Below are 106,049 nucleotides of genomic sequence, written 5' to 3'. Positions count from 1 at the left end.
GACCTTGGGGAAGGGGGAAGGGAGGGGTTGGTTGTGTTTTTTGTTTTCTTTTTTTTAATATATATATATATATATATATATATATATTGCTTTCCTTTGCAGCAAGTGGGTACAGGTCACTTGCCAAGATTATCTGGGTATATCTCAATCATTTCCCTGTCATTGCAGGAGGCCTCAGGCAATGGTGCACTCCAGTCCCTCCTATTCTCTACCTCTGACACATAATAGTGTAGTCTCCCGTGGGCTGTAATACTCTGGTCTAATTTTAGTTGTTGGGTTTAGTGTGCAGGTGTTGGGTGGTGCGGGTGGCCTGTGATATACAGGTCAAAGTAAATGATTTGGGGGGGTCCTTGAAGCCTTAAACTTAAATAATGCCATTGATGGTGTTTTGATACAGTTGTGGGGACACAGCCCATATTACCAAGCCTGATTGGGCTGGGATTGTTGCTTAATGTCATAAGAATGGCCCTATTGGGTCAGACCAAAGGTCCATCTAGCCTAGTATCCTCTCTTCTGACAGTGGGCAGTGCCAGGTGACCTAGACGGAATGAACAGAACACGTAATTATCAAGTGATCCATCCCCTGTCACCCATTCCCAGTTTCTGGAAAACAGAGGCTAGGGGCACCATCCTGGCTAATAGCCATTGATGGACCTATACTCCATGAATTTATCCAGTTTTTTTTTTACCCTGTTATAGTCTTGGCCTTCACAACATCTTCTGCCAAGGAGTTCCACAGGTTGACTGTGTGTTGTGTGAATACTTCCTTTTGTTTGTTTTAAACCTGCTGCCTATTAATTTCATTTGGTGGCCCTAGTTCTTGTGTTATGAGAGAGTAAATAACACTTCCTTATTTACTTTCTCCACACCAGTCATGACTTTATAGACCTCGAGCAGACCCCCCCTTAGTCATCTCCTTTCCAAGCTGAAAAGTCCCAGTTTTATTAATCTCTCCTCATACGGTAGTCATTCCATTCCCCTAATCATTTTTGTTCTTTTCCAATTCCAATATATCTTTTTTGAGATGGGGCGACCACATCTGCACACAGTATTCAAGATATGAGCATACCATGGTTTTATATAGAGGAAATATGATATTTTCTGTCTTATTATCTATCCCTTTCTTAGTGATTCCCAACATTCTGTTTGTTTTTTTGACTGCCGCTGCACATTGAGTGGATGTTTTCAGAGAACTATCCACAACGACTCCAATATCTCTTTCTTGAGTGGTAACAGCTAATTTAGACCCCATCATTTTAGATGTATAGTTGGGATTATGTTTTTCAATGTGCATTACTTTGCATTTATCAACATTCTTCATGTCTCTGAAGAATTTGAGACCTCTCTTTGCCCAGAAAGGACCCTTTCTTGCTTGTTTTATGTAATCACCCACCCTTAGGCAAAGGGTCTGGAAAGGATAAAATGATGGCTAGATGGGAGGACTGCTGATCAGGTTTGTCATAATAGCATCTGCATTTTAATGGTGCCATTTAGGTTGTGCAATTTACACCTGCTCTGTGAGATGTGGTGAGTGTGTGTGCGCATGGTGGGGGGGGGGAAGGGGTAGGGATGAGCAGGTGACCTCTGAAGAGATGAATTGAATGGGGAGGAGTGAATTGTTTTAGCTATTGTTTAGCTGCAGGAGATGCCCTTATAAACTGAGAAACAAACTGAAGTTAGACCCAGAAACTGTGTGTACACAAGTATTTATTCCTATTCGCGCGCTACCACAGTGCTAGTGTGAGAGACACCATCTCTGGTAACAAGGGATTGAACCTGGGAGGGACCTCTAGGGCTGAAAGCATGAGTCTCACTAGTTATAAAGACATAAAGAGCAAGGCTCAGTAACTAGGGGCTGTAACAAATCCATATCCTATCTTGATCAGATATAAAGGAGGATAAGTAATCACACAATGCTTAATCCGCCAGTGTCTGGTCTATACTATTCTAGCACAAATAGAGCTGCAATGGTTGGAAACTTAAGGATGATGCTAACATAGACAAGGTCCGAGTGGTCCCCATATGGTATAATTAAACTCATAATGGGGCATCCAGTTACTGTATTTGCTGAACCCAGCCAACATGGCTGGGCTTTGCTAGTGTAGGCCTGTGGGAGGAAATTACATGGAGGGGGCTATGGTTGTCATGGGGATATTTATAGGGGAGTGGGAGTACCAAGGTGCTGGCATTTGGTGGTGGTCGGTGTGGTGCTGGGAGGAGGGGACACTATACGTGGGGGTTGTGACACTGGTGGGAGGCAGCCCCGGAAGAGGTTGGCATGGTGCTGGTGGGGGTATCATAGGAGTGGCTGTGGCTGGCATGGGTGTGGTGAGCAGGCGGGGGCACCGTGGTGGATGTGGGGGGTTGGTATGGCAGTGTGGGGAGCTGGTGGGAAAGTGTGGGGTGTGAGGGAGACTGATGGGGGTATCGTGGTGGCGGCGGTGTCCAGGCTCATGGGATGAGTTGTCCCCACACACTATGGCTGTGGCTGGTGAGGGGAGTGTTGTGATGGGGGGGGAGGCTGGAGCTGGTGAGGGGAGTGTTGTGATGGGGGGGAGGCTGGGGCTAGTGAGGGGTGGCTGGTGAGGGGAGTGTTGTGATGGGGGGGAGGCTGGGGCTAGTGAGGGGTGGCTGGTGAGGGGAGTGTTGTAATGGGGGGGAGGCTGGGGCTAGTGAGGGGTGGCTGGTGAGGGGAGTGTTGTGATGTGGGGGGAGGCTGGGGCTAGTGAGGGGTGGCTGGTGAGGGGAGTGTTGTGATGGGGGGAGGCTGGGGCTAGTGAGGGGTGGCTGGTGAGGGGAGTGTTGTGATGGGGGGGAGGCTGGTGAGGGGAGTGTTGTGATGGGGGGGAGGCTGGGGCTAGTGAGGGGTGGCTGGTGAGGGGAGTGTTGTGATGGGGGGGAGGCTGGGGCTAGTGAGGGGTGGCTGGTGAGGGGAGTGTTGTAATGGGGGGGAGGCTGGGGCTAGTGAGGGGTGGCTGGTGAGGGGAGTGTTGTGATGTGGGGGGAGGCTGGGGCTAGTGAGGGGTGGCTGGTGAGGGGAGTGTTGTGATGGGGGGAGGCTGGGGCTAGTGAGGGGTGGCTGGTGAGGGGAGTGTTGTGATGGGGGGGAGGCTGGGGCTAGTGAGGGGTGGCTGGTGAGGGGAGTGTTGTGATGGGGGGGAGGCTGGTGAGGGGAGTGTTGTGATGGGGGGGAGGCTGGGGCTAGTGAGGGGAGGCTGGTGAGGGGAGTGTTGTGATGGGGGGGAGGCTGGGGCTAGTGAGGGGTGGCTGGTGAGGGGAGTGTTGTGATGGGGGGGAGGCTGGGGCTAGTGAGGGGTGGCTGGTGAGGGGAGTGTTGTGATGGGGGGGAGGCTGGGGCTAGTGAGGGGTGGCTGGTGAGGGGAGTGTTGTGATGGGGGGGAGGCTGGGGCTAGTGAGGCGGGTACGTGGTGGGGGGGTGGAGCTGAGAGCGCGTATCTGGGGAGGGGGCTGTGGCTGCGGGGATCGTGCGGCAGCCTTTGGGCGAGCTCTCCCCACGCTACGCGGGGCGGGCCCGCACTCGAGCTGCGGGAGCAGCCTGTGGCGCGCGCAGCGCGGCCGCGGCCCGGTCCGACCCGGGAGGCGGTTTGTGCCTCACGTGACGGGCGGGGCCGGCCTCCGCGGCTGAACACCGCCGCGTTCCCTCTGTTGCGCGCACGCGCGCAGGGCACCACCACGCTCCGCCACACTCAAGATGGCGACGGGGGCCGGCGCGGGGCGCGTCCGCGCGGGGCCCCGCCCCCTGTGACGCGCGCGCCAGCCGGGCTTGCGGGGGGTGGTCGAGGTAGGGGCGGAGCGGCGCAGCCAGTAGCCGCTGGAGCCGGGCCGGGCTGGGCCAAGCCGAGCCGCCGCCGCCGCCATGCCCTCCGAGAAGAGCTTCAAGCAGCGCCGCACCTTCGGTGAGCACCGGGTCCGCGGGGGATGAGGGGCCGGCAGAGCCGCTCCGGGGAGCCCCGACCCGCTGTGCCCGGGCAGAGGCCGCTTCCCCAGCCCAGCCGGGGGGGGGGGTGACAGGGGCCCATCCCCCCTCCCCCCCCCGCTTCCTCAGCCCAGCCGGGGGTGGGGGTGACAGGGGCCCAGCCCCCCCCCGCTTCCCCAGCCCAGCCGGGGGTGGGGGGTGACAGGGGCCCAGCCCCCCCCCGCTTCCTCAGCCCAGCCGGGGGTGGGGGTGACAGGGGCTCATCCCCCCTCCCCCCCCCGCTTCCTCAGCCCAGCCGGGGGTGGGGGTGACAGGGGCCCACCCCCCCCCCCGCTTCCTCAGCCCAGCCGGGGGGGGTGACAGGGGCCCATCCCCCCCCCCGCTTCCCCAGCCCAGCCGGGGGGGGTGACAGGGGCCCATCCCCCGCCCCGGGGGGCGCTGCGGTGGGGGGGGGCACGGAGCGGGGGGTACTTGTACCGGGTTCACAGACCCCCACTGTAAGTGGGGAGAGATGGGGGGACCCCAGCGACCGTGCTGTGCCACCCGCCCCGGGCCAGCAGCGCTGGGGACCTGCCTGCTCGGAGCGGCCGTGTCGTGTTGTTGTGTTGAAGTGAAGCAACCGCGTCATCCTCCTTCCAGCCGCAGCCCAGACCTGGTGTCACTTCTCTCGACTAAGTCCTCGGGGGGGCGCAGGATTCAAGTGCTGGTGACTCACTGGACTACAGTTTAAAAAAAAAATCCCTGTTGATCCAATACTCCTCCAGTGGGACCTGGTCCTGACAGAGCAGGAAGAACTGCATGGGACGGCAGTACCCTAATTTTGAAAAGGAATTAGTGAGGGAGTCAGACAACCACATTGTTACAAGGAACTGCAACAAAAGGCTACCCAAACATGTATTGCTGGGCAGGGCTGGGCCACTTAACATACATAAAGGTTGGCACTGCAGCCGGCGTTGGAGGCTTGGCTTTAAAATGCCACTCCCCCCCCCCCCCATTTAAAAAAAAAAAAAAGGCAGGGACAAGATTAGAGGCTATCTGTTGGTGTTTCACTTCTGTCTCAACTGGTTTCCCTGCTTGCTCTAGTGGAACAAGAACCATAACTCTGTCTTGCTGCCACCCCGCAGAAAATGAAAGCAAAGGTTATTGTGTGGTTTGTTTTCATTTTGTATGGTGTGGTACTTGTTCCACATCAGCAGGCAGGGAAACCTGTGGGTTGGCAAGCATGGTAGCAACAGAACCACACTTTTAAATGGAACAGGACACTGAAAGCTATTGGTTAGAGGAGTTTTGTGGCATGGTGGTGTTGAGACTTGTACCACAAAAGGATGAAATGCACTGCAGAATTAGATTCTTGGGCTGGTAATATTACATGTCTGCATAATCCATTATTGACTGCAGAACTCCCAGATGCCAGAAAACATCTCTTCATTGTATGCCTGGAATTAGGCATGAAACCCCTTCTTGTCAGTGTTGAGCATTTAACTTCCGGTGTGCTGTTGACATGAGAATTAAAATTCCACTTTCAGTTTTGATTCTAACCTGTGGAAATAATTCTCTGCCTAGGAGTCTGGAAGCTGACTAAAATGCATTCCTTGCATCCCTGTTTAGTTCTTCAAAGGCAGTTGAGCATAAAATATTCTGTTTAATGTTGGCTGGGGAAACCAGATTAGTCCCTTTCAGTAAGCACAGTTTGCTAGAATGGTGCCAACACACTTCCTGGCTAAGATGGAGTCAAAAAGATTGAAGGGCTGCATTGTTTAGTCTGTTCATATAGATCAGGGAGGAAGACTGGAATGCCATCTCCTTTTTATTGTTCCTGGAGCCTCCATTTTCTTAAATGAACAAAAATTGGCAGCACAGCCTATTCCACTTGAAGTGCAAAATAAAATTGATGGAAATAATTGATCCAGACTCTTCCCCCCACCAGTCACTCCCTTGTACTTGAGCTAGTGCCTGTAAAATTTGCCAGCAACATAAGTGCCAATCTAATCTGTCCTTTCTTCTGGAGCCTCAAATACCAACAACAGCTTCCCTCTAAAAGCCAGTCTTCCCCCCTTATTCCTATCAACAGCTTCAGTCCCAGGTATTAGTTCAGCTAGGATGGCAGCCAATTAGTCACCACTACAACTAATGTGGTCAGAGTACAGCTTCTATCTGCAACTGACGGAGGCCTGATTTTGAACATGCCATACACTGTAATCTGAGAGATTTGTCTGGCTCCCATTTTGTGTTGTTTCTACTCCACACTAATAGTGCTAGAATCAAAAAAATGTCAAAACTCATCTGTCTCAATAGAAAAAGTTACTCAAACTAAGTTTAGTTGGTTGGTTGAGGATTACTGTTCCTGCTCTTCCCCTGTATAACTCTCCTGTTTCTGCTAAATTTAATATTAGCTATTGCTTAATGGCATACTTCTCTGTCCTCAGACATGGTGATGGTGGACCCTAAGGACTTTGGGTAGTGTTTATCTGGAACTCTTGAATTCCCAGTTAATTAGAACTGGTCTCTACTGAAAGTTAATTTTGGTATTTAGGGTCTTGAGCAACAGGAAGTTTTGTAATAAAAATCTTAAGTTTTGGGGAGTCATTAGTTCCCACATATCACTGCAGACCTGCTCTTTAGAAGCTTTTGTTTTGCTTGATTCTTGGCAGTCTAATTTGATTTGAAAATCATGAGTCACGTGCTGCACGTCCTTACTAATCACATAGTAAGCTTGCATGTAATTGGTGGATGCATGAGATCTTAGCAGTGACCAAAGGATAGCTGTGAAAAGCAGTTTATTGAATGACAGGCCAGGTAATCGGTCTTTACCTTAGAATAAAAGTAATGGGCTGGGTTGATGGGAGAGGAAGAGCTGTCAGCAACACCCCTGAGGATCTAGTCTCATTACAGGAGTCTAATGTGTCAAGGCTGTACTGTAGCATTCAGTCATTTTTCTGCAAGAGATATTTATAGAGGGACAATGCCCATAAAGCAGAGAGAAGTGGAGATAAAGTCTGAGTTCATGGGAAGTCCAAATTCAGACCTGGTGTAAGCAGGCATAACTGACGTTGTAAATTCGGAGGAGGACAGGGATATCCTGCAGGGAGACTTGAATGAGCTTGTGAATTGGAGTATCAGAAATAAGATGAAATTTAATAGTGAAAAGTGTAAGGTGATGCATTTGGGGATGACTAATAACAATTTTAGTTACAAGATGGGGACGCATTGGTTAGAAGTTACGGAAGAGGAGAAGGACCTAGGGGTTCTTGTAGACCGCAGGATGACTATGAGTCGACAATGTGACGTGGCGGTGAAAAAAGCCAATGCTGTCTTGGGATGCATTAGGCGAGGTATATCTAGTAGGGATAAGGAGGTCCTGCTTCCGTTGTACAAGGCGCTGGTGAGACCTCATTTGGAGTACTGTGTGCAGTTCTGGTCTCCCATGTTTAAAAAAGATGAACTCAAACTGGAACGGGTGCAGAGAAGGGCCACTAGGATGATCAGAGGAATGGAAAAGCTGTCGTACGAAAGGAGACTAGAGGAGCTTGGGTTGTTTAGTCTGACAAAGCGAAGGCTGAGAGGGGATATGATTGCTATCTTTAAATATATTAGAGGGATTAATACAAGGGAGGGAGAAGAATTATTCCAGCTTAGTACTAACGTGGATACCAGAACGAATGGATACAAACTGGCCGTGGGGAAGTTCAGACTTGAAATTAGACAAAGGTTTCTGACCGTCAGAGGGGTGAAATATTGGAACGGCCTACCGAGGGAAACGGTGGGGGCGACGGACCTGTCTGGTTTTAAGATAAAGTTAGATAAGTTTATGGAGGGAATGGTTTAATGGTAAAACATAGTAGTCAAGGAAAGCCAAGCAATGGTGGGTAAATAGTATAATGGCTAACGGGGTCGGGCTGGAGACTCTAGCCTATATGCTCGGGGTCTTACTGATCGCCACATTTGGGGTCGGGAAGGAATTTTCCTCCAGGGCAGATTGGCTGAGCCTCTGGAGGTTTTTCGCCTTCCTCCGCAGCATGGGGCAGGGATCTCTAGCAGGAGGGTCTCTGCCGATTGAAGTCACTAAAAACAGGATTGGGGACTTCAACAGCAGAGTCCAGGGAAGGGGTAGGGACGGTTTTATGGCCTGCAGCATGCAGGGGGTCAGACCAGATGATCATAATGGTCCCTTCTGACCTTAAAGTCTATGACTTTAAAGTAATTGCATCAATTTACACCAGGTCTGATTTCTGTTTTGCTCAGTGTGTTAAGTCTATGCTACTAATACCTCTCTTTAAAAGGAAACTAACCTTGTCTTGCAAACTGGCATGGGTAAATACTGAACAAACCAGAGTTTAGAAGAACAGAACCATCAGCATGGGTGACATGGTATTCAAATAGAAAATTGATAACTAATATTCAAATGTACAGTGTTAAGCTGACATTAATCTAAGAGCTAGGACTACCTGAAACATTCCAGTCTAGCCAGCAACTTCCTCTTCAAGAGCACAAGATTAAACCTAGGATAGTGTCATGTTAAGTTTCTTAAACAGGAATATAGGATAATGGATAACATGACTGGATGCGGCAAATTCACGTGATTAAATGTCCTTTGCTTTAGTGGGCATCCATTTGGCATCAACACAGAATAGGGTTCTCAGCCAAAATGAGTTTAGTAGTTATCTTGCTGGTTAAAGAGCAGAACAGTCGTCCCTGATGGGAGAGTTTGTAATTATCATTGCTTTATTTTAGACAATTGCCTTGACTGAACTGGTTCTTTCCTCTTTTAGTAACGTCTTTACCTCACTTTTTCCAATAGCAAAAAACCTATTAACAAGTAAGAGCCCAAGGAAGTAGCATACCTTGTATCCCTGAGGCTTAGAACAAAACCCATGTAGTGTGTATCTCAGCATTTAGTTGGGCAATATTTTTTCCTCCCACAGAGCAAAGAGTAGAAGATGTGCGACTGATTCGAGATCAACATCCAACAAAAATACCAGTAAGTGATTAATAACTTTACCTTTCTCACTACAGAAAGCAAGAAAGGCCAAAATGTATTAGGAATCTCTGGGTCTGTAGGAATAAATATTATCCTTTCGGGGTGGCCTGGTCTTGAGAAAAATAATCCTCAGCCTGGCAGCCAATGACTAGCAGCTGCCACCAGCTAGCACATTGATCAGGCAAAATATGGGCTACTTGTGTGTGTGTATATGTTATAATGTGAATTGTAACAGAACACCTCAGACTGAGTCCAGTGAGAGTCCTAGGTGCAGCTCTTTAGATGCAAAAACGGAAGACCTGTTTTTCTAATAGAGTACTCAGTAACTTCTGTCAGGAGTGTAACCCTAAAGAACAAGGGCTAAATTGTGCTTTGATTTGAATTACATCTAAGGAGCCATGCTTCCAAAATATGCCAATGCCTATCTTCTTAAAAAACAAACAAACAAACAAACAACACTTCTATCTAGAGCCTTCTGGTGCCTGCTGGGAGTGCTTCTTCTGAAAGCCTGACTCCTACTCCTGAGCCACCCACTTGCATTCTGTCTACACAGGAAAGGTGACCCATAGCTGGGAGCATCTGTTAGCCACAGGTCCTGCCAGCTCCATCTCACTTTGGCTGATGGGCCAAACTGCCTCTCTAAACTAGATGTAGTCTTTATTTTTTGATTCTTACTGCTATGGATGTAGCTCCATCAGTGGTGGGAGAGCTACCATGTTCTCTAGACTTGCTCAGTAGTAACTCAGGTGAGTCAGGACTCCTGTCCAGACTACCATACGGGTGGTAAATGCTGAGTTCCATTGTATGGGTAGCCTTGATCTTGCCTTTAAAAGACTGCCATCCTAGTTTAAAATCAAAAGGAAGCTATGCCAGCAAGGATAAAGTGGTGCTAATAATTTTTTTTTAAATTTACCATTCTTTGCTTGAAAATTGCCTTTCCTCCCTGTCGTGGTGTAAAATGATCTTTAGGGGGTGTTAGTAAAGTGTGGAAGGCACCTCATTTCTCTGAAAGAAACAGCAGTGATTTAATTAGGGGATAACTTAATTTGAGGTCTTTGCTCTCAGCTGTTTTCCCATGCTGAAAACTGATGACATAGCCAGTTGAAATTCTTCTACCAAATGGTTTAAAAAACAAAAAAAATCCCCACTTTCCACTGTTCTTGCACTTCACTAGAGAATAGCCCAGAAAGCTGTTATACAACAGAGCTGGTTTACCACTTAAAACAAAACGGAAACAGAAATAGCTTGTGTGGATAACTATTCCTGCACTGCATTGATTTCGCTATAACCAAACTAGTTCCGTTCTTTCTAATGGAGCAAAGGTCCTCTCTGCCACTAGACAAGAAAAATACGAATATAACAAGACCTATGTTTAAATGTGTGAATAGAGTAGAAGGGACTGAACAGGAACGTAATAATCTACAATTAGGCTATGGTGGAACTGCCCCACCTAAAGTAAAACAGCTACTTACCGACACAGTTCTTCAGTATGTTCTATTCTTGAATGTTTAGTTATAAAATAAGCAGAGACAAGCCCCTGCACTGCCTTATAACTGCTACTTCAGAACTTTTTTCCTTCCAGGTGATAATTGAAAGGTACAAGGGTGAGAAGCAGCTTCCAGTTCTGGATAAAACTAAGTTCCTGGTACCAGATCATGTCAACATGAGCGAACTAATCAAAATTATCAGGTATGTTAAGGGTTGAGTACATGGTGGATCAAAATCAAGTCATAGTTCAGTGTTAATCTGCTAGCTAGTGAATGCTTTGGATAACTGTGATAGGACAATGACCTCAAGCTTGCCCCCTTGTGGCACAGCGTGGCCCTACTGCCCTCTCTCTCCTGCTTTGGGTCTTTCAGTCACTTACTCAAACCCAGGGACTGAGGACAAGATGTCCCAGTTGTATTCTTGGGGGGGGGGGGGGGGGGGGGGGGGGGGGGAGAGGGGGAGGGGAGGAGGGAAGAGTTAAGATCCCACAACCCATCTCTCCACCACCCCACCCATTTGTACCCTGAAGTCCAACCCTTCAGCCCTGGTTAGTGCCAACAAGTATGTTCACTCAATTTCAGGAGTCCCTAGCATGTCTCCTGGAGCTGGATTAACATGCAGAATAAAGTCAAGTACATCTGATAAGGCATCCACAGCTCACCCCTTGGAGTAGGGTTACAATTCAAGCCAGCTGTAGCCCTCAGTCAGCTTCTCAGTTTCTTTTTACTTACTGCTTTCATTTGTCCACTTGGCAAGGTTAACAGGTCAAAATTGTCATCCTCCTCCTAGAGTTTTGGGTAGCTCTTCTTTCTAGCACTACTTCCCTCCAACTGAGTGCTGGTAGCCTTTTATCAGGCCTAGGCACTCATTATTTAACTGCCTAGGTGATGTTAATTAACTGCTTACAGGTGTGCTGAGGTGGCTGGTTCCAATAGTGTTGTCAAGGAGAAAGGAGGGTAAACAGAGTTTACCCCTTTCATACTTGAGGAAAAGGGAGTTTAGGTTAGTTTACCCACTTATTTCCCCCCTGCTACGTTACTGGCTTGTTCTCCTTGAAGTCTGTAATGAGCAGACTGGGCCCTGGCTCCACATTAAGGGGCCAGCAACCTGTGACACCCTTTAAACCAACTGTACAGTTTTTTTGTACCAGTATAACTATTAGTTAGGGGTGTAAATTTTTTATGCAAATTGCTATACCAGTACAACCGCTGGTGAAGATGCAGTTTTATCAGTATGGTTTCCCTTTTGGATTTGAGAATATAGCTATACTGCCATAAAGCATATCTCTACCGCTATCGCTGCATCCAGACTAGGGGGGCAAAGCATTTTAAGTATGTTGGGTCTAACTAAAGCAGCGCAACTTGTGTGTGGACAAGCCCTAAGTGAAAATGTTGAATTCCATAATACAGATTCATAAACTGTGGTGCTTTGATATCCATGCTTCTTATTGAGACTGTGGCTGAGTATTGTAATACTTTTGCTTTGCGTTGCTTCAGAGGAAAGTCAAAGGTGAAGTTAGAAGAAAAAAAATACCTTAATATGTTACATTGTATCATAATGGTATTACTATGCAGCAGAGGAGATCCATGTACAGTTCCCTATCTTAAAGCAGGGAATATTTGATTAGAGGTAATAAGTAGTCATCAGTGTTGGGTGTCATTCACCATTTGAGTTTAGTTTGTTGCTTCACTAATGTTCTAAAGCAGTAGTTCTCAAACCTTAGCAACCCGAGGACCCCCATTTTAAATTTTTTCGGGGCCCCCCAAGCTCCCTCGGTCAGCCCCCACCCCACCCCTTCCCACTCGCTCCACCCTCCCTCTGTCGCTTGCTCTCCCCCATCCTCGCTCATTTTCACCAGGCTGGGGCAGGGGGTTGGGTTGGGGTAAGGGAAGCGTGCAGGCTCTGGCCAGGCGGTGCTTACCTCGGGCAGCTCCCGAAAACGACCGACATCTCTCTGGCAGCGGCTTCTAGGTGGGGTGGGGGTCACTGCGCACTGCCCCCGCATCTCCCATTGGCCACAGTTTCCAGCCAATGGGAGCTGCAGAGTTGGCGCTTGGAGCAGGGGCAGTGCGCAGAGACCCCCGGTCTCTCTCCCTAACCTCCCTCTTCCCCCCTCTCCCCCGGATGTGCCGGCCACTTCTGGGAGCGCCACAGAGCCAAGGCAGGCAAGGAGCCTGCCTTAGCCCTGCTGTGCTGCCTGACTTTTAGCACCTAAAAACTTCCATTTGAGTTTGGCTTTAGTAGCCTCCAGGAGATAGAGGGAGGGGGAGGAATAGATCAGCAGGACCAGCGAACCACCTGGAGTACTGTTGGTGACCCCTGGGGTCCATGGAGCCCTGTTTGAGAAATGCTGTTCTAAGGAATAGAGTGGCTGTTTCTCTGGCTGAACTGTAGATGTGAACTACTTCTTTTAGAGTTGTCTTTAGGACAAATAGTAAAATAGAGACCCTCCCCCTATGTCACTATAAAAATCCCCCTTACGGGATTGTTAATGTCTTAGCCTAATCCAGATTCTTACATAAGAACTACTAAAAGTGGGAACTGACTTCAGAATTAGGGGCCCAAAGTATTTTGGAGCAGTTTAAAAGACTTTTTAATTAAGATCATACTTTAGCAGTAGGACTTCTCTACACAGAGACACACAGGACAACTTAATCCAAAATAACACTTAACTAATCTATTTTACATTCACACCTAAAGTGTATTAAATTCCTGTGTGGATTCAGAATTAAGATGGCTTTAATTTGATTTCTCTTTATTCACTTCCAAATGGAGGTAGACCAATATAGAAGTGGATTAAGAAAAACCAAAATAACTTCTGTATTGGTTTACTTTAATTCAGTTTGGAAGTGAATTAAGAGAAAACAAATTAAAGCCACCTTAATTCTAAATAAGAGCATCCAAACATGGATTTAAGGCTGTTTAACTAATCCATTTTAAATTCACACACAGTTAATTTAGATTAATTTTCTTGTGTCCTTGAATAGACAAGGCCTTAGCTGAAAGGTCTTCCTGCTACTCAGTCTTTTTGTCCATTTTTGTGCTGGACTTCAGTGCCCATCATTGACTTTGTACAATTGGTCTTGGTCTTACCCATGTGCTTTTGCATATACCAAACTGTAACCACTCTGCTGGAAGGTCGTCCTGTGCTGTCTGTTGGCTTCTCCATTCAGTAAACCTTTTGTAGCCTGAGTGGTTAGAATTTGAGCTCAAGCTGGCTCTTCGTTTAGCTCCAGCACTGTAGAGTAAAGGAATCTTCTGTTGAGAGCTCTGCAGCTGCTAGAGCCAAAGGCAGAGTTGGCAGGAAGCAGCTCTGGCCTCAACGACTTTGAGTGGCTGACCGAGTATTTATGTGCTGCTGCCTGCTGTGGAAGGCAGTCTGACTCCTCCGCGCCATACTCATGCAGGAACAGAATGACAACCCATTAATTCCTTTTCAAGCTCCCCATTTCTCCTCACTTTAGTCCTGCATGTATCTGCTCCAGTGCAGAAGGCTGTGTACTCCAAAGCCCAGAGTCTTAAGAATAAGCACATTTTTCTTGCTTCATGTTTATGGGCAAAGCTATGGGTTTTTTTCCACAGAAAATTGTAATGCACGTCATGGCAGAGGTGGTGGTGGGGGGAACGAGGATATGTCACAAAGGGTGGGGAGGGGCTGGAGAGTGAGCTAACTCTGCAGCAGTGGTTCCTGTCCCACAAGGCTGAGCCTGGCTCCACACTCCAGGCGTTGCAATGGAGGCAGAGGGCCAAATTTGATTGGCATTGGAGCGCTGGATGCACCAAACCTGAGCAGCGCTGCAACCATGTATGCCAGGTTGTAACACCTGGAGGCCACAGGAGCTGCAGGGGTCACAGACTTATTCAGATTCACAATGACCATGAACACTGATCTTTGTGCCAAAATTTTAGCCTTACTGATGGTTCCATAGAAGGCCGTTTGGGCCCCTCCTCTGTAACCTTGTAAAGGCCAACTTGTTTAAAAATGTCAGGGTGCTTTCCAGGGAATATGAAATGAAAAGCTCCTAAGGTTAGGCTGAGCCTGGATTCTCCAAGTGCTTGTAAAATTCCATAATTTCATAATTCCATCCTTCATTCTGTCGGTGTCTAACCTGGCTTTCCTATTCCACAGCTTTGAAGGCTCTAGGGCCTGACTTTTCCAAACTGTGCATGCAGATAAATCATGTATCTGCAAGCATGAGATTAGAACTGTTTAAGTAAATGAGCCATTTCTACACTTTTGGATTTTGACCAACTACAATAAGAACCCCTGGCAACTGCCTTGAGCACTCTTGACAATCTTTAAAAGTATACTAAACTGATCTTCAGTTTCTGCTATCAAATGGATAATCAAAGGACAACAAATTCAATAGAAGCTAACAGTACACAGTGCCAGGGGGTTTACCCCATCAGCTCTCTGAAAACACCTGTCTCCCCACAGGCAAGGGGCAAGGTGGGCCTTAGCGTGCACATTGAAGACATGATAAGGAAGTGAGTTCCAAAGGTCTAGGGCCCTAATGGAGAACACCTTGCCAGCTACCCATGGGGGTTCAGGTCAGGTCATTGCATGAATCTGGGCCTCAGTTTCATACCATTACAGTGAGAGGTTCCTTAAGAAAGCCTAAATAGAAAAGTCTTTTGGGCCTTGTCTACATAGAACATTGTGGTTCTTTCGGTATAATTATAGTTATTCTGTAACCTCTATGTAGACACTTTCGAGTGTCAGAGTGCTGCTTTTCAGTTTACTTTAAACCCCTTCCTAAGTGACAAGCTAAGCTGAAAATGGCACTTTTATACTGGAATAAGTGTCTATACAGGCAGGTTTGTAGCAGTATAACTATGCTGTTATAACCCCACTGGTGTACCTGGCAAACTTTCCCACGTAGGCTCTGTACAAGAGACTACGGGCAGGTCTACACTACGGCAGGGATCGACACTCTAAGATCGATTCACCAGCGGTCGATTTAGCGGGTCTAGTAAAGACCCGCCAAATCGACTGCAGATTGCTCTCCAGTCGACCCATGTACTCTACCCCCGACAAGAAGAGTAAGATAAGTCGACGGGAGATTTTTCTCCCGTTGACCCCCCACAGCATAGACTCCGTTGTAACTCGACATAAGTATGTCGACTGTAGCTGGAGTTGTGTAGTGTGGATTGATCTACCACGGTAGTGTAGACATAGCCTCAGCCTCTATTTCAGGGCTTGTCTACATGGTGTTAGTGCAAAACACCTTGGATGTAAGTTCTCTGGCACACTAACAGTGCTAGCACACACTGACTGTTTCTGGCATGCCTGATGTAGTGATGCTTACAAGATTACGTTATGCTCACTAGGAAACTTTTAGTGCATGCCAGTAGGTCTGCAAGGACAGTTAGTGTTACTCTTGGGGGAATTCTGCACTAAAAAATTCAGCACACAGTATTCGAAAGTACAATACGCAGAATTTGTCAAAGTAACACAATAATATAATGCCAATTATTTTGGTAATTTATTTCAAAATATCTGTTAGCAAGTATGTCTGTAACAATACAGACAAAAGTTCTGGTAATTTTTTATTGATAAATTCCTTACTAGGCATATTAATACAGAACTTTGTGTAATTCATTTAAATTGCAATACAGAACTGTATTTCCTGTCAGAAGCAGTGCAAAGGCTTTGGGGAGTCGAGTACCAGAACAGCTGAGTGAGAGGGAAGGAGCCTAGGCGTGAATCTGGAGGGTGTTGGATGGGGGTGGGAAGGTTTGCACTGGGCATAGCATTTTGAATTTTCCCACATAAAATACATTTTGTCTAAGTGCTGCAATTTTGCCTTTTGCCCACCAGAGGCCTCTGTAGCGCCTGAACAGTGGCATGAAGGCAGCTGGCTGTTCCGGCACCACAGTAGTCTCTGATGGGTAAAAGGCAGAACTGCAGCAAAATGTGTTTTATGCGGGAAAATACTAATTTCTTTATGCAAGACAGATGATTTCTGTGCGTCCATGGATGTGCAGAATTCCCACAGGCGTATAGTGTGCACCAGCATGTCGCTCACTAACACAGCATGTGGAAATGCCCGAAATGAGCCTTTGTTAGACAATACTGGGGTAACACACAGTTCCATTACCATGGCACTTTCCCTCTCTTTCTTTGTTTAACAGACGCCGCCTGCAGCTGAATTCCACTCAGGCTTTCTTCTTACTGGTGAATGGACACAGCATGGTGAGCGTGTCAACCCCCATATCAGAGGTGTATGAAAGCGAAAAGGATGAAGATGGATTCCTGTACATGGTATATGCCTCTCAGGAAACTTTTGGAGTCCAATCTTCTGTGTAAACCATTCAAGTGGCTTCTAGCCTAGGATTTTGGTTTTACCTTCTACCCCCTATCCCCACCCCAGGAAAAAGAAAGGAATGTCACCTCTCAGTACCTTAGCATAGTCTTGCTTTAGCAGGTGTCTTCCTCTTACCTTGCCTTGTTTGTGAATATTAAACAGCTGAGTGCCAGTACAGACCAGCATAGATCTAGCTTTGAAAACCTGCTGTCATATTTCACATAGGCACACTTGTTTTAAGTCTCTGGACTTCCTGAATGGAACCATACCTTGCACATTCAGATTGCCAGCACAAGAAACACTTGACTGACTTCAGTGACACAGGAACTGGCACCAGTTTCCAGTAGTGAACAGAAGTGTTTGTGTGACATCTTTCTGTTAATTCCTCTTACTGTTCCTAGAAAGTGCTCCTTTTCAGGGAGAGGCTTCCCTTTTCCATCATGGAGCAAACATGTAAGGCTCTGAAGTGCAAGTTTGTGCATATTAAATCTTTAGTCCAACTAGGGAATCATTTGCCTCAGTATTTGCAGAAAGTCAGGACAAGTGGTGGTGGGGGAATAGCTTCATAGTACTGCTACTGCATAAGATAAGATGCCAGATTCCTGGACATTATTCATACCAAACCCCACAGCTTTATTCTAACTGTAGCAAGTATATATTTTAAGATGATTCCAGGTTAGCTCCTGGACAGTTAACATTAAGAGAAACTTCAATCTATTACGAATCTTCACTGCTTTCTGGTTTCACTGACACAAATGGCTGCTCCATGTGAGCTTTCACTGGATAGTCCCTTCTGCCCTGAGGGGCTGCTTTTCCAGAGCATAATGGGGTTTTTTTGGTTAAAAGAAATTATTTCCATAAACGTGACTGGGTGATAGATGCAGCCACTAAAAATGCACCATTCTGCCTAATTTGTTCTTTATTGCTGCTCCCTATATTCAGCAAAGCAGTTGTATATGAACTCTTCAGGGCTGAAAGTCAAACTGCTTTGTTTATACACAGTTCTACTGAAAACGCTGGATTCAAACATGAATCGAAATTGTCTGTCAGTTGTTTGTTCATGTCATAACTGATGGAAGTGCTTTATAAAATCATTTCACATTCAGGAGTTGATGTTTTAAAGTTCTGAGGAACAACTTCTATCACTGAAGCCCACTGCGTGGAGTTTAAAAATGTGGTGTTACTATGATTATGAACGGGGATGAATCCCATGCAGAGGGTTCCAAGTAGGATCAGTGTCCTGCCTTTAGAGTTGTTGTTGTAAAGTTAAGTATCGCAGGCTGAGATTTACCCTTGTATATCATGTGTATGAATTAATTACATCTGTTAGTGGGAGTTAACTTACTATCATGAAGAAGGGGTGGAGAGAAGCAATACTACTGCATCTTGGCACTCGGTACAACATCAGCGTGTACAATTTGTACCTACAGCTTTCTGCATGCATCTTGTTCACAAGACTTATTTAATTTTTAAATGTTCATTGTTTTTTACTTAATGTAAACTTTAAAAGCAGCTTGTCCTATGTTTAGTTTTTTGTGTAAAACCATCCTGTTAACTCATGACAGCCATTCTTGTAATTACTGTGTGATCAATGACTGATTCCTGTACAAATGTTGCTTTTTTTTTAATTAATACAGTGCTGATATGACTCAATCACAGCTGGAGTGGTAATTTAGAGACTGCTTTCTTCTCATTTTAATGCAACAGCCATTCCTAGAGAAGGGCAAACAGATGTGTCAAGGGCCACTGTATGATTCCAGTACCCAGAGTTGAATGATAGGTTTGTCTGTCAGTAGATCCCAGTGTGGCTTAACAATCTATGATGATGCTTAGGACCGTGAACAACCGTATTGAAATAACTGTAGAATGGAGAAGCCCTGTCACAAAAGAAAGGGAGAAGTTAGAAATAGAGGCTTGCAGGGGGCCAGCAGAAGGCAGTCCCATTGCAATTTAGTTGTTAGTGGGGAAGGATGCATTATGTTTCCCATCGCAAAGACACAATGAACTTACCCACACAAAACCATACTAATAATAGCTTGAATATTTTCTGCATGGAAAACAGCTGTTCCCATCTCATCCAAGATTTTAATTAAAACTTCCCTCAATCTAGCTTTTTATCCCAAGGCTAACTTGTTATAGTCTGCAACATGCGTTAGTGTTTCTGAGTTTACAGTAACATAAGTTTAAAGAAATCTCATGTTTTTAATTTGGGGTTAGATTCTACACCCCTTACTCCATCAGTAGTCCCCACTGACTTTACTGGGACTATGACTAGTAAGGTACTACAACGGGCATAAGGGTGGCAGAATCTAGCCCTTCAGTAATTTAATAAACAATTCAGATGCAAGTGTATGAACAGGTAGTGAGACTTAACTAGGGTTTCAAAGGCATGGATCTAGCAAGAAAGCAACAAGCAGACAGCAGTTTCTGGGTAGCTTACAGTACAAAATGCCATTCTTCCAAAACAGTGTTTTAATGGTTAAGGCTGTGTTCAGCAGTTCCACTTGTTTTTCACCAGTAATTAAGTCATAGCATGGTCCTAGTTTATAAACATTACAGAACCCCCTGCTCACTAGCCCAGTCAGTCTGCTGCAGTGAGTGAAGTGTCAAGTTGTGGACAGCAGTACCTTGCAGAGTTGTCCTTTAAGGCAAAGTTTGTCCCTCAAATTTTAATTATTAGAGAATAGCAGTTGCATAGAGACAAACAATGTAAGATCTATCTGATTCATTGGCAGATGAGTGTAGTTAGACTGAGGGTGTCTTTAATTGTAAAGTTGTTTTGAATGAATTTCTAAAATAGTTCTCAACTTAGGTTGGGAGAAAACAAAGGGAGAAAGCCTTTTAAAAGCACGTAAGGACTTGAACTTTTTTTTATTTTCCATACATTAAATTTACTTAGATAAAAACATTCTAAAAATGTACAATTTTACCTTTAACAAAGTATAATAAAACATAAAAATTCCAATACCAGAATACTTGACATTTACAATTCAAAATCAAATTAGCTGAATATTAAATATTTACAAAACTATTTTAAAAATATTTATAAAGTTACATGCACAATTTTTAATACTAGAATTGACTGAAATAAGGGAAATGGCTCAAATTGGAGTAGGAGTTTCCTTCATTCCTAGTGGAAAAATTATATCCAAGAGAAGCTGTTAAACTACACTTCAAAACATAGGATTTGCTTTGTTTCTGTACCAAAGCATCTTTTACTTGTGTAAGAACTTAAAGTCCCAAGAGTTTGTATTATTTCCTTAGTATTGTAGTAACTTACCTTTGGCCTCAACCAGCAATATGGTTTTCCAGAATCTTGCAAGTGGTAAGTACATTTACTTCCAACAAAATAGGACCCACTGGATTTACAAAGGAATTCTAGACCACTCCCAGAATCCATGGCTTTAAGTGTAAGTGACCTCTGATACATGTTCTGTAGGACTGATGCCATTGTGAAACTGCAAGAACTAATCTATTTTCATTTGGGGGAGTGGGATTAGTGTGGCTTCTCTGCCAAATACCATAAACTAAATTTTAGTGTCAATACTAACAAGCAGTAAATGGCATGAAACTCAAGCTGAGGTAACAGTGGTTGGTTTATACTATTTCAGGAAGTCCTTCACTTATTTTATGGCTGAATTTTTACTGGTCAGGTTTAATACACAGTTTAGGAAGTTTCACATAACATGAAACCTGATATCACTACGGAATCCTATTAATACCTGCTTCCTGATATGAATCTTCCTTGTTGAACCTCCTGACAAATGTTAATGACACACAAACTAACCTCTAATGCTTATTTCAAATTGGACTGCTACTGTCAGAGGAGTTTGTTGGTAATTCTGGTTTCATTCTCTTCCTAACACTTCCATCACCAATACTTTAAAATCAGAAAGACTATTGTGAAATTGCATTATAGATTCCCTCTGGTAAGGAAGCTTAAAGTTATGACCCTCTTCCACATTCCCATAGTGCTGAGATTAAAAGCAGAGAATGACAAGGAGTTTGTCCCTCTTTTGCATTTTAAAAACTGTCAGTTATCCTAGAGTGCAAGCTAGTTTGTGAACTAGATATTCTTACACTGCCAGGGCAAAGATATGAATAAAAAAGCTTATTCTGTGTCTATTTTCCATATTTTGACATACAGAAATGGTATTATGAGCTGGTTCTTTCAGTCACTCTAGACAGATTAATTTGAGAGGAAAGAGATGGACTTGTGCCTTTTAAAATGGATTATATAATGAAAGTGCTCTGTTTAGGCTCACCAACTTTGGTTGTTCTTGGTACAAACATAACAGATTACACTAGCAAATCAGAAGCCACGACTCAGGTTGATGATTTAGGGAAAGCTCTATAAACAGTACCGGCTCTTCAAACATCTATATTAAGCTCCACTTCCTTCCATTTACTCAGGCTTTTCTGAGTTTGAATTTGAAATCAGACTTAAAAGGTAATTTTTAAAGATAGTTAAGTGCATATTATCTGTCTAGGAAATATCAGCCTTAACTTTACAAACAGGAAACATTCTTGAAGACAAGAATTCTGAATGCAGGAATGAAACCATTTTTGAAGAAGCTAACTGGATAAAAGTTCAGTTTAATAATCCTTGTTACACCCTTTTGATTTGTAGTGAATATTAAACAGACAAGACTATACTTCCCAGCCTTGCCCATGAAACAAAATGCAATTGGTATAGAAAACAAGAATTTTTTTTGCTATTGGTTTTTGCTAGTTTGAGAGACGGCTTTTAGTACTTGCATGTGTGTTGAAATAGTTTAAATACAGTTCAATTTTAAAATATTCTTTTGTTTTAAAAAAGTGAAAAAATGTGAAAGTTTGGCTTTCAGCACATGTTCTAGGCTACTGGAGAGACCATCAAAATCCTGTAGTAAACATTTTAAGCGAAAACTGCAAGTTCCCTTTAACACAATATCATATGACAGCTTTTTTTGTACTATTGTTTCAAGCTCATTAAGGCAAAGTAAATTGCATTGTCAGTTCTCATCACGTTAGTGTTGCAGATTTGAAAGTTGCTCATGAGACCATTATATGTAACCACCTCAAAATACAGACATAGCAAACAATTGTTTCAACACTGTCTATAAATACTGTGTAGTGTGAACGGAGCTGAGGATACAGAAGTATGGCGTTTCTTCATTGCATAGAAATAAACAACAGAAATCTTGTTATTTTTGAGAAACCAAATGTTACACAACTTCAGGCTTTGGTTTCCATGACGCCAAAAAACTGTATGACCTCCAAAGAAAAACTGGGACAAGTTTGGTGTCTTGCCATCTCATGTTACAATGCCTCTTTATCAATATTAATTTATCATATTGCCCTGGCCTGTTGTTGCTTTCGGGTGAGGCTGACAGTTTTGAGAAAACGGAACTAAAAGATGGCCCAGATATTTAACGTCTAATATTTGCCATTCAAATCTTGACTGACAATTTATTGCATTAGCTACTTAAACCAACACTGCAGTAGCTAACGCCAGATCTACCCTGAGGAGCTTTGCACCCACATAAAAAGTGTCTTGCACTGGTATGGCTTTCCTTGCTTTCAAACCAGAGCAAGATGCACGAATACAAGTGCTATTTATTCTGGTGTAGAACATCTACCTTCAGGTTTGCACAGGTATAGCTATACTGGTGTAAAAAAATCCCACAAGATAAACAAGGCCTCAGATATTGAAGTTGCATACTCTAATCTGGAAAACAAGAATCACTTTAAATTTCAGGCCATTTAAAAAAAAAAAGGCCACACCCATTGCAGCGAGTGGAATTCCTTGGGCAAGACAGGACAAGACCTTTTCAATTCAGCAACATGAGCTTTGTTTGGCTTCCTCCTAACTCTTAATTAAACTTGCCAATTCAAAATTATGTACGCTAGGTATTTAACACCAAAATTAGTAATCTGCAGTCTACTGCCACAAAGGAGGCCGACAGTAAATCCTTCAGAGTCTTTAAAATAATGACATTTACTACCCTTTACATGTTTGAATTCTACCCCTCTGACTCCTGTAGCAAAAGCCCTGGGGTACGAGTCAGAGTTTCATTACATAAAGTAAAGCAACAGCTTGCTAACTCTGCTGCCAGAGTTTATTTTTAGGATGGTTTAAAATTCATTTACAAAAGCAGAGTAGTAAGGTTTCTGTGAAAGAGACCTATATACAGTAACAGGACTTAAAAGGTGTTTCATGTATTACATAAAAAAAAACCTCTTTGTGAAGCCTTTATGGCCCTGGAGTCTCTGGGACTTGGACCCTTGGAAAACTAAGTTCATTTCACTGCTAGTAACCCACCTCTATCTAGTAGTAATGGCGACAGTGAGAGTAAGGTTGTTTCCAGAAGGAATTGAAACTGCCATGTGTGTTCTTTTGGAAGGGAAAGGAGAGAATTATTTAAGATTTTTATTGTGTAGTAAATCGCATAGCCTGCTGGTGCCAAAGTTTAAAGGTTGGAACTTCTTTGCCTCTTGCACTGGTCTCAGAGTGACACTATCTGCTAAAAGTGCAGAAGCCTGAATAGTTTTACATTCTTCTGTAGTGCAATCCTTAAAAATCCCAGAGATTAGTGCCTGATTACTTTTGAAAAAAAGTAGCCATTTTACTTAGCCCAGGGTTTCAGAGGCTGGCTGGCACACGGCCGCTCATACCTTCAACCTCCAGCTCTCACTTCAGATCACAATGTAGTAGCTGCCCTGGAGTTATCCTTTTCATTGTAGAAGGTCCAAAGATGGCAACATTCTTCAGCAGAAGTGTGTAGGGTGGTTGGTTGTTTTGCATTTGCAACAGAAAATGTAGTTGGCCAGCTTCACCTGCCATCCACTGCGCATCAATCGCATGATACGTATTAGGCAAGTTCCATCTCCCAAGATCTAAACTTGAATTTTGGCGATCAAAAATGGGTTTGATGCACCCCTAAGCTAGATTTTCTACCTAGTCGAGTAAAGTAAAGCACCTTTGGATTAAAAAACTCATTAAAACTTAACAGCAATGGACTTCTCAGTTTTGTATTTAAAATTCCTTATCTCCATGGCTTACAGTGTTCTCTTGGCAGAGAAAATATCAGTCTGTGGAGTCAAGACTTTCAGCTGGAGGGGCATATTTCAGCCTAAAAGTACCTGTAGAAGAGGGAAAGGGGGAAAGGAAGTCAACAATGCACACCTTTTTTAGCAGTTATCTCTCACAGCATTTTAAATATCTGCTTCTTACAGATTATGCAACAGCATTATAAAATGCTATAATTTAAAAAAATATGATTTTTTAAAAATAAACCCATTTAAAATTTATTAAAAAATAACTCACGTTAAGGTCTAAATTTAGTATAATCTATAAAATCATTTAAAATTAAATACTAAATAATGCACTGCATGTTTGCTACCTTTGGGCCGGTCTACACTACAAGTGTTACATCGGCACGGCTGCACCATTGTAGCGCGTCTGGTGAAGACGCTCTACGCTGACGGGAGAGCGCTCCTGTTGACATAATTACTCAACCTCCACGAAAGGCAGAAGCTATGTTGGCGGGAAAGCATCTCCCACCAACATAGCGCCAGTGTGGACAGTGCTTAGGTCGCTGTAACTTGTGTTGCTCAGGGGGGTCTTTTTCACACCCCTGAAAGATGTAAATTAGATTAACTTAAGTGGTAGTGTAGAGCTGCCCTAAGTTTTACAGAAAGTCAAGCCACTGAACAGATGGAAGTCACTGACTAAGCAACAATCTGGTTCTAGGTGAAGTGCTAAGCCAGCTTTTGACAGCAGTAGCTTCAGGCACAGAGAGAATATTTTCATTCATTTCAGTTTATTCAACTAGTTAAGTTCAGTAACTTGTTCATTCAAAGTTAAGAGATGGACTGAGAACTGAAAAAGCAGGAAAACTTGTTTTCTTCTTCCAATATATGAGTAAAAACTAAGTATGAGAGGATGACATCTACTAGTTCTAAAATCTTGAAGACCTCATGACCAGCAGCAATCAGATACTACTACTTGTTAAAAAAAGTGTTAAATGCGCTTTTTTATAAACTTACTTTTCCCTTTATATAATAAAGAATAAATCATTCACAATTACATAAAAATGTAAATAACTAAGCATGTGAATAAATGTATGTTAAACTACATATGCTTAAATAAATGTATATAGATGTAATGTAGCCTCCTGGTTAACAAAAAAGTGCCAAAATATACCAATCAATGAGAATCAGCTTATCTTTAGGAAAATAACTGAAGTACAAATGCAAAACAAGATTGATGATATTAATCAAAGTTTCCTGCTTGCTGATGTAAATCATGATTAAAATCAGTGATTAAATCATTTTGATTTAAATAAATCCATCCCCTTACACAATAAAAGCAGCAGCCAACCTCACTCTTATGAAGTTGACAGGGAGACGTCTACTGCAGGCAGGAGGAATGGGGAATAAAAACACAGCACAACACAGAATGCTTCTGTGGCTAAGATGCAACTTTGGGGCAGCAGAAGTTTTAAGATATTCAAAACTGCAGTAATTCAGGGCAGCTTTAAAGGAGTTGATAAAATGCAGCTTTAACATGCATTGAGCAGCACCATTCTAGTTTTTTAGACTAAGCCTGTGTCTATACTACGGACCAGCTTTACTGCTGCAGCTGCGCTGCTGTACGGTCTCCTGTGTAGCCGTTCTATGCCGATGGGAGAGAGCTCTCCCGCCGTCATAATTAAACCACGCCCAACGAGTGGCGGTAGCTGTTGGCGGGAGAGTGTCTCCTGCCAACAGCGCTGTCCACACTGGTGCTTTGGTTGGTGAAACTTAGGACGGTCAGGGGTGTGTTTTTTCCACACCCCTGACCAACAAACTTTTGGTCAGCCAAAGTGCTAATGTAGACAAAGCCTCAGAAGTCTGCTGTTGGCCTAGGATTGACTGAGGCGGTGCCACAATTTTCTGATCTGCCACTATCAAAATACTAAGTTCTAGAAACAACACTAATTATTCATATTTTTAGCACGGCTGGAAAACTCTGCCTATTCTCTCTAAAAAAAAATGTTAAGTTCTGATGATATTCTCTGCACCATCTAAACACAAAGAAAGACAGTCCCTGCCCCTAAGCACAACCTAAAATATTGTTTGCAGTGCCGTAGCCGTGTCAGTCCCAGGATATTAGAGAGACAAGGTGGGTGAGGTAAAAGCTTTTATTGGACCAACTTCTGTTGGTGAAAGACAAGTTTTTGAGCGTATCTTTAGGTCACCTGAAAACGAGCTCTATATAAGCTCAAGAGCTTGTCCCTTTCACCCAGAAAAGTTGGTTCAATAAAAGATATTACATTTTAGATTAACAAGATGGGCAAGGTATCACTTTAGTATCGCTAGTTCTAGCCAAAAGTCTGCGTGTCATTCTGGAAAGTTATACTACGCACACTATTATTTTAAACACAGAACTTCAGGAAAAGAGAAGTATGACCTGAACATGCTTTTGGTAAAGTAACAGTTCACTCCCAAATGTGCCCTGTCCTGATCCAAGGATTTAAAGTCTCTTTTGGAGGTGCCCTTGCTACAATACTGGAAGATATATGCACGCCATGGAACCCACATTTTCAGTAACCACAAGCCAAGTCCTTCAAGAAGATGCAGACACTTCATTACAGAAGTTGCACTCTACTTATGTACTTTTTAAAAAAAATGTATGAACTTTGAAGATAACCTTCAAAATAAGAAACACAACAGCTCAGGGGCCAAATTCACAGACAGTATAAGCAGCCGCACGCAACACTATTTCAATCAGTCAGTGGAAGTTCAGCCCTTCCATCCCTCGAAGGGAAATTCTCTCCTATGCAGAGGGCCAACACAAGACTTATAACAGCACTTATGCCCTAAAGCAGGGAACATGGGATACACACAGGAGTCAACTTAATCTTGAATTTAGCCCATAGCTTCTCTCTCTTTTCAAAGACACTGGCTTACAACATATTTTTCTGTAATTAAGTGAAAACTTGATATAAAGACAAGGTACCATCATTAGATTTCGGTCACATCCCCACCCATATAAGTAACTCCCATTCAGATCAACATGCAGTCCCGCACACAGACTAAGGAGCCCCACATCAGCACCACCACCAGCTTCTTACCTTGCCGATTGAAATCCATTGGTGGCTGTTTGCAATCCTGAGCTCGGTGACCACTGGCCCCACAGTTGTAACAGGAAAGGTTCCCAATTTTTTTGTGGCTTGAACCATTGCTGTTTCCCATCATTCCTTGTGCCTGATACACCCCTGCTGTTCCTGCCATAAAGTTCTGCATTGGGGGCACTGCAAACGTGGACTGCCCACTCATTACAGAGTCTGGTGTTAAACCACTGTTGTAGGGAGAATGAACCATTGGAAAAGTCGTGCTGCCGTTGTACTGCTGCGTGTTGATGTAGCCATTACTACATAAAGGATTGAAGGGTAGAAATGGAAAGGTAAACATTGAGGAACCTGAAAATGGGTGCTGGAAATAGTTAGCATAACTGACAGTCATACCGCCTGAACCACAGTTCCCACTACACCCACAGGAACTACACACCATACACCCAGGCGGTTGCTGCTGCTGCTGTTGGTGGTGGTGGTGGTGATGATTCTGATTTGGTACTGGGATACTCCCTGCAGATCCACTACTAGTGCTGCTGCTATAGAAATTGTTCTCAGCAACAGATGAAAGTGTGGGGCTAGAACTGGGGGCAGGACAACTGGGCAAATTTGCCATGTTTGCAAATGATGTGGATGGGTGGCTGCTAGAAGAGGCAGTGTTACTGTTTGCACAGAAGCTGCCTGGCATCGGAGCCACTGGCATACTGCTCATTGCAGAAAAGGCAACTTTGGTGTTGGCTGTATATAGAGCAGTCCGGGGATTGATTATTGCAGGAGAGACACTTATTTGCATATTGCTGGAGCAGGAAGTTTGCCCAGCAGTGGCAGAATCCGTAGGAACAGAAGAAGATACCAGGAGCTTGATGGGTGGACGTGCCATATGGAAGACTGTGCTGGATGTTACAGTGGCAGCAGTACTTGCTTCCGCTATTAATGATGTCTGTTGAGTTGTTTTTATCACTCTGTCCAGAGTTGAAGCATGTACAACTTTGGTTCGAGGACCATAGTTAACCGAAGATGAAGAACTGTTTTCAGGAACTCCTGAAAGTACTTGCAGGGGCTGATGGGGAGACGATGTGGGCATCACATCAACCACTGTATTTCCAAAGCTCTTGTCCATTTTAATGCTGCTTCTAGGTCCAGGTGAAGCTTTATTTCTTTCTTCTAGAGACAAAAGTGAATGCACAGAAGAGGAAAGTAGCTTCACGTCTGTATTTCGCTCTGACTTGTGCATCGCATTTAGCATTCGAATAGGGCTGATGTGGGTGGAGGCTGCTGTCATCATTTGCATTGGCAAGATATGGTGCCCAGAAGGATTGGAGCCTGCATCATTCTGCACTGGTAGAACCTGGGCTGTGGGTCTGGCGGAGCTCGAAGTGAAATGATTTAGTAACATCACTGGCTTCTCCTTTTCTGAACTGTCCAAGTGAATCTCTAAACCTAGAGACAGAAAGATCTATAAATACAGCTACTTCACTGGACAGGACAGATCAACACAAAAATAAGCTTTGCTTGGTTTTCCTTACGTCTCTCATTCTCCTCAGCACTATCTGAGCTCTCTTCCCTGGTCTGGATCCCCATGGGGCTGGAAGAGGAACTTGAGTACTCAGAAGAACTACCTTCTCGGGGAAGCGGGTGGGCTGGCTGATCCACATCTACACGCAGCTCTAGGGATAAAGTATGCGTGATAAATCAGTTAGAAAATATGAAAACTATTTGCAAAATTTTATCTAGATGACAAAAGCCTGGTACAATACTGCAGTTTATGAATGTGTCTCCCGGTATGCTCTAACCCTTAATACACAAAGATGCTTCAGGCTAGTGGGGATTCACATGGGCCTGAGGAGCAGGAGTCCAGAAAAGTAATGGTTACTCAACAGCTCAAACAGCTCTTCATATGCAAATCATGGAATGATAATTGTATGTTTGTTTCACTCAAATATCACCAGGAACAAGATTCCTCATGCAAACAACTAAGTTTTGGAAGAACATGATCACAAAGGACTGACACAAAGCAATTCAGTTTTAATTTGAGGTTGGGGCAGTAAAGCTATGAGCTTGCTGTTGTGCGAGAACATATCCATCCTATACCTTATAGCTTAAGATGGTGCACTGCTCTTTATATTGCTTATTTACCTGCAGCATGGTTGCCACGAATACTCTGGATAGGCCCTACATGAGTGGTAGGAGGGACCCTTGCCACTCCACTGCTGGTAACTGAAGAAGGTGTTGCTGGATTTAGGCACCGTTTCTCTGATTTTTCTCTACAGTGAATGGGGTGGAGGGGAAAAAACAATTGGTTAAAACAATCTGGTATTTAAACAGATTTTTGAATGAAATTGAGGCAGATGGGGTCTATGTTGTCTAACTCAGTAATCGTAGTACAAAGATTATGCTAATTTAAGATGCACAAATATGAATATTTGGAAATTAAACCAATCTTAACCACCGCTTCTTGCCAGCATTTACATTGGTCTTTCTTGTTATATGGTATTATACTGAGCTGTTTATTTGTACAAGGTATTGAGGATAAAACGTCACAAAAGAAGAGACTGAATTCTATCTGATTAACTAAATACAGCGAAACAGAGAGCTAGCCCTTCATTCCAAAGATGAACAGGAAGCTAAATGCAGAGAATTTAAGAGATAAGTTAAATGTGATTCAAACTTTACAAAACCTAAGGCCTGGTCTACACTACAAAGTTAGGTTGATGTAAGTCCCTGTGCATCAGCCTCATTGTGCATGAGTTTATACTCAAATTTGTCTCTCACCAAGATAAGTGCCCTGTTATGACAATGAGTAACACCACCTCCCTGAACAGCGTGGAGCCATGGTCGACCTACTAAGGTTGATGCAGTGTGAGTGCAGACACTGCACAACCTGTGTCAACCCAAACTGTCCTCCATCAGCTGTCCCACAGTGCCCCATTCCCTGCAACATTGACTGCTTTGGTCACAATTGTAAATGGCAAAAGCCTCCCCATTTTAAAACCCTCTGCATATTTTTGAAATGCCTTTTCCTGATTGCCCACCTTAGCTCTCTCCCTTGATGTGTTCAACTGCCCAATAGACCATGCTGGCTCCACACACTAGAAGCACTTCTGCCTGGATTAGATAGCACAGCTACGGACGAGCTGTAGAAACATGATCATCTACAAATAAATGGCACAGGGGATGCAAGCAAAGGGGTAAGACAGGGATCAGCAGCAATGCCGCATGAAAGCAAAAGGACTGTGGCTGGTATACCACAACATCAGGGAGGCCAACAAATGATCTGGTGCTGAGCCACAGACCTGCTGCTTTTATGAGTTACCTACCATACTGTGGCGGAGACCCCACCAACACCAACACAAACCCAGTATAGATACCTCACAGGAGCCCAAAACAGAGACCTCCACTGTGAACAGTGAGGAGGAGAAGGGGGGAGATGTGGCAGGGGGAGGCAGCAATGCCACAAGCCAGAACCTGTTTGAGACTCCACTACAGTCTAACCAGTTCTGCCAGCCAAGCCTGGAGGAGCCCAATGAAGGGGAAGGGACCTCTGGTTCTTGTGTTATGTGAAGGGGGAAATAACCCTTCTTTATTCACTTTCTCCATACCGGTCAGGATTTATATATCCTCCCTTAGTCATCACTTGTCCAAGATGAACAATCCCTGTCTTTTTACTCTCTTCTCACCCCAATCATTTTTGTTGCCCTTCTTTGTATCTTTTCCATTTCTAATATATCTTTTTTGAGGTGGGGCAACCAGAGCTGCATGCAGTATTCAAGGAATGGGCATAGCATGGATTTATATACAGCAGACCCTTGCTAGAATTCGTGTCTTTATAGTGCGAATTCTGTTATAGCACGGGACTGCGCATGGATCCCAAATTTAATTACCTTAATTGGAATCCATGGTAACATGGTCCCCGCGTTAACACGGGACCGCACAAGGATCCAAAACCCCACGTTCTAGCGGGGGTCCGGTGTAGTGGTCTTATGATATTTTCTATCATATCATCTCTCTGTTTTCTAATGGTTCCTAGCATTCTGTTAGCTTTTTTGACTACCACTACACATTGAGTGGACGTTTTCAAAAAACACTAGAACAGTTTTAAAACAAACATTTCCTTGCAGCAGAGACATCAAATATATGGTCAGCTAGATGCATTTATGTGGCCAACTTGGCATATTTGGATTCTACAGAGCTACCCTTTCAAATGTAAAGCTAATGTTTTTCAATGTGCATTACTTTGCATTTATCAACACTGAATTTCATCTGCCTTTTTGTTGCCCAGTCATTCAGTTTGGAGCACTGGGGTGAGCTCAGCACGCAGATCCAAGAACATGGTCTTTTGCATCCAAAAATTCTGCAACCACTTCTCGTCATCTTAAACCTGCATTACACTGTGATCCAACCATTCAGTGCTTGTTTCTTGGACCCAAAAGCTGTGCTCCACCATCTGAAGCTGCTCCATGAATGCCAACAACAACCTTGGATTGTTTTTCTCTATGTCTTAGCAAACTGTCCTCCATTGTTGCGGTACTTCCTGCGAGTGTGCAGATAGAGGAGGATCATGCATCCTGTACTTGCAGAGTCCCCTGTACTTGCGGAGTCCCTGAGAATACCACAGAGCTCTGTGGGCTCCATGCTTCTGTCAGAGATGGTGGACTCTGAGAAGCACTGAGCAGGTTTGTGGGATTTTTTTTAAAAAGTCATGAAAATGATGGGATATGGATGGCATTATGGGGTGGAGAGAGCTGTATGCTGGGAACTTGACCCCTCGCTCCCAGAGATTCCTGCATGACTCATTACTACCCCACAACATATTGCGAAAAGTTCCCAACAGGCTTTGAGCTGGAGAGTAGTGCATGGCACACTGGGATATCTACCCACAGTGCACTGCACTTTGCATCGACACAAGCACTCCTGGCGCGTATGTGCAGTGCCAACGCAAACAACCAAGTATGCATTTGCCCAAGTGACATACAAGCTTCAGTGGTTGCATGCCAATGTAACTTGTGTCGACCAAAGTTTGTAGTGTAGACATGGCCTTCAACTAATAAAAATGCGGGAGGGGAGTGTGGTGTGTGTACCTAAACATGGAACAGTTTTAAAATAAATATTTCCCTGCAGCAGAGACATCAAATACACTGCTACCTTGATATAACGCGACCCGATATAACACGAATTCAGATATAACGCAGTAAAGCAGTGCTCCAGGGGGGCAGGGCTGCGCACTCTGGTGGATCAAAGCAAGTTCAATATAACTAGGGTTAGCATATTTCAACAATCAAAAAAGAGGACGGGAGGAGCCCCGCCCTAGCCCCGCCCCCGTCCTGCCCTAGCCCCACCCCTGCCCCTTCCACTCCCTCCCACCCCCTCAGAACTCCCAACCCTCCCCCCCACTCCTTGTCCCCTGACTGCCCCCTCCTGGGACCCCTGCCCCTAACTGCCCCACAGGACTCCACCCCCTACCTAAGCCTCCCTGCTCCTTGTCCCCTGACTGCCCCCTCCTGAGACCTTCCTCACATCCTAACTGGCCTCCTAGGACCCTACCCCCTACCTGTCCCCTGACTGCCCCAACCCTTATCCACCCCCCACCCCCAGACAGCCCCCTCCCAGAACTCCTGACCCATCTAAACCCCTCTGCTCCCTGTCCCCTGACTGCTCCAATCCCTCTCCCCACCCCTGCCCCCTGACAGCCCCCCCCAGAACTCCCAAACACCCCCCCCTTGTCCCCTGACTGCCCCCTCCTGGGACCCCTGCTCCTAACTGCCCTCCAGAACCCCACCCCCTACCTAAGCCTCCCTGTGCCTTGTCCCCTAACTGCCCCCTCCTGAGACCCCCCCACTTGTACTCTGACTGCCCAAAACCTTACACCCCCTACCCCCAGACAGCCCCCCCGGAACTCCTGACTCATCCAACCCTCCCCTCTGCTTCCTATCTCTTGACTACCCCCTTCAGAACCTCCCTGCCGGTTCTCTGGCCCACATACTGAGCGGGGGAGGGGAGCAGGGTCAGAGCTCCAGACTGCCGGAGGCCCGAGGCGAACGGCCGGCCCGCGATCTGTGAATGCAGAGGGAGGGAGAGAGAGGAGGGGAGTGGTCTCAAGTTGCAGGGGAGAGGAGGGGGAAGTGGAGGAGGGGCTCTGGCTGCCGGAGCCCCGTGCGAGTGGCACGATCCGGCCGGCTACCCTGTAAGCCGCGCACGCTCTGCATGGGGGGGAAATCCGGACATTGACAAATTCCCCCCGGACGCTATTTTTAACTCAAAAAAACCGGACATGTCCGGGGGAATCCGGACGAATGGTAACCCTAATATAACACGGTTTCACCTATAACGCGATAAGATTTTTTGGCTCCTGAGGACAGCATTATATCGAGGTAGAGGTGTACATGGTCAGCTAGGTGCATTTATGTGACCCACTTGGCATATCTGGATTCCACAGAGTTAACCTTTCAAATGTAAAGCAACTGTAACCAATGCAGTGTTGTTTGCCTGAATCTGCAGAGTGCGCAGATGAATGACGCACAAATGTGAACCCCCTCACTTCTGCATTAATCTGGTTTGGGGGGTAACCCCAAAGCTCCATGTCAACAACTATTTATTTACAGGTCATTTAATCAGATAGGATGGAAACCAAGTGAAAGCGAAGCACAGGGATGAAGGGATTTCAAAGTTGCTGCAGGGAAGAAAATGCAGAGAAAAGAAAGGAGGAAAGAAAAAAAGAGAAGGAGGATAGGGAAAGGAGAGAAACACAGGACAGAAAGAGCATTGTTGCTAATGGTGAGAATGTTTTGCCACTGAGTGATGCTGAATTCAACCTTAATAATATTGAAGACAGGAAGGAGTTTAGTTACTATATACAGGGCATATGCCACCTTTGATCTTGATGCAAATATCCCACTGATATGAGTTGCTGTTCCATGGTGAACTGAGGGGAGTAGGTAATCCTAAATTTATGCTCCAGGTTACAATTTAAAATGGAACATGGCCCTCGTGAAGTTTACACATCTATCCTACAATGTCTGGGATTCAAATACTGCAGTTCTGAAAACTTAAAATTGAAAGTGACTTTCCTTGTCCAACCTGAGATAAATTAGAAAACAAACACAGGAAGAGCACAAATAGTGAAAAGTAATGTGGATTTTTAAAATTCTTCCAGTGTTAATAATTTAAGGAGTAATTAGTAGCATAGTTCAAGGAATTTGTTTACTTTATGGTTAAAGTTGACAGTGTGCCTTTGAAGTTGAGTTCACCAATTCTTTTATGTGCTTATCTTATCGGCCTTGAATAATCAATAATAAAACAATAAGTACTAAATATAAAAAAAACACATTTTCGAAGTGCTTTTCAAACTAATTAAGCCTCCATACCCCTATTAAAAAGAAGTGGGATCCAGATTTACACATAGGGAAAGCCTGGAAGGTTTAACAAATTTGCTCTGTCCTCAGAGCAAAACCAAGAGAAAAACTGGGATTAAATTCAGGAGCTTGTACAATTCTAGTGCCATCTAACCATATTTTACCAACTGAAAAAGCCAGACAGACTACACACCCCTCCCCACAACACACATACTTACTTTTCCAATTCCAGCTGGGTCTTGAGTTTTTTCTTTGCTCCCATGGTGAGGGATTCAAACTTATTCAGATCTTCTTCAGTAAGGCTCAGAAACTTTTATAGGAGGAAATATGGAGCTGATTTTACAGTGTGCAATATATGGATACATACATTTCAAATGACCCTACTGTATTCTCAGTGATTTCCAATTCTGAGAAGCACCTTGAAGACTCTTGTTTTACACATGTATGTGAATTTTAATAAGTTTTATTCCAATTTTAAACTAAAGATTTAGGGCAGTATAAAAATGGAGGACTTGGATATTCCAAAGAGGTTTTTTAAATTAATTACTAATATACTGTTAAAATATTTGCCTATATTGATCATTCACAATAAAGACAACATAGTCCGTGTGCACACTGAAAGGCAATTTTGTATCATAAATGAGCCAAATAAAGTTTTAAGTTCTGGTTCCCTAAAAAAAAAATCCTGCCATTTTGAGACTTCTCCCCAAGGTATCTAATAATTATCTGGCGACTATAGGAATGACATAGCATACAGGAAACAGATAATTTTGGGACTAGTCAATTTGGTGCAAGAAATATTTGACAAATTTTGGGAAGGACAAGTTGTAAGGGGCAAATTAAGGTTGAAAATTTCTACCACTCCTCCCTCCAGTGAATACATAATGACCATAGCACTACCACTAGCTCAATGAGGGTAAGACTGTAGCAGAATGCAGGGCCATTAACTACTTCCTAGCACACAAGGAGGGCTTGCTGTAATGTCAGAAGAGGAATGATGCCTGTGGCAAGGTGGTGAGAGATGAGTGAACTGTAGGTTGGGGATTCTTTTGGTTCTTTTTGTTTATAATAAATTGTTTTTGATTGACACTGATAAAGACCTGCTACTGAAAAAGTCATGCTGATTATTGCTGCTTTATTCGGCTGACTCAACCCAGAGTATACCAGTTGGTTATCAAAAGTTAAAATGTAATGTATTTTCCCTGAATGTGTCATTTAACACAGAAATCATTTAGCTATCACATCTAGAGCAGAGTTCAGTTTTGTTGCATGGGTCAATCTAGTTGCAAAGGTACTGTGAATATTTTTCAACAGAATATACATACCAATATAAGCACAGCAGTTGTTTGAAAAAAAAAAAAGTCAAACATTAAAATATGCACAATTTTGTCAGGATAAGGAAAAATGACTATATATATTTTTCCTGAATGAGGAAAATCAAATTAGAAAACTGTGGCCTTAGGCCATAGTCATTGAAATAATATCTTTCAAGCCATGCTGCAGTGCTGAAAAATCATTGCAATTCAGAGCCATGACTTAAAAGAATCAGAGTATTTAATCCACCAGAGGGCACTCAAAGTTCAAATATAGTAAGAGGAGGAGGTTAATTTTACAACATGTATATTACAGACAGAACTGGGTATTAAACAAGTACTTACATTCATCTGATTAAAAGCCAATGTACTTCAAAATGGCATTCATGACACTTTTGATGCAAACATTCATGCAATGCAAGTGATTTTTGTTCACGTTTGTGGAAAATGAAAGCATCTAACACTCATGCATGTTTACCCACACAGAAGCTCACTTCAGAAGTGAATCCTGACATGCATTTGGATAACCAAGGCTTTTACAAATAGGAGGGAAAAATCAATCAAGAACAAGAATAAAATGTGACTTAGATGCACATCAAAGGATGAATAGTGAACAGGAAGCGCAAAGGGGGTTTGTAATAAACCAGACGTTGAGAATACTGAACAAACTAGGAAATATTTAAAGTAAGTCTCTAGATAGTTCATCCACAAAAACAGGAGGCCATTTCATCAAATAAAGTGTTCCTACAAATAATTTGCCCAGCTCTAGCTACAAATATCAGCCAGTCTAAATGTAAACATTAGCCTATTTTGCTATTTCGCTTTTCTATACGTGCTAGAGAATATATGGCTTATTTAAAAAACAGATTCCTTTCTCCTATCTAGCCCACCACTTTACCTTCTCCATTGTGAGTTGTTTGAAGACAGGATAATACTTGTGCAACCGCAGTTTCCTGAGCCAGTCTAAAATCCCATTTTGCTCCTGGGTCTGGGGCGTCTGTGAACTGGAAGACAACATGGGTGAAGAGGTGTCCATTTGGGAGCGGTAGGCTAAAGATGAGCCTGTACTCCCTGAATGAGAGCAATGGGACAGTGCAACTGAAGAAACAGCTGAGTGCTGTACATGGTTCTGTGAAGACTGAATACCAGCTACTCCACATATAGGTCTGCAAAATAGAAAAATAATTTGATTTAGCATACCGAATTACTGCCATTCAGAGTTCAGTCAGTATGATCATACACACACACACACCCATTCACCAATAAAATAAAGGACCATGTTTCAGGGATCCAACACACTGCTTATTTTATAAATTACTCATTTATACTTTTAAAATCCTACACTACTAATACAATGAAAACGTTATGTCTAACGTTAAAGTTGAGATTCCAACATTGGCATAGCTTTCCCCATCAATGCAATATATAAAAAAATATCCATTGTGAAATGGTTTTTACACATGTGGAGTGAGTGAATCTATTCAGTTAACATTATTTCCCCCCTTGGTCTTTCCACTTCCAGGTGAAGAAACAAGAATCACCTCTCAGCTGTAAAGTATTCATTACTCAATTTCTGGATTTGTCAGATCCTAAGCAAAAAGGCAGGAATATGTCTTTCCTTCTCTTCCCATGGCTGCCTTGAGCCTCTGTTGGAAGAGGTCAGTGTCCTCCCTCAGGAAAGCCAGATTCACAGTTTAAAAAACACTGCCCTTAAAGGGAGACGCTCAACTACAGTATGGAAGAAACACTATGATGGGCCTCTAACAAAACCTAGGTGATATTAGAGAAGACCACGGCTGGGTAATTATGGCTCCATGAGGATTATTATTATTTACTACTTGTATTCTGGTACTGCCAAGGAGACTCCAATCAGGGATCAGGGCCCCATTGTGCTAGATATGGTACACACACATATAAAGAAAAAAATGCTCCCTGCCCCAAAGAGCTCACCATGAAAGCAGAGGGCGAGCAACAACCAGGGCCGGCAACAGCGTTTTTGCCACCCCAAGTGGCGAGGAGGGGGAAAAAAAAAGCCGCGATCAGCGGCACTTCGGCGGGAGCTCTACCGCCGCCGCTTCATCCTTCAGCGGCAAATCGGCGGCAGGTCCTTCCCTCCAAGAGGGACTGAGGGACCCGCCGCCGAATTGCCGCTGAAGAGCCAGATGTGCTGCCCCTTTCCATTGGCCGCCCCAAGCACCTGCTTGCTGCGCTGGTGCCTGGAGCCAGCCCTGGCAACAACAGATGGATACAAGCCACAGCTGGGGCAGTGCGAGGTAACAGTGAGACAAGTATGACTAATATAATAAGCAATAATCACAGGGAATTCTCCCACCATTGTGGGTCAGCTGGTTCTAACAACAGTAGGAGTACTGATGTAAACTGATTGTCACAGTGTTACCATTCTCAGCAATTTTGCTCAGGGCAGGTAAAAACACCACGCAAAAAATGCCAGCTGCTTGTCTACGCTAGAGCTCCCACCTCTGCTAGCATGAGTAGAGCTGTGCACCTAGTGCTAACATTTCCTAAAATCTTCAGTGTAGTCAGTGAAACCACAGCTTTCAGAGTTCATTGCGCTGAGAGTTCCACAGATTAACACAGGTGAGCATGCACCCCCAAGTGCATATAACAACACTGCATATAAAAAAAACCCTCTCTCGAACAAGGGCATGCAGATAACTACCTAAGTGAAAGAATTTTACAACTCTCCATTGGACACAGAAGTCAGGTATCTCACCTTCCAGATGCACCCAGCGTAGTGACTACTTTATAGAGAGAGGGGTTGCCAGGACCTAAACAACAGGAAGATTTAAAAAGTTTTGACTGGCATCAGTTTACTAGATTTATGTCAATAATATGTGCATTTTAAACTGTTTATTTAAACTCACTTGAACTCTGAAGTTGCTGAGAAGAAGAAGAAGTGCTGAAGAATTTCTTGACATGGTCATTTTTCAGCACATGGGAAGGTAAGGATGCCAAATACCTAAAAGTTAATTTACAAAATTATGTTTGTTTTGCAATTGACCATGAAATCAACACTGAAATCAAGAGTGAAATTTGCATTTACCTTTATTTTTTTATGCCTATTGAATTCATGCTATTCCTTTATACTATCTCTAGTTTGGTTGACAGTTTACAGTCAAAGCTGATTACAGACTTATGAATACAAGAGGTTGGAACAGAGAAAAATTACAAGACAGAGTGTACAGGGATAAACTTAAAAATTGCCTCTAAAAATTGTGAAACTAAAGCCCATAAACTATTGTTCACGCTAAGCTTTCAAATGAACAGCAGGCATTTGAGTATATAGCACCTGGCAATATAGTAAAATAGGCTGTAAAACTGGTGTCACATGTTCTCTGCTAAGCTCATTCCTCTTTTTGGAAACTAAAGATGGCAATCTTCTAGAACTTTATAATGTATAAAACATACATTATATTAATGTGTATTACCAGAGTTTTTCTTAGGAAGCAAAACAAAAAAAAAAACGTGTTTGGTTTTCACCTGCCAAATCATCTACATATTTTGAAAGCACTAAAAAAATTGTTGAAAAGTAAGGAAAAAACAGGGGGAAATGTTTTGACTGCATCTTCATATTTGTAATGTCTAAAAAGACATTGGGTCAAAAGTTACTTCTATATACGGTTTCCATCCTGAAAGTTCACAGTTTGTTTTCATAGTTTACAACCAAAGAGACATGAGTAAGTCACTAATATGAAAAATGAAAACATTGCAATCTGGGGGTCTTTATTTGGTAATGTATTTAGCTTTTTAAAAATAAACATCTATCTTTCTCTGTTGTGAAGATACAAAAGAGACTCTACTGCTCTGTTAACCTAGACTTGTAGAAAACTTGCCAACTAAACAATAACAGTGACAAAGATATGAAGCCTAAAAGGGATTATTTAAATATTAACATTATTTATCGTTACAATCTAAGCATACATCTGTTGCCTTTACTCTGGCAAAATGGTGTCCACCAGTGCCGTTCCACCAACAACAGTAATGGGGAAAAAATGCTCTGTCCTGACTAGGAAAACATGGTGTTTGGCAAGCATACTAACATGTTAATTAGCATGTTTTCCAATAACACTTCATATCCAGAGCAGACAGGTATCTAAAAAAGTCAGCTGGTCCTTGTCGACCCTTAACTTAAAATCTGCTTGTAGAACTCTTTTAGCACTTTGAAATAAACCAAGCAAACCATTTGCTTGCTGACATCATTTTGCTTGATGGTGTTCCAAATTAGATAGGTTTCAGAGAAGCAGCCGTGTTAGTCTGTATCCGCAAAAAGAACAGGAGTACTTGTGGCACCTTAGAGACTAACAAATTTATTAGAGCATAAGCTTTCGTGGACTACAGCCCACTTCTTCGGATGCATACAGAGTGGAATAAATATTGAGGAGATATATATACACACATACAGAGAGCATAAACAAAATATTGAGGAGATATATATACACACATACAGAGAGCATAAACAACTCTGTTCATGCTCTCTGTATGTGTGTATATATATCTCCTCAATATTTATTCCACTCTGTATGCATCCGAAGAAGTGGGCTGTAGTCCACGAAAGCTTATGCTCTAATAAATTTGTTAGTCTCTAAGGTGCCACAAGTACTCCTGTTCTTTTTCCAAACTAGATAGTTTTAAACTACTATGGTTGGTCCACAATGGCCAACTGAGTCATTTGGGAAAATCCTTTTTAAAACCAAATATTAATATGGTTTTGTTAATAGGATTTATGTGCCACTGGAGAGGGGTGTGAGGAAAAATCATAAAGAGACTTAGAAAATAGTTTAGCTCTACAGACACACAAGTCAATCATTTGACATGAGCATAGATGCTTATTCTACTTTAAAGTAATAGTAACATCACAACAACTTGATTCCCATTAACTGTGAGGAACAGCATAATGCGCTATGAAAGTGTTTAGAAAGACATCCTCACATAAAAGAGGACTATTACCCAGAAAACAATTTTCTTGTATTTTTCTACTAGTTCTGGCTATGTTTCTCCATTAAGGGCCCAGACCAATTTTACAGATCTTACTCAGGCAAAACTCCCATTTGCAAGATAAGATCTTGAGTGAATATCACAAAAGGCTGTATAACTAAAACACAATCTTCAAAAATGCTGACAATTTCATCTTTTTTTCCTGCTACTTCTTACAAGTGATTAACCCAAGTGTGGCCTCTCTCTAAATTCCATATTGAACAAGCTTAAAACTTCACTCTTAACTTGCTTTGTACTGGAAATTATCTAAACGTGATCACTTTTTCAAGGAACTTTTTCCACCTTAAGGCTGTAATCCGTTATTTGCTTCTACTAAGGAGCCCCATGATTTTTACTTCTTCGGAAAGTGTAACTTAGTGCAATGTGACCATGTCGATTTCTACACATAGGGTCCAAGTTTGTCAAAACTCTCCTACATTGAAATTAATGGAATTACAAGCAACTATGTTTGTAGGATTAGGCTCAAAGTTCTTGAAAGTAGTTTAAAATGTAGACAAGATGTTTCTATGTCCTGATTCTCTCTCTTGCTCTCCCCCCCACCACCTTTGGACAAGGAAGCCAAGCGGCAAGTAAAAATTAGCTTTCAGAAGCATACCTAACATCTGATTCCAGGTCCATGTGGTTCCTTTCTAGGTAAAACGAATCTGGACCAGCTAGGCAAGGAATGAATTTCTCCAAGTTTTCTTCTGGGTATAGCTGAGATAGCTAAAGGAAGAGGATATTATAAATTGGAAAAAACAGGTGAAAAGAAGGCTTGTTACTTGTCATTTGAGGACCCTGAAATAGTTAATGAGTTACACATTTATGGAGTTCAATCTATCCATGTTATCTTAGGGAGCTTCTAAAATACAACTGAATAAAATCACATATAAAGACAAAGTAAAGTATTTTAGAGTCCTTTACCTTTGAAATAAATTCAGTCACTTCAGTAGAAGATTTGGTTACCAACGTCACTGAAGAATCAGACCACAAGACCTTAAGAAATGAAAAGTGTTTGGTTTAGTAACTCAGCACACAACTCTATGGTTAGCTCTAACAGCCTGGACTCAATAAACAGCAATGTTTATTTCACCCATTATGTGGATAAAGGCTTGGACCATCTGTATGTTTGGCATAAACACGCTAAAAAATTTCGTTCAAACCCAGTTACAGTCCCTCGGCTCACTATTTTTATTTTGAAGATGGCTGCCTACCCTTCTTGCAGTATTTGACTCCTGCTAACTGCCATTATAGCTAAGACTATTCAGAGTTCTTAAATGTACTTTACATTTTATAGAGCCTTGCCAACTATAACAAATGTGAACACCAAATGGGAGAAACACTGATTGGAGAAACATTTTCCTCCCATTGTTAACTGAAACAGCTGGTTTGCAGAATCTGAACAACACACTGCAGCATGTTACAATGCTCATTTGCAATCAATCAATTCCATATGTAATGCAAAGTTGAGGCTCTGAGGAAAACGTCCCATACAAAATAGCAGAGGCTTAACACTGACACCTGCAGTTATTGTTCTATCTACACACTTTAGACAGCTCCTTGTGTATGTTCTAGAAAAGCGAAGAGATTAGCTTCTCTTCCTATCTGCTTTTCTATAACAAGTCCCTACAACTTTTTTTTTTTTTAACCAATATTACATTCATTGGTTCGTGGCTGACTGGTTTAACTGAGCCAAAAGTAAGAATAGCTTCGCAGAAAGAATATCAGAAAAGTTTGGCTAGTATTGCTGATCCCAAAGATCCTTAGACTGAAAATACCTGAGGTCAAGTGTTTGGAATGGATCTGAATCTTCAACAGTAATGTATGGAAAAGCCTGTCTTTATGTTTTTAAAAAAGCAGGAAGCGATTTTTCCACAACACTAGTTTCAATGACAACTGAAAACATACAAGGTTTCTCCAGCCATCAGGATTCTTCCAAAACACTAGTGAGTGGAGAGTAAAATACATTACATAATTGAGGAATTTCCTCTTCCTACAGTTGCTACATCAAATCCAAGAAAGAAAACTCAAGGAATTTCTACTTCTACAAAATGTCTCTCCCCCCTCCCCTCCCCCCCAACCATCTCATGCTACATTACCAATTTTCTTTCAGGGTTCATGAGCAGTTTCACAAAATATGAAAGGAGATATATCCTCCTCCCCCCAGTTTTGGAATAACAATCATTGACATCTGGCAGACTGTTTTATGTTTTGATAACGTTATAGTTCTCAGCATTTCCAAATCAATGACAAGTAATTCTCATCACACCAAATTGCTTAGTCAGCTTTGCTTCTTTTCCTCATTGCATCCAAGCAGCATATTTGAGGAGTTTTTAACCCCGAGAACCGCAATTTATTGGTTTAGCTCAACTGTACCCTGTCCTTTCAGACAGTTATAGAGCATCAACTTGAAATGATAGTTTCATTTGGAAATTTTGTACCTACTATTATTACAAGTACGATCTGAATTACTATCACTGAAATTGCAGGGGGAAAACGGTTTATGTTTTATTGTTTGTTTATGTTGTGTATTTGACAACACTGTGTGTGTAGTCAGTATCACAATTTTGTTGATAGTCTAGCATGGCATCAGACACACACACTTTCCCCCAGACTCTCCAAGAAAGTGTTTGCAGTTTTAGATTTGCAGCAGTTGTTACTGGTAGTAGCTAGGGTTACCATATTTAAAAAATAAAAAAAGAGGACACGCCACGGGCCCCTGGCCCCACCCCTTTCCCACCCCCGGCCCCGCACCAACTCTGCCCCTTCCCCAAAGTCCCCGCCCTAACTCCGCCCCCTCCCCTGAGCGCCCCGCATTCCCCCTCCTCCCTCCCAGCCACGTGAAAAGGGCTGCCCAAGCGCTACCGGCTTCACGGTTTGCCGGGCAGCCCCCAGACCCTGCGCCCCCGGCCGGCGCTTGCCCAGCGCAGCTGGAGCCCAGGAGGGGAAGCACCCAGCCGGGGGCACAGGGTCTGGGGGCTGCCCGGCAAACCGTGAAGCCGGTAGTGCTCGGGCTTCGGGCAGCCCCCATGCCTCCGGACCCTGCGCCCCCAGCTGGGCACTTCCCCTCCCGGGCTCCGGCGGCTGCTGTGCTCCCTGAACTCCTGTGCTCTGTATGTGTCGAGCCGCTCGAGCGCTACCAACTTTGGGCAGCCCCCATGCCTCTGGACCCTGCGCCCCCGGAGCCCGGAAGGGGAAGTGCCCGGCCGGGGGTGCAGCGTCCAGAGGCATGGGGGCTGCCCGAAGCCAGTAGCGCTCGGGCAGCTCGGCTCTTACAGAGTCCAGGAGTCAGGGAGCACAGCAGCCCCCGGCGCCTGCTCTAAGGTAAGCCAGGGAGTATTTTTCCCGGGCATGTTTGGCTTTTTGGAAATTCCCCCCGGACGGGGGTTTGATTACCAAAAAGCCGGACATGTCCAGGAAAAAATGGACGTATGGTAACCCTAGTAGTAGCAGCAGACACAGAGGAATGGGATGGTGAGGAGTGGTGGGCCCAAGCATGTGTGTTGGCGTTTTGGGGCCTATCCTAAATACATTTCCCTCCCTCTCCTCCCTCCCCCGCCCCTCTCTCTCTCACACACACACACACACACACACACACACACACACACACACAATTAAGGAATTTTAAAAATTCAGGATATTGTTTAAAGGATACTCTATCAAAAAGATCAAGTTGGTAGTGTCACTTTGAAAAGCCAAATTTTATTTTAAAACCTCATGTAATATCAATTAGCATTGTCCAAAATATCTCTGAGTTTATGGCCTTATTCTGAGTGGATAAGTGCCACAAACCAAGCCCAGTTTCCAGTGCTTGAGACGAGGCGTGCCAAAATGCTTCTCTCTCATCTAGTATGACTGATGTGTGTTCTTGAATTCTTAATACAACACTCAGGATATTTCTCTGATTATAAAATGAGGTCACAAATCTAAAAAGGCAGTAAGGAAAAAAAATAAACAGAGGAAGAAAAATACTCAAGAAAACAGGCTGCTGAATTTCAATTAAATAAGAGTATGGCAAAAAAAAACCTGACATGGATGTTAAATCTATCACATAAAGAAAGCAGCATGATCAGCTTGTGTCAGACACTGACACTGGCAGTATTACCTTCTGAACCACCAAGCAATGGAAGATGTCTCTATATTGCTCAATACCATAAGGTCTGCATTTACATCAGAATTTACTTTTTTTTAAAGCCCTTGTCAAGTACACAATTGTCCGAACTTGGCTTACATGCCAACATGTAGATGTGCAATTCTGGAAGGCTTCATTTGCTGAATCCTATGGAGCAAATATAACCTTCCTGTTCCACAGAAACTCCCAGAAGGGCAAGAGAAAGATTGGACACTACTACCGACACTTCCTGAGTTCATCTTGGTTTCAAACCGCACATTCCACAATGGAGTTTTATCACCTACGTTCTTTCTAGGAGGGTTATCTGAGGTGGGGTGTAACACTGAGCTTTTTCTTAAAATGTCTCACTAGTGCACTACCATCACTGCAGCTCCCCCAGTGCAAGATTTAAGGCAGATAAATGATGTGGTCTATCCCTGTTCAGAGAGGGCAGGTCTAGATGGCATAGCGATAACAATTCCAGAAACCATTAACACCTTATCTATATTGAAGTTCCCACTGTTGCTAGGACCAGTGTAGTGCAGTGGTGAAATATTTTATTTTTCAGTGTAGATAAGGCCTTATTGTCATTAAAACACAGCACAAATAACCATAAAGTAAAAGTTTAACTTTAATGCAGACTCAAGCATCCGTATAGTTGTTTGCAAAGGAAAACAGATTGCATTTTGGTGACTAAACCATACAGAAAACTGAAGTTAAGTATTTACCACAGATTTAAGGAACAACATTCTTGTAATTAGCATACAGGACTGGGAATCAAGAGAGATGGATTTTATTCCTGGCTCGGTCACAGATGCCCTATGTGACTCTGGGCAAGTCACTTACCTGTGTCTTAGTTCCCTCACCTGTAAAATAGGGATAATACCTGTCTCTCAAGGGTATTCGGAGGCTAAATTAAGTAACGTCAGATTCTTCAATCTGCTAAAGGCACTTTTTGTACAACATCAACAATGTAAAGTGGCCTTAAACTAGCCAGAGAATTCCCCATGTTCAAGGAAACTTTTCATGAGTGGAGAGAGAGCTGCATATGCCGCTTCACTGCCTCCTGCAAACAGGGCCGGCTCCAGCATTTCTGCCGCCCCCCCCCCAAAAAAACCCCAAACCCACGATCGGCGGCAGCAGTTCAGCGGCAGGTCCTTCGCTCCTAGAGGGAGTGAGGGACCTGCCGCCCCCGAATTGCCGCAGGTGCCGCCCCTCTCCCTTGGCTGCCCAAAGCACCTGCTTGTTAAGCTGGTGCCTGGAGCCGGCCCTGCCTGCAAAAGCCTTCCCACAATCTGCAATGTAAGCCACTGGGTCACAGCAGAATGAAGCTCTGCCACACCCACTCTGCCATTGGCTGTGCAGCTTTGAACGCGGCAGCTGCAAACGACTCCGTGTGACTTTGGTTGATAAAGAGAGATGAGGAGAGCGATTTTGAACAGGGAATGTTACCTAAACTTATGGCACTGTTTTTCCCAGTAAGGAGCTAGATCATGAACATCGACAAAACAATAGAACCACCTACCCCTAAATCAAATTCTGCTTTTGGGGTGTCATACCCGAGGTTTCTCACGCATACCAGAATTAAGACAAAAATAAATTAAATCTAGACGTTCACAGATTCATAGACTTTAAGGCCAGAAGGAACCATAAGATCATCTTGTCTGACCTCCTGTCGGTGCTCAAGTCATGCTGGAATGCTCTGGAATGGCATTCCAGTATTTCTGACTCAGTTTCCCACTCTGGAATGAGAGATGGCAGCTCAGTAACCTGCCCAGGTTACTGAGCTGCCATCTCTCTTTCCGGAACAGGCCTGAAGCAGAAGGGGTGGAGGTGGCAGTGTGAGGAGATGGCGGCTTTTCCTCCTCCACTTCTGCTTCTGGACCATTCTGGAATGTTCCAGCACTTCTTTTATATTTTTAAGGACTTGAGCACTCTTCCTGTATCTCACAGGACATCATATTTTACTCAGTTACTCCCCTATATTGAGCCCAAAAACTTGTGTTAGACTAAAGCATTACTTGTATTTGGCTAAAGTATATCTTTCGGAAAGGCTTCCTGTCTTTGTTTGAAGACATCAAGAGATGGAGAATCCACCACATCCCTTGGTGGTTTTGTTCCAGTGGGTAATTATCCTCAATGTTAAAAATTTGCATCTAATTTCTAATTTGAATATGTCCAGCTTCAGCTTCCAGCCATTGGTTCTTGTTATGCCCTTCTGGGTAGATTACAGAGCCCTTTAGTACCTGGTATTTTCTCCCTGTGAAGGTATTTATACACTCATCAAGTCACCTCAGTCTTCTTTTTTAATAAATTAAACAGTTTGAGTAAGTCTCGCACTGTAAGGCATTTTCTCCAGCCCTCAAATAATTTTTGTAGCTCTTTTCTGTGCTCTCTCCAATTTTTCAACATCCCTTTAAAAAATGTGGACAGCAGAATTGTACACAATATTCCAGTATCAGTCTCACTAATGCCATATACAAAGGTAAAAATTCACCTCTACTCTCACTCACTACTTTCCTGTTTATACATCCAATGATTGCGTTAGCCCTTTCGGCCACAGCATCACACTGGGAGTTCATGTTTTATAGCCTAGTACCGATCCCTGTGGAACCCCACTAGAAACACTCCCATTCAATGATGATTCCCCACCAATGACTATTTTTGAGATCTGTCTGTTTGGCCTGAATGTTTCTTAACTGTTCCAAACTTTCACATTCATGTTTTAAGTATTTTCTTCTTTTCTCTCATTCCATTAGGAAAAAAAAAATCCTCAAAACTTACCTCAAAGGAATATTCAACATTTCTTTCATTCTTCTTGTGTGCCAATCCCTTTACTTCCACTTTTTCAACACTCACTATTAAAAGTAAAGAAATGAGAAGAATAAGAAGGAAGTCCCCAACACCGAGAAAACTAGTTATTCTTATCTAGCACCAAAATTTGTTTTGAGAGTGAAGCATGGCAGTATTACAGGTATATACAAAAATAAATTTGCCTCTTTCAGTGCACAAGAGGAATGGTGATCATTGAATGGGTAGCTGTTTAATATTTCTTTCAATTTTCATCATTCAATGTGAATCCACATGACTTAGTTACTGCACACCATCCAAACCCTGCACTGAACACAGAATTCTTTATTTGCTCATGGTCTTTCTATGGCACTTAAAACCATAGTAACAGAGTTCTTCACAAACACTAATGAGTTTATCTTCACAACATCCATGTGAGGAAGGGAGATATCATCATCCCCATTTTGCAGATGAAAAACTGAGGCACAGAGATTAAGGAGAAAATTGTCAAACATGTCCACTAATATTAGGTGCCTGACTTTTTTCAGAGTGGTTAGCATTTTTATAGTACTTTGTATGTTCCAAGCACAGCTCTCATTTGATTTCAGTTACAGTGGGAACACTTCAGCCTGAACAGTTAAAGTTTGAAAAAGATTTAAGCAATTGAAAAGAGGATCTAGTAGTGGAAGATGTTAGGCAACTTTACTGGCATTGCTGCCACCATCCCCAATGACACATTACCACAAAAGACAATCCTGCACTTCAGATTTTTGCTACGTTATCTCCATGGAAGCCTTACTTGCCTCATCAGCTGCACACAAAAAAACTAGTTCAACTGTGTATGTAACTCACTTTTCATCAATCTTCTATCACCTTCCAAAATTTCTATCAACAATTTCCACTGCCTTTTGACTAAACATATAAAAAGACAGGGAATTTTTCATTAAAAGGATATTTAGAATGTGATAGGGATCCTATAGCAATTAAACTGTGAAAAAAACCATCCTCCTTGGAATTTTCAGTCCAAACAGTGGGTGCTGCAGGTGACAGGATGCAAACAAACAAAATCCACCTACCAAAACCCCAGCACCTTGCTTCTGGTGAACAGAGTTTAACAAGGCTCCTGTATACTTATTCAAAATTATTTATACACTGCATCACTAGTAAGCCTGGCAGTATATTTACTGTGTAAATCTATTTTATATAATACACAGGACACAACAATTGCAGTACAAAACATTTAACAGTAAAATTGCATCTGACTACATTACAGAAGCTTAACACTTTCATATTCTCTCCCTGTATTGCTTCAAGCAGTACTATTTTATCACTTACTTGCAACTTGTTTTCTTGCTAGCTGCAACAATCATGACCCCCCTTGAAGTCTTTACTTTGGCTGATTAAAGACTTTTTGCTGGGTCCTGTTGGTTTTTGAAGACCGTAACAGTTTAGATCAGGGGTGGACAAACTACGGCCCGCAGGCCGGATCCGGCAGGCGAGCTGTTTAAAGCCAGCCTGCGAGCTCCCGCTGAGGAGCGGGGTCTGGGGCTTGCCCCGCTCTGGTGTACCAGCTAAGGAACAGGGTCTGGGGCCGCACCATGCAGCTCCCGGAAGCTGCGGCATGGCCCCGCTCCAGCCGGGGCGCAGGGTTGGGGACTGCACCATGCGGCTCCCGGAAGCTGTGGCATGGCCCCCTCCGGCACTTCAATGGGAGCTGCAGGGGTGGTGCCTGCGGATGGGGCATAGGAGCCAGAGAAGGGACATGCCGCTGCTTCCAGGAGCTGCTTGAGGTAAGCGCCGCTGGTAGCCTGCACCCCTGAGCCTCTCCCCATGCCCCAACCCCCTGCCCCAGCCCTGATCCTCTTCCCTCCCACCCTCTGAACCCCTCGGTCCCAGACCAGAGCACCCTCCTACACCCCAAACTCCTCATCCCCAGCTCCACCCCAAAGCCCGCACCCTCCAGCCGGAGCCCTCACCACCACCACCCCCCGCACCCCACTTCCCCACCCCAGACCAGAGCCCCCTCCTGCATCCTGAACTCATTTCTGGCCCCACCCCCAGAGCCCGCACCCCTAACCAGAGCCCTCACCCCCTCCCGCACCCCAACCCCAATTTTGTGAGCATTCATGGCCTGCCATACAATTTCTATTCCCAGATGTGGCCCTTGGGCCAAAAAGTTTGCCAACCCCTGATTTAGATCCTGGCTATTTTAGAAACTTCCTCCTTCTGCACCCTTGTCCTTACTCATCTTTAGTCATATGCTTTTTAGGAATCCCAAAATTGTTTCATAGGTCAGCTGATGATCATGCCTTTGTGATAACAGTTTAAGTTGTTGTACTGCCCCCCCGACTCCATCTCAACCATTCTTTCTCCACTTAATCCCCCTCCCTCACCACCAAACAAAAACCTGCCATGCATTTTCAATGTGGCTACTGTTTGCCCCATATTTATTACTTACTGTCTTTTCCTATCCTAGAGCCTATCTTAAAATTTTCAGAGACTTTCCCCTGCCCTTTTTGAAACCATAATTTAATGATTTTTATTGTATTTTATCACTGTCTTACACCCTCCACACATTAGTTTGGAGGTGGAAGATGTGGCACGTTAAGAATAAGTAATCTCCCAAAGGGTTTTGAAAGGATGGCTGTACATTGCTTTGAAGATATACAAATGCTTTAAAATGGGTAAGATGTTTTTCTCTCCATATATGTACTAAAAGGAGTTCAATTCACCCTAAAGCATAGAATTGCTGTAGATTGAACATGGACTGGAACAAATGCACTTAGAGATTTATCATGATTGGCAAGCAACTTTAGAGACATTAACATTAACTGGAGTGGATCAGAGACATTAACTGAGTGGATCATCATTTGCTGGAACTGCATAAAGGTAAAGTAGGAACAAACTTTTTGAAGGACTGGTATAAATTTCTGCAATATCCACATCTTCACAGATTGACAGAGGGAAGAGAAGCCATTTAGATTTGGCAACTGTTATTCAGTTGTCTTCAAATCTTCAACCAAGTGTTACTGTATTGGCTTTGTTCTGCATTCCTTGCAGTTTTTATAGTATTCAGATAACATCTCTAGAGTTATCAGCAAATGCTAGAGTAATTCAAGCAAGAAAGGACTGTACATGGCTGTAAAATAAAATAGTTGTGTACATTTTACTAGTTGGGTTATTGACACAGTTTTTGAATATGAACTTATGTATTTGTATTCCCATGAATTCTCTTCACCTAAACCAGCTAACATGTTAAAACTACAACTTGCGCTGCTTATACTAGGATTATAAAATGCTAACTATCGTATGTAGAAAAAAATTCCTAATGTGGATAGCATAATTCATTTTCCCACTTTAGATAAGCCATAATCAGCTACTGTTAAAGGATCTTAATTTGTTATGGGAAAAAAGAACTAAATCTAATAGAACAATATAAATAGCATAGTATCCAATCCTGTTCCCACTAATGAAATCAGTGGAGGAACTCATGTAGCAGGATCAGGACTCTCCGGATTCTCAGCAGAACACAGTACCTTTTCCTGAGACATAGTCATTTTAATTTCACAACTGCTTTAGAGAAAAACATTGCACAGCAACAAAATATATATTTATTTTAAGGTAACACTACATAACAGGGAGGAAGCCTGAAAAAACACAAAAGCCTGCACAGTGGGAAACTTATCCTAGCCAATACCAACTAACACCTGCATAACATACAATGATGAGGCTACATGCAAAGTAGGTGTGTTGGTTAAATACATCAGTTATATCATTTATCCGCTGTTCTGAGTCAATTAAATGCACTGCACTGAATATATCCCTAGCAACCATCCCAATTAAAAAGATGTGCCATTTATCAGGCAGGTGATTAAGTGGATTCTACTATATTGGCAGCTTCGTAAGATTCTGTAAGATTCAATCTATTGTAGAACATTCAATACAGTTCAGGGCACAGAAGTTATGTTCCTATACTGCATCCATCACAATCATCTTCAGAGTTTTTCTATTTAGATATTAATATTCTAGTAATCTTCTCCCATCTAGTTAATGTTATTAAAAATGTCACAGGTCTAAACAAAAAAGTCCAGAACTCTTGTGACAGTCACCCATTCATGTATCTGTATCTCTGGACCTCCCATCACCAGTACATGTGGCTATTACTTATCTTAAAGCTCTGGATTGCTTAATAATCTTTCATAATTTGCTGTGAAGACTAACTCCTTGGAGCAATCTATCAAGCACGAAAAAATGGTTACCTTCCTTTCGTAATTGTTGTTCTGCGAGATGTGTTGCTTATGTCCATTCCAAATAGATGTGCGTGTGCCACATGCACAGTCGTCGGAAGGTTTTTCCCCTAGCGGTACCTGTCAGGTCAGCCGTGGAGCCCCCTGGAGTTGCGCCTTCATGGCGGTATATATAGGTCCCTGCCAACCTGCTGCCTCTTCAGTTCCTTCTTGCTGGAGTACTCTGACAGAGGGGTAGGCGGGTGGGTTTTGGAATGGAGATGAGCAACACATCTCGAAGAACACCAGTTACGTTTTTAATTCTCCAAGTGCTTGCTCATGACGAGTCCAAGTAGGTGACTCCCAAGTATTCCCTAGAAGGAGGGGTCAAAGTTCACCGAGTCGCAAACTGCAGCACTGCTCTGCCAAATTCTGCATCATCTCTGGCCTGCCGAGTAATGGCACAGTGCGAGGTAAACGATCACATCGCTGCCCTGCAGATGTCCTGAATGGGACCCATGCCAGGAACGCTGCTGAGGAAGCCTGTGCTCTTGTGGAGTGCGCTGTTAGTGCTGGGGCAGGTATCTTTGCTAGGTCATAGCATGTCCTAATACAGGCTGTGATCCATAAAGAGATCCTTTGGGACAACACTGGGAGCCCCCTCACCCTCTCAGCAATTGCAATGAAGAGCTGTGTTGATTTTCGAAATGGCTTTGTCCGCTCAATGCAAAAAGCTAATGCTCGTCTGACATCCAGGAACCACCTCTCAAAAGTTGGCTTGCTGCTTGGGATTAAGGTAGTGGTAAAGCAAGGAAGCTTCATTATTGGCACCCAGTGGAATGCTGACCATTCACATGAATCATTACTTGAATAACTTCTTCTCTTCAACATGCCATGTAAATGGGGGTGGACGGGAAGAAGAAAAGATGGTGGTGTTTAGGAAGAAGCTTCTTTTGGGGGCAGGTCATTCCATAACAGTCTACCATGGGGTTTCTTGTGCCTTCCTTTTAAGGATTTGGTACTAGTCACTGTTAATCACAGGTAACTGGACTAGATGGACCACTTACCTGATCCAGAATGACAATTCCAATGTTAAGGTATTTTTAAAAAATTCAAGATTAGCAATCACAGCAATGAAGACTTCAAAAGGATAAACAATGTAACATATATCAGCATGGGTAACACAGGTAAGAACCAATATTTAAAAAGTAAACTCTGCATATGAAAAATCAAACATCTGACTCCTTTTACAATTAACTTTAAGGGTCTTAACAGAATTTACAATGGCTTGGTTTTCATTTTTTTTTTTATTTCATAGATGGCTTAAACAGGCTGATGCTTTTTTCAGGACACATTTCCTGAAATCAAAGACCGGTTATAGATTAAGGTCTTTGAGACATTTTTGTATATAGACAAGGTTAACAGAAGAATAACTAGACTGCAAAGAGGAGCGTGGAAATCTGACACAGCAAAGCAACAGAGCGGAGCAATCAGGGATTAGACAATCACCCTTGTGGTTCCTTCTAACCCTATGATTCTATAGGGTAAAATCGCAAAATGAAAAACTCCCCATTTAGAACAAATGCTGTGGAAGCCTTTCAGTGAGAAACAACCATGCACTCAGTGTGCAAGAGTATTTTATAGTACATAGGTAGAGACTATCTGCACATAAGTTCAATTTACATTGTATGTAGAATAGTGGATACACAATTTAAAATGTAAGATCCACATGGCAGAGACTGTGTTGACTTTAATACAGCACCCAGCACACCATTGGCACTCAATAAATAAAGATGAGAGAAGCTACAAGTCAACTATTAAAAAGGCAAACCTCATAGGTGAAATTCTATGCCCTGTGTTATGCAGGAGGTCAAATTACATGATCAGAATAGTCATTTGTGGTCTTAATCTATTAACTTCATTCATGAAACTTTGTTTCCTTACAGAAACACTGAAGCATTCAAAGAAAAGTACAGCTGATTAAATGTTTGTTTAAAATATGTGCTTGTTTTAAGCAACCAATAAAACACATTCCAAGTCATTGTTTGCTCACAGTTTTAAAACAAATGTATAGTACAGTATCTTACAAAATGAAAAGAGAAGTCATGTAGGAGTACCTTTCTAAAACAAAAGAATCCCTAAAAATGTTGGTAGAATGCCAGGAAAAGAAGAAGTGTGGTAAAAAAAATACTCATGTGTGCATAATATAAATTAACTTTAACTTTTAAAAGTTCTTTTTAAACACACACACCCCAATAAAATACTTTAAGTAAAAAAAAAAAAAAAAAAAAGCAGATATTTTCCCTCATTTAAAATCATTTATGGTCTGGATCCTGAGAGTAGTGAAACACAACAACTTCCCTTGAAGTTGGCACTGTTTTATGCAATAGAATTATGAGATCCCAGCAAATACTGTACATGAATGGATCTGATGCTGTGCCAAATTTACAATGCTAAGTTTTGTGATACAGTTACCATCACATTTTATTTCACCTGCTCTCTCCCACTCAGCATACAAAGATTCACATACTGTAAGCCTAGAGAGATCCATAGAGAATTAAAAAAAAAAAAAAAGTTGAAATTTTGTGTATAAATGATAACATGGAAATGGCTGGCCAGGACTATGGAAGGTGGCCAGCATGGCCAGTAAGCTGAAATAGATGGGAATGGAGGGCTCAGCACCTTTCAGAATAGAGCACTCAGAATTTGGTAGTAGTTTGCAACAGTGTATTAAATTTAGTAACAAGTGAGATGAGAAACACAGCACAAACTGGAAGCTTAGGAAACTACATCAGGGGTCGGCAACATTCGGCCTCTCGCCTTGCCAGGGTAAGCACCCTAGCGGGCCAGGCCAGTTTATTTACTTGCTGACGCGGCAGGTTCGGCCAATCGCGACCCCCACTGGCCGCGGTTCGCCATCCCGGGCCAATGGGGGCGGCGGGAAGCCGCAGCCAGCACATCCCTCGGCCCGCGCTGCTTCCTGACACCCCCATTGGCCCGGGACGGCGAACCGCGGCGAGTGGGGGCCGCAATCGGCCGAACCTGCCGCGTCAGCAGATAAATAAACTGGCCCGGCCCGCTAGGGTGCTTATCCTGGCGAGCCGCGTGCCAAACGTTGCCGAACCCTGCTCTACATAGCAACTCCTTTTAACAAATTCTAAATAGTCAATCGTCATCATAGCAAATCCCACAGGAACGTGGCGTCCTTGCAAACCAAGTGTTACCTGGCTTGATCCCTGGTGACGTCGTCTGATTGTATATTAAAAATAAAATTTGAACATTAATAGTAAATAAAAGGAGCTGTGATTATAAACAGAGAGACAATTGGCAACATTGATCTGTCCTTGATATCTCCCCACAGGAACCCTCCGTTTTGAAGAGAGTATCCCAGAGGCCCTACATCTTATAAATGCTCAGTTGAACTTTCAAACTTATGACCCGATGGGTTCTGTATCATTAAATATTAAAAGGATGACAGAGAAACCTTTAGACTTAAAATATGCTCCATTTAACAAACAGCAAGAAAAACTCCGACTTTTTTGCCACACATTAACTCACTCAGCAACCATTCCTGAGCACTGTCAAAAGCAGGAGACATCCAATCTGCTTGAAACATTGAGGAGGCAGAATGTGAAGGGTGAGGTATTTAAACAGAGGTGTCCTTTTTTGAGGGGGGGAAGGGGAATGTACACAATTACAGAATCTCTCCTTTTGGGAGAGGAAAGAGAAGGTGAAGAAGAGGAGAAATACACATTGTATCACTTATAAAAGCTGCAAATTTGATGACAGACAATTTTATAAAAATATTACTGCAAGAATTACATAAATGCTAAATTAAGTTCTAAACTGACAAATTTACAAATGCACATCATTCACAGAAATGGTAGCTAATTATATCAACATTAGAAAAAAAAGAGTATCAGTAAGTAAAGTATACCAAAAGACCCTTTTTACTCTCTCTCAAACTAAGAGATGGTACCCTAACAATGAGTGAGGGAGGATAGATTTACAAGTCAGTGTTTCTTTTTGAAGAATCTCTAAAAGTAGCTAAAAGAGCAAAGCTGACTCCAAAAAGGATGAAATTTAATTCACTGTGTATAGCTAAGTACATGTGTTGATCTGTCACATAAGGATGATCCTTTTTATTGTTATATTAGTGATGAAATGTAAATTATTAAACATCTTGTCACTTAGAAATCACCAGAAAGAGTAGGATGATTTGCTGCCAGAAGATTAATCTGCTTTCATATAAGAAGTTACCTAATAAATAATCATCATCTAATCAAGGTACGAAACATGGACATTACATCAATTGATCTTGCAGCCTCTATGCAAGTGCAAAGTCTGTTTCTGCTGAGAAGTACTCAAGTTGCGTAATAATTTAATATACAGCTTATACGTCCCTCTATAAAGGAATGCAGAATATGATAGCTGTTGAAAAGGTATGAAAGAGTAGTATGATCTTCTGACATGGACGGACTGAAAAACAGTCCTCATGAAGCTGCAGCAGAAGACAGAATCACCAGGGATAATCTCTCCTCATCTGGGGGCAAATATAAGGTGACTACTTAACATTACTGTGCAGAGTTCTTTCCCAATGACTGGATTTTTCTGCATAAAAGCACATTGTGTTATACTGTTATCAATCTACTAAATTCATGCTTATATTCTTCTAGATGCAGACTGGTACACTTGTTACTCAGCAACTCAATTATGTACTTAGCAATGTGGAAGTGAAGAAAGACAGTTGTAAAGCAGAACACTCAAAATGTTCTTAAGAGCTCTATGCAGTGTTCTTGTAGCTGGGTCAGTCCCAGGATAATAGAGACGCAAGATGGGTGATGTAATGTTTTTTATTGGACCAACTTCTGTTGGGGAGAGAGACAAGCTTTCAAGCTACACAGAGTCTTCTTCAGCTTTTCTTAACCCAAACCCAAACATTTTACTGAAGACTTCCCTAGGTGTACGGTTACCTTGAGGGAACAATCCCTTCACTAGATCCAAAGACCACCAAGGTGACAGACTTTTGTTTTGCGAGTTAATAGAGTTTATCAGATTTACTCAATTTTCATATTCTTCCAGTCTTTTTGAGTTTACATATCCTAAATTAAATATTAGGAATAGGATCATATATGGCAAGTTCTTCCTCAATGCTCCTAACCTGCCTATTGGACCATCTCTGTCAGGCTTGTACTATTCCTTTCCATTTTCTTCTGATGTAGCGGGGTAGGACCAAGCTGTGTGGTTTTACCCTTGAATCTGAACAGTTTTTCCATTTAGAAGAGGCAAAAGTATGGGGGAAGGAAGAGGAGAAAGTCCTACAAGGAATCCTGATAGGCGTTTGCTTTTTCATGCACTTATGCAATTTAAGATAGTGCCAAGCCAGGGTCTACTATAACAGCTGCCCCTGGAACCTCTCGTATCCGTATGTCAGCTTATGTCTTGTCTTCTGCACTTCCTCTTATTGGCCTGTTTTACCCTCCCTTGAGTCTGCTCTGCAGATGGGAAACAGAAGTTTTACATGGCTCCTCACATGTAGTTGTTGCCACAGAAGACCCTTTTTCCTTCATGAAGGACAGGCGTTCCTGGGGGAGTAAGAGAGGGAGAAAGAACTATCTATCCTAAAAAGCTTAGTAGATAAAAATGTCAAATGATGGTGGGATCCAAATCAGTCTCACAATGGGGCACACTGTCTTTCTGTAGATGCCCTCCATAGATGCAAAGAGCTGCTCTGTTGAGAGCTGCCTCTTAGACAGTGAGGGAAGTGGAGCTGTGAAGAAAAGGCGCTATAGCCAGAAAAGAGGCAGCAAACCAGCTAGTCTTCTGAGTGTCTCCACTACCTACCCTAGAAGAGCAGCAGCACACTGTAGCTGGACACTGGTGTTCTCCTGGTGCAGAGAAAATAACTTCCCAGTCAACAGCAGTGATGTCCAAAGAATGCTAATGGTGGGAACGCTCAGGAGAGCTGTCATTTTTCCTTGCTTCTTGGAAATTAAAGACTTTCTTCCAGTTAATAGAATGGGTTTACCACTGGGCTCAATACACATGTTTTTTGGTGACAATGTGATCCTAGTTTAATTTAAAATAATGCTCAGAAACCTACAGGCTGCATTATCCCACAGGAAGGAATTACACAACTTTAAAACAAATGTTAATTTATTTTTTGGCAGCATATGGAAAACTCAATATTCATGGGCTGTGTCCCCTGCCTCCATTCAAATGGCTACTATTCAGCATAATCCTGTCTATTTCCTCAGTTTGGTTCATTTAATTTGCAGACTCTGGGTAACCCTTTCATGTTTCTCCAAAACAGGATCTAGATTAAAAATAACCCAAACCCTTGTCCATATATTTTAGCTCTTACAAGCTAAAATCTAAACAATGTATGAATTTAATGAACCGAGAATAGTGCTGTCAGCATTTTAGCTAGCCACAAAAGGCCACAATGTTTACCTAAATAATCATTCCAGGATTTTATTATATTTAAGGGGCTATGGAAAAACATCTCACTGTCTGCACTGAACGTGGGAGATGACTCATATCTGGAGAGGAAAATCTAAAACCCAGATGAATATCATTCAGCTGTTTTCAGAAAAAAACCATATGTTCAAACACTAGAACCTAAATAATTGAAGTTTTTCTTACCAAATATTTTGGGCTATCAGCACTAAGTTTTGTGTTACCACCATAAAACTACATAGCTTACTCACTTTACAGACAGCTGCCACAGGTTTGCTTGTTTTTTTAAAAAGTTAAAACATATTTGTACTGAATAATTTATTCAAAAGGAGCTGCTGTACTAGATGTATTGTAGATCAGATCCTGGCACTCTTACGAAGTGTGAGAACAGTCACATGCTAAACTAGACAGGTGCTATTCCTTTAAAAGTATACTTCTTATGGACCCATAGCTAAAGCTATAATGTGGTAGGCAGAAAAGGAGGGGGGAAGGGAAACCTCTGACAACAAAACTGAACTGTGTAGCAAGGACAAGGAAGGCTTCAAGAGTCCTCTCTTATTAGTTACAGATACTGCAGCTACAGAGGAAACATTTATTTTTACTTTATTAAAAATACTCTTCAAAAGTTGGTTTAAGGAAAAATGTCCTCTATAAAAGCACAAAATATCTGGGCAGTAATCTTGCATGCCCCTCTTTTGTACAGGGTGTGTGTATGGCAGGGAGTACGCTATTCAGACTGTTTAGGCACACAGTTACATGTGTAGGCAGGCACCAAGCCTGCAAAGAAGTGAAAGTGTGGCCATTACCTTCATGAACTGTGAAGTAACTCCCTACTGCAGGGGTCGGCAACGTTTGGCACGCAGCTCGCCAGGGTAAGCACCCTGGCGGGCCGGGCCAGTTTGTTTACCTGCTGATGCGGCAGGTTCGGCCGATCGCGGCCCCCACTGGCCACGGTTCGCCGTCCCGGGCCAATGGGGGCGGCGGGAAGCCGCGGCCAGCACATCCCTCGCCCGCGCCGCTTCTTGCCGCCCCCGTTGGCCCGGCACGGCAAACCGCGGCAAGTGGAGGCCACGTTCAGCCGAACCTTCCACGTCAGCAGGTAAATAAACTGGCCCGGCCCGCCAGGGTGCTTACCCTGGCGAGCTGCGTGCCAAACACTGCCGACCCCTGCCCTACTGCCTTATACTGCACAGTGTATGAAGTTAAGCATATGCAGGATTGAGGCCTCAATATGAACATATAATTACTATATTTGTGTACACAAACAGAGTAATTGTACACATAACTGCATCTAATTAGCTATTTGTACACAAATGTGGGAATACATGTAAATTATGCATACAACTAGATGCCTGATTTGCCTAAAAATCAGGCCCAATGTTTTGTCTTCGTTTTCAAGTTAGAAGACAAACAGTAATTTTCTCTAATCAGAGTAAAATTCTGATTTTCAGAAGTGTGTTCATGAAATTACTGACTGGATGCATAAATGCTCAGGTGCAAACAGTTTCAGTACCTGAATATTTCTGCACATACAGTTAAAGAAACAGGCTTTTCATGTCTAATCACATATTCCAAACCACTGAAAAATAGCTTTTAGCATAATCTACAAAAGAGCAGATATATTTAATTTACAAACAAAGTTTTACATAACACTTTTTGGAGAAGCAATGTGCCCACACTCCAAACCACACTTTACTTTCAGTCTGCTTCTAACTGACCAAGAGATTGTTTTATTTAATGTCCTTACTCGGTCTGCCTCTGAACATTAGGAGTTCTAGGCTTTGGGTTTTTTTTTAAAAAGGGACAGGTCTATCCTACAGAGAGAATGCTCCTTGGCAAGAATCTTTAATTCAGCAAGAAATAAAACGTAACTAGTTGACTATAAATCGTAGTTCAAAAAGTTTTATAACTTGGTGTATAAAACAATTCAAAGAGAGCCATTTTCTATGGAAAAATATGTACAAGCTTAGCTGTACTAGGAGTTAGCCTCTCTCTCTGCCCACAACACACATAAATTGTACTAAAATGCAGGCCATGCTAAAATCCCACCACCTCCCAAAGAGGAAAAACCTAATGCAACTGAAGATGCCAAATTTCTAGATACACCTAAAACAGATATGTGCTGTCAGCTGAATAAAGGCATCTGAATAAAGACACACCCCATCCTGACACATTTTGGAAGGAACCCATCCACAGAAGAGCACAGTAAACTAAATTTATGTTCCCCCTGGAACTGGGAGTCTTGTTTTGAGCCTTGATTTTCTTCTGGGTTTTAAGAAATAGCCTCAATTCAGAAGGCCAGATTCTTACACCTTTAGCCAGGATGACTAGAGTGGCCCCATTTAAAAACAGTGAAACACCTGGTAAAATAAGAATGCTATTCCACCTGCATACAGGGATTAGAATCTGGCCCAACATAATCAAACTACATCAGCTCTATGAGAATGGAATTATTAGTAGAAAGTCCTATTCGAAAGCACCCACAAATATTATTTGAAATAACTTATGTTGCCTGATATCCGTAACTTACATTAAAAGTTTCTCCTCTGATCCAAAACCATGATTACGTCAATATACGTCCCAGGTTCTACATTCATTCAGATAAATGGGGAACAAGCATATAAGGTTAATTTGGTTTTCCATACAAAATTATTCGAGTTCCATTATCTGAAACAAAAATATGAATGTGTCCAATCAGGTCTGAAAAGGGTGTGCAGATTCAAGTTCTAAGACTAGAACTTGACTGAATCCCCCAGATCAGGATCTGATTATTTTATTTATATTTTTATTTACAACATGTTCAAAACATGAATTTGTGGTCTGCAGTACATAGCCATGTTCGTGTACAAGGGGCCACGTCAGTGAAATTCCAATGCAGCAGCTGCTGGGACAGCATGCCTTGGCTTGTAGTGCTATCTGGTGATAAAAGACCAAAGTATTAAGAGCAGATGGCAGCCTGTTCAAATCTTTACTCAATGATTTCTGCAGCTCTGAACACGTTAAAATCGTATAGTTCTAAAACAAAATGGAGCAAGAGCACGTATTTCAAACTCACCAACAGAAAAATTATTCAAGCTAATCTTTTCAAGTTAAACACCAGATTTGTGGGACCAACCTACAAAAACTCCAAGTTTTTGTTCATATTAAAACATTGTTCGTATTATTTATTATTGATCACGTTTACTACGGTAGTCCCTAAGGGCCAGTGAAGATTGGGGCTCCATTATGCAAGGCACTGCACAAACACAGTAGTAGATGGTCCCTGCCCCAAAGGGGTTACAATCTCAATAGACAAGACAGACAACTGTGGGAATGGGTTTAACACACAAGCAGAAGGAATGTGAGGGCAACAAATATGTTAGTGCCACAATTTTTGGGGCATGGAGGGACGGGGCTAGTTAGAAGGGGATATGTTAAAAGACAAATGGAAGGGAAGGGAGATAGGGGACCCTGGCAAGGGAGAAGAGAGTCAGAGAGGCAGGTGTAAAATGAAGCACAAGCAAAGAGTGTCTGCGGGGCGTAGAGGGAGAAGGTTGGAACAAAACAGCCCATCAGGACAGGGCGGAGAAAGTCCAGACAAAACTAGGAAGTTTTCGGAATGTTTAGAGGTCCCTGCTTTGGCTGCTCCTGTTCCTACTGGCTGGAGTCTCTGCAGATTTATCAAGTCCACATGGTGGGGTAGAGGAAAGGGAAGGCATCACATAGGCCCTAGTGCCCCTGTAGCTGATGGATGTGGTTTTTGATCGGAACACCCAGCTGAAAAAGGACCCTGGCGGCTCAGGTCAGACTCCCTGCCTGCCTTGGCTCCGCACAGCTCCCGGAAACAGCAGCATGTCCCCCCTCCAGCTACTAGGCATAGGGGCAGCCAGGGGGCTCCGTGCACTGCCCCCGCCCTAGCTCCCATTGGCCAGGAACTGTGGCCAATGGGAGCTATGGGGACAATGCCTGCAGACAGGGCAGTGCACAGACCCGCCTGGCCGTGCCTCCACTTAGGAGCCGGAGGGTAGACATGCCACTGCTTCGAGGAGCTGCCTGAGGTAAGCGCCGCCTGGAACCTGCACCCCCTCCTGTGACCCAACCCCCTGCTCCAGCCCTGATCCCTCTCCTGCCCTCCAAACCCCTCAATCTCAGCCCAGAGCCCCCTCCTGCACCCCAAACCCCTCATCCCCAGCCCCACCCCAGAGCCCTCACCCTCAGCCGGAACCCTCACCCCCCCCCCCCCGGCATCCCAACCCACTGCTTCATCCTGGAGCCCCCTCTCCCACCCTGAACTCCTTATTTTTGGCCCCACCCCACAGCCCACAACCCCAGCCAGAGCTCTCACCTCCTCCCACACCCCAACCCCCTGAGCCAGCTCAGTGAAAATGAGTGAGGGAGGGTGGGGAGAGTGAGTGAAAGGGAGGGGGGATGGAGTGAGCAGGGGCAGGGCCTCGGAGAAGGGGTGTGGCCTCGTAGGATGGGTGTGGCAGAGGATGGGGCAAGGGTGTTCAGTTTTGTATGAGTAGAATGCTGGCAATACTCCTGATGGAGCATCTCCTCCACAGATCTGGGTCTGAGGGGTGTTGGGGAGACGAGTGGCTCTGGCTGGGCCTCCTTGAACCCCCTTCTTCCCCAGTGCAGCAGTGCCTGCTTTGGCTGCTTCTGCTCCTACCAGCTAGAGTTTCTGAATTGGTCAACTTAAATTTTAAATCCTTAATTTTCAGTATTGCATGTGCATAAGTGCACATTTTTCTAAAACTTCAGGCCCCAACATTCTGATTTATGCTAATTTGTAAAAAAACAAAACAAAACAAAACAAAAAACCCAATACTGTGTTCAATAAAGCATGACTGCACATTTTGGTTCCCAGTAGAGATACGGCAATAATTCAACTTTATTATACCTGCTAATAATCAGCATTTGTAGGTCACCTTTTCAGTGCATTGTAGAACCATTAGATAATTAATCCTTATGACAGCTCTGTGATCCCGATATGAAAAAAAGAGATAAAGCTTATGGGGAAACTGAGATAGCAATTTGAACTGTATTGGTCAAAGCCACTGGGAATCCCTGGGAACTGGGATTAAAGTCGCAAGAGGTTGTCCTCTAACCACGAGACTATGCTGTGCCTTGAAGATAAGGGATGGCTACAATCACATTTTAAATTCCAATCCTCTGCCCCCACCCTGCCTTGCTAGCAAATACCAATAGGAAGACTTCTACAAATTCTTTAATATCAACCTATTGAACACCATTGTTTTGATTGAAGACCATAGGCTTTATTTATTTTAAACTCCCTCCACACACCAATTAATAACTATGTCATATCAAACCTGCTTTTATAACAAAATTGAATTGTTTCCACTCTTAGACCCATCTTCATTTGACTGTTTATAGGAAATTATTTCCCAAACACTTCATAAGCATTAGTTGCCAATCCTATCTCCATTTAAACTATACACACTGAATAATTCATCTACAGAGGCAGAAAACACAACAGAGGAATAATCCTTCTAGGGCATCGTTGTGCTTTATGCCACTTCCTTTCAGCTGTGTATATTAATGATGTAATTTCAGCAGGGTTATCCCTTCCAGTTCTGTTAAAAATAGCATGTGCATGATACACTGATGAAATGGATCCACTCTAGGCGGTGAGGTAATGCAATAAATCCATTGCTCTTTTACAGAGGCATAAAGAGCAAGTTAGAAAGGAAAATGAAGCATTGACTTTTCCGCTTAGCTCCCTTTTTTAATTTTGAAAACAAGTCCTGTAAAATCATTTTTACTCTAATCCAGGGGTTCTCAAAATGTAGGTTGGGACCCCAAAGTGGGTCACAACCCCATTTTAATGGGGTCACCAAGGCTGGTGTTGGCCCTGGGCCCCAGCAAGTCTGAAGCCCAAGTCCAAGCCCAGGGCTAAGATTACATGACCCCCCGCCCAGGGCAGAAGCCCTTGGGCTTCAGCTTTACCCACCCTCCCCTCACCTGGGGCAGAAAGGCTTGGGGGAGCTTGGTCTTCAGTCCCCCGCTCCTGGGGTAGTGTAGTAATTTTTATTGTCAGAAGGGGTCACAGTGCCATGAAGTTTGAGAACCACTGCTCTAGTCATATGCACTGTTAAACATAATTACATATTGAAAGATTTTCCAGCTAAGAGTTACCAACAGAGGGTGGAGTTTGGATACCTCAATGATTATTTTTTTCCTGCTTTCAAAAACATCTTTGGGTTTCTTGTAAGTTTAACCTTTACTCTGAACTTTCCACTTTAAGTAGTTGGTATTTATGTACTATAACATTAATATAAGGATTTATTTTATACCCTTAAATTAATGAGATGTAAAGTCAACCTTAACTTCAAAGGGCTTTTTTGCATATGTCAGAGATGTGAGGCATTATCTCCATTTTACAGATGGGAAAACTGAAAACAAAGAAGTGACTGACTGACTAAGGTCATATTCAGGAAGTTCCTTCACACATCTATGGTTAAAACTCAGTAGACTGCCAGACTTGTACCTGAACCACAAGACCATTTTTCCTTCTTTTATAGAGCTCCTTTAAAGAACAGCATTTACACTAGAGAAACTTCCAAAAATAAATTACATTTTTACATCCCATTCTCTTTCATGCATTATTTCCTGTGCTACATTTATAACTCAAAAGATACAGAAAAACATGTTACATTTGCACTTCGATTACTTGTAAATCTGAAAACGTTCCATAATTTTTGATCTTGTGCATTGAGACATCTGATATGCAAATCTCAGGAATGGCATCAGCTGGACTTTAGAATGCAACAGGACATTTTTAAAAAGTGAAAGCTTCCTTCTTTAAAAGCATTTGTCCTTCAACTGAATTTACAAGCTACCATTTGCAAGAGGTCTGACATTAGTGCAAGTTTGATTACACTGGTTGTTTCTTTCTCACAGTCCACCTGTTCCTTTTGCCAAGTACTGAATGTGTGAAATCATGACCACTTCCATGGCAATAAACTATTGTCCAACACAAGATAAATTCACTTTAGAATTTAAAAGAAGGGGAGCAGAGTAGAGAAATATTTGCAGTAATAGCAGGGGAAGCAGAGAAAATTGGTGGCAAAGTAGACAGCTTTTTAGGAAGTGTTCTTATCTTTCCCCGCCACCCACCTCCTCATTTTTAAACCAGGCCAACACTGTCATGTCAGTATTCGTTACTGGAAATATTACATCGCCTCCTGCTGCTTATTTCACTATTTGAATCCATAATATACTGTTTGTGATTTCCAGTGTTGCCAAGTCTTGCAATTTTATCTCAAGTCTCATGATATTTGGTATTTTTCTTACACTCTCAGCTTTTGGGTTCACATGATGATGTGAGAATATCAGCTTTCATTTAAAAGAAAAGTTTCTAGCTTTATGTTGAGAGAGAAAAATTTGAAAATATGAACCCTAAATATGACACCAAAAATAGATAGATTAAAAAAAGCTCCAAAAGATTTTTATTTTTTTTAAATCTTATTTTTCTGGGCCTGACTCATGAATTTTGAATGCTTGGAGGTGACAATACTGGATATCACAATGAAAATCCCTCTTACTTCAGGCAACACCCCAATTTCTATTTACTTGACTGTAAACAAAGAAGTATTTCTAAAACCAAATTATGTGTTGTGATTGATGGTCTGGACTTCTTGTCTCTAATTCACAACAATGGAAAATAAGAGGGATGGGGGCGGGGTGGAGGGAATGTTTGGCTTTGAGGAAAATCCTATCTGCTATTTGAAAGAACAATATAGACAATGGCTGGGACAGAGACATGCAGGCTGGTCTGCGAAGTGTGGTCTCCAACCTTGGTCATTAAACCTTTGAAAGATGATGATTAATCATTTTTAAGGGTTTTTGTACCCTCAGTGCACCATCTCTTAGAGAAAGCAATGAGTTAAACCTTAGAGTGTACATAAGTGTCTGTGTAGGTAACTGGAGAAAACTGGGGAAATAGGTTCAGCTGCCCTCGATCAAAGGAGCCACATCTGGACCTGCAAGCTGACACAGCTGCAGGAGCTTCCTAAGAGATAACTCTGGATAGTGTCAGCATTTCATTGATAGCTACTCCCTTGCTGTGTCCAAATGGTTGGGAGGAGGAAATTGCATTCAAGGAACGTAAGCTACCGCTTTCTCTTGTTTTTCCTCTGTAGCTAAGCTGAAAATGCCTCATCTGATTCAGTTTATGAGAAATGTAAATCTAGACATGTTAAACAGTTTCTTTTGTTTTAATTCAGTTTTCTCCATTTTTACTAAATCCTGTATTTGTTATGACTACTGTTGTATGGGTTACTTCATGCAGACCTTCCCAGGAAAAGAACTTAATAAATTCTAAGGACATGTACTGAAGGGTAAAAAGCTTCTGAATTCTTGATCCCACCCCACACAGTTTCAGTAAAGGGTCAGGACAAAAGAAAGTAACATCTCACAGAGACAAGATACTATCAGGCAGCAGTAGGCAGACAACCAGAGGCAAAGCAAAGGTGATGGGAGTTGGCAGTAATATTGGTAACACGAGTCCTGTATAGCACTTTTCAACTTTAGACCAAATTTGTCATATAGATTTTATTTTTATAAAAATGGGTAGGAAAAGACATATTAGAAGACTGACATGGTTATATACAGTAGTTTTCATCACATAAGTATGAGTCCCACTAGAAATTTAGGTATCAGTGCAAGTTCCACTCAGTTTTGTGGACATAATCAATTTGAAAAACCATTGTCCATTTTACCCCTCTTTATTAAGTTAGAAGTAATATAGTGACCAATGCCATGACTCTGCCTGTAGCAACCACTGCATTAAACTGTTGTCTAAACATTCAAGAAAACTAAAGACAGAATGAAGATTCTGGCTGATGACAGTAATTTTGAATTAAAACTGACTTTTCTTAAGTGCTTTGCAATATAATCAGAAACTCAAGTCACTGCTTCCAATAGCTGTGGCTGGAATGGTTGTTGATTTATATGACTGAGCAACTCTATATATTATTCTGTAACTGATACTTCAAAAATTTCATAGCCAGTGGCTGGTTGACAGTCTGTGATATAACTTTAGGGAGGAATATGCTTGCATATTTTGTCTTGCCACTTGTGTTTTTGAATAGCTGGGAAAAAGCCAAGAAGTGTAGTATTAAGGGTTCGTATATGATAGTATAGTTTGCCGTATCTGTCACAATCATTAAGACTTGCATGTATGATTGTGCAATAGACATAAGTTTGACGAGGTATTTTGTCCAGGCCTATTGAAATTTGCCTATGACAGACACACAATACTACTGAAGTTTTCATTAGTCATGTTGAGCCTGATTTTGATTATAATGTTTGAGCCCTGAAATCGTTGAGGGTGCAGATGACTCGAGGGTGCCCAGCACTTTTCAGGATCAAGCCTTCCATCCACACTATCCTTCATTTGGTAGAAAGCAGGGTGGATAAAAATCAATGATTTAAAAAAAAAAAAATCAGATTTTTTCGATAAAATGCTTTTTGAGAAAACAAACCTATCTAAAGATAGTTTTAATTAAGATACATTATACTCAAAGATACCTCATCATGGAATAAGGATTATAAATTCTAATTCTATAGAATGAGAATATATTCATGTAATGTTTAAGAAAAGTTTTGTAAATGAGTTCCAACAGTTCATGGATTAGGGACCCAATCTTATGGGGTTCCAGGGGCTTCTGTATAGATTATTTAGGTTAATCTTTCTATCTACCCAATGGGACTCAGTGCTCAGTCTAGAACAGTGCTTCTCAAAGTTGGGCCACCGCTTGTTCAGGAAAAGCTCCTGGCAGTCCGAGCCGGTTTGTTTACCTGACGCGTCCGCAGGTTCGGCCAATCACGGCTCCTCCTTGGATTCAATAGCTAGAATTAACTGCAAAATACCTGATGCTCATACAACAGCTAGAATATTAGAGGGAGTAAAATAAGGTTGGAATGTAGTAATGTCTTCTGTGTGATCTAAATCCGGCTGACAGTTTTATTTATTCTGCTAGTTTTTGGAAAACAGAGCTCGACTTAATCAAAGGTGAAAACAAAATAAACTAAACAGATATAAACATCTGAATAATGATGTAGGGTTGGTACAGAAACTTGGTTAAACTTCAAAACGTTTCTGAAGTATTATAAAATGTAGTACTTAAGAATGTACTTAGGCTTACAGAGGTGGACCTCAAATCTTTGGAGATACAAAAGTCAACTATAAATATTTAATATAATTGTACAATTTATTTATTTAAAAATTAGCCATAATGCTGACACAGAGGTCTTGTGCCAATGTCAAGTTTGAATCCCAAATTCAGGATCTGAGAATGCTCTGTATCACTTTCCAATCCCTTCCCCTCTGGTAGACTAAATGAACAGCGACAAGCAGCTCTGGAGAAGACCTGTTGAGTTCTGCTTGCCAGAAGGAAGGTTTCTGAAACACATTTTTTTGTGGGGACAGGGTGGGCTGGGAGGCTGAATGGTAAGAAAATGATAGGGGAGCAGGAAAAGGGCAATATCAAGAATGCCCAAGGAAAATATACTCAGAAGCAAAATAAGATGACAGACGAAGGTTCTGGATAGCTCATCATACAACAGATTTCTGACAATCATACAATGAAACTACTATCACATGACAATTTCTCTAAAGTAAACCTTGTTCACCTGAGACACAGCTGAAAATGACAATTTCTGTACTGTTCATTTTTAAATCAGCAAATTGTTAATCCACAAAATAGTGAGTGAACTGCTATAAGGAGATTCCTCATTACCTGGACATAATTTAAATAAATAAATAAATAAACCCATCACATTTTACATTTGCTACATATCAACTGAAGAAACTGGACAGCCTTATCGGGTGTGTCTACACTGCAGAGGGCAGCATGCCTCCCAACCAAGATAGAATGACTCGTGCTAGCTTGAGCTAGCACACTACAAATAGTCGTATGGCTGTTGCAGTTCGAGAAGCAGCTCAGGCTCTCATGCCCACCCAGCCCCTTGGGTCCATATTCAGGTGGCTAGCCTGAGCCTCTGCTGGTGTTGCAACATCCACACTGCTACTGCTGGTGCACTAGCTCAAACTGAGCTAGCATGAGTCTGCCTAACCAAGCTGGGAGAGGACTGCCAGCTGCAGTGTAGACATACCCATTACACCTCTACCCCGATAGAACGCTGTCCTCGGGGGCCAAAAAATCTTACCGCGTTATAGGTGAAACCGCGTTATATCGAATTTGCTTTGATCCGCTGGAGCGCTGCTTTACCGTGTTATAGCCGAATTCGTGTTCTATCGGCTCGCGTTATATCGGGGTAGAGGTGTATTTCAACATAGCCATTTAACAATTCAGAATCTTAAGATGGAAGTGGTTTTAAATGTTAACAGTCTCAAAACTGCCTTTTTCAGCAGAAACTGATAAGGTAGTTTGTATATACTTATTTTTAAATCCAATGTACTAGTTCACTGATGACATATGCTGCTCTGAAAACTTGTTTTACCTTCTCTCAAAGGAACAGTGTCTGACAGCTGAACGATCACTGAATTCAGAGACAGAATTGTTACTGTTTATTTTTTGTTGATGTTATGATACTATGTGAATCTTACTAGATATTACTAAAATAGTATTTTTTCTTGTTGAGTATGGCTTAATTACATAGTCACAGACACCACATCTCTTTCATCAGTTTTTTCTAATCAGCAGCCCGTTCCCACCTGACTCATAAATATTAGAAGTTGGAACATCACTGAGTCCCAATTATCCTACTTCCTTTTCCCAAACATAGAAATCCTTCCTGCTACCACCAAACAAGCCCCAACTCCTCCTTAGCTTCCCCAAGAATTTCTATCACCTCCTCACACAAATCTTGATTTCCAATAACACTGAATTCCCTGCAGCTTTCCAACTATCACTCAAACTCTCCAAGCAGTTCCACATCTACTTTCAAACTCTTGTAAATTCTTCAACCCCTCCCAGTGATAATAAGAATTTTGCCTTGAATATCTATAAAAGATTGAAAATAATCCTATTTATTTGGCAGCCATAAACAGATCAGGAATGAAGCAGTAATGGATACTTAAGGGTGCTCAGAGAACCTAAAATGAGATACAATGATGACCCACATTACTTCCAGTGTTATTCTGAACACACTTATCTCCTGAAATTACATTTTCAGTCATGAGTGCATCCAATGGAAACAATGACTTATTCCCTAATACAACCCACAACAAGATGGAGCATAATTACATGCCAATTTATGCCTCCTACTGCTTCCCACCCTCAAATTAACAGTGGAATTTCACTCATTTTGATTTCCAATATACTGGAAGTAGAATAAAGTTGCTTGTCAGCTACAAAGAGTTTTCTAATCGGTTTTATGTAACATGATAAAACTGTACACAAGGGAGTGAACACACAGGTAATTCTACAGAAGTATACAGTACCCAGTATACAGTACCCAAAGATGTTAACTCAGAACCAGAAGCTATGCTATCAGGGCAAATCTTCCATAAGGAGCCCCTGCACAATGCAGACAAAGCAGCCCATGTGCACAACACACATTCTCAGAACTACCAACAGCTGGACTCAACTCATAGTACATGGGTGCTGCTTGGGTTCAAAGGCCACAGCATGCCACCTGGACTCGCACAGTTATTCTGATGTTATTCCACCTTGCGACAGAGTCCCAATTCATGCTGCACATGTGCGAGTTACTTTCCCTGGGTCCATCAACTTGGCTCAACCACACTGTTGAGTTCTTACCCTAACTTTTTTTTGGGAGGTAGGGGGGTAATATTGTTTCCCCAAAAGGCAGTGGATGCCACAAACTAACTGAGATCAATCCTGAGGCGGTAATATCCGTTTGGGTATGATCAGAACAATAGTCTGAGCCCATGTGTGCGCACCAAAAAAAAAAAAAAATGCTGTCATGATTTTTTTTAAAAGGGGAACTGTATTTCAATAACCAACTCAAATTTCAACCACTAACTCTTGCCAAACCCAGAAGTTAATAAAAGTAAGCATGTGTATTTTACAGCACTTAGAAGAAAAAAAAACAGTTGTTAAAACAGTAAGCTGGTCTCATTCTTAGCTACACCAATGCTAATGTTCCACTTTAATAACAGAGAAAGAAAATAATGGAAAACATAGTGCATCAAAAATATGGAAATAGAAACAATTTTGCTTCAGTAAGTACCTAGACCTAATAAAATTACACCTCTACCTCGATATAACGTGACCCGATAAAACATGAATTCGGATATAACACGGTAAAGCAGTGCTCCGGGGGGGGGTGGGGAGGGGGGAGGGACTGTGCACTCCGGCAGATCAAACCAAATTCAATATAACACGGTTTCACCTATAACGCGGTAAGATCTTCTGGCTCCCGAGGACAGCGTTATATCGAGGTAGAGGTGTACCAAGTTTCTACTAATGCTGTCTAAAAGACCATGAATTAGAAATTATTTGGTGACGAAGTCAGTAGATTAGTTACTTTAAAACAGGCTCAGATCTGGTATCAAATAGGTGGGTGAGTACTATTGTGTATCCTGTAAAGCAGGGGCGGGCAAACTTTTTGGCCTGAGGGCCACATCGGGTTTCCGAAATTGTATGGCGGCACGGCCCCTGCCCCCTATCCGATCCCCCCCGCTTCTCGTCCCGACAGCCCCCCTGGGACTCCTGCCCCATCCAACCTCCCCTGTTCCCTGATGGTCCCCCTGGAACCCATCCACCCCTCCCTGCCCCTGGACCCACCGCCCCTGACTGCACCCTCACCCCATCCAACCCCCCCTCTCCTTCCTGACTGCCCCCTGGGAAGCCTGCCCCCATTCAACTCCCCCGTTCCCTGCCCTCTGACCACCCTGGCTGCTATCCACACCCCTGCCCCCTGACCACCACCACAAACTCCCCTGTCCTCTATCCAATCCCCACTGCTCCCTGCTCCCTTACCATGCTGCCTGGAGCATCAGTGGCAGGCGATGCTACAGTTGCGCCGCCCAGAGCACCAGGACAGAGCTGCAGGCCCCTCTTTGCCTTGGGGACGAGGAAGTAGCATGAGTGGAAACCCTTGCCTCTTAGCTCCTGGGGCATCTCCTCCACAGCTCCTAGAGCAAGGAGGGACTGAACCTCCTGGATGAGGAGTTGCTCGTGAGAGGGGTCCCTGAAGAGGGATGGGCAAGGGGGTTGGGAGGACGGGAAGGAGCAGAAGTGGATAGAATAGCCCACTTCTATCATGCGGAGTACTCATGATCTGAAGTAATAAGGGACCAGGCACGGTAGAAGTGGGATAGATGGTTCAGAAAGGGAGGATAGCTGACTGGGATGTGGGCTGGTAATCCGTCCTCGATCGCATCTTCAGAAGGGGCACTTAGGGCCCAGAGGGGTCTTGGACTGCCCTTGGCCCTGTGCCGGAAGAGGGCAGGAAGGTCTACGGCAGGTATATCTGCTCCTCCTGCAGGAGAAGTCCTGCCTGGGTCTAGCAGGGAAGGACTGCTGCTGGGTGGGCTGGGATTTGAAGGGCTTTCTTTGTGTCACCGAGGTATACATGCCGAGAGACTTAATGGTATTATGTGAATCTTTCAGGCTATGCAGTCTGGAGTTGGTTTGTTCAGTAAACGGGCCCTGACCATCAAATGGGAGGTCCTGGATCATCTGCTGCACCTCTGGCGGAAGACCCGAAGATTGGAGCCAGGCGTTGCATCTCATGGCGATACCGGATCCCAAAGTACGTGCTGCCACGTCCACGGTATCAAGGGAACCCTGGAGAGAAGTCCAGGCCACTAGTCTGCCCTCCTTGGCAATGGCCCCCAGTTTTGTGCATGATTCGGATGGGAGAAGCTCTTTAAACTTCTGAACTGCAGACCACAAGCTGTAACTGTATCTGCTAAGGATCTTGAGCCGATTAGCAAACCGAAGGGAGGTTTATTCTATGGGTGGACTCTTTCTCCCAAATCGATCCAGGCGTTTCACATCTCTTGATTTGGGAGCGGGCCTCTGCTGATCTTGCCTCTCTTTCTCGTTCACCACCTCCACCACCAGGGAGCATGGAGGGGGGTGGGTGAAAAGGTATCCATACCCCTTAGTGGGAACAAAGTACTTTCTTTCGGCTCCCTTGGCCGTAGGGGGAATGGAAGCAGGCATTTGCCAAATAGTCTTGGCGTTCGACTGGATGGTCTTTATAATGGGTAGGGCCACCCTAGAGGGCCCTTCTGATGTCAGAACGTCCACCATGGGATCCTCTTCCTCTACTATCTCCTCAACCTGGAGGTTCATGTTCAGGGCCACCCAACAGAGGAGTTCCTGCAGGACCTTGTAGCCCATGGGTGGTGGGCCAGATATGGATGCACCTGCTACTGCCTTGTCAGGGGATGAGGAGGAGGACACGTGAACGTCAGGGCCGGATCCGTGACAGCTTCCTGGTCTGCAGGGTCCTATTCCTCCTGGGCACCGGGTGCAGCCTCCGCCAGGGGCAGGCCTGGGTCCAGATTTTGTGTGGGGTTCTGAGGAGGGCGGCTGACGGTTGATGCTGGTCTGGGGGCAGATGGCCCAAACATTGCTGGTTTGCCTCTTGATGGTACAGGGCCACGAGGTAGTGGAGGCCTCGAGACCAGGGACTTGGGCACTGTCATTTCGATGAGCCCTCTAGTGGCCTCCATGTGTTATCCACCAAAGAGCTGAAACACTTTGTTTTGAGCATTAACATGTGGGGGTCATTAATAACTTCTCTGATGAAAGAGATAAAATTCTAGAAATTACTACATTGTTTACCAAATGTTGAACTGAGATGTTTTCATTTAAATTTAATCAGCTCTTACACAAATATTCTTTCTGGAATTGAGACATAAGAGTAGAATATTTATAACTCTGAATAATAAGCACTCACTGCATCCTATGGGCTAGCTACCAATTTGTTCTATTCATGGAATTCCAATAGATGTCAAAAGGCTCTTCCTTTCTGGATTACTTTTCCTTTTTGGAAAAGCAGGTGGCTTTCCCTCAGCCACCAGTCCCAGCTGTATTGTTATGGCTCTTGTACAGCACTTGGTGATGGGCCCTATGAATACTGTTAAAATACATAAACTAGAATTTCGTGCAAAGATGAAGATAGACTATGCATCAACAAACTAATACCACCTCTCTTACTCAAGACAAGCAGTCATGCAACTAGTAATGTTTTTTGTTGGTGGTGGTTTTTGTTACGCATTCTATACAGCCAGGTGTATTTTTTGTTGTCATAAGAAATCCAAATCTATCAGATGAAAATTATACTATTTCTCGTAATAAGATTCACTGTGTTGTCTTAAGTAGCTCTTTCACTTGGCCTCTAACACAAAAGGTCTTGTACTAGTGTGCATTAACTAATGCTTTTATAGTTGAAGCGAAGAACATATTAAAATGCTCTGCTTTCCCACTTATATTTGATTTTTAATAGGAATGTAGAAATGCAGATATCCACAATACACGTATCCAGATTTACAAACTGAATCACATAACAGCTTAAACAGAAAATGTTCCCCTGTCAATCCTTCTCATTTAAAAGGAACAAATGACTTGCATAAGCACTCTGTAGCAAAAATCTACATGCTATATGGGCTTTGTCATTTGATCATCCACAGTTTTTTGCATCTTTGTGACTGCTGGTAATAAACATGAAATTATGTATGTGTGACACGTAACGTTTTTACTATTTTTGTCTATGTTGGACACGTACAAAAGCGCCTCTAAATGAATTCAAAGAATCAGGGCGGAGACTTGTTTGTGGAATTAACAAGAGGACAGAGAACCTTGCACCTCACCCATTCAAAACTTTCAATTACATCTGAACTGGCCTAGATATTACAATTTGATAACCTATCAGAAATGAGTTGGTGGTCCCAGCTGAGTTCTCTAGATTTAGATCCTACTATGGGGCAGTCCATGCTATAAATAACCAGGACATAGTTTATTGCAGATAAGCATCCATAATATAAAGCCATCTGAATTAGCCCCTCATTGGCAGTGACAAAAGGATTGAACGGACATGGAGATTGTACCACCAATTACACCTTTAGCAGATGGTCCTTCCCAGCCAGGACTGAAGCAGTGAGGAAACCTACATTTCCACTATCTGTGCTGTGACTCTTCTAAAAATACAGAACTTTAGTGTTAAGGGCTGTCACTCTAGCTGGTTTTGTAAAACAAAAACAAAAAAAATCCATTACATTTAAAAAGTAAATTTGAATAACTGTCCTGTGGTTAAAAAATGCTGAAGAGTTTAGATAACTGAAATTTAGGGTGACCTGCAGAAAAGTAGTAATAGATCAAATTATGCCAAGAGCCTTTAGTCATTTATTTATTTATTTTTATTTTATTTAATTGCTTATGGCAGTGACTGAAGAGACATCTAATCCATGAATCTGGATTGATGGTGATTGCAGAATTCCAGATTCAATCCATTAATAAAAGGCCCAGAATTTGTAAGTTATATCCAGATTTTGTTGCAAAGCTGTCTTTGGAAAAAAGAAAAAAAGAACACATTCAAATGTATTCACTTCTTACCTGAAAACAGAACATAGAATGTGAAGGAAAGATAGGAAGAATAGTAAGAGGCCAATATGGCTATATCAGGAGATCTTTAATAATCTGAAAATCAAACAGGAACCCTATGAAAAGTGTAAACATGGACATGCAGGGTGAAGTGCCCCCCCCAGATTTCTGCTTAGCCTGCCGGTGGGGGAGGGAGTCCTCCCACTGTGCCTGTCCCCCCAGCACATTTGGCTCCTGTCCCTAGCAGCCGGGCCCAGGCAGGGAGTGGAGGAGACTTGACCAACCATTTCTCATGCCCGCCGCTCGAAAGCCAGGCTGGTGAGGTGGTGGCGGGCTGCTGGGCACAGGGGCCGAGTGACCCAGAGTCCCCTCTCCCTCCTGGCCCGTAACTGGCTTGCTCAGCCATAGGTAACTATGGTTGGGCAGGAAGAGCGCAGTGGGCCTGGGCTAGGCGCAGGGCAGGGGGATCGCTGGGCAGAGGAGACACATGAGGGCGGTCATGTGTACTCCCCGTTAGATTGTGCTCTCCCAGCATCAGGAGGCACGAGTCATCTATGCAGAAAATGGACATAATAGGCCAAAAGAAGAGGTTCTTCAAATACATTAGGCGCAAGAGAAAGTTGAAGGAAAGTGTAGGTCCTCCACTTAACAGGGAAGAAGAATTAAGGACATCAAAATGGCTGAGGTGTTTAATGCCTATTTTGCTTCAGTCTTCACTAAAATGGTTAATGGAGACTCACTACTCAACACGAGTAATGTTAACATGAAGGAGGAAGGAATGCAAGCCAAAACAGGGAAAGAATAGGTTAAAAAATATTTAAATAAGTTAGATGTATTCAAATCGGCATGTATTCAAATCCTAGGTACTTAAGAACTAGCTGAAACAATCTTGAATTGTTAGCAATTATCTCAGAATTCATGGAGGATGGCTGAGGACTAGAGAAGGGCAAATATAATACTGATCTTTAAAAACAGGAACAAAGAGGATCCAGGGAATTATATACCAGTCAGCCTAAATGGAAAGATACTGAAATTATTAAATAAGCAATTTGTAAGCACCTAGAAGATAACAGGGTTATAAGGAGATAGTCAGCATGGAGGTGTCAAAAATAAACCATACCAATTTCTTTTGTTGACTGGCTTTTTCTTTTGTTACTGGCTTGTTATTGACTTTAGTAAGGCTTTTGACACAGTCCGACATGACATTCTCATAAGCAAACTAGGGAAATGTGGTCAAGGTGAAATTACTATAAGGTAGGTGCACAACTAGTTGAAAGATTATATTCAAAGAGTAATTATCAATAATTTGCTGTCAAACTGAGAGGGTGTCAATCCGGGATCCAGTGCTGTTTGATATTTTCATTAATTACTTGGATACTGGAGTGGAGAGTATGCTTATAAAATTTGCAGATGACACCAAACTGGGCAGGGTTGCAAACACTTCGGAGGACAGGATCAGAATTCAAAACAACCTTGACAAATTGGAAAATCAATCAGAAATCAATCAAATGAAATTCAGTAAAGATAAGTGCAAAGTACTACTCTTAGGAAGGAAAAACCAAATGCACGACTACAAAATGGGGAATAACTGGCTAGATGGTTGTACTGCTGAAAAAGGACTGGAGGCTATAGTGGATCACAAATTGAACATGAGTCTATAATGGGATTAGCCTTTTTCATAAATGCATACAATTCCAGGATATATTAACTGCAGTGTCATATGTAAAACCTGGGAGGTAATTGTCCTGCACTACTCAGCACTGGTGAGGCTTCTGCTGGAGTACTGCATACAATTCTGGGCACCACACCTAAGCAAAGATGTGGACAAACCGGAAAGAGTCCAGAGGAGAGCAAGAAAAAAAGATAAAAGGTTTAGAAACCCTGACCTATAAGGAAAGGTTAAAAAAACTGGGTACGTTTAGTCTTGATAACAGTTTTCAAATATGTTGGCACCTTTGAGACTAACAGAAGTACTGGGAGCATAAGCTTTCGTGGGTAAGAACCTCACTTCTTCAGATGCAAGACCATCTGAAGAAGTGAGGTTCTTACCCACGAAAGCTTATGCTCCCAGTACTTCTGTTAGTCTCAAAGGTGCCACAGGACCCTCTGTTGCTTTTTACAGATTCAGACTAACACGGCTACCCCTCTGATACTTCAAATATGTTAAGAGTTGTTATCAAGAGGAAGGGTACTGATTCAGTGGACACAAAGAACAAAGTAGAACAAGACGTAATGGACTTAATCTTAAACCAGGGAAATGTAGGTTAGAGATCAGGAAAAGTTTTCTAATGATAAGGATAGTTAGGCTCTGGAATAGGCTTCCACAAGGGAGGTTGTGGAATCCCCATCATTGGAGGTTTTTAAGAACAAACTGGACAGAACCCTATCCAGGATGATCTAGGTTTACTTCGTCCTGCCTCTGGATAGGGGGCTGGACCTGATGACCTCTCAAGGTCCCTTCCAGCCCTACATATCTATGATTCTAAAGGAGGTTTATTTCCTGCTCCTAATATAAACTAATATGTATAGGAAGTAATTTTAAACAGCCCACACAGAGCAAGTATAACAAAAAGCAAGTATTGGAAGAAAAATTAACTTTCATAGTAGAGAGACAAGGTTGGTCTGAAGAAGTGCTCTGTGTAAGCTTGAAAGCTTGTCTCTTTCACCAACAGAAGTTGGTCCAATAAAAGATATTATCGGTCTCTCCAATATCCTGGGCCCAATACAGCTACAACAACATTGCCTACAACTTTCATAGTACTTAACTAAGACTTTTGTCGATGGTGATAATTCTAAAGACTAGAGTCCTCAAAGACTTCACATTAGTCAATCAAATGTCATGTTCCAAAACACAATTAACAAACCAAAAGGGCCAATCCTGCATAGATGCACTGATGTTGAAAGTCTATGCCCCGAAGGCAAACTGAATTACAAGCATGAAGTATGTCACCTTTGAGACTGGAATCAACCATTCAAGCACTGGCACTTTTTCATTTATAGTAGTAAAAGAAATAAACTGACAACTGTGGAAAAAAACCTTAAGGCTGTTTAAAGGGAAGTACAATGAGGCACTTAAGACGCAATGTGCATGCAACAAAAAATCCAAGCTTCATTTGCATTCAGTTGCTTTCTTTGGGATCAGTGTGGAAAGCAACATATTTCTCCTACAATGAAAACGCAATCTCTCTCTACGTTTTATAAATATAGAAAAAGATAGGAAGGACAGAGGTCTAGCAATGTTTTATCCCCCTCCTCCACCCTGCAATCTAAATGCAAATATGTAATAAGAAAGTCTATTTGTCTTACCTGACAGTTTCCTTTTTTTTAGTAATAAGCTCAATAGATCCACTACAACGGGTACATTGGCCTGCTTACAGCTTGGGAGCAGGAACAGAACTTTCTGTCACTGGCAGTAGGGAAATAGCCTACCACCTAATATTCCATCCAGCTGAGACAACTTCCACAGCCAGGACCATTAAAATCTACTTTCCTAAATTACAGATTGTTAAATATACTTTGAGGGAAAAGCACTACAATGTCTCCTACTGAAGAGTGTGGTAAATTCCACTTCACAACAACAAGCCCAAATACCTGGATCATCCAGCACAGAGATGAAAATGGATATCCACTGTTTCCAGAGTGGACTGGATCTGTGGAACTTATTACTCAAGAAAGGAAATTTTCAGGTAAGCATGGATAAATTCATCTCCTCCTTTTTGTGCTAAGGTTCACAAATCTGTTATGATGGGATTTTCATAGCAGTGCGCCTCCGGTGTTGGAAGTAGGATCATCCTTTAGATGTAGGCATCCAGAGCGAGGTGTGCAAGCACACATGTTAAATGATGTTGGCTAAGATTGAATGACCAATATGCAGAACTTGGTGAATTTAAGTATTGATGGCCATGTGAATATTTAGCAAATCCTAATACAGATGGCATGCCAACTCTGCCTTGAAACAATCAGTGCTCCTAAAGATGCTCTGATGCTTAGCCAAAGGAGGAATATTTCTTGGATTTATTTAGGGAATTAATGCTACAAAAGTTGCAGGAATACCTGTTTGCGTAAAAAAGTACAATACCAGGTCTAATTAGAGAAAGTTCTCAACTTCAAATAAAACCAAATTATCTGATTGGAGATAGTAGCCATCAGGAGGCTTACTCTAATGGATAGGAAGTGTAACTGCAGGGGATTACACACCACACTCCTGTGAGGAACAAAATGAGTTTTTAATGTTGGAAACTGTATAGAAATGTACTTAGCACAGAGACTTGATCTTTTTGCTGGGACATTTATATACCCACAATAAAACCCTCCTAGGAGGTATTCAAGGCTATGTTTCACTGGTTTAACACAGTAACTAAACTATAGACTTTGCACTACCTAGTAGAAAAAGTTCTATTGGTCAGCTTCCCTTTTGGGGTGCATGAGACCAATAATCACTTCAACAAAGTATTCATTTTAAACCTACCTGGTCCCGAATGGAGAAATGGTCTTGCAATAGCAGACCTCCTCTGTGAGCTACACCTCAGAGGAGGAAACAAAGCTGAAGGGACAATCTCTCCAAAAACTAAATGCAGTCCTGGAATATGGCTGGGAATTGGAGAGATACATTATTGAACCAAATTGTTAGTCTACAAATTTGAAATGAAGTTTAGAATTTCCCTCAGAAAACCCCTTCAGCAAAAAAGGCTGGCTGAGACTGCATGCCACTGTGAGAGCAGGAAAAATAAGTGGAGGGAACTTCAAGGGACAGGGACAGGACATTCCCCTGTTGCCAGTGACTGTGGGGTCTAGTTCTATCCCCAAGTTGCAAACAGGGCATAGTCCTCATTGTAAGAGATTTATGGACCTTAGCATGAAGAAAAAAGGCAAGGTTTATAAATCTCTAAAGATTAACATTTATTCTGCACAAGAAATTTGTTATTTAAAAAGCAAGGATATATTTTACACAGATGGGACAACTACTTTAGAACATCTAAAGTAGATGTTTAGATGTTCTAACTGTAACATATATGTTAGGCAAATAACCAGGTGAAGAAGACTAAGTTAAGCTATATATGTTATCTCTCACATATAAATATTTCCAGCTAACCATCTTGTGACACACAGATAACCAAGCAAACAAACAAATGAAAAAAAAAAAAAAACAACCCCCACCAAACCAACCAACCAGGACAATATAAAATACTGCAAATACACTAACTACACTATTTATACAAACTAGAATTACTGAAACTAGGTCATCGCCAAGAAGTATTCAGCAATCATAACAGTATAGCCCACTGTTTTTCTTGCTTCCTTCACCAGCTAGGAGTATGCAATATTTCTACCTCCAAGTGCACTGAAAGCTGGATACTAAGGGTGAAGGATAGGGGGTTAATTAACAACCACTGTCAATATTCCCAGGACCCAGAAAATCCTGCTAAAAACAAGTACAACCACAGAGTGTATGGTTTACTAACATTTCTGCAAGTCAGGATGCAAATCATTTTCAAATTGTATCCATGGCCCAATTCCCTGGCTTGGTAAGGACCAAGCCCTCCTGCCTGCCAAGGGTGTCTGGAGTGTTTCAGGGAGACCTGGCCCTCTCCTTCACCTCTGGGTTGCTTTCTGTTTCAGGCACAAGCTCCTCTCTGCAGCTGGGGCAGTGTGGCTTAGTGCTCCTGACTAGAGAGGAGAAACTAGAGCATGTGCAACCTAGAGCATTTGTAATTTGCCCCAGCAGCAATCCCTTCAGAGAAGGGATATGAGGAAAGGCTGGCTAGAAACTCCTGGCCAAAAACCACAGAATTAAAAAAAAATATTTACACTTGTTTCTGGAGTCTCCAATGGAGTGAAATTCAAAATTTTGGGGTTGTTCTATCCCTGAAAGCCTCTGCTACAATGGAGAGACCCCTGGTCAACTGTCCACCCAGGAGTGGAAGCAGAGAGATCAGGGGCTTTTTCCACGGAGGGGCAGTCCTGGCCCCAGGCTGGCTATCAATCTCAGATCTGACTCCAACCTGCAAGGAGAGGGCCAACATCCCACAGGACAGACTGTCATACGTGGAAGAGGGGTTAGAAATAGTCTTTGTTGCTGGTTAACCAGAAACTAGAATACTAGTTACTCAAATAAGTGTATTTTGTTCCATGATTTCTTTTGATCCCTAAGCATTTTGCAACATACACATTAAACAACATCCCTGCAAACAAACTGGTTATCCTAGTCTAAAATTCATAGATTAAAAATTTAAAAATGTATAAGAGGAAAATGTAATTAATTTCAGTCTGTACCATGACTAGTCTTGGCACATTTTCTGATGCTAGAACAATAATCATGGTCCAAGAATGAAAATTCAATGCCAAACCCTGTCCTATTTTTGTCAGATGGAAGTCACAAACCTTGGAAGGTTTCTGCTGAGAGTTGCATTTTTTACAGCTGAAGAAATAGCTACTTACAGCATTATTTGGCTGTAAACTTACTGCTACATATATCTATTGAGAGTATTGTTGGGTAAATCACAAAATAGGAGTTTCCAGTGGAGACAAGCCAAGAAGTTTGGAAGTAATTGAAGATCCTAAGCAAATCTGTTTTGGCTCCTCTGCTTCTATAGCAAAGAAATAACGCTGCACTTGTAAAAGCACCTTTCACCAAAGATTTCAAAGGGGTATTACTATATCCATTTTACAGATGGGGAAATCGAAGCAGAAAGAGGTTGAGAGAGATTTACCCAAGGTTACACAGCAAATGACAGAACCAGGAGACCAAATTTACAGGCCACTGCTCTAACCACTACACAAAATTGCCCCCAGCAAAATGACTAGATTTCAGCTCTTTATTTGAACTTATCACTCAGTCCATAACTTCTTAGATTTGTTGTTAGATTTGAAGCCTATTCTAAATTTAAAGACAAAATATTAGCACTAATCAATTTGTGTAATTTAATCGGAATTATTTCTTCTATACAACTCCTACAAAGGCAGTTAACAAAAGTTGTTCTACATATATATAAAACTAGAGCAGCAGGTTTTACTTGGAAGCCAGCAGGTCTAGCAGGAAGGCCGTAACTCCATAGTCCTTCCAACCCCAGTATCCTGGGATGGACTTGCATAGCAGTCAGCAAGGCTAGCGGTCAAGCTTCATTCAGTCATTCCCAGTGCCCCAGAGTTCTCCTGGCGGTAGCCAGTAGGTGGGACCCAGGACCTCCATCTCCACCAGTCTCCGCTAAGGGCCCCAGTGGAGTGGCGTTAAGTGCCTCAGTTGTCTCTTTCTAATGTACCTAACTAGCCTCCCCCCGTGCTGCTTCCTAACTCCCTGCTCTCTCTTCAGTCCTCTCCCCACTCCAGTGGGGAGTTCCCAGTCTCAGCAGCTCACATGGTCAAATAAGTATTCCCTAGCTCTCCTCCCAGTGTTCAGTTATTCTATCTCAGTAGGGAGTGGGGATTGTGCGTAAAATCACAACCAAATCCTTCTCCTGTGGATAGCTCTGTCCCCAGAAGCTGAAAACTGTCTTCCTACCTTCGGATAGCCTCTCCTTCATTCCTATTCATCCCCACATCGCCACTCTCTGCCTGACTGTCAGAATTCCCCTTTGAGCAGATCCTCCATTTGAAGCATGCGCCGCAGCTGCTGAGGGGTGAGAACCTCTTGGTCCAATACTGCTCCTTCACTCTCTTAGTCTCTATATAAAGTCTTTAAACCCCATTACAACTAGTTCAGAGCTCAAAATATTCCCCAACATAACCATGGGCCACATATTTCTCTGCCTGTAGGGTGACTAGATGTCCCGATTTTTAGCTGTTTGTCCTGATATTTCACTCCGCCGGCAGTTTTTTTTTTTTTTTTTTGCGCTCCGCCGGCAGCACTCGGCTTTTTTTTTTTTTTTTGCCCCCCCCCGGTATCCCGAAATTTACTTCCTGTCATCTGGTCTGGACACCCTATCTGCCTGCAATAAAAAAAAATAGTGAACTCAGATTCTGGGTGTTGCTCATCTAAAGTAAAGGAGATTGAGTATTTCTAAGCATAAGCCAAAGGGATGGGAGTGGAAAGGGACGTTGCTCTCCACAACTCAAAATTTCAGGAAACCTTATTATTTTGCTTGTGCCCCCATTGAATGTACCATTAAATGACTAGAACTGTTCCTTCCTATACCAACCTCCCATGAGGCTGACTACACCCATGGCGACGTATCAGTTTGCTACAAGTACAAAGGTCAAAATGTGAGCACAATCTCTGCTAGTTCCCCATCCACCACCAACATTCCTCAAACATTTTTTTAAATAACCGATCTCAACATGAAAGGTATACTTACACACAGATGTTGGACACTGAAAGGTCTGTACATTTATTATTACCTACTGGCAATGCAGCATTAAATTAAACTCCTAGTGATTTTGGATGAACATTCAGTTTTCAGAGTTAGCAAACGACCAGAACAATAGGGGTTGTATGGCTGGGGGAAGGAGGGTGCCAAGGGTCGACTGATTCTCCTTCTCTCCACCCCTCCTTACTGCACACACAGGAATGTCCTCTTGAAAACCAAAACAGAACACCAAAACATAGCTGCTCTTCTACCCGTTGTCTTGTCTCTAAGAACAGCAACACTGACCATAGCAAACATTTTTATACTAAAATATATCAATTAACTACTTGTACAAAGACACAAGATATATGGACTACCAACTACTTAAACAAATCAAGAGACATTTAGTTTTCACGAAGACATCATTTGTCAAGAGTTAAAAGGGGGTTAAGTTGTAAGCAACATTCTTGCTAACTGCCCAGCAGAATGTCTCCCTTACTATATAAATGTAACTATTTATCGGAAGACTAAGACGACTTTCTCCAATGACCGTTCTACATTCAGTGTGCTATCCTTGCTAAATTCAACAAGTTAGCAAAGAAACACAGTTACAATCTTGGGTCAGGATTATAAAATACTTCCTTAAAGCAATTAGAGATATACAATGTGAATTATGCAAAGCAAGTTGGGACCCACCTTTGGAGTGTTTTCCTGAAGACCTCTTGGGTAACGACTCCTCAATGGAATGTGCTGACGTATGTAGTGCATTTTCCAAACTGTTACTGACACTGTTTATGGGGGTCTCAGATCTTGGAGTGACCTGGAAAAAATAAATAAATAAAGCTGATGTAACTCTGGAACATTCCATTTTCCTCCACTAAGTGAATAGTGTTTCAAATTGAGTTAAGAGCCATCAAGAGCATTACTATTCTATTCTAAAACAGTTATACATTTTTCAGTATATTTTACAAGTAACAATTTAGTGGAGGAGCTTTTTAGTCAGCCATTTGTAAATCTAAATTAGCCTTCATAATCCACACAGTGGTGCACAAAGTACCATTCTTTTTTAAAGTGTTATGCTTATGCAACAGTCCATTTTAAACAAGTTTACAAACTCTTCTTTTGTTAATTTTAAGAGCAAACTTGGGTTACTATGTCAAGCAAAGGACAACCACTTTTATGTTGTGTCATGTATCTTAAATATTACTGCAACAGATAAGAAACCGACTTCACCTCTCAGGACGAAAAAAACAGTGTAAGAAAATGACTCAGTTGGCTTTGCAATTTGGGACCTTGCCATCAAGATCTGAAGACTGTATTTTGATGAAAAATTACTCATTGTGAAAGAGAAAAGTAGGCTGCATCATCAAAAACCAACTTTATAGCCTAATATGTACCCTTTAATCTGCACTTAGCATAAGGAACATATTTTCACTATGACTCAAGAGCTAGAAAAACAAACATAAATCATATGAAAAACAGAACATTTAAACTACTTTAGTTGCTGTCCACAACAATATGCACATTTGTGCTACAATGTAGAGAAACACCTATTGTTAGTAGTGTAATGTGAAGAACTTGCCACCTAAAGCAAGTCAATTAGTCTCTCACATTTTCTAAAAAATGAGAAGCAGATATGGAGAATGGTCACATTAGCAGCAGGCTTAAGTATGTGAAAGGTGGAAAACTTGTGTGTTTAAATAGGTTACAACAAAAGTACTCATATTAACAAGTGCATTCCTTGAAATTCAACTGCCACATTTTGAATTAACAAGAAATCCCAGTCTGTAGGATTCTAATTTAACATCTCATCTAGCCCACTGTTAGCCTAGTACAGAGGCGGGCAAACTATGGCCCGCGGTACCCTCCTGCCCAGCCCCTAAGCTTCGGGCCAGGGGGGCTAGCCCCCAGCCCCTCCTCTGCTGTTCCCCCTCCCCCGCAACCTCAGCAAGCCACACCACGCTGCTGCCGGTGCAATGCTCTGGGCAGCTGGGCAGCACAGCTGCAGAGCCGCAGCCTAACCCAGTGCTCCAGGCAGCGTGGTAAGGGGGCAGGAAGGGTTGAGAGGGTAGGGGAGTTCAGGGTGGTGGTCAGGGTTGTGGATATGGGTTGGGGTGGTCAGAGGTGGGGAATGGGGGAGGATGAATGGGTGCAGGGATCCCAGGGGGCAGTCAGGAAGGAGGGGGGTTGGATGGGGCGACGGGGGGCAATCAGGGGGAGGTGTTCCAGGGGCGGTCAGGGGACAGGGAGCAGGGGTGTGTGGATGGGGCAGGAGTCCCAGGGTGGGGGGCCATCAGGGAACAGTGGAGGTTGGATGGGGCAGGAGTCGGGGGGGGCCATCAGGGGGCGAGAAGCAGGGGGGGATGGGGGCGGAGGCTCGGCCACGTCTGGCTGTTTGAGGAGGCACAACCTCCCCTAACCGGCCCTCCATACAATTTACGAAACCTGATTTAGCCCTCAGGCCAAAAAGTTTGCCCACCCCTGTCCTAGTATATTGTGACTAACTGGATTACGTTTTAGATTTTGCATAATTTCTCCTTGTTTTTGTAGAATTATTCCTTTCTAAGGTTCACATAAAACCTTGGCCTTCACGTGTGTGACACACACACACTTTAAGGCTCTAACACCTAAGTGCACAAGTGAAGGAATTATGAGTGCAGATTTTCAAGAACTCATTTGTTCAAACTATGACAGTTTGCACCTGTGCTAGAGAAGTCGACCTGCTTTAAAAAACACCACCAGGGCTCCCAAAAAGGAAAGGCAGATTATAGGAGAAAATCTTGAGAGATGCTGGAACAGAAATGATTACAAGTCCTGTCTTCCTCTTCAACATCACTAGACTGCTTTTACTTTTTTAATTCAGACATTTACTTGGATGCCTACAGCCAAGCACGCAGGTGCCTTACACCCATAAGAACAACTGTAAAACAGGTTTCAGAGTAGCAGCCGTGTTAGTCTGTATCCGCAAAAAGAAGAACAGGAGTACTTGTGGCACCTTAGAGACTAACAAATTTATTAGAGCATAAGCTTTCGTGGGCTACAGTCACACACAAAGCTTTCAGATTAAAAGGCTAGCAATGAAACTCTTAGCTCAGTCACACACACACAAATCCCCAATGCCCTAACTAAAATTGTTCAAAGGCTTGATCGAAGAGCTAATCATGCACTGTTTCTGAAGCTCATTAAACTCAGACTCTGGTGGATTGCTGGAGAGACACGTTCCAGAGGGCTAGGCATTCTGCTGACTCCAACCTGCTGCTGGCAGTGGAAAGTTTAACCCAAGAAGCAGATTGATGTTTCCCCAAGTAAGGATTGCTGTCACTCATTTTTGGTTATACGCAAAATCTGAATTCTTCCCAGGAAGACATAAATCCTTTTGTTATTTTTGGTAAAGATTAATTTAGCCCATGTCTTGACCAGCTGAATTCATATGTTATCTGACTCACTCTCACATCAAAGTACAGTCAATTCAAACTGGTGTTCAACCACAACACCCTGATCAGTTCCAAATGGAGCACTTTAGTTAGGGAGCTAATGGTGTTATGGTCAGGCTCACTATGACTGTTTAAAAGTCTTCACGCAGATTTTAAATAACGTTTTTCCACTGACTTCTGTATCCTTTGACGTTGCTTATCACTGAAGTTTTTCTAGAGAAAGGGAAAGTTTCAATAAAAATGTTTTTTAATGTAAGTAATATTTTCAGATCAGCCAGCTATTTTAAAATTAAAGAATAAGTGATATTTGATTGGACCACACACTGCAATATCCTAGGATTGCATGAACTGTGAAACTTGCGGTCCTAGAAGAAAACGGACATGAAAAATATCAACATTTACACACAATTATGTTTTTACAGCCACACTACTCCTGAGGGAATTCTGCGCTAAGCAAATAAAAATTCTGCACACAATATTTTAAAATTCTGCAAATTTTGTTGATAAATAAACGTGGAGGCTCCAGCATGGCAGTGGGGAAGCACAAGCCACTGGTTGCATGAAGATGGAAGACCACCATACAACACCCCCCCACACACCCCACCCCGGGACATGGACTCCGCAGTGAGGCTGCACCCAACCCTAAGAAAGCGCAAGGGCAGGGCCTGCCCCGGAAACACCCCAGGGTCCTGCTCCTCCATGCCAGGTACACCAGGTGTGGGCAGGCAGACTCAGCTCAGCAGGATCCAAGTATGGAGGGGCTTAGTGTGCGAGAATCCAGGTGTGGAGTGAGAGGGTTTTGTGGGGGGCAATCTGGGTGCAGGCAGCTCAGTGAGAATTCGGGGGGGGAGCTGGATACACAGTGGCTCATTGAGGGGGGTTCTGTGCAGAAATTATATATAATGATTCATTAAGTACAAACCCCACGTTAACAGAATCACAGTTGATAAATTTAAAATAGCAAGAAATTTCAGAGTTCAGGTTCTCATGTCATGATTTCTATGTATTACAGTGCACAAAGATAAGTTCACAATGGAAATACTGACAACCCCTACTGCAGCTGTAAAAAGGTAATAAGAGCTACCAGTCTAAAATGTTCTCACTAATGCATGGATGGCTCAAGTAAGTATGGGAAGTGGTAAATCTTTGAAGCCAGCTTTACTGTTAGCTGTGCTACCCAGTGAGAATGTATAACAGTCGATTTACTACACCAAGTCTTTTCATGAGAACAGCAGGGTTCATAAATGGGAAATTTAACTTGGTAAGTATTTAAGTAGAACAGTAATTATCTGTTCTTTCAGAATAACTAACCAGAACACAAAATATAGACGGTTTAACTGAAAACTATTTGTTGGCCTGGACTGAATTAAAGCCAACACTATCTAATGTGTAACATGACTACTTATACTCTCCAAGTTTATGAAAAGATTACATAGGTGTTTTTTGGGGAACAACTTGTTCTCAAGAAATTTCATGGGGGATGTTTTTTCACTAATACTCTATGCCAAATAAATACTGGTTTCCTTGCCTATTCAGTCATAAATATTCAGAGTATAATTAGACTAAAAACATACCAAGTGAAGGCTGGATAAGAGAATAGCACTAAGTGGCATCTAATGGCTTCAAGCCCAAGAGCTGCATGAACGAATACAATCATTTCCTATTTACTGTTGAGGGAAAAATCCACATAATGTTACAGATATGAAAAATAACTAAGGATTGGGGAAGCAGGAATCCTAGAGAGTAATGGGCTCCACTAATTTTTCACTCTGTAAATTACATTGTCTGATAGCTTCCTCTAACTCAATTTAAGATTTTTACTTTTTTTTTTTTTTTTAATTTCCATACCTCTCAGGTTTGGGGCCACATATTGAGAATATTTAACAATTTTGTTCCATCTTTTATAAAGGCTTGGGGGAAAGTTAAATAGTAGTCCTTTCACTATCTAATTAGCATGAGCTAAATTTTGTGGGATCATTCAGATACTACAGTACTGTTTTAGAACACCTACTCAACCAAAAGATTTTACAGCTGAAGACTAGAGATTGGGACAGTCTCTCTCCTCTTTTCTGGGTTTTTAGGTACATAGTTGCTTCTAAAAAGTGTACCCTAAGTGATTTAGGCTTCCAAGTAATTTAAAAAAATAAAAATAAAAAGAATCTATCCATCCCTCTCAGTGTTGTTCATGTCCATTTCCTAACTGGCAATAGGAGACTAGGTCACCATTCTAAGTTTGATCCATGAAGCATAAAAACCAGGGGCTAGGTTCCAGGATGCTGTCTGAGGCCCCAGTTCTGCCAACTTTTACACATGTGAGTAACCTTATGCATGCCAGTAGTCCCAATGAAGTGAAAGGGACTATTCACAGGTATGTCTGCAAGACTGGGGCATTACTGATCTTAGATATAGGCTTTTCTCTTTAAAATCCATGATACCACTGCTCACCTTCTTAAATTTACACATGTAGTTAAGACCTTTGCTAGATTGGGGCTTAAATACCTCAGAAAGTGAAATGTCTATACTGGGAATTTGCCCATATCCAACAATCAATGGCCAATACTGTCTGGGGCAAGCTTCATTGGCACAAATCATGGCTTTCCTTGCCTACACTTGGGTATGCCTCGGTGTAGCTTTATTGGAGGCCGGCCATTAATACTGGTGTAAGCAAGTCAAATTCCAAATACACACCCTTGGAATAAACCCTCATGAGAGGGAATCTCTCTTTCAGTTTCTTAAATGCAGAAAGATTTACAGGTGAGCTACAAATGATTTTTAAAGAGTCTGGCTTGTGCCCGCCTTTGTTTTTTTAGGATTCATAAATAAATTCCTGCCTCTGCCTTTTTAGAGGTTTCTGATTTTTGTTTGTTTGTTTTAAATCATAGACCTTTTCTGCATTAGGAATTCTGGCCACCGATGTAGCAACACTTGTGCAACCCCAGTCTAGTATAGAAATGGAAAGCTGCGATTTGCACTGCAGCAGCAGCATACCCTGGTTTTAATCGCAGTAATCTCTAACGGTGAAAAATCACTGCTTGGCTTGCCCTATCTAACTAGGGGCTCATACCAGTGCAGTTACACAGATGGCTATTCACGGATGGCTGGAATAGGGATAAATCTCCAGTGTAGAAAAGGCCTTAGAAATACCATGAACGTCAAATCTAGTCATCCCTGCTGTTGCTGGACAACATTCTGCATATCACAGAGCAGATGATGATGATCTGGTGGTCCATTCTCACTGTAAATTCTATGACGGTGTGTGTATTATATGCTCACAAGACCTTAATCAAAGTTGTGGCGAATGCTGACTCTTTAATAGGGCTGTCAAGCAATTAAAAAAACTAATCATGATTAATCGCACCGTTAAACAATAATAGAATACCATTTATTTAAATATTTTGGATGTTTTCTACATTTTCAAATATATTGAATTACAACACCGAATACAAAGCGTACAGTGCTCACTTTATATTTATTTTTTATTACAAATATTTGCACTGTAAAAAAAGAAATAGTATATTTCAATTTACCTAATACAAGTACTGTAGTGCAATCTCTTTATAATGAAAGTTGAACTTACAAATGTAGAATTATGTACAAAAAATAACTGCATTCAAAAATAAAAATGTAAAACTCTACAAGTCCACTCAGTCCTACTTCAGCCAATCGCTCAGACAAACAAGTTTGGTTACAATTTGCAGGAGATAATGCTGCCCACGTCTTGTTTATGTCACCTGAAAGAACGAACAGGCGTTCGCATAGCATTGTTGTAGCCGGCCAGCATCGCAAGATATTTATGTGCCAGATGTGATAAAGATTCATATGTCCCTTCATGTTTCAACCACCATTCTAGAAGACGTGTCCATGCTGATGACAGGTTCTGCTCGATAACGATCCAAAGCAGAGCTGACCGACACATGTTCATTTTCATCATCCGAGTCAGATGCCACCAGTAGAAGTCTGTTTTTCTTTTTGGTGGTTCAGGTTCTGTAGTTTCTACATCAGAGTGTTGCTCTTTTAAGAATTCTAAAAGCATTCTCTATGCCTCATCTCTCTCAGATTTTGGAAGGCACTTCAGATTTTTAAACCTTGGGTCGAGTGCTATATCTATCCTTAGAAATCTCACATTGGTACCTTCTTTGCATTTTGTCAAATCTGCTGTGAAAGTGTTCTTAAAACTAACATGTGCTGGGTCATCATCCGAGATTGCTATAACATGAAATGTATGCCAGAATGCATGTAAAACAGAACAGGAGACATACAATTCTCCCCCAAGGAGTTAAGTCACAAATTTAATTAACGCATTATTTTTTTAAACGATCATCATCAGCATGGAAGCATGTCCTCTGGAATGGTGGCCAAAGCATGAAGGGGCATATGAATGTTTAGCATATCTGGCACATAAATACCTTGCAACGCTGGCTACAAAAGTGCCATGTGAATGCCTGTTCTCACTTTCAGGTGACATTGTAAATAAGAAGCAGTCAGCGGTATCTCCTGTAAATGTAAACAAACTTGTTTGTCTTAGCAATTGGCTGAATAAGGAGGAGGACTGAGTGGACTTGTAGGCTCTAAAGTTCTACATTGTTTTGTTTTTGAGTGCAGTTATGTAACAACAACAAAAATCTACATTTGTAAGTTGCACTTTCACTATAAAGAGATTGCACTACAGTACTTGTATGAAGTGAACTGAAAAATACTATTTCTTTTGCTTATCATTTTTTCAGTGCAAATATTTATAATTAATAATAATAATAATATAAAGTGAACACTTTGTATTCTGTGTTGTAACAGAAATCAATATATTTGAATATGTAGAAAAACATCCAAAAATATTTAATAAATTTCAGTTAGTATTCTATTGTTTAACAGTGCGATTAATCGTGATTAATTTTTTTAATCGCTGCTAATATTTTTGAGTTAACTGCGATTAATCGACAGCCCTACTCTTTAATATAGATTTCCTTTGTCCAGAAATCTTTATTAAAATTCCATAATGCACACAGGGCCATAGAATCTTCCAGAACACACAACACCTGAACTACTGCTGTAAAGCAAACAAAACTTCCTTAAAAAGCCTTCAGCTTTTCTTTTTTTAAATACATCATTAAACAGCAAGAGGACACAACAGCACAAGACCAGAAGTTCCACAGCTTTCATGCAATTCTGAATTATAGTATTTATGGGGTGGGACAGAATAAAAATGGCAAATACTGTTGATCTTTCCCCTCACTTACTGAATCGACACTAATATTTGATACATAATGCAGTTTTGAGCACCTAAATTAGTTACCTACTGCATAAAAGAGTCAGATCTTTTCAAATGTATAAACCATTTAAAAGGATTCAGGCCTTTTCCAGATTTTCCATTTGAGATCAGAAAAAAGTTCATGCAAGTATAGACTTCTCTATTCTGCCAGTACAACTTTTATTTTAAATAGTAAAGCAGTCAACAGAAGCCAGTTTAATACTAACAGTGACTTGGGCACATATCAGCATTATCTGATATGTAGGTCTCTATCCTGAACCACACAGTATTTTAATGTATGATTTGAGATTAAATGTGCATAAATTTCTCTTTATGATTTTGATAGGGCTTTTGTTTATATAAATTTTTTAAAAAGGCAAAATCTCTCCAGTAGCAAGAGGCAGACCCACCATCTATACAATTAGAGCACATATGTGTACTATTGTAGCTGCAGATAGTCACGATAAGATTCATATCTACAAAGAAAGCAACAAAACGCATTGACACATGCACTAAAAGAACAGGAGTACTTGTGGCATCTTAGACACTAACAAATTTATTAGCACATAAGCTTTCGTGGGCTACAACCCACTTCTTCGGATGCATATAGCACTATGTACCACGTAGGTCCATCTTATTGGTCCACTTGAAAGTATCCAAGACTTCCAGTATAGGGCTTTTTGTCTGTCCGTCTTTCTCTAAACCTTTAGACCATCTCTAAATCTGGAAGGTTTATAAAACAATTCCCAGCTAGCATCAGTGGTAATAGTAGGCTCCCGCAGCCAGATCTGATTTTATCACCACTTAATTAAATCTACTTAAGGCATGTTTAATCAACACTGTGGTTAAAAAATTATCTGGCCATTGAGGCCTTTTCTATGCTAAGACTCCCACCTGTGCTAACATCATTTCAGCTGAACAGGTGACAGTACTGGTTGCTTCTATGGTTGATACACTCGAAAGAAAGTCTACACTACAAAATTAAGTCGACCTAAGTTACATTGACGTACAGCCACCACAATAATTGAATCAGTTTTACATGTCCACACAACGCTCCTTGTGTCGGCAGTGCACGTCCTCACCGGGAGCGCTTGCACTGATTTAACTGCCGGCATGATGCATTGTGGAACTGTTTCTGAAAGGCAGTAACAGTTGATGTAAACAACACAGAGTACACTGACACTGTGTCAACATAACTACATCAACGTAAGCGCTATGCCTCTCGCAGAGGTGGAGTTATTAAGTCGGTGTAGTGAGCAAGTTACATTGGTGAGAGCTACATTTTAGTGTAGACACTTGCAGAGTTAGGTCGACGTAAGCTACCTTATTTCGATCTAACTCTGTTGCGTAGGCTAGGCCTTAGGCATCAAAATAGTGTTATGCTTCTTTTGCAGCTGCCAACTCCCAGCATCACATTTCAGAGGTGAGAGGGGAAGAGAAGGAAAGGCAAGCCTTATATTTGCTGAAGTGCAAACCAGGCAGTGAATGGACTTCCAGTTTGCCTTTTCACTGGAATAATTCACAGGTACTCTGGTCTCACTAACAACTCACAAATTCAGAAGGACATGCGAACAAGATAAAATCCATATTTTAAAATAGTGAATATAGGTTTAAATAATGCTGTTAGACAGTGACAACACATATAAAACAAGAAAATAGGGTATGGAGAAAGCCAGCCAATGTTTAAAAGCGAAATTTTCTAGTATATCATTGCTAGTATATCATTGACACTACAGCTCTTCAATTAAAAATTTATTCCTAAGCAATCGGTCTGATTACTTTTGGATCATTTTTACTTAGTTATGAAGGCTTTAAAACTGCATATTGTACAGTATTTTAGTTTAAAAGTATCAGTGATTTCAAACACTGTTGAGGTATATAATTGTATTTTCAACAGTTACCCAAAAGCTAAGTAGATTGGCAGTGGCTGCCCCACATACTCAATGCACAACTCACGCAAGATGCATATATGGAAACAGATTTGGGTGAGCCTAACACCATTGTCTTTACTGCCTTTTATATTTCTCCTAATTTACATACAGGCAAAGTAATTCTTGATTCATCCTGCTCTCTTCCCCTTTTACCAATATGGAACATTTCAGAGGGAAAAAAACAAACAAACAAACCTTCTCTTCCAAGTTTCATATAGAGCTAATTTTAACAACTAAATTATGTCATTGAAAATAATCTACAACTATACTCATGGGAATAGCATCTCTAGAATTAGCACTTCTTTTGTTTTCAGCAAAAACAACAAAACCTCAAAATGGCAAAACACAAAATATACTCTGCAACTCAGGACATGGCTTCAAGGGAAAAGTTATTATTAGACATATTGGAGTAACAATTAGAGGACTCAATCAGGATCAGAGCCCCATTGTGCTAGGTGCTGTGCAAACACACAAAGAGACAGGCCCTGTCCCAATAACCAGCTAAAGAATCACAGCATCTCAATTTATGCAATTCAAATCATACATTTAAAAACACAGATTTTTAAACCAAGTGGTTAAATACTTTAAAACAAGGTTGCTGTTCAACAGCTTTGAAGTTGCACACTGGAATGTTTGTTTATGTGTGGTTAACAATTGCTAGCTTTGCTTTTCCATGAGTGGTTTACACACAGTTTGAGCACTGATTTAACTAAAACAGTTTAGAGACTGGTTCAGGTAAAACAGTGCAGTCTCCTGCGGTACACGCTTTTATTTCAGATGAAGAGTGTCCTACTTCAATTTTGCTTAATTGTAATTGATAACAATCAGTAGATAATTAGAAAAAAAAATAGTATACAAACACAGGACTTGAATACAATGATGTCATGGCTGAAGAAAAACATCATAGTCTGCATTTAAAAAAAGGGGGGGGGGAAGTCAACATCATTATGAATTCAGTGAAAGTTTTTTGGCTCTTTCTATTTGGTTTCTCACTACGGAATATTCAGTCCAATTTCCAAATAAGCTTGATTTTAAATACCTGAATGTTAACATGAGAATCTAATTCATTATACTATTGGGCAACATTCATTTAATTAAAATGAACATACTACCAACGGAGAATACTTTATTCCTTTCAAGTCCTTCCTGTGCAGTTACAAAAAAACCTTCCTGGTTCTACCCATTAAGCCATTTTTGTGAGAAAAAACAAGAAGCCTAGTAAACGATGACAGTCCAAGTAGGGAGTCTCAACTTTCCAAGCTGGAAACTCAGTACCTATATGTGAGCCACGTGAACACAGTGTGGCTCATTGTACCCACGAGTGGTTAGGCCACAGAAAGGTCTGTGTATGCCATTGCCTCGAAGCTAAGAGAACTGCTCCTTGAGCTCATGTAACAGAGGCTCTCACTTTTAGAACACAGGGATTTGAATGCAGGGCTATTGATGACCCACCCATGTAGTTACCATCACAAATGAAAGAGGACCAGGGAGAAAGTTAGGGCTCACTTTGTCCCATCTGGGGTACCACCCACTTGTCTTGAAGTCCCTGGCTGGGTCATGTGGTAATGGAACGGGAACACTTCAATTTCTAGCCTAAATGGGTATTAACATAATAAATGACTGAACAAGACATAATTTCTCATGATAGATCGGAGGCTAAAATTCAGTTTAAAACCAGAGTTACCCAATAGTGCTAAGAATAATCCAACTATTACCCTTCTTTTGCAAGACTGGGATAAAGCCAGAGAGCTCCTAGATATGCCTCTTGTAGGACTCAGGTTCAGCTTTAACAAAAAAAAAAAAAAAAAAAAATGTATTTTTTCAAAATCTGATTCCATAAAAGGATTACAAATTTCAGCTACTGTTTCCTCAAAAATATTCTCAGGTCCTTCAATCAGCTGCAGCAACACAAAATAAAAACAAAACTATTCTGCATGCACCTAAAAGTGATACCTTATCACTAAAACCAGATCCAGCGGTCCATATAGAAACCCTCTTAAGCAGCTTATTTCCAAAGTTTTAAAGGAGCCTATGGAATAATATGCCTGATAGATAATATATGCTACATTCTTAGAACAGAGATGTTGGTACAGAAATTGGAGGCAGACTGGCCCACCATTCATAAGATATCAATTTGCAACAGAATCACACAACTACAGTATCAGATTAACCACTGACTGTGTTACTTCCTTGCAACTGCAAACAAAATATGTCCAGAACTACTATGTAAAAGGCTTTGATTCTGCGGCTGACTCCACACAGTCAGATCCCTACACCTGCACAGAGCCCCAGTGAAATCAGTGAGCGTTCCTCAACATGGAATCAGTTGAAGGACTGATGACTAAAATGTTACTCACCTAAGGGAGCCTTATTTTGCTGTTTTGTTGGAATGCCCCATTGTATAGTATTTCTTGGTCCTGTCTCAAAATTGTTTTATGTAAGTGACAGGTAGAGGAGGAAAAGTTATTGAAATACATTACGCCCAATCCCTCATCCTCGCATCGGTGGGAGTAAAACTGATATTATCAACCTGTTTTCATCTATAGTAAAAAATAAAAAATATATCCTAAATCAGGGGATATCTAAAGCAAAACTTGTTTGACACCCAGAAAATTGAATTAATTAGTTCAATTTTGTTACACTTACTTACAATCTCAGAGAACACCACAAGTTTTATATGACATGGTTCACCCTCAACCTTAAGTGACTAGACTGCATCAGCAATCCACAGAACCAGAACTGTCCAACATCTAGATCTACCTCAGACCGGACATGCAATCTCCTTCCAGATGTAAACATGTAACATGGAACCCTGTATATAATGAGTTTACCATTTCATGGCTATTATCCCTTTCTTCCTGATCCTTACAAAATATGCGCACACTTCACTGATTGTAAATTGTAATTATTACACATTTTTTTCTTCCCAGATGTGTCTTGTTTGGTATGGGAAATAACATTAACATGATGACGCAAACGTCATTCAAGTACCATGACAACATTGATATTATATTTGTGCTGGAAGAGTCACTTTAATTATAAATGCATTTTCAGAGGTTTATAGCTCCTTCCAAAATTACTCCTTTGGCCTGAAGTTTCTCATACTTGTTCACTGTCCAGAAAGGATTGGGGAGAAGGTGAGCTGTTTGTTTGCTTTTGAATTTTAGTAAAATTATGTGAGACTCCTTTTGAGTTACCTGAGCATGAAAAAAATAAAGGTGGTATACATGTATTGAATATATTTTTCAGACACTGCTGCTCATGGATAATTCAAGTGTTTTCATTTTTTAATTCAAATTTGAACTATAAATATTCCTATTCACTAAAACATTATAAAGTTACAAACAAATGAAAATGGCAGTCACTGCCTGTGTGTTTTCCCTCTCAATACAAGTATGCACAGAGTGCATTTATCTAGCGATATGTTCAAAGGTCTATATACATAACTGCACAGCGCCTGTGCTGCTTATTCTGATGACAGAACATGCACTCAGTGTTGCTCTTAATTTTTCAAAATATAAAAAGCAAGGAATTTATATAAAAATACAACTGTAATGCAAAGTAATAGTTCGATTTTATATGGACAAAAAATAAAATAAACTATGGTTTCAATTTGGCTAGAAAACCACAAACTTTTAAAGTCACAGACACTTCAGATAAGTCATTAGGCTATTTAAATTATACACTGTAACAACAGCATGGAAGTCTAAGGCAGTTCCACTGCATCTTGTGACAAGGTAAGTCTCAACGTTTAAGATGAACCCAAAGGAGTCAGAGTTTAGCTGACATCAAATACCAACCCAGCATAGCTTGTGCTCAGGCAAAGCAGCACAAATGATGGGGAAGGGCTGGCACTGGGAAAGTCTTTATAGAGCTCTGGTGGCTGGGGCCCCAGTACAGCTTATCTTCTCCTGGCACCTGCGCTGACTCTTCTGGGTGATGTTGTGATCATGCAAACGTTATCAAGTCACATCACCACAACATGCAAGCCTGCAATGTTTGGATTTAATTGCACACAATTAAACATGGTTGGACTGAGTGAAATGTATTGTTTTTCCATGCTCTTTGTCCAACTATAGATTTAAGCCAACTTCTTGTTCTAAAAAGTATTAACTAGCTACCAGCATCTGAACAGCTTAGCAGCCTTCACTTAAAAACAAGTCTGAATTTGTCTCAAACAGATTTTCTTAACTTCAAAAGACAATGAAAATATATACAGTGACACTAAATTTTTATACTCCCTTAAAGAGAATTTTGTTACAATGTAAACTATCAGTGTTCTTCAATACCATACGTATGATTCCATGTTTAAAATGAACTGCCCTCCCTGCAAAGGTTATTGTTCTTCTGAACACAGTGGGCAAGTGACTACCCAGAAGGTAATTTTTATTGCCACCAGGAAGAACAGTAGAATGGATTCTCCATCCATCTTAGAATGGCTTAAAAGGTGCTGAAAAATTTTATACTATTAGTGAAGACCAAAATGGTATGCTCTGAGAGGCATTCATGTCTATTCCTTGCGCATGTTCACTTGGTCCTGATCCTATTTCTACAGAACTTTTGTATGCGGTAAATTTTACTTTTAACCACCAAGAAGGTGAGAGTGTGGAAGATGGAACTGAGGTCTGTATATTTGTTCTATTCCTTATTTTGATTTGATGTCATGCTTCTTCTGCAGAATAGAAACCATAAGATTAAGTATTCGTATGGAGGCTCCTCCTGCAGTTAATTATATCCTTATAGCCTGTACTGAAGTATTTTTCCATCTATACTTCATTCACAACAAAACATTAAATTGAACAAAAAGTAAACCTGTAACCTCTGCTTGTTGGCTCCATCTATTTTGAGACAAGGAAACAAAATGTTGAGAAAAACACCCAGATGTCCACAGCCGAGTATTAAAAAAAAAAAAAAAAAAATGCAAACTTTCAAATTTAAGGCAGCAGTATCCAAAGGAATGTACAATTAGAAGGAAACTTATGTTACAAGACACCTCCAACACGTACCTTCCCATCTCCAATACATATCCATCAACTTCCCATCTCAGGCAAAGATGCAACTCCCACTGAATTCAATAGGAGTTTTATCAGTCCCTTAAGCAGCCACTTTAAGTACCACTCCAGTACAATTTTGTTCAGCATTTAGATAGTGTCTCCTACTGGGTTATGGTTAAATGGGACCTCGACTCACCAAAATTTCACTGCCACCAGACAGACACTTCTAACCAACCTAATTCCTACCCCCTCCAGCCCATAATCATTGAAGACAAATGCTTACTCCCATTTCGAGCTAGATTTTCCATGTCTTTTTCCCTGGCTAGTCTTTGATCTGCTACTCATGAAGTGAGGCAGTCCAGTCAGCTCAAGCCCATTTTTGTTGATCTACTTATGACTCACTGATGAATGTCCCCCTTCTGATAATATGACACAGATCCCAAGCATCCTAGATGAATCCCTCACCATCCCATCTACTAGACAATTGATTTTTGCTGTTCCCTTAGGTTGTCACTTATCACGAGAATGTTTGAGGGGTAGAAAGGAGAAAAGATGTGGCTATGTTGTTTAAGCCTTCAAGAAAACAGTTTGAGATATTACCCAAGCCCTGAAAGGAAGAGTGCGAGGCAGTAATACCCACCTTATGGCAGCCAGGGTAGGTTGCCATGGTGCTAAGAGCGGGAATACTGGGATTCTTGCTGGTGCTGGCCATGATGTTTTGGATCTGGGTAAGCTCTTGCCTCAGTACCTGCTTCTGGTGGAAGCTAAAGGCAGGGTGGTTGGACGCCATAGTGAAGAGCAAGAGAAATTCATCCCCAGTGCGGCCCTCGTTGAGCTGCAGCCCATAGTTGTTGATGACAGAATCAATATGGGTAAGTGTGCGGAAGAGGACTCCAGCTGCCTCTCGGTGTGCAGACCCCAACAAGGCAAGGGAGACCAGCAGTTTGCTACGTACCACCTCGTCTGTCAAGTTAGTGAGGCTACCCAAGTCAGCAGGGTTGTTAGCCTTGATTTCAGAGTCACGTAGGGAATGATAGTCCTTGCGGGCCAAGTCCTCTAAGCAGGCACCTAGAAAGCGCAGTTCTAGTGGGATGCACAAGTCCAGGAGGCCACAGAGAAATTCCACCCGCTGCGGGGAGGGCAATTCTGAGAACCAGCGGTACACACTGTCCCTCTGCAGCCGCGGGCACCGCTTCTCTACCATGTTACCGCTTCTCTACTGCAGCTACCACCACCAATGCTGGTACCCCCGGGGACAGGGGAGGTACACACTGGGGAGTGAAGGAAAGTGCCCACACAAAAGTGGGGGAATGGGACCCTGAGAGATAAGTGCCCAGATACAAGAAGGGGGCACCCTAAGAGCAACACACACTGGGTCCCAAATAGTAAAAATCCAGGAAAATCAGGGAGCTCGCATTAGGGGTGAGATATAGGGACCCTAGGGGGATTACTGATGTGGGGGGACACAGGGATCCCAGGGGCGGGGGCTTCCAATGGTAGGGATGAGAAGACACGCAAGGACCCTGGGAGGGGGGAAGGGAGGACCCCAGGGAGAAGTTTCCGATGGTGCGATGAGAGGACACGCAGGGACCGCAGGGAGGGGTTACTGATGGAGATGTGGGGACACAAAGGCACCTGGGATTAGTGACGGAGGCTGACAGGACACGCAAGGACCCAGGAGAGGGTGAGGACCCCCGGGAGGGGTTACCGATGGGGATGAGGGGACACGCAGGGACCCTGCGGGAGGTGACGACCCCAGGGAGGGGTTACCGATGGGGATGAGGGGACACACAGGGACCCGTGGGATTAGTGATGGAGGGTGACGGGACAGGCAGGGGCCCAGGAAGGGGTTAGTGATGTGTGTGTGTGTGTTTGTGTGTGTGGAGGGGGAGGGTGACAAGACACACAGGTACCTGGGAGGGCTTTAATGATAGGGGTGGGGGTGACAGGACACAGAGGGACCCAGGAGGGGGTTAGTGATTGGGGGTGGGGGGTGATGGGACACGCAGGGGCCCGGGAGGGGGTTAGTGATTGGGGGTGGGGGGGTGACAGGACACACAGGGGCTCGGGAGGAGGTTAGTGATTGGGGGTGGGGGGTGACAGGATAGGCAGGGGCCCGGGAGGGGATCAGTGATTGGGGGGGGTGACGGGATAGGCAGGGGCCCGGGAGGGGGTTAGCGATGGGGGCGGGTGACGGGACACGCAGGGGCCTGGGGGGGAGGGTTAGTGATGTGGGGGATGACGGGACACGCAGGGGCCCGGGGGGAGGTGGTTAGCGATGGGGAGGGGTGACGGGACACGCAGGGACCGGGGTTGGGGGTTAGCAATGGGGAGGGGTGACGGGACACGCAGGGACCGGGCAGGTTAGTGATGGGGGGGTGACGGGACACGCAGGGGCCCGGGAGGAGGTTAGCGATGGGAGGGGGGTGACGGGACACACAGAGGCCGGGAGGGGGGTTGGCGATGGGGGGGGGGTAACGGGACACGCAGGGACCGGGGGGGTTGGCAATGGGGGGGGGTAATGGGACACGCAGGGGCCGGAGAGGTTAGTGATGGGGGGGTAATGGGACACGCAGGGGCCGGAGAGGTTAGTGATGGGGGGGGTAACGGGACACGCAGGGGTCCGGGGGGCGGTTACTGATGGGGGGGTGACGGGACACGCAGGGGCCCGGAAGGGGGTTAGTGATGGGGGGGGTGACGGGACACGCAGGGCCCGGGGGGGTTAGTGATGGGGGGGTGACGGGACACGCAGGGGCCCGGGGGGCGGTTACTGATGGGGGGGTGACGGGACACGCAGGGGCCCGGGGGGGGGTTGGTTAGTGATGGGGGGGTTGGCGATGGGGGGGGGTAACGGGACACGCAGGGATGGGGGGGGTTGGCGATGGGGGGGTAACAGGACGCGCAGGGATGGGGGGGTTACTGATGGGGGGGGTGACGGGACACGCAGGGACCAGGGGGGGTTTGCGATGGGTGGGGGTGACGGGACACGCAGGGACCGGGGGGGTTACTGATGGGGGGGTGACGGGACACGCAGGGACCGGGGGGGTTGCGATGGGGGGGTAACGGGACACGCAGGGACGGGGGGGGTTGCGATGGGGGGGTAACGGGACACGCAGGGATGGGGGGGTTGGCGATGGGGGGGTAACGGGACACGCAGGGACGGGGGGGGTTGGCGATGGGGGGGTGACGGGACACGCAGGGGCCCGGGGGGGGGGGGTTGGCGATGGGGGGGTGACGGGACACGCAGGGGCCCGGGGGGGGGGGTTGGCGATGGGGGGGGGTGACGGGACACGCAGGGGCCCGGGGGGGGGGGTTGGCGATGGGGGGGTAACGGGACACGCAGGGGCCCGGGGGGGGGGGGTTGGCGATGGGGGGGGTGACGGGACACGCAGGGGCCCGGGGGGGGGGTTGGTTAGTGATGGGGGGGTTGGCGATGGGGGGGGGTAACGGGACACGCAGGGATGGGGGGGGTTGGCGATGGGGGGGTAACAGGACGCGCAGGGATGGGGGGGTTACTGATGGGGGGGGTAACGGGACACGCAGGGGCCCGGGGGGGGGGGTTGGCGATGGGGGGGGTAACGGGACACGCAGGGGCCCGGGGGGGGGGGTTGGCGATGGGGGGGGGGGTGACGGGACACGCAATGGCCCGGGGGGGGTGTTAATGATCGGGGGGTGACGGGACACGCAGGGCCCGGGGCGACGCGGGACCCCAGGGCGATGAGCCGGCCGCGGGGCGAAGGCAGTCGGGGTGAGGCCGGGCTCGGCGGGCCGAGCAAGCGGGGCTCGCTGCCCTCTCGCTCCCCGCGGCCGGGCGGGGGAGCAGGCCCGAGGGGCCGGGGAGATGCGGGGGGCAGGCCGGGGATGCCGGTCCAGGCCCCCGGGGATCAGCGGGCGGAGGGCAGCGCCGCGTCCCTGCCCCTGGCGGCTCGGCAGAACCAGGCCTCGGGGCCGCTCCCCTCACGGGGCGGCTCCTTCCCTCCGCTTCAGCCCCGCTCGCTCCATCCTCCGAGGGGCCCCGCGCCCCCTCCGCGAGCCTGCTCCTGCGGCTGGGCCCCGCGCCGGCTCGCCTCCCGCTGGCTCTCCGCGGCCGACGAGCGCCGCCCGAGCCCGGCCGCCCCCGCCGGCTTCAACCGCCACCGGAGCGCCCGAGCCGCCACCACCGCGACAAATAATCCCCGCCGGCGGCTGCAAGCGGAGCGGAGGCACACGGCTCTGCGTGTGAAAGTGAATCGCCGGCGGAGGAATCCCAAGCCCCGAACGGGAGGGAGGAGGCCGGAACTCACTCCCCCCTCCCCACTCACTCACTCTCGGCCCAACCTGACGCCATGCCCCGCCCTCTTTCCCCACCTCCGCCCACTGACTGGCCGAGTCGGCCCGGCCTCGATTGGCTCCTCCCTCCCGGCTCCCAACCTCCCGAGGGCGGGGGCCGCTCCCTCGGAAGGCCGGGCTGTCAATCATGCGTCGTAGTCCCGCCCACCGCTGGAGGATTGGCCACGAGCGACAGGGGCGGGGCGAAGTAGGCGGGGACGGCACGTGGCTGCTCTTTTGACTTCCCGGCACGTGCAGCCTGGGAGCGGTGCGGGGCCAGGCTGGCTCCGGGGGCAGGAATTGGGGCTTGCGGAAGGCATTCCGGTCTGGATCCCTCCCTCAGGCGAGAGGCTGCCCCGCTGCAGAGGGGCCTGGCTCTGGGCTGGCGCTGCACAGCAGAAGCCTGTTGCCTGGGGGAGGCAGGGAGCCCGGGCTGCCCCGCGCCGCAGGCCGGCTGGGGAGCTGGGAGCCTGTAGCTTCCCACATGTGTCTGTCCCCCTTCAATACAGTCTAATGAACCAGGGCTACTGCTGCGTCCAAGGCAAATCCCGTACCATGCACCACCTGCTCAGCATAGCTGCAAGAGTGGAGTTTTATGGCATGGAGCTGTTCGATAGTAATGTTGTCTTTTTAATCTAGTGTCACATGGCCCTGCTGTACATCATCTCCCAAGATAATGCCTCCTTTTCTTTCTTCGCTTTTTGAAGGGAGTCTTTTCTTATTGTCAGTTCATTTGAAAAAGCCCCTTTCTTAAATGTCCTTATCTCCTGAACAGTGGAGTAGATGGTGTCTTTCAGTTTCAATATTTTCTGTGGCATATGGATTGGGAATTCATTCTTGGGTTTCTAACATGTCTTATCTCCTCTTATTTCTGATAAAGGGGCGATCCAGCAGGGTGGGCAATAGTGTGGTTCTGCAAAGGAATTGGAGGGTATGGTTAGGGGGCACCATTTCTTTGTGGTTGCCGGCATGCTTCATTTGTTTTAGAGAGCAAGGTATGGAGAAATATACAAAGTTCCAAGCATATATGGAACAGGTGAGATCAGAAAGATAGCAAGGCATGAGCTCGTAAGTGAAATAAAGCTACTGCCACTAATGTTAACCTTGACAACATCTCTATCAGATCAGCCAGTTCTCCATGGTCAAGGACATTTTGGCATTTGAGTCTGGGGTGTCTTTAAATGTAGTGTGAAAACATAACTGACAGTGAAGCCCTCGTACAGTGATAATTTATCCCCCCTTCCCTCCACAAACAACTTCACTCTGAACTGCAGTTCCCTGTAATGGTGACTTAAATGTGTACGTTACAAATTTTGAAACAATTTGAGATTTCAGTGCTGGATTTACCTATGGGTTTTATGGACAACATCCAGCAGACAAGAGAGACAGATGATATTTTGATAACGCTTTTCCATGTGGCTTAATTGTGTGTTTTGTGATGTGATCAATTAGGTAAGGATAGGGTTGTGATGCACATTTTATTTTTTATTTTTTTTAAACTTCTTGCCCTCAGTGGAGCAGGCCAGGAACCAGCATCTTTATTCTTGGCCCAAGGTAAGAGTAAGGGTTTTCCGTCACTGATTCTTATAGATTATGATCTCCTTGGATCAGGGACCATGTCTTTATTTGTCTCTTAATGGAAGAGTAAGAACATAAGAACTGCCATACTGGGTCACACCAGTGGTCCATCTAGCTCAGTATTCTGTCTTCTGACAATGGCCAATGCCAGGTGCTTCCGAGGGAAGGAACAGAACAGGCAATCATGAAGTGATCCTTCCCCAGTCATCCACTCCCAACTTCTGACAATCAGAAGCTAGGGACACTCAGAGCATGGGGTTGCATCCCTAACCATCTTAGCTAATAGCCTTTGATTGGACCTATCCTCCATCAACTTACCTAGTTCTGAAGGTAAGCACAGTATTAGCACTTCACAAATACTAAACAAGGATAACAATTGTTCCTCACTATAAACAGTTTGTTATATCTTGAGTTCATCGCATGTGAGTTCCGTGGTATGTGTGCATGGAACCAGACAAAAGCCCCTTCCTCTTATATGGGTTTGTGTACTCTCACATACTGACAAAGTAAGAATTAAACAGACTTATTCCTTTGGATTATGGTTTATTGGTAATTTCATTATACACAGTGCTAAGATTAATTGCTGCACAGTAGTTTGTAGCAGCACTGGTAATTTGTCATTTAAAAAAAATCCATTTAGAAGATTTTTATTTTATCAGCTGCATTTATTGAAATGGTCTCATCAAAGGTAGGCAGCAGGAGGAAGATTATTAAGGATACATAGTGTTATG

At 43.1% G+C, this 106,049-nt stretch overlaps 2 protein-coding genes across 3 annotated transcripts; one reads left to right on the top strand and one right to left on the bottom strand.

The window, feature by feature from the left end:
- The first annotated feature begins 3,795 nt into the window (after positions 1-3,795).
- On the top strand, positions 3,796-18,364 carry MAP1LC3B (microtubule associated protein 1 light chain 3 beta). The gene is made up of 4 exons (XM_054049312.1): positions 3,796-3,917; positions 8,860-8,915; positions 10,498-10,604; positions 16,539-18,364. The coding sequence occupies exons 1-4, from the start codon at positions 3,878-3,880 to the stop codon at positions 16,711-16,713; spliced, it is 378 nt and encodes a 125-aa protein (XP_053905287.1). The 5' UTR covers positions 3,796-3,877; the 3' UTR covers positions 16,714-18,364.
- A 139-nt stretch (positions 18,365-18,503) lies between these two features.
- ZCCHC14 (zinc finger CCHC-type containing 14) lies at positions 18,504-101,402 on the bottom strand. Of its 2 annotated transcripts, XM_054049310.1 has the most exons (14): positions 100,073-101,402; positions 84,525-84,648; positions 47,364-47,437; positions 41,393-41,464; positions 41,085-41,194; positions 38,359-38,453; positions 38,208-38,262; positions 36,372-36,639; positions 34,379-34,470; positions 28,948-29,075; positions 28,338-28,478; positions 26,812-28,251; positions 23,757-23,836; positions 18,504-18,588 (listed from the first exon to the last, which is right to left on the bottom strand). In XM_054049310.1, the coding sequence occupies exons 1-13, from the start codon at positions 100,634-100,636 to the stop codon at positions 23,781-23,783; spliced, it is 3,219 nt and encodes a 1,072-aa protein (XP_053905285.1). In that variant the 5' UTR covers positions 100,637-101,402; the 3' UTR covers positions 18,504-18,588; positions 23,757-23,780. The 2 variants fall into 2 exon arrangements, with proteins under 2 accessions (XP_053905285.1, XP_053905284.1); XM_054049309.1 differs by lacking the exon at positions 18,504-18,588 and having other exon boundaries at positions 23,086-23,836.
- Between the last annotated feature and the right edge of the window lie 4,647 nt (positions 101,403-106,049).

Source organism: Malaclemys terrapin, chromosome 14 (genome assembly GCF_027887155.1).
Source record: "Malaclemys terrapin pileata isolate rMalTer1 chromosome 14, rMalTer1.hap1, whole genome shotgun sequence".
Classification (NCBI taxonomy): Eukaryota; Metazoa; Chordata; order Testudines; family Emydidae; genus Malaclemys; species Malaclemys terrapin.
This window is presented reverse-complemented; position numbering and strand designations above follow the sequence as displayed.

Excerpts from the sequence above, each read along its gene's own strand:
- ZCCHC14 (XM_054049310.1), bottom strand. The coding sequence starts at position 100,636 with ATGGTAGAGAAGCGGTGCCCGCGGCTGCAGAGGGACAGTGTGTACCGC. Across the intron at positions 36,640-38,207 it reads ACGCTGGGTGCATCTGGAAG|ACCTATATGTGGAGTAGCTG; the intron begins GTGAGATACCTG and ends TCTATTTTGCAG. Across the intron at positions 34,471-36,371 it reads AACAACTCACAATGGAGAAG|TTTCTGAGCCTTACTGAAGA; the intron begins GTAAAGTGGTGG and ends CTCCTATAAAAG.
- MAP1LC3B (XM_054049312.1), top strand. The coding sequence starts at position 3,878 with ATGCCCTCCGAGAAGAGCTTCAAGCAGCGCCGCACCTTCG. Across the intron at positions 8,916-10,497 it reads AACATCCAACAAAAATACCA|GTGATAATTGAAAGGTACAA; the intron begins GTAAGTGATTAA and ends TTTTCCTTCCAG. Across the intron at positions 10,605-16,538 it reads GAACTAATCAAAATTATCAG|ACGCCGCCTGCAGCTGAATT; the intron begins GTATGTTAAGGG and ends TTTGTTTAACAG.